Source organism: Culex pipiens, chromosome 3 (assembly GCF_016801865.2).
Source record: "Culex pipiens pallens isolate TS chromosome 3, TS_CPP_V2, whole genome shotgun sequence".
NCBI classification, from domain to species: Eukaryota; Metazoa; Arthropoda; class Insecta; order Diptera; family Culicidae; genus Culex; species Culex pipiens.
Window position 1 is genome coordinate 90,758,482 of NC_068939.1, and position 144,179 is coordinate 90,902,660.

The window sequence follows — 144,179 nt, forward strand, 5'->3', positions numbered from 1 at the left end:
CCATAAAATTTTTAAAACCAATTGTTTAGAAAAATGCAATTAGGGAGACTTGATCCCGTCATTTTTACAGTAACTTGAATCAGCCTCAAGCTTAATTAATTGGTTTGGTATTTCGTACATGGTGCCCTTTAGCATAGCTGTAAAGGAGCTATTACACTACCACAAACAAACAAACTCGCACTTTTTCGTGTTTGATAGTTTGCCAAACTCGCAAACAAGGCAAAATGTATGCAGACTGACGTGCAAACAAATCCATGCAAACAAACAAAGCAGGCAAACTGTCAAAAAGTGCGAGTTTGTTTGCGTGTTCGCCGTAGTGTAATATCTTCTTAAATTACTTTACTGCAGTTTGAACTACATTTCAATTAATTTATAAAAACACAAATTACCAGCTTCTGTGAAAATGCTCAGTGTTGGTCTAAAAAAGAATATTTTAGGTTTTTAAATATTTTACATACTAAACTTGTTATATTTTGAACACAAACGTTCAGGCTTTATGTGAAATTGCTGCAACTGATAGAAAATCAATAGTTTTGATGAATAAGGAACATTTTGCTTAAGATTTCTTCAAGTTACACTCAAAATTTTGAATATGCCGGTTTTAAATATTTGTTTAAAATGCTTGGCATGACTCGAAGATTTCATCTGATTAAATATATATCAACCAAACATAGATGAATGTTTATGTTTAAAATTCATGTAAAAATTTCATAGTTTAGTGGGAAATTCAGAGAATTATGTGCGATTCAAGAAAAGAGGATCAAATCTCCCGTATATTTTATATCTTTCTTCTGAGATTTTTCTCGTGTGTGTGTGTTTGTGAGTTTCCCGTCCAATACACGGTGTCCGGCAGCGAAATTATGGGAAAGTATACTGAGATAAGCTGTTAGGCGCAAAAAATTAAAAAAGGACGGAAACGAGAATTAATCTACTTTTTTCACTAAAACTGCGATCGATTCCCATCTGCTCCAACCTTCCATCGGATGGAGAAGTAAAACTTCCCAACTTTGGGTGTTACTAGGCCGTTGAGTAATTCCAGGTGTGGGAGTCGTCTCCCTGCTACAAAGACAAACAACACGCCAAACCAAGCCTGCTCTGGTGGAATCCCTGGCGGTGGTTGGACTCGCAATCCAAAGGTCGTCAGTTTGAACCCTGGGGTGGAAGGTTCCTTGGAGTAGAAAAAGGTTTGGGTGATCTCCCCATTCAAGCATGTGGACTCCTATGGTACGTTCGTTTGAGGGCTAGTTTGATCCGAAACTGGGACCGACGAGTGCGGCACTAAATATCACCTGACTTTGAACCGTAAATTTTGCTGGTATGCTAATATATCACCATTATCATCACAAATTTATTTAAAAAAAATAATAATTAGGTTTAAACAGGTTTATGATAAAATCTATAACTCTAGAGCTGACGCAGTCTTCGATGTACTAATCATCGAACCCAACGGAAATTTTATCTTCAACTTGCCTCTACACCCCTTCTGACGGCCAGTGACAGTAGCCGATAAGACTTCCAACTTTCAATAACTGACCAAGAGAAGTTCCCTCTGCCGACCATCACACGGTGAAGTTCAATGCTGACGTGAAGTACCATGCTGTTGACCATGTTATCACTTGTTTCTGTCTGTTTTTTGATATCAACAAAGGTGTGACGAGAACATTTTGGCAGAATTTTGATGATTTGCGCCGCTGGCCAGCAGTCTATTTGGATAGTTTGCGGAACTTGCACGTCAAATTTTTAAAATGTGGTTTTATTTAAGACTTGTTGTGTTGCTAGTAGTTGTTACAAGTGTGAAGCACGTTTCTACGGCAGATGCCATTTGCGAACGAATAGATTTCAATGATTTCAGATCTTTGAAGATCTATCAGTGCTCGGGCACATACAGAGAGATATTGCGGCTATCTGCCTATGGCTCGTCGTCCAAGTTCACCTCATACCGTCCAAACGTAGTGTACTACTTGTCTAATGTCGTACCGGGAATCAGTTGTTGTGAAACAATTGAAAGTTTCTTCGTGAATGCCTTCACTGAGATTCGAATGATTTATCAGCTATCGTTCCGCACCACCTCTTCACTGACCGTGAGACTGCTTGATTTAGATCAAAAAGATTCTCGAGGAAATCCGGCCGTGGCACAAATTTGGTCCACCCAAACTGCCACCGCGACGTGGAGTTTATTCCTGGGACGGGTGGAAAAAGAAATCAAACGAGCACTGATACAGATCGAAGTTGATATGAGTACCGAGGGTAGCATTGCTATCGAGTACTTGACGGTGTTCAATCCGCTGGTGCTGGAAGAGTTCTGCATGCAACTAGACGAATTTTACGTGCCTCCTTCAACGACTAGCACCGCTCGACCTACCACCCCAATTAGTCGGACTACCACGAGAAGGACTACCACGCGGAGAACAACATCAACTACCACTACGGAAGTCCCAACAACAACAACCACAACAGAAGCTCCAACGACTACAACAACAACTACAACAGAAGCTCCAACGACTACAACAACAACTACAACAGAAGCTCCAACAACGACGACAACAACAGAAGCTCCAACAACAACAACAACAACAACAACAACAACCACAACAGAAGCTCCAACAACGACGACAACAACAGAAGCTCCAACAACGACTACAACAACAGAAGTTCCAACAACGACGACAACAACAGAAGTTCCAACAACGACGACAACCACAAAAGCTCCGAGAACTACAACAACAACAAAGGCTCTAACAACGACGACAACAATAACAGAACCACCAATAACGACGACGTCAACAATAACAACAACAGAAACTTCAACAACATCAACTACAAAATCTGCAACAAGAACAACCGAAATTCCAACAAATACTACTCCGGTGTTTCCAACTACCTTGGAACCAATTTCGAGTGTCTCAACAATTCTGGAATCAACAACTGGTGATTTCACCACTATAACGATATCAGTTCCTACAACATCGACATCCTCCCTTCCCGAGACTACTACAACTCAGCTATCAACAACAGAAAGCACAACCGAATCAACCCAGACACAGCCTACTCGGACCACATCCTCCACCCGACGTACCCGAACTACAACGCGAAGAACAACTCCGACAAGCGTTCCAGAAACATCGACAGCGGAACCAACGACAACAACCTCTACAACGGCAAAGCTGCCTGAATTGACAACAACACCGCTGTTGACCACGGTAAGAGACGATTCTGCCTGTAAGAATACTCAAATTGATAACGTTCTCCAATCATGCAGCCTACTGTGGAGGAAACCTCAACCGTTGTTTACACGACGCAACAGCCTACTCGGACAAGCTCATCAACACGTCGTACGAGAACGCCTACGACTACGTTGTTTTACAATACGACTAGCCTGCCGGAAACAACGCTGACCACCGGTGAGCCGCCTGTTACGACGACTTCACAGCCTACTCAGCCGGGCACTGTTCGCCCATCGTTGCTGTTCTACCGAGATCCGGCAGCCTACAACGAATCCAAAGCCATCTGGAGTTCGCTGACCGGGATCTTCCTGATGCTGCTCGTTCTGTTTGCAGCATTGGGAGTGTACTGGTACGTGACCCGTCAACACAAGGCTATCCCAATTGGCCGCGAGCTCGAACTGTCCGAAGTGCAACCAAGCGAAGATTTCTCCTCCAGAAGCATACACCAGCACGTGAATCCGTTCGCACAGCGGAACTTCCAGCATCGCCAGCTGATGCAACGGAGCCAGCAGCTGCGCCAGGAGGAGAGCATCCGCTCTACGACAAGCGATAACAGCAGCTACTTCCGGAACGCGCGCCGAAACACGAAGGAACCCATACTGAGCTCGGTCAGCCGACCCTTTTCGCTCGCGGAAGAGATAAAGAAGGCTCGTCTGAAGACTCGGTTGAATAAATTTTAGCGACCGTTGAACTAAACCCCGACTAATTCCTCCATCATCTCTCTCCATTAATCGGTAGCAAAAAACGGTCATCCGATGCGGTCGTAAAGCACTGGAACCACCTCCAGGTGACAAATCGATTGTTTATGCAAATAACTTTCATCTCCGCTTTTGGGCGCTAAACGTGCCAAAATTATCGCCTCATCCGAAATGTCAGCGACAGAAATTGCCAGATCCCGGCAACGAAAGTGTGAAATTTGGCCATTTCTTCGTCGCACGGGGAAGATCCAAACATTGAACTCCCCTTTCGCTTTCGATCGACGTCTTCGTCGGCGGACAAATAAGTTATTCAATCCGTGAAATCGTTAAACAAACGATAAAAGTCAAACAAATGCGTTGCGACGGCCCCGGGTCTTGGGCACCTGATCGTGGCGATCGGTTCAGCTCTAGTTTAGGCCTAACGACGCGTTGTTCCGAGATTTGTGCGTCATGACGGTGCGGATAATGATGGTCGGTTTTGGGAGTGCTTGGTATGATCTGGTATGGTGGTGATGGATACGCACGCGCCTAGTTGAATGGTTTAGAACATTTTTAAATCAATCGTAGTCGTCACTTCATAAATCTCCAAAATCAGTATTTGAATTAACGATTGGTTTGGTAATAACATTTCAATATTCACAAAATATAACTATTTCAATATAATTCGTCTGCAAACTGAAATTATTGTTAGATCTATTTTAAGGTAAAGCAGTTGATCATTTTCAAAGATAATTGATCATCACTCTGAAATTCTCTGTATTAAATTCAATTTAACGAATTTCTGCACACTCAGAATCGATTTTCGACTTCGGCAGAAATATCTGCCGACCGTGCTCGGCAAGGTAATATTCTGCCGAAATCTTGGTAGAAAATTCGTGGTCCCAATATTCTCGGTTAAATTTAACCGATAGTTCGGCAGATCTAAGCAAAATGCCGAAGTTCGTCAGTAAAATTTAACGAATATCTCGGCATGTCCAAAACCTACCGAGTTCGGCAATTCAAATGTCAAATTCGCAAAAAGGTGCCGAGCTGTTCGGTTAAATGTTGAGGTAGCCATATTTGTTTTCGATATGAGAAGTGCTCGCTAAGCTAAGTTCTGGTTCTTTGGTTAAATCTGGATTGCTCCTTGAATTTTGACAGGATTTCTACTTGAAAGCTAGGTAAATATTTTTAATAAAATCGTTTAGTGAAAGCATAATTCTAAAGGGTCTTTCATTTGCAGCTTACCAAGGAAATGCATGACGATGGCGCTTGGAAGGAATATAGGATTAATTTTGGTTCTGATTGTTTCAGATTATATCAGATTGTATCAGATTATACTTAAAACGACCAATAAATATGAAAACACGCATGCATAACATTTTAAAATATGTTGAATAATGTTTTTCAGCTTTTAATTAATTGCGAGAATCTCGATTTGATTTTATTATGAAAAATGCCGAGATTATCGGTTAAATTCGTTTCCAGGAATGCCGAGATTTTCGGCATAAACAAACTGACTGTCAAAATTACTTTTGCCGAGACTTCGGCAGATGAATTTTCTGCCGAACTCTCTGCCGAGCGCTCAGTTGTTCTGTTTTCGGCAGAATTCTGCCGAAGTTCGGCATAAAAAACTGAGTGTGTGCACCAAAATGAATCAGCATGTGCCGGTTGTTGCCTTCTTGAAGCCACCTGCAAGATTTTTTGTTCTAAATCAAACCTAAATTTATATAATTTTGTGGTACAATCATTGACGTCCTAGTTGGCAATCATTGATTACTGACGATTTCCATAACTTTGCAAGGAATGGGATAATCGTTACCAAAAGGAATCAGCATGTATTCTAAACAACTTGTAGAAGGAATGTCGTCAAAATATTGAAAATGACGCAAAATTTATATCTTTGAACGAAAATCATGGCAATGATGGAAGTGTTCACGTTAAGCCATTGCAAAAATTTTGCAAAGTTTGTGTACTTGAACTAAGAAGGACTTATATACCTAAAGTTTCATTTTTAGGGTTAAAAACCATTCTATTTTGCAAAAAAAATGGTCGGATTTTGACAGAAATACTATTTTTTAGTGATTTTGAATGAATACTATCAAACATAAAAGTTGTCCAATGTGTTTGATTTTTTCATATAAAAATGTTTGAAAATTTTAGTGCGTGCCTTTGCCCCGCAAATTTCATTTTGGGAAAACAGATTTGTCTGTTGTGTGCTATCTTATGACAACGACCATTTAGTACTATTCAAGTAAATCGATTTTTAAAGTTTGATGATAAATATTTTCAAAACTATAAATGATAGGGTCAAACTTCTTGAAGCAATCGGTTCGTATACTATCGCTTAACAAACGCTCCAAGTTTCATCGTATTTGGTTATACCAGTGAAAACACTTTTTGTTGCTTTTTTTTCGTGAAAGCACTCAGTATTATTTGTATACGATATTATTCGTAAAAGCAAACTTGACATTTCATAAACTTTAAAACATTTAACAAAAAATGGAAGAACATAAAAGACTATTCAGCAAGAGTTGGTAGCCTTATGCAAGACATAGCCCAATTTTTAAATGTATTTCTATAAGAAATAAAAAAGTAAAAAAAAAACACAATTTAAAAAATAAAACATGCAAAATGATACTTTTCTTCAAATATATTTTTTTTATCCTTATCTTATTGGATAGTAATACACGCTCATCTAAAGATGAAAACATGGTATCTCACGTGTTGGAATATTGTGAGACGAGAGTCTAATGCAGGCCTGCCCAACCTTTTTGGCTCAATTTTCACATTTGTCGTCAAAATTTCAAATGTTAATTATTCCATGGATTATTTGATGGAATCGGTTCTCAGATGACCAGTGAACATAACTTTGACAAAAGCTTGAAAAAATATTTTTGCAAGTCGTTTTTATGTAAGTTTTAAGGCCGATGCAAATATTTTTCAAAGTTTTTGTCCCTCGGCTCTGGCCGAAGTCGAGGGGAGAGAGGGGGCAAAAAAAAAATAAATGTTGAAATAACAAGCCATAGTTTCAACATTTGTATGGAAAAAGTGTTTTAAAATGCATTTTACACTAGTTTAGTTGTTTTGCATCATTAGTTTTCAAAAAAATGTAATAGGAGAATGGGCAAATTTGTATGGGAGCTGGTCCAAGGATGTACACGAACGGGAGAAACTTTATTCGAAAGATCTCGCCGAGACATGAAAAAAAGTCTTCTGGACGAACTCTCTAAACCCCGGGGTTCAAAAGTTACAAGTTGTTGAAGTTTGAGTATTTTGGGTTAAAATGTACAAACCATTATTTTTGCTATTTCTTAAATACTCATAAAATCCTTATTTTATTATGGATTTCGATCATCTTGACTTCATTCGACGCGTATCAGCAAAAACTATATGTTCTGATATGTTTTAGCATGATTGAAACATGACTTCTCTTGTCTTTATACATTTGAACCGTTTGTGATTAATTTTTGACATAAAATGTAGATAAAAACGACTTGTATAAATATTTTTTTCAAATTTTTGGATAAGTTATGTTCACTGGTCATCTGAAAACCAATCTCATCAAATAATCCATGAAAAAATTAACATTTGTAATTTTGACGATCAAAAATGTGAAAATTGAGCTATCATACGATTGATTACAGTTAAACAGCAAGATAAGCGTTGTGCAGCCATCCGACCTTTATTGCTAATGCTATTGCTAATATATATTTTTGAAATTGGTTTCGTCATCCACACGTTTCTTCAAACAGCCTTATCTCGGCAATGATAAAACTAAATGGTTTAAAATTTTGTTTTTCAAATCTCTGACGCACAAATTATTTTCTGTTTTTTTTTTATTTTTCCCGTGTTTTTATGACGTCATTTTGAGAAACTTTCTTTCTACGAAAATTTGCATTTCTATTGTTTTTATTTATTGCTTCTTAAGTATTTTCATTTGCATATAACTTGATTAGTTTATGTTTCTTTCTGATAGTATTTGACTTATTCTACTACCTCCTTGTGAGTTTTTCATGTTTTTATTTTAAGTATATTTTTTTTATTTTTTACTTGTTTTTAACATTTTCTTCTTAAAATGATACCATTATCATTTTAATTGTTTAAAAAAAGCGTCGAGGCATAGTCTGGGATATAGCACATATTAATACAAAGCTATTTTTGCTTAAAATATAGGAATTGATAGTAAAAAATACAATAAAAGTTGACCCAAGAATAAATGTAAATTTTTAAAACATTGGCAAAGTCACAAAAAACAAGCCAAGCTTCCAACCCTCAAGTTTAAATAAATTTCAAGATTAATTGTCCAATGCTTTCTTTCCACGATCGAAAATTGGTCGAAAATGTTTTTAATGCGATTTTTAAATTGAAGCCCGCCTAAAGGCGGGGTTAGGTTGTAGAGGGTTAATGCCCTGAACACCGATTTTAAAAATTTTTTTTGCTCATATCAACCCTTGAGATAATTGCCGATTGAGCAAACTTTAAAAAATACGATTGGGCTCGTCCGGGATTTGAACCCGGGACCTCTCGCACCCTAAGCGAAAATCATACCCCTAGACCAACGAGCCCGTGTTGACGATATCTTGCAACCATTTCATGCTCTTTCAAAAACGTTTGGATCGCAAAACGAAAAACAAAAAAAAGTCAAAACCACACCTTCGATTGCCCGGTGGCGGCTCAGTTTCAGTTTCGGCGGATACACTTATCATCCGAGAGCATTCCCCCTCCCCCTCTCATTAGATGATTAACTCCAGCGCAAAATTCAAGACGCAGTATCACTTCCTGTGTGATTCCCACTGATTGCGATCATATTTCTTAGCCAGGCTCGAACAACACAGGCTGAAAAAAAAACAGACAATCCAATCCTTCCCCTCAGAAATCGCAGCTCTTCGTTTCCTGTGTGGAAATTGGGCATAAAAATTAAAACGCGATTTCCATCGAATCGCGCCGGTGTGCGACCAGGTAAAATAAGTAAGGTGTGCGCGTTTATAATTAGGGGGGAGCTCGCAGCCTCAGAGCTGGGAGATTCTGGGAATTGTGTAAATTAATTCGCTTGTTTAGAATCGCGCCCCTTCTTTTTGTGGGGAGGGGGGGAATCATCGCACAGAAATCATTCGTTTCACTTCGATGGCCTTCTTGGCGGACGAATTGCGCGAATCTTCTTCAGCCTTGATTGCTGGTTTTTTTCTTCTCGTCGATTATTGCAAAACATCCGCCGGAGCCTACACGGAGCCTTTCCCGATACTTGCCAAAATTGCTTCGCACTTCTCGCTGTAGAGAAGATCGATTGATTGATCCACCTAGTTAGGTTTTTTGAGTATTTTAGATGTGAAAAAATTATTAGTGTTTTCACCCATTAAATAAAGACAACAATAGATACTAAAAGACAATTGAAGACATTTGAAAACGATTGAAGACAACTGAAGACAGTTGAAAACAGTTGAAAGTAATTCAAGACAATTAAAGACAATTGAAGACAATTGAAATCGATTGAAGACAACTTGAGATAATTGAAGGCAACTGAAGACATTTGAAGACAGTTGAAGACATTTGAAAACGATTGAAGACAACTGAAGATAATTGAAGACAGTTGAAGACATTTGAAGACGATTGAAGACAATTGAAGATAATTGAAGACAACCAAAGACAGTTGAAATCAGTTGAAAGTAATTCAAGACAATTAAAGACAATTGAAGACATTTGAAAACGATTGAAGACAACTGAAGATAATTGAAGACAGTTGAAGACATTTGAAGACAGTTGAATACATTTGAAGACGATTGAAGACAACCAAAGACAGTTGAAAACAGTTGAAAGTAGTTCAAGACAATTAAAGACAATTGAAGACATTTGAAAACGATTGAAGACAACTGAAGATAATTAAAGTCAGTTGAAGATATTTGAAGACGATTGAAGACAATTGAAAATAATTGAAGACAACCAAAGACAGTTGAAACCAGTTGGAAATAATTCAAGACAATTAAAGACAATTGAAGACATTTGAAGACGATTGAAGACAATTGAAGATAATTGAAGACAACCAAAGACAGTTGAAAACAGTTGAAAGTTATTCAAGACAATTAAAGACGATTGAAGACATTACAAAAAAAGATTGAAGACAACTAAAGATAATTGAAGAAAACTGAAGACAATTGTAGACGGTTGAAGACAGTTGAAGACAATTGAAGACAGTTGAAGACAGTTGAAGACAGTTGAAAACGATTGAAGACAACTGCAGATAATTGAAGCCAACTGAAGACAATTGAAGACAATTGAAGACAGTTGAAGACAGTTGAAAACGATTGAAGACAACTGCAGATAATTGAAGGCAACTGAAGACATTTGAAGACAGTTGAAGACGTTTGAAATCAATTAAAGACAATTGAAGACATTTGAAAACGATTGAAGACAACTGAAGATAATTAAAGTCAGTTGAAGATATTTGAAGACGATTGAAAACAATTGAAAATAATTGAAGACAACCAAAGACAGTTGAAACCAGTTGGAAATAATTCAAGACAATTAAAGACAATTGAAGACATTTGAAGACGATTGAAGACAATTGAAGATAATTGAAGACAACCAAAGACAGTTGAAAACAGTTGAAAGTTATTCAAGACAATTAAAGACGATTGAAGACATTACAAAAAAAAATTGAAGACAACTAAAGATAATTGAAGAAAACTGAAGACAATTGTAGACGGTTGAAGACAGTTGAAGACAATTGAAAACAGTTGAAGACAGTTGAAGACAGTTGAAAACGATTGAAGACAACTGCAGATAATTGAAGCCAACTGAAGACAATTGAAGACAATTGAAGACAATTGAAGACAATTGAAGACAATTGAAGACAATTGAAGACAATTGAAGACAATTGAAGACAATTGAAGACAATTGAAGACAATTGAAGACAATTGAAGACAATTGAAGACAATTGAAGACAATTGAAGACAATTGAAGACAATTGAAGACAATTGAAGACAATTGAAGACAACTGAAGACAATTGAAGACAATTGAAGACAATTGAAGACAATTGAAAACTTTTAAGACAATTGAAGACAATTGAAGACAATTGAAGACAAATCAAGACAATTCAGGACAATTCAAGACATTTGAAGACAGTTGAAGACAACTCAAGACAATTGAAGACAATTGAAGACAATTCAAGACAATTCAAGACAATTCAAGACAATTCAAGACAATTCAAGACAATTCAAGACAATTCAAGACAATTCAAGACAATTCAAGACAATTCAAGACAATTCAAGACAATTAAACATAACTGAAGTGAACTAGAGTCCATTCAGGACAGTTGATTTAATTGAAGACCATTTGTAAACAAATTAACCATTGAAGAACTTGAAGGCAACTCGCAATCAAGACAACTTGGCATATAAGATTTGAAAATACAAATAATTTTCAAATTTAATTTCGAACAATCTCAAAACTTTCTCGGCTGAGCGAAGCTTCCATTTGAAATCAAGATCAACGATCAAATAATCAGTATCATCTTCTTCTTGCTATCAACTCCGCACAAAACGTGAGCTAACGAACGAGAAACAAGATCAATAAGATAGCTCCCAGTCCAAGTCAGTGGCCATTGCCATGGTCCAGGGTCCAGGTGTACCGCGCCAGGGGACATGGGATGATGATGCGGGCTCGCCGCGCAGAGTGGCCACAGTTCGTTGGCAGCAGCAGGGAAGCAACCGGCAGCAAAAAAAAAGAAAAAAAAAAGACGGGGAAAAAGTGGATGAGCAAGTGAGAGAAAGATGGAGAGAAAGAAGAAATGGAAGAAGGGAAAAAGGCAATGGGTTGCGAAAAAATAACGACACGACGACGCACCGCACACAGTTCATTAACTTATTCCTATAAATCTCTGTCCGCGCAGAATCCCGCAAACTAACAGGGCAGAGCGGTTACCTCAGCGTTGAATCGCGGAGTTAGAGTTATGTTTAGCTTGGGAATCAGGGCCGAGTGCATGGAGATTGTTAAGTTAGAACGTTGAAATTGGATACTGTGTTGCATTTTCGGAACGAACATGTTTTCAATTTAAATTGAGAATTGGAAGTAATTATTTGTTGGTTTTGTAAAATGTCTTATCTTGTATTATAATAATAAAAAATTTACTTTAGTCCCAATCAAGCATATCAACTTATGAAAAGAATTTCTTAGTGTAGGTGACAATGGCTCTCGCGATGAGATTGGGTCAAAGTGATTTTCCACGGCATTTGCAATATCACAGAATCTTAACTGAATCATGAAGAATGTCTTCGGATGACTTATGATAGAAAATCAATTGCTCGCTTTCTATTTATTAAATTATTATTTGCTTTAGACTGAAAACTTTTTTTTAGAAATTAAGCAATTCCTCAAGAAATCCGGAAATGGATTAAATTTGATTTGTTATATTTGGCTCAAACTTTGTGAGGGCCTTGCCTTTGAACAAAAAAACCATGGGAACCCAAAGATGGTTTCAGAAACTTCCATATCACTCGCACTGCGGGGTCTAGTGGCAAACTATTGAGCACAAATTCAACACATTTAAAGCACTTTTACAACAAAAAATCGACGAAAATCTAGAGCGCGTTGACGGACGAACTAGCTGCTAATCCACAGACAACAGGACCTCGGACAAAGAAGCGGAAACAAATTGTTCAGAAAGTAACAAAGAAAAGCATGCCGGTGTTTTATGGAAATATACCTCTTCCAGTTTTGTTGCCTCTTCCAGTTCCCGTTCCGAAAATTCTACAACCGTTTCAAAAGCTTCAACTTCTAAACAAACGCAAACATCAACCAGACCGTATGCAATTATGCCCGACTTGCTGGCAGGTACAATTTATGCAGATCTGGAAGACTACTTGCCTTTCTACTACAGACGAAGCAAAGGTTATGAAATATTGTACGATAAAATAGATCAAGCGCCATTTTGGGAACGTTGCAAAATATCTAAAAACAGTTTATTGTGGGATAAGCAATACAAACAAAAAATACTTCCATGATATCATTCCGATGTAAACCTGCCAGATGATCTTCGGACGGTTTTGAGGCAGTTCAAAGTCGATTATGTATATCAAATTGAAAAAAAAAAATTGAGCTGGACGAACAACTCAAATTCGATTTCGAAGTGGGCCACATGTTGTCTTCAGCTGAAGCAGGGAACAGCTATGAGGCAATTAGCTTAGCAATTTGCACTATCGAAATTTATAAATAAATGTTCATCAAACACCAAAACAAAGGATTTTCATACTGTTAAACTTCTCCGAAGAAAGTATACTTCTAAAATATATAGTTTTGAAGTTATCTTTAGCGATCACGTTTATAGCGTTTTGAACCACTAGGTACTTAAGTCTTACGTCCCTAGCAGAGATGATGTCTGCAACTCAAATGTCTGTTCGTGGAAGCAGCAATATGCCGTGCGATACTATTTAAGCCAACAGATCGCCGGATTTAGTGTCGGTTTGACTTTCATTAGAGACGGTCCCCATGTTTTCATTGCTCACACACACATGCACACATTAATTGTGCAGTTTGTACAGTTTGAGTTCTTTGTCATGCAGGTTGTCTCCTGGCACCGGAATAAAGAAATGAATTGGGACAATGTGGTTGGAACTAATTTGGTAGAATAAATAAATATTGAGTGTCCAATCACAATCGATGACTTTTCCCCTCGATTTAAAATACTAGCAACTTTTATTTATTCATGAAATATTGTAGCTTTCGCTTTTCAGTGATTTCAAATGTAGAAGGTCCTACATTTACAAAAGAGAAAAGGGAAACCTTAAAACTAACTTTTTAACTATATAAAGAGCGGATCAATGCAGCTGAAGACTGCAATGATTTTTGTCGAAATGCATCAATTATCTTATTGGACATAAAATCCAAAGTGTCAACTTCGGCTAATTGATGAAGTTCACTGGTGCTGAACCAGAGAGGAAGTTTCAGAATTTTGTTCTGAATCCTCTAATTTTTTTTCCTGGTTAAGCAACAGCTTGTCCAGATCGGCACAGCATAAAGCATGGCAGGTCTGAAAATTTGTTTATAAATTAACAGTTTATTCTTGAGACAATGTCTAGAATTCCTGTTTATAAGTGGATACAAACATTTAATATATTTGTTACATTTAACCTGTATACTTTCAATGTGATCCTTGTAAGTAAGGTTTTTGTCAAAAGCAAGTCCAAGATATTTCACTTGATCCTCCCACTTTAAATTTACCTCATTCATCTTTATAATGTGATGAGTTTTTGGTTTAAGAAAACCAGTCCTTGGTTTGTGAGGGAAAATAATAAGTTGAGTTTTTGCAGCATTTAGAGTAATTTTCCATTCTTTCAAATTAGAATTGAAAATATCCAAGCTTTTTTGTAATCTTCTTGTGATGACACGAAGGCTACGTCAGACCATTGGCGGAGATGCTTGTATCATCAGCAAAAAGTGATTTTTGACATCCTGGGGGTAAATCAGGCAAGTCAGAAGTAAAAATATTGTATAACATTGGACCCAAAATGCTACCTTGAGAGACGCCAGCTCGTACAGGTAGTTGATCAGATTTGCTATTCTGATGACATACCAAATAATTTTGGATAATTTTCACGATATTAATCGGAAAATTGGGTACTAAAGCCCTATGTAAATTTTTATGTACAACGGTAAAAAACACGACAAAAAACCATTTCTGATCACTTTTTTTTTTTCATTTAATGCAAACAAAAATAATGACAAGACAACATTTTTTCGATGGATCAACTATGGTCCCCTTGGAACGAGCTGTCAAGTAGGAGCTTTTCTGTCAAGGAGGACCGCGAGGTTAATTTTTCAAAATTGATTTAAAAATCCATTTTAAACTCTTTGTGGTCGTACAAAGGGTCATTATACCCAGAAAAATAAGCTTTATCGCTGTAAACAATAATATCAGCAATCTTAGCTTCATTTTAGGACCCAATTAAACCTTTTCAATTTCGCAATCAAACCTTCATGCCAAACACTGTCAAATGCTTTTTCTATGTCTAGAATAGCCCTCAGATTTGTTGCTTCGAATCAAATTTGAAACTCTCAACAACTGATGAGTAGTTGAATGCCCAAGGCGAAATCCAAACTGCTCATCAGCGAAAATTGAATTTTCATTAATGTGCGTCATCATTCTATTAAGAATTATTCTTTTGAATAATTTACTAATAGATGAAAGCAAATTAATGGGCCGATAGCTTGAAGCTTCGGCAGGATTTTTATCCGGTTTCAAAATCGGAATTCGGGGAAATATACCCTTTCTAATCAAACACCTATCTTCGTCATATGGAGAGTTTGATGCTCGATTAAAGCTCCAAAAATACTATTTAGGCTATAAACTTACCAGCAACAGCACCGCCTTGAGTAAGCACGCAAATTTATGCCATTTACTGGCCAAAAAGATCAAATTTAATACACTTTTGATCATAATTTCTATTTTGCGAGACCATTTCTCATCATTTTGGTGGCACACACACATCCACACTCAAGATCAGAGGTTAACTGCTTAACGAAAGTCGCCATCAATATCTTTTCACGTGCGCTAACGATTTCCAAGCGCTTAAGATATACAATTGCTTCCAACTACCGGCAACATGTTCTTTTGACCATTACTTAGTCACTCACTTGAAAAATAATCCCGAAAAATGTAAATAATTAGCAAGTACCATAAAAAAAAACAAACGCGCTAAGTCTTCTGACGTTTGAATTTTGAATACCCATTCCAATCGAAGGCTGAAGAAAACCGAGCGAGGAGCGAAGGCAAATAAAGAACAAAGGGTGGCCATGGCCACCAACACCACCAACATGCTGGTGCAGCGCCTGTTGGAGTGAGCAAGTGCTGCCAGGAAACTTTCGCTATAAATGCTACTTTTCGTAAGTGTTCGCTTAAAATTTCATCAATTTTGGCAGCACTAAGCAGATCCAAAAGAGCGCTGGAAGAAAAAAAGAACTAAGCTGAAAATAGAAAAATGGGCGTGGCCCAATGCACTCGACTGATTAGAATGCATTTTTGAAATATTTTTTTTAAATGCTTGTAAAAGAAATAGCATAACTTTTAATAAAAGTGAAAATAAACAGAAATGTTCACAAAAAATTGCTCTACTCGTTGGTGTTCTTGGTTTAAGTGAATTTCAAGGAACAATCCAGATTATCCAGCATCATTCAAACACGACAGCTTATTAGGCTTAAAATGGGTATATTTCCCCTGGGTTTCGGGGAAATGGTACATTCTGAGGAACGTGACAAAATCATCTTATAAGGTAAAACGAAAAATCACAAACAATCCTAATTTTAAAAAAGCAGTTTTCAGAAAAATACCGTAAACCATCTATAATTCTCGTTCTCAATCTGTAACAAAACAAACGGCTCCATTCACATTTTGAATGCTTTATTTGTTTAAAAATATTAGTTAAAATTTACAAACGGTCGAAAATACTACTCGTCTTAGCCCTTGTATGAGTTAAAAGTCAGTTATGTTTCAAGAATAAAAAAGGAACCACAGTTACCACAACGCCTGTATTGTTGGAATTATCGTTAGTGTGCTCTGGCTCGTCCCTGCTCTGCTCACAGCAAATTCTTGACGCAGTTCAGCACGTAGTTGAAGATGTTCTCCTTGGCAATCTCTCCGTTGAGCATGAAAATGTCCGGCTGGTCCTTGAACTCCTTGAAGTGCTTCTCGTACAGCGGCCAAACGCACATCTCAAAGTAGCCCACCACGTCCGGTGGATCGTACGTCCGTTCAATCCGCCTTGCGTAACACTTTTCGTACGGCAAATGAAGGTGGAACTTGATGTTGCACAGATCCAACGTGAACGGATGGTTGAAGATGAGGAAGCCTTCGATCAGCAGCACGTTCAGCTTGATGTTCATGTTTTGGAATGATTCATTTTTGGACTTTTTGATGAGGTTAGAGGTTCTTTGGTTTCCGGCAGTGGCCGCGCACGCCTCGTCGTATCGGTTCAGGTAATTGCTGAGGAAATGATCCGCGAAGATGTTGTCCTCGTCGGCCGCGGAATCGGGTTCGACCTGTTCGGCAATGTTGTTGTCTCCCTCACTCTTACTCAGCTGGTGGCAGTTGTACAGGATGAACTTGTGGCCGAGGATCTTCATGATGTCGTGGCACATCTTGTCCATGTCGATCGACGACGGAATCTCCCAGTTGATGTGGTTCAGCTTCTCGACCACTTTGTGCTTGGGGCTGTCCACCGGCAGGAAGTAATCGTCTTGGGACAGCATCGTTACCTTGTTCAGGGTAATGTTCTCCTTGAAGATGATCTTGTTCAGGTTGTCGCTGAAGTAGCTGAGCAGCGATTTGGCCAGCGTGGTTTTACCGCCGTTGGTAACGCCGGAGATTCCGATCACCAGCCACGTCTCCATCGTGCATCTAGGCTCGAGGTGGACCTAGGAACGGGAGAGTAACATAAGGAATTGTTCACTAAGACACTGTAGTGCTTTGATGAGCTTGATGCAAATGATAAGAGAAAACTCTACTAATCTAGTTTGATAAGAACTGTGCATATAAGCTCAAATCACGTTTGATGGAATAGCTTGAGTAAGAAGAATGTACAGTGTAAAATATGCACATTTCCAGCAATCTGTGTAAGAGCCGACTATGGACAAATTTGACAAATTTATAACAACATGGAATATTGCAAAACAAAACGTACAACCACTTAGGCGCTTGTGCCGAAAAAGGGCAAGCAGAATGTTGTGCTTTTTTTTACAAGCGGATTGAAATATTGTGAAAATGACTTAATTTTCTTGCTTTTCGGCTTCAAACGCTCACAACTACACATAGCGTTAAAGGTAAGTAATAATTTTAATTTTCTAGTGAAAAATTGCTTTATTACACGGAAAGGAGTTCCATCGTGAATTTAACAATCGCAATTAGCTGGCTCGTTTTTGGCTAAAACACAACTTTTTTAGTTGTACCAGCTAATTATTTAGTAAAAATTCAGGACCCATTGTTGTTGAAATTTAGGAACACCGATTGCTATTCTGCTGACAGCAACTGACTGCCTGCATTCCACTGACAGTAAATTTTTTGCTAAAAGAGCTCCTATTTTAGCTAAATTTTATCTAAATTTTAAGGAAAAATTAGGTAGAAATGACAGCTCACGGATTCGCTTGTCAGTTCATGTTTGCCTTGAATCCTGAGTGGTTGTATGTTTTATAAATTAACGCAAAAAGAATTAAACAGTGAGGTGCTGTGACGCGAAGTGAAATTAAGTGATTCTGTAAAGTGTTTTGCAGTGATTGTTGTCATTTACGACTGTAATGTAAGTAAATTTAACAGCCACCAAAGTTGCAACTGTCGGGAACGAATCGACGCACGACGCTTCGAAAAGATCGCACGGAACATCCATGGTCCATTCGGGCCAACCAGCTTTCCTCTATCGGCGCCCTTAGCAACACCTCAACGGTGATCGTAGTCCAGAGACGACCGCGGAACGCCGAGTGGCGTTACCGGTTGGACGTGTTTACCGAAACCCGTCGCATCTTTTTCGACCGGCAGAGCTTAAAGTTCCAGCATTTCTACGGTGTCCAGTTCTAGGTCGTGATAATGTTCTCTTTCGCTCCATTTAAATACATGGAAGGCTGTAAGAAAGTACTGTTGAAAAGGGTTAAAAGTTTTTTAAAATTCTAATCATAATTTTGATAATTTCAGAAAAAACAATGGGTTTGTTTGGCAACTGGCAAAAACAGGTGATATTTTTCAGTAAACGGATTATTGGAAGCTATCGACGGAGTAATTAAACTATCGATGGTCCTTAATTCAGCTTATACTCCGGATGCTAAACCAACATGGAAGTAAAAAAGTAAATCTTTCCCAGTTCCTGAGGGGAACACCCTTGAAGAGTATCGGGGCCGGCATTTACAAAGCGGATTCAGTGGCAATTTCATTCTCAACTTAATGTTAACATGTTAAGGTTAATGTTAACATTCCATAGGTCGCCTCCCTAAGGTGTCGTGATAAGGTCCAGTTTGTGACGATACACTACCTTCCCTTTACTAAGCAATCGAATCCAGAAGAGAAACGATCACCAGTTGTGTTGGTCCGAGCCGGGATTTGAACCCCGATCTACCGCTTACTAGGCGGGAGCGTTACCACTAGGCTACGTGGCTCGGTCAAACCAACATGGACCTTTTTCCAAAAATATTGTTATAATATAAACACGTCGAGCGACCACAATTACACCTGCCTCAACACATTGTTGGCTTACGTTAAGTAAGAATTTAAACTATCACTTATTGTTTAAATGTTCTTAAACATATTTTTTTTCAGAGAGCAATGAGGTTAAAGTTGGTCCTCCTGATGGTGGTGGTGGGAATAAGGAAGAAAAACTATTGAAAGTTTTATTGTAGATTAAAAACTGAATTAAATATCGTTATTGAAAAAAAAAAGCTTAAAGAGACTACTTATTTTAAAGATGCAAATATCTGAAACGTAAAACAACATAAATTAATAGCTAATATTATTGTAACAAGGATAAAGCTTTTTTAAGTACAATGGTTTTTTGTACGCCCAAATAGGGTTTAAGTGGATTTTTGAATAAATTTTGAAAGAAATACTTCGCAGCATTGCTTCACAAAAAACTCTTTGTGAGGGTACCATATGTAAAATGTTTTCTTGTAATTTTTTTTAGCAATGAAAAAATAAAGAAATCAAAATTGAATTACCATTAAATTGACATGGAGCTTTAGGACCCTATTAATAAAAAATATGCATCACAATGGAGCACTTCCACTCAATTATTCCTAATGGGAGAACTTTCATATTTGTACCACTTGAATCCGGTGCTCCATTCGACACCTAACTGCTCGATTTTTACAAAATGAATAGTTAAATCTGATCGTGTACACGGTCAATTCACAGATTTTTTTTTGTGAAAACAAAACATAAACAAACAAACAAAACCAGTCAGCTGCAAGCTCGATCCAAGTAAACCGCGCGCAAATTTGCCAAGTTTTGAAGTTCTCGCCACAAAACACTACCCGTGAAGGTCGCTTGAATTGTTTTTATTCGCCGTAATCAGCTCAATTATGCGCTGGCCGGTATTGCTGGTGTTCTCCATAATGTCGACGTACTCCTGGTACGGCGTCTTGGCCAACGGCAGGTCCTTCCACAGATTGGGCGTCAGAAAAGCGTACGTCTTGACGATGGCCGTGTAGGTAGCCTTGGCAAAGTTACCCAGCGTGGTCGTCGAACCGCGCGTCAGCGTGTAGCAATCCTTGATACCGCGGCCATCTGGAGCAGCTTCTTCGGGACCGGAGCTAACACAATGCCGGTACCACGGCGAGCCGGGATGAGGCGCACCAGGAGCGGACCGCACTTGCCGAAGATCTTGCAGGGCACGGTGTGGGGCTTGCCGATCTTGTTACTCCAATAACCACGGCGAACCGGCATGACCGACAGCTTGGCCAGGATGATGGCACCACGGTGGCGATGAACGCCTTGAAGGGGGTACGCTGACCGGCACGGGTCTACTTCTGGACGGGCATGATCTTCAGCACTTCGTCCTTGAGCGAGCGGCTCATGGAAAAATCGATGATCTCGAACTCTTTGATCGTGAGCGAGTACATCAGGTACATATCCTCCATGGGTGCGGATCTTGCCATCACCGGCACCGTCGCAAGAACCAAATCCTCCTCTGAATCCACCACGGGCTGGAGCTGCGTCCGCCAAATCCGCCCAAATCTTTAACGAACCTGGTTCCTGCTCCTCTTCGCAGTACGTCGGATCACCAGAGTTTAGCTGAGCGCGTGAGAAAAGGATGAAAATTTGGACCGCAAAAATTGGAGGTAAATTGCAATTGAACCGTGTAATAGTACTTAGGCCAAAGCACTTATTTAGTCTTAAAACTCAGAAACGCCTTTTTTTTGGAAAATTATTTTTAAAAAACTAGTGTGAATAATCGCTAAATTAGCTTAACTAACCAAAAAACCTAGCAAGAACAACGAAAAAACAAGCTAAACCAGCCAAAAGGCTGGGTAAATACGAGCAGCTTTTTGGGCAAAAATGATTTTTTTTTTTGAAATCTTGCTAAAAAAACTAGTAAGACTAACCAAAATACATGCAAAAACAGCAAAAAAGCTAGCTATACCAGCCAAGAGGCTGGGTAAAAGGTTTCCGCTGTGGTGGCATTAATGGAAAATTTTGAAAATTATTCCAAAGAAAATGGTTGAAACAGTAAAAAAAATTGCTGGACTAACTAGAAAACGCGCAAGAATACCATAAAATCTAGCTAAATTAGCTAACAGACCTTCTCAAAACATACAGCTTTTGAGACTGACAGCATTTTTCCAGCTTGCAAATTAGTAAAATTTACTAAAAATTTAGCTAGATTTATCATTTTTAGGACCTGGATCCAGCTGTCAAATCCAGGAATTTTTTTTAGGATTTCCAGCTAAAAAAAATCGTGGTTGGAAAAACAACCAATTTTTTTAGGGTTTTTAACCGAAAATTAGTAAGATTCACGATAAACCTTCTTTCCGTGTAGGACTTTAAAAACGCATTTATACTAACGTGAGGGAAAGTCAATACGGCCGACTTGCTGCGAACCAAGCGTATTTTTTTGACAAATAACTCTGTTCTAGGGGCACTGTCTATGATGTCGTGTTGTTATTATTGGTGTGACATTCTAGGTACTTAAATTTTACGTCCCAAGCAGAGATGAAGTCTGCAACGCAAGTTTTCTGTTGCGTGGAAGCAGCAACAGCAACATGCCGTGCGATGCTATATAAGCTAACAAATAGCCTCTAGAGGATTTAGTGTCGATAAGACTTTCATCAGAGACGGACCCCATGTTGATATTTTTATTGCTCACACACTCATGCACACTAGGATGTATCAAAACGGGTCGATTTTGCGGGCATTTCAGGACATGATCCCCTAAGTGTACTGAGCCCGAACCCCGAATATGAGCTTGATTGGTTGCGACAGGACCTGGCGCTTTGACTTTGAATTTTAAATGGGATTTAACCCGTAGACTCGGTGCGTTTTGGTTTTTGCCAGTTTCAAAAACCTCATGAGCTCATAGTCCGTGTTCCAGGGAACAACTTTGCCGAAGAGTGCGAAAAGATTCGTCCACTATTTAAAATGTTACAGAATTTATAACACCGTCGCTGAAAACATCAACTTTTTCTTCAAGCTCTTCTGGCAGCACCATCAGCTTGCTTGGTTGCATGAGCGTCGCGACGCCTGCCTCAATCTTTTCTGCAGGAGCAGCAAGTGCTGCCAGAAGAGAGTGAAGAAAAAGTTGATGTTTTCAGCGGCGGTGTTATAAAAATCTGTTAATTTTTAGATAATCAACCATTTAAAATGGTCGCAGAATTTAAATTAGATGTTAAAAGTAGAGAGGCTGTATGGAGAGGCGAAATGTCACTGTCAGGGTTCCAATCGAACTGTCAAATCAGGGTTCCAAACGAGCAACAAGACCATGCAAGAACAAGGTCGGAACCATTTTAAAATAATTTTGGCCAAAAGACGAGATTTATAACAATCACAAGCATTCTAAAACTGTGGTTTATAATAAACTGGTTGTTTTTGTTATGTTTGTACAAGAAACGCTACAAGAAACGTGCCAGCACCAAACAAAAGCTACACATTTTTCTTCCAGAACATTTCATTTCCCTCTATAGGACCCTAGTTAAAAGCAAGAAAATGAAAAAAATGCGAAAAAATAGAAAAGTTTATATAAAAGACACCGAGTTCGATCATTTAAAGGAGTGTTCTTTTATTACGTAACGCAGTTGGGGGGAGGGGGTGGGGCGAAAACCGTGTTACGCCATTACGCAATTAAAAAAAAAGAATGGAAATTTTGTTACGAGGGAGGGGGTCCAAAATCCATTTTTTTGCTTTACGTAATGAAAGAACTCTCTCTCTCTCTCTTTGTTATATTAAGTCCAACTAGGATCTGTACTATGTTGGAGGTAAAATTAGTAATTTATTTTTATTTTAAGGGTGCACAGCAACCAAGGAAGTTGTTAAACAAATTTAATCTATCTTAAGGTCCAAAAAGTGTTTTTTTTAATCTTGAGTTTGCTGAAGTACTTGAACTTGATGATCAGATAACCTCTAAATTTATCTACTCAACTTTCGATCACTAGTAGATTTATTTGGAAACTAGCTTTTTCAAAGCTATTTTGATAAGCTTTTTGCATGCAATCTCTGGCAATCAGTTGATCTTGATCTCACTCGCACACGTAATCAATCCTCGCACACGTAACCAATTCGTTGACCAACAACTTGAAGTGCTGGTGTTAATCCCAGCAAACCAGAGTAAAATGATATTGAAAGTGCAAAAACTTGCCTGGTTTTCTGCTCATTTGACTCAAATGCACCATCAAAGTTCTGATTTATCTTCAGGGTCAAAATGCGACAAATAGGCGACGAGACTCTGCTCGTTGGTTTCTCTTTTTCTCATAAGAAATTACAGTAAATGGTTTAACCAGGTCGATAACCACGCGTTTTTCTTAATTCTTTTCAGAAAGTTAAATAATGTGTTTTCAACAGAAACCACTGAGTAAATACCGGAAGGCCAGTGAAGGTCATATTTGTTCAGAATTACAATTTCTAAGCGTAGTTGAATTCTAGGCATGACTCTTCGACGTTGAATTTTTTGAAAGCCACGGATTAATAGTAAAATTCTGGTGTTTTTTTTTAAAGGTCCAATATACCAAAAGTCCCGCCCGTGTGGATCAATCGGACCGCGCACTGGACTCACAACCCAGAGGTCGCCGGTTCGAATCCCGCGGCGGGCGCTCTAAAATTCTTTGTGTAAATATGGGTATTCGGCGCCGTCGCTCCGTGCCATACTTTCATACACTTAGGAGCCCAGGGCGTCGAAGTCCTTGTAGATAAAAGGAAGACACTAGTGGTTGGTACTAGCAATGGTGGCCGACAGCTATAAAGTCAACTTCGTTTTCATATACCAAAAGTCCAGTTTTTGCTTTTTAGGTGTTTTTGAAACCGCCTTGAGTCAGGAGTATTAAAAAACACCCAAAAAGCAAAAACTGAAAATTTGGTTTTTTGGACCATTTAAAAAAAAAAACTCCAGAATTCTTCTCCAAAATAGAGATTTTCTTTACAAATCAATGGTTTCATAAGCAATTACCTGCACTAATAAATTTACTACTATTCCTTTCAAACAATACTATTCAAACGCACAAACTAACCTGTTAATAGTTTCAGTTCTGCTTGACGCTCCTCAAGTGATACAGCGTGAATACCGACAGTCCTCCGATGAAGCACACGCCGAACACTGCCGGAACCAAAAATGCAAACTTCCTATCCGGGAACAGCGAATGAATCCAGCTGGCTGCAAGTACAAATCAGCAAAGTCAAGTCAATTCAAGTGCCTGCTCCTCTCATTGAGCCAGATCAGCATTGTGTAACATCACTTAGCGCGTTTTAGCCCTGAGTTGAACTAAGCAGAGAGAGATGACCTGCAGCATTTGATTACAATCGCTCAAGCCAATTTAGCCCCGCTTAGGGATGCTCCTCCGTACGAGATTAGACAAGCATTACTTACCGTCGCTAGAGTCAATCACCATGAACGGCAGTACGCCAACCCAGAAGAAGTAGTACGCAAAGACGGACAACGTGAGCGCCAAAATCAGCTTGCCCAGCAGCGCATTCGAGGCCATCCGCAGCAGGAGAGCGGGATTAGATTCTGTGAACTGGAGTTGATTTGTGATTAAAACAGGTTGTCAGTGATGAAAAAACAGCTAATGTTTACTCAAGCTTAGCAGAGGAACCCTGGGGGACCACAAAAAACAACACTTTTGCACTTGACTTATCTGTCCTTGGAGAATCACGTCGTTTGCGGTGCTTCGCACAAAACAAAAAAAACGGAACTCGGTGTGTTTGTAAACAAAAGTGCGATTGCCGACGACAGCTGCTGTCAGAATGAGAGATTCACAGGGTGCTTCGTGGTGGCGGCGTGCTGTGTGGGTTCGAGCAGCTGGCAAGTCGAGCAGTGATGCTCGACGAAAGTGGGCTGGATTTTGAAATGAGCGTTGATTTGGGATTTATTAATATTTCTATAGTTTTAGAACTCTTCATTTGAAAATAGGTAAAAGTAACTCTCAAATCAGAATGCCACATGTCGATTTTGAACCAAATTTAGTTGAGAACGCCATTTTCTGTAGCTCACAGTGCCTCACCTTTTGACCATTAACAACAGATCCCCAAAATTCAATCAAATGTCAATCCTGAGATATTCAATAAAAACCGAAAAAACTCCTTGGATTGTTGTCACTTTTCACATGAAAGACGTTTCTATCTTGTCGTGCTAACTTGACACACCCTGAAAATTGCTGTTAGTGCGACAACTTGCCAAAGGGATTTGAGGTCAGAACGCGTTTGACGCACGTACATGCCCGACTACCGTAAACATTTGTAATTATAACAGAACTCCGGCAACCAAATTCAACCAAACTTCGGGACAAAGCACAAAGTCCAGAGCAACATTTGAAAGGGGCGGTACGACATTGCTCTTACGGCCTTTCATTACACGCGTTTAAATGGGACGAAAGGCCGTAAGAGCAATGTCGTACCGCCCCTTTCAAATGTTGCTCCAGAAGTGGTCAACCAAACGTGACAAACGTGTTTGTTATTGTTTACATTGCGTTATTCTTGGAATTTCCACCCACGAGATGTTTATTTTTCATATTTAGTTTTGGTAGAGCAACTCTCTCGGCTTTCAACTGTGGGTGTACCAAGAGTTTTGGCTGGCAGGCCTTTATTTTATTAAAATTGATCAGATTTCTCACTAATACTTGGACTTGTACTTGGAAATTTGGACAAAATTACGGTGTCTTCAGTAGAATCTAAACAGTTTAGACGAAAGGTTTACAATTTCAACGATCCATGATGTCCAAGATCACTAGGAAAGTAGTTACCAGCAGGAATCCCAAACCTGTTTCCCATTATACCATATTCCCATATTTGTAATGTTAAAAAAATGCAAATTTAAATTTTCGCTTTTTTTCAAGTCAAGCTGCTACCGAGGCCGTGAGGTTACGGGTTCGATTCCTGCCTGGCTCGGCAAAGTCAGATCCCTTAAAAGAGTAATACTACTCACTGGGAATACTGACCGGTAGGGGAAGGGTTTCGACTAGCAGCGCGCTGGATTTACAATCCAGAGGTCGTGAGTTCGATTCTCGTACCAGGATGATGAAGTTTTTTTAAGCCATCATCGCCTCCCTAGTAACATTTTAGGCTTTATCAAAGCTGTCACAACCGCTATAAAACCTATCAGCCAAAACCAACATTAAAACCACTTAGTCGTAACAGCCTCCCCAGAACCCCGATAAACCTCTGTTAAAACCCAAAAGGACCTCTGCAACAGGTTGTCACGGCCTATTTATAAAACCTATATAGGAATTCAAGGCTGAACTGAATCCTAACAACATCCTCAAAGCCTTGATAAAACCTTTGTTAAAACCTAGTCAGGAGTTAAGGAAAAATGACATTTCATACGTCTTCAAACGTCTTATGCCAAATAGGTTTTATTTTGGCAAAAAATAAGTCTTTGTCTTGCCAAATGATAAAATGGAGATGGTTTGCAAAAATGGCGATGATAAATAATAGATATTGGAGGTAATCAAAATAATTTGAAAGCTTATTTCTCGCAATTGGTGGCTCAAATTCAGCTGCGGTTGAAATTTTATTGATAAATGTAGGGGTGATAGAGCCAAACAAATCAACTCGCTTCATAAAAAACCATTATTTGTAATCATAGTTTTTTATGTTAAAAAATATTTTATTGCAATTCTTTGAAAAAAAATATTTAAATTATTTATAAACATCTAGCGCTATATGATTTATATCAGAAATTCAGCATAAATGAGTGTATTCGTCAAATTTAAATAAAAATCAATCACATTCAATCAGAACACGCGTTTAGCGCCATATTTATGCACTGCTAATTGGCCGCGTTAAAAGCTTTTTCAGGAGCTTGTGGTTTTAATTAAGCTTTTTGCATGCCTAATGGCACTTGACAGCTAAAACACCCTTGGTTTTAAAGAAGCATGCGATAAACCCGTTTGGCATGACATTGCCATTGGGTTTTCAAGACTCTCTTAAAACTTTCATAAAACCTTATCGAAAGCCATTTAGCTTTTATTGTCACAAGGTTTAATGTCCGAGGCATAAAACCCTGTTTGAACCTATTAATTAGCTCTTGCTTATTGGTTGCGGTGAATGTCCAAATAAAACTATTAAGCAATCGAGATGCTACCATAAAACATTAATAAAACTAGGTGGTGGCTAGTTGGTTTAAAATGTTAGTTGGGCTACCGGACCATCTAGCATCGAGCTGGATGAGCCAAAGTTGGTGCCCGGAGGGGTGGCGGCCCAAGCTGCCACGGCCTTGAAGTATCTCTCCGTGCTGCTCGAGGATGCCGGTTCTGGCATTGATAAGGTCGTCAAGACAACCATTCTGTTGACTGATATGCAAGATTACGACGCCGTCAATGTCGAGTACAAAAAAGGTAGATGTTTGGTCTATTGTTAGTACAAATCCTAACGATTCACTTAATTTTACAGTTTTAGTAGCAATCATCCGGCCAGAACATGTGTCGCCGTGTCTAAGTTGCCTCTTGGTGCAGCCGTTGAAATAGAAGCCATTGTCATCAAATAATCCTTAGTCAATTTTGCATTTTTCCTGATTGACTAGAATTCAAATAATACAGATATGACAGCTTATCAATTTATTTAGGGTTGTCCATAAGAAAACAGGCGAGGTGGTAACCGACTCTTTTTCCAATTAAGCCTTCCTTTGATTACTCACTCACACCATCCGGCGAGCTCGACTAAGCAGTTTTGACACAGGCACAAGAACAGCGACTTAGTCTTGCCTAGGCAGTACCGGCGTAAGGATCGAATCTCACCACGCACCCTCACAATGTCGAAAGTTATTCGAAAGATCGTGACGTGCAGCAAGTGCCCTAAACCTTTGGCCCCTTACAGGTCGGTAATGGGTTGTTGATTGCAGCTGCTAGATTAGCCTTCAGACGACTTAACTTTAAACCTGTGACGTTTTCACCGTACCTTCCAGCCAAGCCATCGTCGCCGACCGGACCGTGTACTGCTCGGGGATGATTGGCATTGAGCTGAACGAGCCAAAACTGGTTCCGGGAGGAGCGGCTGCCCAGGCGGCCACGGCCCTCAAACACCTCACCAATCTGCTTCGGGAGGCCAACTCGGGCATTGATAAGGTCGTCAAGACAACGGTGCTGCTGGCTGATATGCAAGACTACGCGGCCGTCAATGAAGAGTACAAAAAAGGTGCGACTTGATGCGGCTTCCCTTTGGGCTGTTATCAACTTAGAAAGAACCTGGGAAGAGTAAGAGACGGTCAACTTTGTTTTTTCGTTTACAGTTTTTGGTAGCAACTTCCCGGCCAGAACTTGCTACGCAGTGACGAAGCTGCCTCTTGGGGCTGCCGTCGAAATCGAAGCCATTGCCATTGTTGGAGACGTGGAGCACGTAAGATCGGTTGAGCTCGGTTTGAAACTGTGATTATGGGGGAAGTTTGTTAAGTGTATGGGAAAAGTTCTCAAATAAATATACTCGAAACTATTCGTTGTAGATTTACTTTTATTGAGTTTATAATGACATCTGGGTGAGGGAATACTGTTGCGTTAATACTGATTGTGGTTGATCGTTTTTAATATGTGCAATATGGAATTGGCATAATTGTGATTACTTTAAATTTATTGTGATGATTGTTTTGTTATTAAATATATCCGTTTAATAAATGTTGAATATTATAATACTGATTTCATTCTACATTTTTATACTGATTTTTATATTAAACATTCGTCTGCTCTCATGACGTTATTTTTACATTTATTTCACTTTTTTGATGATGTTTTTAAACACCATTTCTTTTATTTTTGAAATATGCATACATTTTCTTTATTGGTTAAAATACGAATGTTTTGTTCTCATCATTCTAAATGTGATCTTATGTAATAGCAAAATAAGAAGTTATTAAGCTAGATTTTGTTCATATCAATAAGTTGCTGATGAAATTATGTATCAATTTAAATGATCATGAATAAATTAAGCATATTTTTTCAAAGATTGTTCAAATATTGAATATATAAAAAAATCAAAATATTGAACATACAAAAATGATGTTAAAAGCTCAACAAATTACTTAGGACGTTGTACCCACTTTTTGAAAGGATTGTTTTTTGAACCAAAAATTCAAAAAGAACCCAAATTTTCACGAAACGATGAACAGCAGGAATATGATTGGTCTATATTCCAGGGTGACTCAAGTCGGAAAATTGTGAAAATCGGGAAACTCGGGAATTTGCCAAAATCCACCGAAAATCTGAAAAAGTCAGGAATTTGTGATTTTTTGTCAAAAAGTCGGGAAAGGTCGGAAATCTCAAGCATACTTCAATGAAAATTATTTTGAAACAAAAAATGTACAACATTCTAATAAAATTCACTCAGTTTTTGTTTAGTAACTTATTTTGAATTTATAGTTTCTTCTACTATTTCAATCTTTTTGAGAATGGTTTTTTTTAAATATTTTTTCCTTCTCTTGGCAAATTCGTTATTAGAATATCCAATTACTGAAAGGAACTCCAAAACTCTATTAAGTTATAAGAATTACGAAATTGTGAATTGATTGTTTACTAATAAAAACTATTGGAATTGAATTGAGAATGAAAATTTTAATGTCTTAAATATATTTTAAGACAGATAAATTCTAATAAATATTGGATGCATTTGACACAGATTTTTTTAATGATTCATAAGATTTTTATTAATTTTGATTATCAATCCAGAGGTAACACAACAAAGTTAATGAAAAACTAATACAAAAATTTAACTAATTTTTACGGTTATGGCCGACGTGAAGTTATAACTCTGTTTTATTTTGTCGCATTGATTGAATATTTGACAAAAAATAAAATTTTATAAATGTTTTTTGCTCGAAATAACATTACATTACTCGGGTGAGTTTTCAAAAAGCCGTAAGAGCCACCGTGACCTCTGACACTTATTTTCGTTTTTCTCCAAAATTAAATAAAATTTCATTTATTTTTAGTTTGGGGCACTTGAAGGACGTGTAGATGAACAAACTTAAGCATTTTTGATATTGGTTTTTCGTAAGTAGTTCGAATACCGATGCAAAAAGGACTTTGTTTACCAATGGCTCTTACGGCTTTTTGAAAACTAATCCGAGATTACAACAAAATGCTTTTTGAAGTTCCTTTTTTAGGACTTGTTGCCTTCCTCACATTACTGAGGAAAGGCTATAAAATCACTCGAAAACTGAACTTCTCAATTAGACCTCCTAGACCCACCTTCATGTACACCTATCGACTCAGAATCAAATTCTGAGCAAATGTCTGTGTGTGTGGTGGGATGTTGATCAAAAAATTGTCACTCGATTATCTCAACATTGGCTTAACCGATTTTGTCCGTTTTGACGTCATTCAATCCGTCTTGGGGTCCCATAAGTCGGTATTAAAAATTATGCAGTTTAGTTAAGTACTTCAAAAGTTATGCTAAAAAAACGATTTTAACAAAAGTCCGGAAGATTGTAAAAAGGGTGGTTTTTGTAAGAAAACCCGGCATGTTATACATTTTTAGAAAGGTATTTAAAAGACCTTTCCAACGCGTCCAAGACATTGATGATCTGACAACCCTATCAAAAGTTATTACCACTTAAGTGTTATTTATGTACTTTTTGGAAGCCGGATCTCAGATATCATGATGAAAACGTTGTCCGGATCTATCATGCGACCTATCGTTGAACAGGTAATCAAAAGACCTTTCCAACGCGTCCAAAACATTGAAAATCTGACAACCCTATCAAAAGTTATAAGCACTTAAGTGATATTTATGCACTTTTTGGAGGGCGGTTCTCAGATATTTTGATGAAAACGATGTCCGGATCTATCATGCGACCTGTCGTTGGATAGGTAATCGAAAGACCTTTCCAATGCATTCAAAACATAAAAGATCTGCCAACCCTATCAAAAGTTATAAGCACTTAAGTGTTATTTATACATTTTTTGGAGGCCAGATCTCAGGTATTTTGATGAAAACGTTGTCCAAATATATCATGCGACCTATCTTTGGATAGATAATTAATAAGCCTTTCCAACGGGCACAAATTGAATTGGAGATTTGACTACGCTATCATAAGTTGTAAGCACATAAGTGCCCTGAAATAATAATGAGATGAATAATTAGTCAAATTGATAGAACACTTAAAGGTCCGCCCTATTTTGGATAGCATTACCTTTTAAATGTGAGGAAGGCACCAACCACCTAAGGGTGGATTAAGTAACGTTTTTTATATGCATTTAACATTTAAAAATTAAATATTAAAATAAATAAAATAAGCTGGATTTATAATAAGACGTTTAAACCATAAAACATGATATTTATATTGTATAATAGGGTGGTTCAAATCTTAGCTTCTTCGGGGCTACTCTCTGAAATCAATATTGAACCATCACTAGGCTAAATTCCAAATTTGAGCTCATTCTGACCATTGGAACCCTTCACTCTAATCACTTGAAATTTATATGGGAAAAATCGTTCAAATGTGTGGAGAAAAGCAACTGTTTTACTATTATACCTGTGGAGAGCGCGCCATAGTCATCCGATTCAAATCGGAACTGAAATCGAAGCTAATAGTTATCCAGCAAAAAAAATCCTAAAATCATGGTTTTCGGGAGAGTTTTTCCATATTTATTGAAGGTTCTACATCCGAGAAATGGCAAGAATTGAAAAACTATTGCGCCATCTACAGGTAAAAAATTGAAACAGTTGAATTTCTCCATACATTTTGTCTATTTTTCTCATACAATCTTCAAGCGATTAGAAGAATAGGTTCTCGTGGTCAGAATGAGCTCAAAGTTGAAATTAAGCCTAGCGATGGGCCAATCTTTGATTTCAGAGGGTAGCCCTGAGGAAGCTCGGATTTGGACCACCCAATTGTATAATTTATTTACAAATAATTTTTGTTTTACGAACTATTTCATCGGAGGTAGTCATGGTTTGCATGTATAATTTTTTAACGCTAATGAAGCGATGGAATTCAGCATGAAAACAAAAACAAAATAATAATTGTTTCTCCTGAAAACACTCAAATTTGACTTAGCAACAATAAAGAATTATACTTCCACTTGGCACGTAAAATCAACAGTTCAAAGTGTTAATTAGCTATAGTTTCAAAATTCGGAATATACCCTGGCATTCAAATACCCCTTATTCAAATACTGTTCGTCCACTATTCTTACTAATCTTTACCATTCACTTCTTCAACTTCCTCACCATTGGGTATCGACTCTGCCAGTAACTCATCGATGGCTGCATCCACATCACCATCTTCTCCATCATCTGCTTCATCCGGCTCATCCCCTTCGCCTGGCCCTTCCTCCTCGCTTCCCGAATCATCAAACCCATCCAGCGCAGTCATCGATGACATCTTTGCCTTAAATTCCCTCAGACTTATTTTCCTCCTCGGAAACTCGGAATCGTTCTCGTCACTGCCCTCGTCATCTTCCCGGTCCCGGGGTTGGTCAAACGAGTAAAACCTCGTCAGCATTCGGTTCAACCGCGCCGTCGAAGGCATCTTCTCCAGCATCCTTTCCACATCTTCGAATCCTTTCAGACTTTTCTCGCTCGAATTTTCCTCTTCAACGTGGCCTGCACCTTCACTTTCGTTGATGATGTTGCCTTCCGAATCGACAGACTCACCTGCCGGGGCGGCCTGTCCCTCGGGATCCTTTCGGTCCTCCAACCTCAGAGGAGGCGACGGGGCTTCGGGTTTGTCTTTTTGAACCGAAATCTTACTCTGCAAAAACGCCTCTTCCGGTGATTGACGGTTGCTGTCTTCGTCCGTTTTTTCCTCAATAATACTGAGCTCGATTGAGTTGAGCTTGAATGTGAAGTGATGAACCCGGTTTCGTCGGCGTCGTTCCGCCGGGGTTAGGTCCGGGTCGTCATCGTCGTCGAAGTATTCACCCTCTTCATCTTCGCCGAAGTTTAGTTCTGTGAGATATAAATTGAATTCGATATGTTAGCAGTAAAGAATTTAATATATTTTGATTTAAAGTTTGATCCAAAAGCTTTCTCAACAAAACATATAAATTTTAAATCCCGTCATTTTCACTTATTTATTGATAAAAAATAAAAATACAATTTACACAAATTCACTAAGTCTTAAATTATGTTTTTTTTTATCTTTTGTCTTTTGTCTTTTGTCTTTTGTCTTTTGTCTTTTGTCTTTTGTCTTTTGTCTTTTGTCTTTTGTCTTTTGTCTTTTGTCTTTTGTCTTTTGTCTTTTGTCTTTTGTCTTTTGTCTTATGTCTTTTGTCTTTTGTCTTTTGTCTTTTGTCTTTTGTCTTTTGTCTTTTGTCTTTTGTCTTTTGTCTTTTGTCTTTTGTCTTTTGTCTTTTGTCTTTTGTCTTTTGTCTTTTGTCTTTTGTCTTTTGTCTTTTGTCTTTTGTCTTTTGTCTTTTGTCTTTTGTCTTTTGTCTTTTGTCTTTTGTCTTTTGTCTTTTGTCTTTTGTCTTTTGTCTTTTGTCTTTTGTCTTTTGTCTTTTGTCTTTTGTCTTTTGTCTTTTGTCTTTTGTCTTTTGTCTTTTGTCTTTTGTCTTTTGTCTTTTGTCTTTTGTCTTTTGTCTTTTGTCTTTTGTCTTTTGTCTTTTGTCTTTTGTCTTTTGTCTTTTGTCTTTTGTCTTTTGTCTTTTGTCTTTTGTCTTTTGTCTTTTGTCTTTTGTCTTTTGTCTTTTGTCTTTTGTCTTTTGTCTTTTGTCTTTTGTCTTTTGTCTTTTGTCTTTTGTCTTTTGTCTTTTGTCTTTTGTCTTTTGTCTTTTGTCTTTTGTCTTTTGTCTTTTGTCTTTTGTCTTTTGTCTTTTGTCTTTTGTCTTTTGTCTTTTGTCTTTTGTCTTTTGTCTTTTGTCTTTTGTCTTTTGTCTTTTGTCTTTTGTCTTTTGTCTTTTGTCTTTTGTCTTTTGTCTTTTGTCTTTTGTCTTTTGTCTTTTGTCTTTTGTCTTTTGTCTTTTGTCTTTTGTCTTTTGTCTTTTGTCTTTTGTCTTTTGTCTTTTGTCTTTTGTCTTTTGTCTTTTGTCTTTTGTCTTTTGTCTTTTGTCTTTTGTCTTTTGTCTTTTGTCTTTTGTCTTTTGTCTTAGTAAATCCCGTTATTTTCACTTATAATATTGATTTAAAATAAAAATAAAATATACACAAAACAATTAAGTCTTAAATTTTGTTTTTTTTTTATTTTTTTCGGATTCGTGATCAAGGATCAAAATTACCCAAATTTTAATTACTGCTGTTGCAAAGTAATGAATCAACAATAAAACGTACATCACTTAACACTATTCTGCAAATTGATCCATCAAAACTCAAAACTACCCCGTTACAAAACGCAATTTCACATTTCATTAGCTCGGCACGGTAACGATCAGTCAGTCAGTGTCAACCCGTCCCACGTGGCGGCGCGGTGGCGTTGGACCATGAAAAAGCAATTTTCAATTAAGTTTTCATTGAGCTTATCATTCTCACGTGTGTCTTCTGCGTCGTTGGTTGGCGGCTCCCCCTGAGACGAGCTCCCGGCAGTACCTTCATCAGCTTCACCACCTTCCGGTTGCCGCTGCTGGCACGTAGGCAACACGCTGACAACACCGGTACCGGAGCTGTTGCGCGCCACCCGGCGCCCGGGAGTAATTAGACGGATCCGTTGGGCCAAAAAGGGGGCAAGGGACGAAAAGAAAATTTAATTAAACTATTTATTATTCACTGGTGCCAATTACTTTGGCTTTTCGATGTTGTTCTGGTGTGGCATGAAGAATAGAGGTAAACGCTACAGGCAGTTATAGAAGGTTAGAAGAAGGGTTGTGAAAATGATGTACCGTAAACTGGGGTGACTTTGATAGCCCGGGGTGACTTTGATAGGTTTTTCAAATGCCCGTCAAATTAATATCTAAACATTTTTGAGAATTTTGAGTACACTCAAAAAAATGAGTTCGCGTAAACGTGAACAGCCTTCATGCCAACGGGAACCAGGAAGAAAACTGTTCACTTTCATGGTGCAATGCACTATAAAAGTTGAACAGTTTTCTTCCTGGTTCCCGTTGGCATGAAAGCTGTTCACGTTTACGCGAACTCATTTTTTTGAGTGTATGTAAACATTAAGGGATAGCTTATTATCGAACATATATCCAAAAATTTGACTGTTACATTGAATGTATCAAAATTAGTGGCCAAATCAAATTTCTATCAATGTCACCCCGGGCTATCAAAGTCACCCCAGTTTACGGTACTTTAGCCTTTAGGTGAAAAGAGTCAATTAAGAATGAATAAAAAATGTACACAAGGAAGAATTTATAGACCAAGGAAAAGTTGCCAGATTTGAAAATATGGTAAAGAAATTTCAACAAAGAATACATTACAATCAACAGAAACGTTCCTATTCCGAAATTCATCGTTAACAATATTTGGCCTTTACACGTTTTGTATAGTACACAACAATCTCGAAATTTCATCGATTTTTGACCGATTCTTTCGTGACGGGACAACGTTTGTACGCATATGTTTTCAGTTTTTTGCTGTTAACTTTAAAATCTTTGTGAAAAGGTACCAATATTTATACAAATTTGGAAAGTACATTAAATTTCCAATAAGATTCACTCCAGCAAATATTTAAAAACACAAAGTTTGAGTCAAGTGAGATACAAATGTAGCGTGACGGGACAACATCGTACAATTGGATCATTTTGATTTTTATACACAAAAGTGAATAACTCTGCTCTCCTAGTAAGTGTTTGAAAAAACCTTTTTCTACAGTTGTTTCTAAATTGAAAAACGAAGATTTTGCTTCCTGGACCACCCAATTTCGTCAAATTTTGTTGATTTGACAGGTACTTCTTTTCGTGACGGGACAACGCAGATATTTTGCAAAAGAGGGTTTTGCTCGCGTTGTCCCGTCACGAAATGAAGCAATTGTGAAAATCTCTACTGACTAGTCAACTTTAACTAATTTAGGGTCGCTGAGCTCGAATATGACTCCTAGAATACTCTAAAGTATTCAGGGAATGTGCAATCCAAGATGGCGGCCAATATTTTATAAAGAAATGTTACCGGCAATGAGCAGTGTCAAATCCAACAAAGGTTTGCTGAACTTGAATATGAGCCCTAGAATATTCCAAAATACTCAGGGAATGTGAAATCCAAGATGGCGGCCAATATGGCGAAGCTAGAAAATTTGATTTTTTTTTTAGATGTGTAACATGCAATCAACGGTTCAAATTCAACTAATTTGGGGTCGCTGAACTTGAATATGTGCCATAGAATACTCCAAAGTACTCAGGGAATGTGCAATCCAAGATGGCGGCCAATATGGCGAAGCTAAAAAAAGATATATTTTTTTCAGATATGTAACAGGCAATCACGGATCAAATTTAACTAATTTGGGATCGCTGAACTTTAATATGAGCCATATAATACTACAAAGTATTAAGGTAATGTGCAATCCAACATGGCGGCCAATATGGCGAAGCTAGAAAATTTGATTTTTTTCAGGGTTGTAACAGGCAATCAACTAGTCAAATTTAACTAATTTGGGGTCACTGAACTCGAATATAAGCCATATAATACTCCAAAGTACTCAGGGAATGTGCAATCCAAGATGGTGGCCAATATGGCGAAGCTAGAAAATTGAATTGCATTCCCTGAGTACTTATTTATTTATTTGTCACCGTATTTGGCATTACGCCGCACAGACTGTTCCAAGGACTTTAGAATATTCTAAGGATTATATTCGAGTTCAGCATCCCCAAATTAATTAAATTTGACCTGTTGACTGCCTGTTACATTTCTGTATAAAAATTTCCAATATTCTAGGTTCGCCATCTTGGCCGCCATCTTGGATTGTACATTCCCTGAGTACTTTGGAGTATTATATGGTTCATATTCGAGTTCAGCGACCCCAAATTAGTTAAATTTGACTAGTTGATTGAACTTAAAAATCCTTTTATGGTGGTTTTTCCATTCAGCCGCCATATTAGACGCCATCTTGAATATCTCGCTTCCCTTTGAGACTCAGGAAAATCAACAGGCAAATTTGGATTCAGGAGGGTCGATTTAGTCTAGATCGATCAAAAACTGGCCTGTTACACGATTTGCTTCTAGACACGACAAATGAGCATCTTTTTTTGAATTCGTGCCTTGACCAAAAAATTGGCGTGACGGGACAACGCAAACTTGCGTCAGTCGTAACTCTGGTTCCTTTTGACCAATTTTCGATTTCTAATAAGCATTTTAAAGGGTTTTTCGAGTACGAAGAGAATCCAAAATATGATGCAAATCCGATTTCAAGAACGATTGCAAATTAAACAATTGTCATTTTTCGTGACGGGACAACGCTTCTATATACCCCCTTTTTAAATGTCCTGTATAATTTTATACCTACAGAATCTGCTTTTGTCAATAAGAGGGCTTATAAAAGAGTCATTTTACTATAAAATTCCGTTTAGAATGATTAAATATCTGCATTCCATCGATTGATTTGAGCAATTATTTAAAAAAGTTGGGAAAATTAAAAATTTTCTGCTTTTATACATTTTACAACTTCTGCTCACAGATATGTTTAGAATAAGAACTTTGGTGTGGAAATATGTTTTTTGTGTGGTTCAAATAGTTGGAAAACATGGAAAATTATCAGAACCATCCAAAGTTCAACTTGAAAAAATGACTGCTTGGTAAACAAGTGCTAAGAATCGGTCATTTAGGTTTTTGAATATCCGTCTGGCGAGAACAATATGACAACTGTTTGAAAGGAAAAGTTTGTTACTTTTTAGTTTGATTTTTAGTGTAACATCTAGTCATAAAAAAGTTCATTCTTTTCCAAGTAATCTAAGCATAAGTTTTGACTGTTATTATTAATGGATAATACTTAACATTATCACAAACTTGCTATAGTTACCTATGTTTCAATTGTTACAAACCATTTAGGCCGTTCCAAATATTTTTCAAAATATTTAAAAAATATTTTTTCAAAAAACTTCAAAATTTCCATGAAAACAATCTTAAATGCATTTTTTTGCATTGATAGTATATTTAGCATGTTTGAGCCCGTTTAAACATGTTTTGATTTTTGATGACCGCAAAAACTTTTTATTCGCAAAAAATAAAATATTCGTCAATACTTTGATATTTTGGAAACTAATGATTGCAAAACAACTGGACAGGTGTCCCTTCCCCCTGTTCATAAAAGCCCGTTTTTTTGAAAATAATCAAAATTACATACTTCTGAAAGAAAAAAAAACACGCCTCTTTAATGAGATTTTTTGATTTTTAAATTTAAAAGTCAAATTTGAAGGTGAGCCCACGATTTTTGTTCGTTAATTTTTTTTTGTAGAAATAGCCTAAGATGTTAAAAAAAGATTCACGAAAAATTTAGGATGGAGCAACTTTCCTAAAAAAAATACAAATTCATTTACTAAAACAGTTTTAAAAGTGCTTTTTAAAAACCGAACGTGAGAATAGATTTTCCAAACAATTTTACATAAAAATCTCCATGGTTTTTGGCAATTTCGATACGGCAGACTTGATTTTTCAGTCTCGAAAATATTTTTACCGATAGCCCGTCAAATTTCCCATAAGTTTACTTTTGACAGCATTTAAATCGGATGTATGGATGTATAGATATAAGATAAATTACATTGCTCATAACTGAAAATAGAATATTTTTTTCAGTGTGGTAGAAACCTGGATAGTAAAAAAGCTTACAGGTCATTTCGCCTCAACTGTACACTAAAAAGTACAAATTCAAAATCGACTTTTTCTGATCAAGCTCAAATTTGGTGGAGCTATTGATACTATCAAAACATGTAAGAATCCCGATTTTGAACCAAATTGGACCACCCCTTCTTTTTTGGCACCGCCCCAAAGTTTTGCGATTTTCGTCATTTTTTCACCTCTTTTTTCTAATGGCCATATCTCGGAAACAAAAAATGATAGAGCAAAACTCGACAGCTATTTTTAAAGGAAATTGGACGCTGAATCGAATGGCTTCATCCGATTTTATATTGAAATCAAACTTTTGTGAAATTGAAAACTATACACGCCATTTTCTCAAGATACATGCGCTACGATTTTGAATTAAACGTCACCATCGTGTTCCCCAGACGATTTTACATGAGAATCAATTTTTCGTATGTTGGGCGAATTGAAATCTTTTAGGATAACGATTTTTTAAGCTTGCAGTTCCTTGGAGCATTCCTCTTAAAATAGAGTTCGGAGTTTACTCGTTCTAATGATGTTGAATATTTCAATGAATTTAGTTTTTTATTCTAGTTTTAAGTTAGGATTAGTTGTTACAGTGATTTTTTTACCCAAAAGTATTCTGTTCAATGCAATAATGTTAAACAATTTGAAGAAAATAAAATAACTATGATCAAATTGAAAGCTGTCAAAGGGAAATTTATGGGAAATTGGAGGGCTTTCCGGTGAAAATATTTTCGAGACAAAAAAAATCAAGTCTGTCATATAGAAATAGTCAAAAATCACCAAAAAACCTATTTTTTAACATTATTATTTTTAAAACCACTGTAACTTCACAAGGTTTGGGTTTAGGACAATGGTCAATATGGAGACTTCTATGTAAAATTGTCAGGAAAATCGATTCTCACGTTCAGTTTTTGAAAATTTTGACGTTTAGAGCACTTTAAAAAAAAATATTTTTTAGGAGAATCGCTCCATCCTAAATTTTTCGTGAGTCTTTTTGTAACATTTTAGGCTATTTTTACAAAAAAAAATGAAGGAAAAAAAAATCACCTCACCTTCAAATTTGACTTTTAAACTTAAAAATCATTAAATCTCATAAAAGTGGCGTGTTTTTTTCTTTCATTCTCGAAAAGCCCGTCAAATTCCCTACAAGTTTGTCTTTGACCACTTTTTAATACGATGCAACGGCTTCGAGATACAGCATTATTGAAATTATGAAATGCAAAAATATTTAAAACACTTGCGCCCTTCTTAAATGTCATTATAGAGTGTAACTGGCTCTATATACACAAAAATGGCTTATATAATGGTTATAAAGTTTCATTAAAATCGGAGAGGGTAGGGTACAACCGATTCCCTGTTTGACATGGAATTGCTCCTGAATATTTTTACAGATTCTGAAAATTTGCCATAATAATCAACATTGGGCTAAGGATTTGACTTTTCGGTTGCTGTTCTACGAGCGAATATGTAGCGTGACGTTACAACGGTGGAGAATTTTGTTCCTTCAATATTTTTAGAAAAGGCTGTGATTCTGCTCTGATAATCAACATAAACTAGACTTTTTGATGTTTTTATTTTCAAGTAAAATTGACTGCTGAATCATCATTGTTTTGTTTGAAAAAAGTTAAGCTTTTTTGCAAAGTTCCTTTTAACATGTGAAACACAATAGCTTAATGGACCCTTTTTTTAAAAAAAAAAATAATCCTAAAAGTTTTAAAAACATGGCCTGAATTTTTTTTTTTTTCATTTTTAATTTGGTTTGCCCCTTTGTCCCTTTGCCACAAACATTACAAAATATTACCATTTCAGGCTGTATTTTTTCAAATGTTCAAAAATGGAAGGGGTCGTTACGTTGTATGCTCCGTTACGAGTTATATATAAAATGGAGCTCTGATTCGTGATCAGGGACAAAAGTTACCCTAAAGGCCAAATCATCGAATTGGGGTCGGAGCAAGTTTTTCTGATTTCGTGTGAGTTGGGGGAGAATTAACCAGGGTTAATTCTCGGCAATGACTTGAACTACCGTGAGGTTTTGAATGATGAGTTTGTAAACTTGTCTGAAGAACATGTTTATGATGATATAATATAAAATTATAGGGAAGTCGATCAAAACCACGTTTTAAAAACATTAACTGCAACCAGAGGAAAATCAAATAAAAAAAATCAAATTATTCGCTCTACAGCATTGCCTTGGCGTTCTCGATTGCGAGATTCCTACTCGAAACTAGGTGTCCGAAGGCTTGATTGTTGAGGCAATTGCAAACCTCTTTTTACACCAAAGCTTCCATCCACCCCGGGATTCAAACTGACGACCTTTGGATTGTTAGTCCAACTGCCTACCAGCAACTCCACCGAGGCAGGACCCAGAGAGACGACTCCTACACCTGGATTGAGCTAACGACCTAACCTCTAGGTTAGACCGGGGCCAACATTTACTTCCCCGTCCGACGGAAGGCGTGATCAGACAAATCTCGTCTCAAAATTTGCCACCGGGACCTTCTGGAATCGAACCCAGACCGACTGGGTGAGAGGCAACCACGCTTACCCAATAAACAATAAACCCCTACACCACGGTCCCGGCCAGAGGAAAGTATTTTTGTCTAATAGTTGCAATGATATGAGGAAAAGAAAACAAGTAGTTTAGAAATTCGACTAAAAAAGAGAGTGTTGCCAAAACAGAAGGATGGTCCAATGGGCATCAAACTTGGGATTTTTTAAACTATCGATAGCGAAGGTCGAGTCCATAAGGGCACTCAGTTGACATGGAATGGCCCATTGCACGATTACATATTTTTAAGTAACGTTTTTCTTTCGTATCAAAATAGTGACAGGAATAAATCTAATTGGATTTCAAGCATGAGTCTATAATAGCTGGCAAAAATACTTACCCCGGCAGAAGCGAAGATTCGAACAAGTTCTGAAAAAGTGTGGTAGGACTTTGCTATGCATTGCTAAGGATGTGATTTATCATGAGATAAATAAATCGTGAGAGAGATAATTTACAACATTAAGATTTATTAGTATGATCTCATCTTTATTTACAATATATTGCACTTCCATTTTCACGTTTTCGTCATACAAAATGTATCGACAGTTGAGTGATACTGAACTGAGAAATTGAATGTTAGTGTAACGAAAGTAACCAAAGTAAATCGAATAAACTTAACCAGCTTGATATGATGTTCTGTATTTACAAAAAAAGCTAAACTGTTTCTTACAAACTATCTAGAGGCATGTTTAAATTTGTTTTAAGGACATTGGGGTTTTAAAAATATCTTCAGTTTATAAAAATTTGTACAAAAATGTTGCAGAAATTCTTAAGGATATTGATTTTCTGTTAATTTCGTGTATTGCAACCGCTACCAGATGAGGGAGGTGTTTTTTGTGTTTTGTGTGAGTTTTGTGCGTTTTTTTCTTGCGCAAATGTTGGTTTTGTATTAATTTTAAAGGGGGAAGGATTGTTGTTGTTTTTTTTTGTCGTGGGGGGTGTTTGTGCTGTGATCGGTGCCCTGCTTAGTGCCCTACTCACGCTGCTTCCCGCTGCTTGGCCTCGACGACGGTCGCGGCGGAATCGGCGGCCTCGGACTCGGTGGCGCCTCCGTCCGACGAGGACAGCAAGCTGTTCATGGTGGCTTCCGGCGTCGGCGGACACTTGGGGTCGTTGTCCAGTATTCGCTCGATTTCCGGTTCTGGTGAAGAGGTCAAGCTATCAATTGAGTGTGTCGGAGTGAGTGAGTGCGGTGGGTTACCTTCCAAGTTGAGAATTTCGATCGTGCCGTCCTCGGAGGACGTGATCCGGGTGGTCATTTCGTTGGCGCAATCCGCGATTCCGGTTTCCGCGTCCCGGATGAGGTCCTCCGTTTCCTTCATGATGTCGTCCGCCATCTTGTCCGCTTCGTCGCCGAAGCTTTGCGCCTTTGTGAGCATGTTGTTTTTCATGTTTTCCATGTTTTCGTCCAAACTTGCTTGCTTGTCTTTGAGGGGGATGATCTTAAAGTCCGAGCTGTCATTGCCGTTTATCTGCGGATGGTCGCTGTCGTTCATGTGATCCGAGTCTTCTTTGGTAGATTTTTTGCCTCCCAAGACGCCTTCGATTTCGCTGGCCACGTTTTGAACTGCTCCTTTCACCTGTTCACCAACGTCTGGAAATGGGAGAAAACGAACATGGTTATATTTTGGAAAAAAGGTTACATTTTGAGTAATTTTTTAGAATTTCGTATCTTTTTTTACATTTTTTTTTATTTAGTTTAACCCTCTAATGCAAATTTTTTTAATTTTTTTTATTTTGTCTGTGTTCTGGAGGTCATTTTGAGCAACTTTTGTTCTAGGATAAACTTTGCATCTTTTGTTTTATGTTCTTCATGTTTTATTTTTAGTTTTTGTTTATTTTGATAGTATTTGGCTTATTCTACCACTTTCTATCATTGAGCAGTTCTCTACTAAATCGATCTTTTTGTTTTAATTTTTGTATTTTTTAACCCGGCTGAAACTTTTTTGGTGTCTTCGGTATGCCCAAAGAAGCCATTTTGCATCATTGGTTTGTCCATATAAATTTCCATACAAAATTGGCAGCTGTCCATACAAAAATGATATATGAAAATTCAAAAATCTGTATCTTTTGAAGGAATTTTTTGATCGATTTGGTGTCTTCGGCAAAGTTGTAGGTATTGATAAGGACTACATTGAAAAAAAAATTATACACTTTAAAAAAAAATGGTGATTTTTAATTTAACTTTTTGTCACTAAAACTTGATTTGCAAAAAAACACTATTTAATTTATTTGATTTTTTTTATGTTTTAGGGGACATAAAATGCCAACTTTTCAGAAATTTTCAGGTTGTGCAAAAAATCTTTGTCTGAGTTATGAATTTTTTAATCAATACTGTTTTTAAAAAAAAATCGAAATATTGGTCGCAAAAATTTGTCAACTTCATTTTTCGATGTAAAATCAAATTTTCAATCAAAACTTCATTTTTCGATGTAAAATCAAATTTCCAATCAAAAAGTATTTCAGTGAAATTTTCATAAAGTGCACCGTTTTCAAGTTATAGCAATTTTTAGGTATTTTTTTTTTGAAAATAGTCGCAGTTTTCCATTTTTTTAAACTAGTGCACATGTTTGCCAACTTTTGAAAAAAATATTTTTGAAAAGCTGAGAACCAAACTTTCAATATTACACCCTTTTGAAATGTTAGTCTTGATTTGAAAATTTTAAAAATATTTCACAAATGTTTTATAATTTAACGTTGTAAATCGGACCATTAGTTTCTGAGATATCGACGTTAGAAAATGGTAGGTTGTTTGGGTGAGACTTAGAAAACATCAATTTTCCTGCTTTTTAAGCCTTTGCATGGCAATATCTCAGCAACTAAAGGTCGTATCAACAAAGTTCAAAAAAGCAAAATATAGAGAATTTTCTCAGCTTTTCAAAAATATTTTTTTTCAAAATTTCGATTTTTTGAAATACCAATATTTTGATCTTTTGAAAAATTCAGTATTGATTAAAAAATTCATAACTCGGTCAAAGATTTTTTGCACAACCTGGAATTCTTAAAAGTTGGCATTTTATGTCTGCTAAAACATATCAAAAAATAAAAATAGTGTTTTTTTGCAAATCAAGTTTTAGTGACAAAAAGTTAAAATAAAAATCGCCAAATTTTGTTTTACCTTGTATCATTTATTTTACAATGTTGTCCTTATCCATACCTACAACTTTGTCCAAGACACCAAATCGATCAAAAAATCCCTTCAATAGAAACAGATTTTTGAATTTTCATATATCATTTTTGTATGGACAACTGCCAAATTTGTATGGAAATTTATATGGACAAACTAATGATGCAAAATGGCTTCTTTGGGCATACCGAAGGCACCAAAAAAGTTCCAGCCGGATTAAAAATTACAAAAAAAATCGAATGACCGAAATCTGAGAGAATTGCTCCATTATCTTTTGCCTATCTAGTTTTTTCATGTTTCTAAATTCACTTTCTTAAATTTTTTGTTTGTTTTTCTCATATTCTACTATACAAAGATACCGTTATCATTTATATTGTAAAAAAATATTTAAATGCATAATCTGCTAGACTACAAACATTACAAACTTAATTTCACATAATATAGAGGAAATCAAGTGTTTTTGAAACCGCCGTCAGGGGTATTAAAAAACACTCAAAAAGCAAAACTGGAAATTTGGTTTATGGACCTTTTCAACAAAAAAAAACTCCAGAAATGTAAGTAAGAAACAGAGCCAAAGTTGACCTCATAAAAATTATATATTTTTAAATGTTGGCAAAGTCACACAAACATGTCAAACTTATTAAGGGTACACAGCAACCAAAGAAGTTGTTGGCTTCTTATTCGAAAATTGTTGAACTTACGGACCCAATCTTGAAATAATTTGATTATGAAAATTCACAAATTTTGTTGTAAATCTTTATGGAAATAATTACTTAGGTGATGAATAAAAAAAATATCGGTAGTTCCCGTAGTTCTGAAGATACTCAAATGTCTGTATCAAAAATCTGGGTGCAGAAGATCTAATTGATGTGCACCGTTAACAGTCATTTTGTTTTAAATCAAAAATCAATAAAAAAATATTTTTTGGCGATTCGATTTGATCGAAGCCCGCATAGAGGCGGGATTGGGTTGTAGTGGGTTAAACTTGTCCATACATTCGTTATGTAAAAATATCCTACATCCAAAAATACCGTATTTTTTCGAAAATATCAAAATTTTCATATTTGTCAAACGAAGTGAAATTTTGTGTTTTTCTTTCACTTTATTAAAGTATTTTTGTAAATACTAAAATTTTCATAAAATTTCGTTAAATTCCGTATTTTTTCGAATATACACAAATTTTCATAAATTGCAATATGGGTATTGAACGAAACGAAATTTGGTTTTTCAATTTATTAAAGTTTTTTTTTTTTGAAAATACTAAAATTTTCAAAAATTACCGTATTTTTTCTAAAATACTCAATTTAAAAAAAAAATGCAATATGCAATAAAAAGCAAAACAAATTCCGTTTCATTTCGTGCTTGCCATTTCATAAGGGCACATAACTTTTTTAAACAAGAGTGTGTCCCTTTCACACCTTATGTAAACTGTCATTTGAGTGAAAGGGATACACTATTGTTTACAAAAGTTATGTGCCCTTTTAAAATATTCGGCTCCATTTGATACCCATATTGCTTATTTTGAAAATTTAAGCTTTTTTTCAAAAAAATTCGGAGAACTGTGAAAATTTTAGTATTTTTCAAAAATGTTTCTAATAAACTGAAAAAAGCATACAAAATATCGCTTCCTTTGGTACGTTTATTTTGAAAATTTTAGTATTTAAAAAAACTCTAATGAAGTGAAAAGCATGCAAAATTTCGCTTCTTTTGATACCCATATTGCAAATTATGAAATTTTGAATACTTTCGAAAAAATACAGCACTTTATTAACAATTTTGAGTACATTTTATAGAGTCCGATTTGCGATGCCTTTCCGTCGGGTCGCAAGATTTTTCGTGTCCGTCGCGGTGTGCAACAACAACAAAACCCTATCATACCATTTCATCTCGATAAACAACGTAACTCGTCGTTCGCAAAGTTAAACAGTACCTCACTAAACATCAATCGTTGAAAACTCGTGAAATCAGCTCAAGTTGAAAATTACGTTGTTTAATCCTTCATTTTTTAATTACAAATGATTTTGGTTCTATCTTTCCACAGCCGGCTGTCTAAGACTAAACCATTTCATTTAAAATTAAACAACCGATAAACGGGAAATGTCTCATCCGCAGCATCCGATTGCTTGCCTTGAGAATAATACATAATACCGTTCAACAAACACTATGATTTTGGGTCGCATCATCATCTTCTATGATGAATCCTAACCAAACACCCTATCCTAGTAACAAATTTTCAGGTTTCTGGCGCTTGTGGGGTGTAAGCACAGAGTAAATCAGCTGCCCTAGTAGCAACCTGCGCTAACTAACATTCCCGTCCCTTAAAATCGAGGTCTACAAACTGACATGGCGGGCGCCGTTGGTGTGTTTTATCTTTTCAACGCATTCATACATTCTGTTGATAAGGGAAAGGATATTACGGTTCTGTTCAGCAACGGAGGGGCAACCATGGGTGATCTCTCATGCTCATGCTCATGCTCATGCGCAATTTTGAGTACATTTTATACTTTGAAACTTACTAGATTGTCATGAAAATATATTATTAGTGAAAGCATTGAAAATTTAACATGATATGGTTGAATTAATCGATATTAATAATGAGTTATCTTATCGCCGACAGAATTATCGAAATAACGATCGTTATCGTTATCGAGCCTCGATAATTTTGTCGTTAACAACCTTGCAAAATACGTATTTTTGAATATTGGAAAAAAATGTTTAGGACTGAAAAAGGCATCTTTTATGCGAATGTTTAGGATCTGATACAAGAGATTTAAAAATATATATATATTACAGTCCAGACTCGATACTTCGATGTTTACATTATCCGAAGTCCAACTATTCGAAGAGTGGTATGGGACATAGGATAAATAAATCATATTTTAAATTTTCTTGCTTTCAACATAATATTTGAGTTCTGTGATTCCATTTAGGTCAGTTTTCATGGTTGGTTCAGGTTAATTGCCCATTAAATTATCAAATGCATTTTCTCAAAATTTACTTATCGCTTTTTTGGCCACCACTTTGGATTAAAACATTCTAAAGAATTCTAAAAAAAATAAGAAATATATTTTTTTGTAAGATTTTTCAGTCTTAGTAGTTAAAAATAATTTCGAATTTTCAAACTCTAGCAAAACGTTAAAAAATGTCTAAAATAAGTGTTTAAGCCCAGATGCCTTTTAAATCTTCTTTATTTAAACCGTTGTGCCGGGTCCGGTGGTTTAGTGGTTAGCGTGGTAGCCTCTGAACCCCAGTATGGCCTGGGTTCAATCCCAGACGGACCCGGTAACATTTTTCGAGACGAGATTTGCCTGACCACGCCTTCTATCTAGAGGGTGACGAGCGGGAATTCCCGGGAAAAATTTCCCGGGAAATCGACCATTTTTAGTCCTCTCGATTCCCGGGAAATTTGGTCGAGACTCCCGGGAAATTTTAAACTTATGAATATCGAAGCAAAATTATATAAACTAATCAGAAAAACATTTGAAAAATTCAAATTTTTGTCATTGGATGTTAAATATTCGATGTTCAAGTTTGAATAAATCAATGCATATCTAATCTTCTAATTCAGAAAGTGTAAATTTTAACATAAGCATACTTAGCAGTTATTGTTTCTATTATTTTTTTCTAAGAGGGAAAAGCCTTTTCAAGAAAAGTATAATTTACATATCCTCTCTCGAGCATAGCAACCCTCTTAATCTATTTTTTTTTTGTAATGCTAAGTTAATTTCGCTGTATCAAGGTAATTTTCTTTTTCGATGTCAATAAGTCATAAAGTAAAGGTCCGCCACATATGAACATTCGGATTTTCCTGATAACTTTTTCTTCAATGAATATTTACCAGTTGACCTCAAAAAGGAAAAAAAACAATTTTAAATTGTTGTTTGAGTCCTTATGTATCATATTGCAAAAATCCCGATACTGGAAAATTATATGTTAGCTATATTTTTACATCACAAAAATCTATTAACAAGATTGTGCAATTTATGATAAATCACTCAGTACGAATTAAGATTTGTAAACATTTTAAACTACAATTAAGAGTCCCAAAAAACTCAAGAAATGATCTTGTATTTGCAGATTCAGGAAAAAATAAAAGGTAGACAATTTCCGAAAATAATGAGGCTACTAATCAAAGTTTTATTGAATAAGTATGAATTTATTGTAATTGTTCATTGCAAAGAAACACATTTATTACTTTTCTTTATGAATTATTGGCACTATTGGCATAGTTAAAAAACTCCCGGGTCCCGGGAATTCCCGGGAAATTGCAAAATGCAACTCTCGATTCTCGGGAAATTGAAAATCTCGAGAATCGTCACCCTCTACTTCTATCGGATGGGGAAGTAAAACGTCGGTCCATTAGCGTAAAAGAGAATTTGAGTGACTCACCACACATAACCTTCGGACGCCTAGAAATGAGCAGAAACTTGCAACAGAGACCACAAAAGACCCGGGGGTCGTTAAAGTGGATTACTTTGCATTTTTTTGAATATGTGTGCAAAAAAGAAGTAAATGAAGTTATTGTATGTTTACAAAATAATGTTAAGAAAACTTTAGCTTATGATTTTGTAAAATGATTTCAGATTCGTACCTAAATATCCTTTGTTTTTTTTTTGTCAGGCAAAGTGTTCCAGTAAGTGCCTTCAACAGCTAGTATAATTTCATTTAATCTCAGGATTACGTGATATTTTGGCTTTTTTCGTCGCCTTGCCATAAAAACCCTCTCAAAAGTTCTCTTCACACAAATGGAAAAACACATTAAATACACCCCCGCACAGACCAAAGACTGGCCCACGTACGCTGCTTTTCGGTGCATTTCCGGCTGGCCAAGCCAGTCACAGTTTCCCATCGTGGAAACCCATCAGGTTGCCACCGGGTCGCACTCTCGTGAGGTTTTCAATTGCAGGATTGGCTGTGGTTTGTGGGAAAAAGAGGGCAAAAAATGAAGAAAAAACTGGACCATGTTTTGACCAACAGGCCAAACGACCAGACGGGGAAGCCATAAATAACATCCTTCCCGGGAGGGGATTTTTCCAGCGCAAACAGTGAGCTGCATTTTACGTCCAGCTCTTGACTCGCTGCAACGTAAATTACATTAATTAACATTCAAGTGTATTTTTTGTGAAGGGTTAGGCGCTGGGTGGTGGATTTGAGGCGGGAAAACTCGTCTGTTGCAATCTTGGGCTAGGGTCTAGGGTCAGCTGATTGTAGTTGGTCTATGTTGGACTTTAGTTTTTCGTTAAGTACCAACTCAGCATAACAGACCTTTGCACTAGTTTGTTCTCTTTTGTAAGAGCCTACCCTTTCACAACACCGTGTCCATTCAATCTCTACAAATGGTAAACATCAACAACAGTCAGTCAGTGGTAGTAAAAGCGCCACAGAGTTTTTCTCTTTTTTCCCTGAAACGTACAAAAGAAACTAGAGGAAAAAATATGTAGGTCGATGTGAACGTATCTATGTACAACAGTCTCGACTCGGAAAAGCATGCAACTGGCGGAAAATGTTTTTCCTTTCTGACTTTGGTTTGTTTGACAGAGGAGGAAAAGTGAGACAGTTTCCCCATACCCTGATGTTGATTTCTATTCTTCAGGTTTTTACTTTCCCCTCTAACGGAAAGTTCATACAATCTATTTAGTTGTTTTTTTGAAATATCCAAACAAAAATATTCATTTGCGAGTAACGCTTTCTTTCCGTGCAGTTCCCAGCCACGACAAACCGCCGAGCAGAGCAGGCGGTGCACGTGTCGAATGCACGTGGTGGCATCCTGCGCTCGAGGTCTATTCACAGATTTTCACGTGGTTGAGTTCCATTAGAAATGGGGGTGGAAGCATGTAAACAGGAATCAAAAGGCATTAGTGCACCTTTTCCACATTAGGCTCGCGGTAACGGAGCCGCCGCCGTTAACGAATGCACTGAAGGAAAAATTGTTGCATGATTTCAATATGTCAATAATTATTACAAACAAGCCTTACCCGACAAACTTCGTTCTGCCTTTTTTTTTGTTTGGGGTTTTTTGATTTTTTGCCTATTCAGCCTCCTGTGATCAAAATATGATTTTACGTAACTTTCTCCATACAATTTGCCGATGCTCCGGAATCGGTTCCAGAGTGGCCAAAGTGTCAATTAGTTATCAATTAGAACCTTCCTTGGGCTTATACGAACCCAACGCAACAAAAAGCACATCGATCCGACGCTCCGTATTGAACTGATTCGCGTTCGAACAAAACCGTCGAAATTTTTTATGTATATAGATAGATTACATCAACAGAGCTCTAAAAGCAGTTGATATTTTGCTCAAAATGTCAAAATTGAGATGATTATAAATGTTCGTAACATTATATTGCTATAAGAAATCTCATTGCACTCTAATTTTACGCCAAACAAAATGGATTTGAAATAGTAAACAAGAGTTCTTCAAGGCCCCCCTCATCAGCCGGGCACGGTTTGGTTTCTTTGGGGGCACCAAATTATGGCGAGAAAATTATGAAAGCGCGAAAAAGTGCACTCCACGAGCAAGGTTTTCCTTTCTCCGGTGTATTGAAAGGATGTGGTTCGGGGTTTGCATGAAATAACTCTTAGCAATGCAATAAATTAACTGCTTTTTTAGCAATTTCTTTGGAAAAAGTAATGTTTGAACATTGAAGATGGTTACAAATATTATTTTCGTACAAAAATGAACTTTCCGCAATGCAGATAACTTTGTAATCTTTGACTAACTAGAAGAGCGTTTAGTTGAGCATGAGCATGGTTGACTGCCAATGAGCTGCTACTCCGTTATTGACAGATCAGCTGAAGTTAAACAATGAATCAAAAATGATCAGTGGGAGCCAACCATCCGTTCACTGTTTAACCTCTGAAGATCCCTACTTTATTAGTCAATACCGGCGCCCTCCCAAGAAGCCTGCAGTTCAACGAAAGGGAGGAATGTTAGTCCGATAGTTGAAGTTGCAGACTCATCAAGCACATAGTTTTTCGCTATATACTTGTTGATACCGCATGAGACCGTTGAATCCACAGCATCTCCTTCAAGCATCACGTGATTATTTTGTTTTTTTTGGTTAGTAGGATAAGGTATTGGCTTTTCGATGCCTCCCGAGCTACGGCGCTATGGGGAGGACTTTCATAACAGACCCGTCGGCGAGCCTTCCGAGCAACGATGCTATGGGAAGGTCTTTCTGGTTAGCACACAAAATCACTCACACACAGTTATTTTGCTCCACTACACGACGATCCAAATTGTCAGTGCGTCTTTCGATCATTATATAGAAATGGCTTTTTCACCGCAAAAAAATAAAACCTTATTCGAAAAATTTAAACACAATCCACCCGACGCCGTGCCTTCCGATCAACGATGATATAGGAAGGGCTTTGAAAGTCACAAAACAATAAATTAAGACACACACAATTCACGACAAAAGGCACACAAAAAAAAAATCACTCCGAATATTTTTTTAAACACCTTTACAAATTATGCACTCACCCCATACGAACAGCGGCACAAAAGCACATAAAAAAATTAACCTGAATAATTACGACTTCGCGTCCCCACTTCCAACGCACCAATCTTTGACTAACTAGAAGAGCGTTTAGTTTCACGCTAGAAAATCAAACATTCCAATGTTTCGGCGAAATCAACACCACCTTTCAGGAAAAACGATACATTTCGATTTTTATTTCCATTCAAGTTTCTCGTTTAACGGAGACCCCTGTACCTCAACCTATTTGGATCATTTTGGCCCAACTGCCCGACTGCTGCTTTCCAAAAATAAACGAATCCACCAAATAAATAAAAAAATAGATAAATATTGAAATAACAAGCCATAGTTTCAACATTTGCATGGAAAAAGTGTTTTAAAATGCATTTTACACTAGTTCAGTTGTTTTGCAATCATTAGTTTTCAAAACATATAAAATTTGACGTAAACAAAAATGTTGGCGAAAAAAAAACTTTTTGCGATAAGGCCGTTGCAAATATTTTTTGAAGTTTATGTCCCTTGGCTATGACCAAAGTCGTGGGGGGGGGGGGGGCAAAAAAAATATAAAAATTGAAATTACAAGCCTAGGTATCAACATTTGAAAGAAAAAAGTGTTTTAAATACATTTTTACAGGGGTACAGTTGCTTTCTAATTATTAGTTTTGAAAATGTCGAGGTATTGACGGATTTTTTTTTTCGCAAGAAAAAAACTTTTCGTGGGACTGTGCATTGGTATTTCATGAAAATTTAAAATGTTTTCAAAGGATTTCAAACATGCTAAATATGATTATGAACGCGGGAAATGCATTTTAATTAGTTTTCAGTTGATTAAACTATAATTTTCAAAAAAAAATTAAGTTTTTCGAAAAAAATAAATTTTGCCCCCTGATTATTCAGGCAAACTTTGAAGGGGGGGGGGGGGGGGGAGGGGCGAAATAAACTTTGAAAAATATTTGCAACGGCCTAATAAACATCGAAAATTTTCATAAATTCAGCAGATCAATCCAAACATGCTAAAATTTAATCTAAACGCAGGGGAATGCATTTTAAATTGGTTTCAACTGATTGCACTTAAATTATCATTAAAATAATAAAGTTTCCTGGAAAAAAATTGTCCCCTGATTTTTCGGGCCAACTTTGAAGGATGGGGGAGATGGGGGGGGAGACATAAACTTTAAATAAAATTTGTACCAGCCGAATAAGTTTTCTAAATATCCGAGCAAAGACGATTTTTTTCGCAAAAAAACTGCGTTACTAAACATTGGAATTTTACAAAAAAAAATAAATAATTAAACGAGCTTGAACATGGTAAACGTGATAATCAACGCAGGAAAATTTGAAATTGTTTTCGGTTGATCAGACTTCTATTTTCGACAACATTTTGAATTAAGGGTACACAGCAACCAAAGAAGTTGTTGTTTTCTTATTCCAAAATTGTTGAACTTACGGACAAAATCCTGAAATATTCTAATTATAAAAACTTACAAAATTTTGTTGTAAATCTTTATAGAAATAGTAGCTTAGGGGACAAATACAAAATTATATCGATAGTTTCCGTAGTTTTGAAGATACTAAAATGTTTGTAACAAAAATCGGGATGCAAAAGCTCTAGTTAATGTGCACCGTAAAAATATTTGTTTTCCCTTTCTGATTTTTCGAGCTGATTTTGAAAAGGTGGGGGCAACGGCATTAATTTAAAAGAAAAAACTAATAAACAATGTATTCTTAATAGTTTAAAATCGATTTGACGATAATTTTATCGCCCTCTGATTTTCATTTGAAATGTATATTTGATTTGAATTTCATTCAAATTTTTTTTTTTACTTCATGCAATTTGAACGGAACCCGTTCTGCGTTCATTCTCTTTCTTCAAAACGAGTTGAACCCACCGCGCAGGAGCCATTGGTTTTCGTTCCAAAAACAGAACGTCACTTTTTCGTGCCGTTCTCTTCAAAGTTTGGAACGCGTTCTGTGAACCCGCCTGTAGCCAGAGGCTACAGTCAATGAAGTTCAGCTAGCCTACTGAGGTCTTATCAAAGGAAAATGTTGAAGTTCTGAACTGGGTTCTCCGTTCGTTTCAAAAAAGCCTACTGAACGAACGTTTCTTAGAGACGAGCGTTCGTTCTCAGAGCTGTTATTTTTCGTGTTGCTGTGTGAACTTGCACGAGCGGAGAACCCGTTCAAAAGTATGACTGCTTCATATGAAACATATGAAAAAACACTTTAACTGTTGGCTACAAATGAAAAAAAGAGCTTAATTCAAGTTTTTAATAGTTTTTATTCTTTTTCCTTTTTAAAAATGGTTTCTTTTTCAAGGATTACAAAACACTACATTTTTGAGAAATTAATAGGCAAAATTGTCATTAACATATCGAAAGTTTTTTTTAATAATATTTCATTTTTATTTCAGGGCTAATATTTATCTTACAAGAAAAAAGTTTTCAAAGGAAGCAAATTCATCATAAAGACCATTGCACATATTTTATTAGCAACAAAAATATTGTCTCGAAAAACTTCAATATTTAAAAAAATCATTTGATTTGAAAGCTGTTTAAATTTTGAAAACATTTTTTAATTCTTCACTCTAGTTGAATAACCTAACCTATTTTAAAGTAATTTTCATGGAACTATTTTTAAAGAAATCATCTATTTATGAGCTTTTTGTTGCAAATTGTTCGACATGAGTTACTGAACAAAACGTTGTACTATGTTTTTGCTGAAGTTTCATTTTTTTCACCTATTTTAGCACATAATGTGTTTAGTGCCTAAGGGTGTACAATAGGGTGCCCAGAATATGGAAATTTTTCGCAAAACCTCGCTCCACAAGCTGACTATTGTTCCTTTAGCCATTTTTTTGGACTCTGCGCCAAATATGAGTAAATTCGGTCAACATTTACCCATTGATACTCGAAGGTGAAGTTTGTATGGGAAAAATCGAAAAAAGTAAGGAGAACCCATCATTCTTGCAGTTTGGTCTTCATGGATCGATACTTCCATGGAAATATTCCCAGAAGTGAGATTCTCATTGGAAATTTTATGCATACAACTTTGTAGAACATACCAAAGCTGTAAAAATCGATCCTGAAAAGTTATTAGCGATTTAAAAAAAAATCATTTTTGTATGGAAAACATTTTTTTCATCAACTTTAGGCCCGGGTATCAATGGTTTAATCTTAACCAAATTCGCTCAAAATTTGCACAGATGCTTAAAATAACCCAATGAACTGTTTCCCACTTGTGGAGCAGAGGGTCATTTTTTTCTGGGCACCCTAGTGTACAAACAAAGTTTTCTGGTAGGTATACCTTTGATCATAGTATGCCAAAATGATCATATGGCATAAGGTCCCATATTGAATGCAAAAAATACATTTTGCTTTAAAAAATAACAAAAATGTATTTAATAAAATTTTGCCTAACCACGGCAAACATGTCCAAAGTAGAAATGGTTCATTAGGGGCTACAATTTTCCAACCCCGGTTAGTTTCGCACCACGAAAGAAATTTTCATGGTTTTCTCCGGGTCTTTTGTGCTCGCAAACTGTTGTTAGGAATCTCCGCCCAGAGAACGTCGAGTGAAAGCATTTTTCCGGACTCTTGTTCCATAGGATCCACGTTGCAGCAGCATGGAAAGTCAAGTTTTCGTGTCAAGAAATTACGACGACGGCGGAGAGGTGTTTACGCGGTTATTTTGAGTTATTGCAGCTCATTTTAGGGTGGGGGATTTGTGGTAATTTGTTGACCCACTTTCTTTGTGGGTCGAAATTGTGTCGATGACATTGAAAGAAGGAAACGACGGGTTGTGGAACGCTTTAACGAGCTTTTGATGAGCTAAGGTAAACACGTCATAATTACTCGTTTATTGTCTTTTTCTTTTTTTTATGAAGATTGACTGATATTAAAAAAAAATATTCCAAAACGTTAATAATTACAAATCAATATTACCTTCAATGGCACTACCCAAAGAACCAAATTACTCAACTAAGTGCTTTCAATAACAAAAGAGCATTAAACTCCTAGGCCTAATCCAAACACGAACTGCCACAACCAGAGCTCATCATCGTTACAATGTCAGAAGTTGTTTGTCAGTTCCATGTCAACCACCCACACCCCACCCAAATCGTACCCCAAGGCGGGACCTTGAACCATAAAGGTATCTCTATCCCCTTCAGAACAAAGAGTGTATTGATTCCATCAGATCGATAAGGCTCAACAACATCAACGAACCAAAACAGACATCAACCTGTCTTCGAATTTCGCCCCCGCACTACCACCCCAGAAAAACATAACCTCTACTAACAACCCACGTGGGAAATTGGCCCCAAAAGGGGTGGAGTTGCGATGCCCGACCGTTCGTTAGCCCCGAAATTAATCAATAATATTTGATCAGGTGTTTTCAATTTCCGCTCTCGCCACGCTAGCTTTTGATGGGTACCCTTTTTTATTGCTTGGGTTATTGTTGTTTTTCTAGGAAAATTGCGCTTTTCCCAAATCGAGCCCGAACTTGTTGCATGTATTTTAGATACCATGCAATGTTCCAAATAGTCCAAATATTTTTGAACTACTGTAGAAGGAATCACGATAATCCAACTGAATATTCGATTAATCACGCCAACATGAAAAAAGCAAATAATCTCCATTAATCTCACTTTACTCACCCCGTCGGGCACACATTCAACAAGTATTTTCAATTTCATACTCATAAATAAACTCAACCCCGGAATGCCCGTAAATTTCGGAGCTCAGCAGTGCTCCTCCGAGGATTCAGTCTCTCCCACCAAGTCCACATAGCCGTCGCCGCTCAAATTATTTAATTATTAAAATTGATGACACTCAACTGCCTCAACTGCAGCCCAACCCACGTGTCAGTCCCCCAACCCAACCCAGTCAGTGGGCAGAAACGCGGTTGGCGAAAGGATATTCAACTTTGTTTTTGTGCCCCGTTGTTGTGGGGCCTGAAGGCCCGGTTATGAATAATGCAACATGCAAACCCCTCAATCGCCATCCATTAGAGAAACGATAAATTTGGTGGGGTGGAGCTGCCGCCGCCGTCAGATTGAGTTTGGGGTTGACCTGGGAAATCAATTACAATTTGAATTTCGCAACAACAACGACGCGATGCAACAGTTATGTTTTGGGCCGGGATTTTTGGTTGGGGGACGCCGTGACTAGGTTATGGAATGTCGCAGTGGCAGCTGGTGTTTTTGAATTGAGTCAACATTTTCGGGAAATTCAATATGAAATACCGTGCCTTCCTGTTTTTGACTAGATGGGTCGCCTTATCCACTGAGCTTCTATCGGATGGTGAAGTAAAACGTCGGTCCCGGTTTCTCCTGTCTCGTCAGAGGCGCTGGAGCAGAAATCCCACGTTAGAGGAAGGCCATGCCCCGGGGGGCGTAGTGCCAATAGTTTAGTTTCGTTTTTTTTCGGGTCTTTTTTAAAATGCCATTTCTTTAGCTGACTGCTGGGAATCGTTTATAATTTGATTGGTCTATAAATAAAGATAAACATTCTGTGACGAGGAGAAAATTTTCAATTATTTGTTTTGCATTTTTTGAACATCAATGGGTATATAACAACAAAAATAAAAGATTTTTCAATCTGTTCAAATATTGTTCTAATATTTAATATTTTCAACGCATTAAAATTAAAAATGTGTCTTTAAAAAACTGATAATAAAAATAACAGGTAATCTAAATTCTGATTTGATAGAATTGCAAATTATTCCAAATGCTTCGAAAATTCACTCACACACTACCATGCTCAGCGAAGAGCCATTCTCACAAAATGCCAGAGCGGCAGTCTTTTTGTCTTCACGCCCTCAATTGCCATCAATTTGATTTTTTCTTGGTGGAAGTTTCTTTGAATGGTGTCTATAATGTTATGAAATCAAAATAAATGCAAAATTTAATTGATAACATTGATTTTAAGCAACCCAAATCAATGAGTATAACGCATTGCATCAGAGAAAAAATGTTTTCAGTTAAGAGTGATCGGAGACGATCGGCCTGCCGGAGCAAAAGTGCCTAATAGAAAGTGAGGACAAGCCACTCACAGTTAGTCACTCAAAATTTACCAAGCGTTTAAATGGAAGGTGTTCATTTTTTGACAAAACCTATGGAAGAAGTAGAGATTGTTAGCACCTTATCTGTAAGATCTTGGAGGTGCTCAATTTTTTTACAGAAAATCGCTGGGTTCTCAGTTTCTCTTTTATTTCTATTAGGCACTTTATTTTCTACCTGCAATGCTTTCCATTTTGTCAAAATTGAAATCACTGGGAATCTAGAGTTATATTTTAAAATTCTCGAAGAGACCTATTTTAAGGATTTTGAGCGGTTTGAGTTAATTTGCACTGGGGGTACTCCTATTTTGCATCGAAAAAACACTCAAAAAAGTTTTAAAAACTCTACCTTTTTTTGTTACTCAACTGTAGAACTTTTTGAAACATGTCATTTCAAGGGAAATTTAATGTACTTTTTAAATCTACATTAACCCAGAGGTAGAGGGTGGCGAGCGGGAATTCCCGGGGAAAAAATCCCGGGGAAAAAATCCCGGGAAATCGAACATTTTTGGACCTCTCGATTCCCGGGAAAATTGGTCGAGACTCGCGGGAAATTTTAAACTTAAGAATATCGAAGCAAAAGTATGAGAACCAATCAGAAAAACATTATTTATTATTTATTGTTTCTATGTATTATTTCTAAGAGGGAAAAGCCTTTTAAAGATAAGTATAATTTCCATATCCTCTCTCGTGCAAAGCAATCCTCATGATCTTTTTTTTAAATTCTTAGTAAGTTAATTTAATCACTGTATCAAGGTATTTTTTCTTTTCTAATGTGGATAAGTCATTTTGTGTTTCGCATCAACCTCATTATTAAATTATATAACAAAAAAATTTTGGCAATCTTTGTTAAGTTCAGGTCCATCACATGTGAACATTCGGAATTTCCTGATAACTATTTTTCAAGGAATATTTACAGTTGACATTAAAAAGGAAAAAAAACAACTCTAAATTGTTGTTTTGAGTCGATATTTATCATATTGCAAAAATCCCGATACTGGGAAATTATATATTAGCTATTTTTTACATCACAAAAATCTAATAACAAGTTCATGCAACAAGTTTGTGCAACTTTGAAAAATTACTCAGTGCGAATTAAGATTCGTTAACATTTTAAACGATCTTGTATTTGCAGTTTCAAACAAAAAATAAAATAAAAGGTAGACAAGAAACCATCCATAAACCACGTGGACACTTTTTTGGGAATCTCTTACCTCCCCCCCCCCATACAAAAAAAAACTGTTTTGTATGGATCGTGGACAATCGCCATACCCCCCCCCCCCCCAAGTGTCCACGTGGTTTATGGATGGTCCCCAAGTAAAAAAAACATATTTATTACGTTTCTTTATAAATTATTGACTCTATTGACAGTTAACAAAAAACTCCCGGGACCCGGGAATTCCCGGGAAATTCAAAAATTCAACTCTCGATTCCCGGGAAATTGAAAATCTCGAGAATCGTCACCCTGGGTATTTTTTTTTTTTCATTAAGAATATTATTTTTTTATTTAAAAATTTCGTGTTTCTTGTAACTTTGCAAGATTGTTTTTAATAGTGTTATAATGTTCTACAAAGTTGTAAGGCGACAATTACAAAAATTTTGATATATTAACATAAGGAGTTTGCTTGTAACCATCACGAGTTATCGCGATTTTACAAAAAAAGTTGGTTGTGTCGATCACGGCCGTTCATCGTCACCCGCGGCACACAAAAACGACGAAACAAAGAAAAACGCAAAATGTAACTTTTTCAAAACTTTTTTTTCGTAAAATCGCAATAGCTCGTGATGGTTACAAGCAAACCCCTTATGTTTACATATCAACAGTTTTGTACAACTTTGTAGAACATTATTACACTCTGAAAAATAACCCTGCAAAGTTACAAAAAAAACACGAACGCTTAAAATGAAAAATTTTGTTCTCAATGAAAAAATACCCTTCTGGTTTATTGTAGATTCGAAAAGTATATCTGATTTTCCTTAAAATGACATGTTCAAAAATTGTGTACAGTTGAGTAACGAAAAATGGCAGAGTTTATGATTTGTTTTTGTGTTTTTTTCGATGAAAAATACACGTTTTTTTCGATGAAAAATACGTTTTTTCGGAATTTTCTGTGCGCCATTAAATCGGGCGTCCAATTTTACTTAAAAGTCCCTTTGTCACAAAATTTCCATTTCAACACCGTTTCAGGCTGCAAATTATTGAAAAACACATCTTTTTCCACATTGAAGGGGTCGTACAGCCCCTCCGTCACGGTAGAGAATTACCCACCTGAAACATTAAAATGTTGTTTATTGGACCTTTAAAAAAACTGTAGCAACCATAAATATTTTTTTTTTCAAATTTGAGTTCATTGACCAAAGAGTCAAATTTGAGTAATTGATTGCTATTACATTACCAAATTAAAAAACAAATCTCAACATTTCACCACCACATTTTCCCAAATTTCATTGGAGAAATTTTCTGCCCTTAGTTGAAAGTCAACTATTTCAAGAATAAGGCGTTTTTGTGTTCTTTACCGAATATTCTTCAAGGCAATTTCAATGGGGAATGCGATATTTGCCGTTTGGTTTTCGCATCGGTAAAAAAGTTTAATTTGACAAATTCAAAGTTTTGGAAGATGACAATGATAATGATAAAAAAAAATCTTAACTCAGATATCCGAAGTGAAATTATTCGGACTATATCTGACATTGCCATTAAAAAAAAGAAGAAAAACTTAATCCCAACTCAAATTCATCGAAGGCAACATGAAATCAATTGCTAAATTGAATGATTCTCAATCCTCTCTAGTATCAAAGACAGTCATCAAAAGTTCTCCAGATGAGACAATGAACAACAACGAAAAACCTTTAAACCAAGAATGAATGGCCAATGTCGAACGGGACAACAAGATGCTAATTCCGGCACATCTTTTATGGATGTCGTAGACCGTGACCACCGGCTGCCAGTGGCTGGGACCTTCTGGCGGAACAGATCGAACCAACATGGCAAACCAATCCAATTCGGTTTGGAAATGGGATGAAAAAAAAAACGCCGATGGGGACGGCGATTGTTTCGTCCCTTCGAGGTCTTCTGGGTGGGAGATTTCAACACCATCTGAGGACGCGATGAAATTGTTATCAGCACGGCTGGGAATTGTTTTTTTGTGTGTGTGTGTGTGTGAAGTTTAAGGTGGGGTAAATGACGAAAATTCAAAAAATTGAACTTTTACTCTAAACAAGATACGATACAAAATTGATGAAAACACTTGCACAAGTCCGTCTGCTGCGAGGCAATTTTCACTGAAAAACACCCAAATTTCCATTTGTTATTCATTGCTAAGCTGACAGTATAATTCGATAGCCACCTTGAGGAGACCCCCACAGTCAAGGTTGGTTTTGAAGCGGCGAGGGGCAAAAAATGCTATTTGTTGTAAAAATTAGCATATCTTTCCACGCCAGCAGCTGGCCGCGATAAGACTAATAAGAAAATCAGAATCGATAAAATTGTACACTGCGTCGAGACGCCTGTTGGTATGCAAATTGCTAGACACCAGGGCCAGAAGTAATTTTGGCAAACGGTCGGGGGTCTCTAAAACTTTCTATTTCCCATTCGAACAAAAGCTTAACACATCAAGAGTGTTTCCCCTCTTTTGTGTTAGTGAAATTTTGATTGATTGGGGTCTTTGTGGGAGGAAATTTCATGCGTCTTTGTCGTGGTTCATTATGTACCTTTAATAGAGCCATCCACCTCCCCCCTTCAAAGGTCAATGTTTCTTTATTTTTAGTCACCTTCCTTTCGCACGAACCCAAGGTTTTACTATCGCAAAATGTCCGGCTAGTCGTGAGACCAGTCGGGTGGAATTGAGGGTCCCGGGGAAGCACCGATATAACGCCACACACACACAGCGCCATAAACCGCTTGACCGCCTTTGCCCCAAAACCAACTAACCCCGTACAAATTGGGGGGTGCGAGACTGTGGTCAAGTTGGACACGTTAAATATATTCATTTTGGGCACGAGAAGGGTTTCCTCCCTTCCCGCAATTTCCACTTCATTACACGTGGACTTCCGTTCGTCGTTTGGAGCCCACCGTTTTATGCTACCAGCCAGGAAGGTTTTATTCTTGGATTTTAGTTTATTCTGAGACGCCTGAGATTGAACTTTGTTCCAAAATTAAAGCAGATATTTTCAAGATCTCATTTCAATAACATTTGTTTCAACGATCAGGCAACAACCAAAACACGCACCAATAAGTTACTCGATAAAATGTAAAATTAGCTTAGTATAACAGCTTTTATTAATATTTTTTTTGCAATTCCATAGCATAGCATAGCATTGGTGTCTACCCGTAGTTGCTACTCTGTTATTGACCAAGACCTCCAAGAATTGCTCCGTGGACCACAGATGAAGAGTAGGAACCAATCATCACCACTTCGCAACTTTCAAATGTCCCTATCATGCTAGCCAATCACAGCGCCGGCCACGACCAGTGGTAAGACACGGGGAAGTGGATGGGAATTTTAGTCCGATACTTGAGTGATGAAGACCGCTAAATCGGCTGCGTCTTCGACAAAGTATCACGTGAGGTTTGAGGGTGTTAGTAAGATGGGTGTGAAGCCAGGATTCACCGTGGTAAGTGATGCGGCCGGTCAAATCTATTTATAGTCCTAAATTCTTCGTATGTTCTTGGATTCATTTTGGAAGCTTTCCAATTCGGTTCACCAAGCTTTTTGTGGCGAATTCTGGTCGTGTTGAAAATTCAATATTCGCCTAACAATTATGCAACCAGTGTCCTTGAATTCAACTTGCATTCAATATTGCATTTTCCTGTTCTTAGGTTCACACAGATTCCAATCAAGTTTCTTGGATTCTTATAGCATTCTTAATCCTTCTAGACAACTAGGCCTCGATGGTCTGATAGTTAGCATTTTTGTCTGCTGACCCAAAGGACGGGGGATCGAACCCCGCCGCGAGCTAATGAATTTTTCGTTCATATTCAAGTGTTCAGAATTCCTTCTTTCCATAATTTCTCGATAGGAGCAGATGGGAATCGAACCCGCTTACAAAGCGAACAGCGTAACCATTCAGCCACGCCTACTACCCCTATTAATATTTTTTAATATATTTTTTTAAATGTTTTTTTGCAATTCCGTCGTGAAACTTCTTACTTTTCTTTTCTTTTTTTTTTTTTTACTTTCTTTGCCTGCCATTCTTGATCGACGAAACAGCCTACTTTTCTGTACGAAAAGTAACAGAATCGAATAACAACACTTTTCAAAATAAATGCTGAAAAGTTCTAATTTTCTAATACTTTTCAATTTTTTTTTATTTAGACGGTTAATTGATTCAATCTTTTGACTTATGATTCCATTCAAAGGGTTTTTTGCAATTGCAAAAAATGTTGTATAGAACTCATTGCAAAACTAGATTTTTTCAGCACTCGCCATATTGATTCAACTCGGTGAACCTCGTTGGATAAATGTACGACTCGTGCGGAAAAAACTTCTTTTTTCAACTTGTTGCATAAACTACTATTTTAATGGATTTGAAATGATCACGAATGTTGATTTTCTGATAGGATGTTTTCAAGATATGTATCGCTTGTGAAAAACTGATGACAAAATAGGTAAAACTTCGTATGTTTGAAAAAAATGGTGCTAAGCATAAACAGTAATAAATCATGGTAATATTACAAGTGGGAATGGGTACATAATTCATGTAAGACAAAATGTTTTATTGTATCATGTTAAAATGAACACATTTTTCAGGTTTTAAGGTGTATTTCAATTTTGTCATCCATATTTAAGGTAATACATTGCAAACGATATCTAAACCATCATAATTTTTTACATTTAAAATGTACACAACTAGAAAACTTTTTAAATTTTGAAAATTTTATGGTTAAATATTACATTTTTACGACGTAATTTTACCTTGATTTGTGTGGAAAAAGTGCAATTACGCAAATAATCTCTCTACATTCCCGCATCACATTTTGCTTGCCGTGTATAACTCAGCTTTGCTCAGCCAATCTTTATTACATTTGATTTAAAATTACCATATTTTGAAAACAAAATTACCGTTTTTTTTTGCTATTTATATAGATATTATTTCGAATCATTTTCAGATTTTTTTTCAAAATTTATTCATCTCTATATTGTAAATTTTCGCTGAAAAGAATAGAAAAGGCTTTTAGTTAAGCTTTGAATTTAATTTAAAGTTCACAAATAATGCATTGATTTGTTTATATTTTAATTACATATTATTTGTGTTAGTTGGGAAGGTGTAATAACGTCATGTTTCGAATTCCCGGACGCTTCGAAATACGGACACCTCATCTTGTTTTATCAATAATTTTGATATGAGTTCGCATGATTATTGTCAAAACCGCGTTATTTAATCAATTCTAACATCAACTTTTAATTCATTTATGTTTGGAACCTGTAGCCAATGCCAAAACAATTAAATTTAATAAAATTATGAGTTTACCACAACTGTGAAACATTTCGCTGAAAGATTTCATAGGCGTTCGAAGCACCGAGGTGGCAAAGCAAAAATGTATGGTTTTAAATTCCTTAAATTCTAGCAATTGTTTATACAAATTACCGATTGTTTTGATGTTAACAGCTTATTTGAGACCTAAAGAATGTCATTCACTTAAATTTCAGTGTCCGGGCTTCGAAGCACAACAAGTCATTTTAATTTTGAAATTCTGATGAAAAATGGTTAGAAAAGATATATATTTTGTATGCATTCTCTTAAAATTGACTGTTTGTACTAGATCCTTATGATATTTCTACATTTCCAACTTATTACATGATTTTTTGCCAGCTATAACAAAAATGATATGCTACTAAGTGTCCGGATTTCGAATCATGACGTTATTACCTTGTTCATGATGTAATATAACTAAAATTTAGTCTGAAAAAGTGGCAAAACACTGAAATAGAGATGCCTTTATGCATTTTATAGTCAAAATTACAAATGTTTTTTGACATAAAATATGAAAAACAGAATTTAAATTTGCAGCGGTCTAAAAATGGAAGAAAAATTCGTAAATGGGAGAGACAATGGTTTAAACAATAAATAAATTCTATATTATGCAACCTAACCAGCGCTATTTTGAGATATTCGCATCTTTTAACCTTGAAATGGTTATAACTTTTGACCCTTTAGTTCAAATTGACCTTTTAAAATGTTTTCAGTGCTCTAAAAGTGCCCCTATCATCAAGTTTTTGTAAACTCAACCCTTAATTCTAGATTACTTTTTCAAAACAACCAATGCGCCATAGATTTCCTATGTACATAGGACCTTTTGAAAAAGTAAGCGAGAATTGATACGCTAAAAAACTGATTTTTGAAAGTTTGCTCAGATGCTTTTTTTAAAATTTGGTTGTAGAAGACGTAGATTGAGAGATAATATGAAGGTATCTTGGACAAAGTTGCTTGGATTGACAAGCTCAAACACTTTGTAGAGGACAAAAAATCCCAAAAAACACGCTAAACGTGAACCACCTTTATTTTTAATCAAACTGAAAGTTGCCCCTTCTCATTTGCAAAAAACTTTTCTGAAGACACCGAAGCTCCAAAACGGCACCATTTTTCGGTAAATCCATTTTCACTTAACTTTACTGTTCAATGATAATAATAAAGTAAGTCCCAATACAGTCGTTTAAATTAAATTAAGTTTCAGTGATGAGAACCTAAGAAATTGAAAAAAAAAAACCTAAAAAATCACTTTGACCCAATCTCACCCTCACTGTCGACATTCAGTTTTTCGATTTGAGATTACACTCGTTATCGAAATAAGATTGGGAAAATCTCTGATATTAAAAAAAAAAGATTTTTCTATGAGATTAAGATGAAATCACATTGCACTTTAAAAAGATGTGAATTTAGAAAGATTGACAAATTTTATGTTTAAATATCACATCCTTTTCGATGTAATTCAGCCTAATTTTATGCGGAATTCGTGAAATTTCACATTAATAGTTGTGAAGTACACATTTTAATGTAATTAACACAGTTATATTACCATGATTTTTATAACTGTGTTTAAGTTATTTTGAGGCGAGATTTGTCTGATCACGCCTTCCGTCGGACAGGGAAGCAAATGTTGGCCCCGGTCTAACATAGAGGTTAGGTCGTTAGCTCAGTCCAGGTGTAGGAGTCGTCTCCCTGGGTCCTGCCTCGGTGGAGTTGCTGGTAGGCAGTAGGCTTAACAATCCAAAGGTCGTCAGTTCGAATCCCGGGGTGGATGGAAGCTAAAGGGTAAAAAGAGGTTTGCAATTGCCTCAACAATCAAGCCTCCGGACACCTAGTTTCGAGTAGGAATCTCGCAATCGAGAACGCCAAGACAATGCTGTAGAGCGAATAATTTAGATTTTTTTTTTTTTTAGTTATTTGGACGAGTTCAATGTAACAAAAAAAAACTGACTGTCCAGCTTACACCCAACTAAATCTTCATTTCATTTGAACTCAAAAGTAAGCTACACAAATCGCCATCAATTCACTCTCACCTAGCCATCACTCATCGGGTTTTCCAACCCCTCCAAAGTGCCTTAAAAATAGAACCCAGCTTATGCGATGTTTTCCTCTGCCTTTTTTCCCCTCTAATTACCCACCCAACTTGGCCTCTGCTGCTCACTTTGGCGAAAGAAAAACCTTGGAGTAATCAATTTCTTTCGTGACGGACGAACGTTGAAAACATAAAGTTGTGTTAAGCTGAGTGTGTGAGTTGGGAAGGGAAAAGCCAATTAAAACCATTAAAACTAACGATGCATGTGAGTGTATTCGTGTTCTCTTGTGTGAATGTGAGTGAGAGAAAACGCGCAAAGTTTTTCCTCGTCAGCGAAAAGCTCGTTTCTTTTGTGTTTGTTTTTTTCCAACTTCTATTTCTATCCTGCCAAATCATGCTCCTCCAGGATGGATTCACTGGTGGTCTACGGTAAGTGATTTCTGGGAAAATCACTCAAAAGAAGAGGGAAAAACCCATGATGGAACGCTGTACAATCATGAATAATTAAGGGTGGTAAAAAAAGAGGGTTCCTTTCAAAAAGCTTCAACCATTTTTCGGTTGAAAACGCCGATTTGCGGTTAAATTCTAAGTTCGGAATCAATAACGTGACGAAACCCGATGAAAAGTGGTATAGTTCAAGGTCGCCCCACAGAACTGAGTGGTTTCTGGGGAAAAGAATTCAATTACAGTGACCATAATTGCGAGTGAGCAGCTCGAGGAGCACCAGCTGGCGCACATTGCTGCTTGTAACGAGTTTTATGGGTTTCGAAGAATGCTGTTGGTACCGTTTTAGTGGTTGAAGAAAAGTACAACACTGGGTACTGATGGAACCGTGGTAGCAGTAAACAGTTTATTACACTTCGGGGAGTTTAAAGATTGTGCCGACGGGGTTTTTGGGCACTCAAAATGGTTTTCAACGAGATTTGAGAGGATGGCTGAAATTATGTTTTAATGGTTTTACAATGTCTCCAAGTGGGCAATAAATGAAATTGCTTTGAATATATATTTAAAATATCATAATCATCAGTGGAGTCTTTTTCTTCAATTAAATAATACAATTCTATCACTTCTAAAAGAGGCTGCGCTGTAAGAAAAGTCATAATGTTATACAAATAGAATTGATAATCATGTATTTGAAATATTCCCAAAATTTTCAAAAAAAAACTTTGAAAAATATTGGCAACGGCCTAACCACGGCCGATACAAATTCAGTTCAAAGCTTATATCTCCTACTAAATTTTCCCAAAAAATAGGGGGCAACACAATGACCGAAAAAAATCAAAATTTCATTTTGAAAAAAAAACTTTTATAAGGACCATCCAGAAACCACTTGAACATCTTAGGGGTAGAGGGTGACGAGCGGGAATTTCCGGGAAAAATTTCCCGGGAAATCGGTAATTTTGGACCTCTCGATTCCCGGAAAATTTGGTCGAGACACCCGGGAAATTTTATACTTATAAATATCGAACCAAAATTATATAAACTAATCAGAAAAACATTTTAAAAATTCTAAATTGCTTAGAACATTGGATGTCCAATGTTCGATGTTCAAGTTCCAATAAACCAAAGCTTCTCTAATCTTCTTATTCAGAAACTGTAAATTTAAACTTTTCAAAAATTCCAATAACTTTAATTGAGAGTAGCCAGAGTTAACCTTGAACCATACTAAGCAGTTATATTATTATTATTTCTAAGAGGGAAAAACCTTTTTAAGATAAGTTTAACTTCCATATGCTCTCTCAAGCATAGTGAACCTCACAACTTAGTTTTTTTTTATCCTAAGAAAGTTATTTTCGCTGTATCGAGGTAATTTCCTTAAATTGATGTCAATAAGTCATTTTGTATTTTGCATCATCATCAATATAAAATTATATTTTGGGAAAAAAAACTTGGCAGTGGCATTCTTTGTAAAGTTGAGGTCCGCCAATTGTGAACATTTACAGTTGACATTAAGAAGAAAAAAATCACTTAAAGTTGTTGTTTTGAGTAGTAATTTTTCATATTGCAATAATGTCGATAATAGGAAATTAAAAATTAGCTATTTTTTAACATCTGAAAAAAATCTAATTACAAGTTCAACAAAAAGTTTGTACAACTTTTGAATAATTACTCAGATCGCATGAAGATTCGTAAACATTTTAAACTACAATTTTGAGGCTCAAGAAACGAAATAATGAGGCTCCTTAAATTAACGATTCCTTAATTGTATCTAAATTCATTGAAAAGAAACAAATTTATTACTTTTCTTTTAAAGTTATTGACACTATTGGCTAGGTTAAAAATATCCCGGGTCCCGGGAAATGGCAAAACTCAACTCTTGATTCCCGGGAAATTGAAAATCTCGAGAATCGTCACTCTCTGGGGGGAGGGGATTCAGCGATTTATTTTGTATGGAAATTTTCTACGAGGGGAAAGAAGGGGGGGTATGAGATTTCAAAAAAGTGTCCACGTGGTTTATGGATGGTCCCATAATGGATTCATCAAATTTTATGAAAATTGAATCTTCATACTTTTTTTTATTTGTATGAAACTTTATTCTTTTTCTATGACCAAAGAAGTCATTTTGGATCAATGTTCGTTCATACAAGTTTTAATACAATTTTAGCTGTTGTCCATACAAAAGAAGAGGGGGCTTCGACTGTTTGCCCAGTTCGGTCGGTTAGTTTTGTTCGCGAGTTTTAGATTAGATTTTTTCGGTGCAATATTTTAATTGGCGCCGTCAAAAATGTCTCATTCAGTGCGTGTGAATGATTGTAGTGCGGGAATGGTGAAGTTTTGGAAAATTTCCGCGGAATTAGTGTGTTTTTTGAGGAAATAAATTTGCATTTCCGAGTGATTCCTAGATGGAAGCTTTTATAAGCAGGGCCGTGGATGCCATGTGTTAGTGTATTGGTAGGATAAGGTTACAGAACGGAAAAGAAATAGGCCTTGCGACAGCTTTGCGTCTCTTTCGTGGTTGTGCAGCGCGGAGTTGTGTGTTGGAGCGAGACGGGAAGCGCGGTGATTCGGACGGCTGGCATTGAGCTTTGTTCGTGTGCGTGCCGTGTTGTCGGTCACGCTCCTGATGATGAGAGCGAGAACGCTCGATGTCATCATCGTGATCTGTGCGAGGCGTTGATGATGGCCAGGAGAGAGTGTTGCTGAGAGTGATGCGAGAGTCTACAGTTTGGCAGCAACTTTGGTGAGCCCGTTTTGATTTGAGTTGTATTGTTGATTTGATCACAGACAAACAGACGGGACACTCGAGTGCCGAACCATCGTCCTCCAAAAACGGTTATTTCAAATGCAATTTTGTTTCGGCATCCACTCACCCGGCGCTGATGGCGCTGCTGTCGTGACAGCTCGCCCGTCTATTCTCAGTGTGTGTGAAGCGTGTTTTTGTTTTTATTTGTTTTTAAGTTGAGCGTGAGCACGTGCGAAGCAGCAAATGAGAGCACAAATATTTATGGAATTCTGGAATTCTAACCGTGAATCAAAATCCAGGCTTTCCAGGACAAAATTGGGGCAGTCTGCCTGCCGATGACGAGGTTGCTGCTGAGGCAACCTGCTTACCCTTCGTGGCCTGCTGCTCAGATTGCTGCTGCTGGTCGTCCTTTTGGCGATGTTGCGCCACTCAATCTCTTTTTCCAGTTCAGTTTCTTCGTTTTTTGGAATCTTTGCCACTTTTTGCTTTTGTTGTTTGACGCAACTTAACTGCGCCGTGGACACGTTCCCCGGGGAAATTTTCAAAACGCCCATCTTGGGGATTATTTCCGGTAGGTTTGAATTGTTGTTGTTGTTAATTACTTTATTTCGGGCAGCTTTAACCTTTCGGTCATTCGCTGCCCAGGTTTGAATTGGATTTATCTATTTCGCGGCCACTACTGATGTTTTCGTGACCAGGGGCATCTTGTTGATGATGGTGTTAGGTGTAATGATTCGAGGTTTCGGTGGAGGAGAAACCTTCGACAGAACTTGGTAGCAACTGGGAGGACCAGTGATTTGGTCTCTGTCGTTGCGGTTGTAGTGCGTCGTTGCTGGTGCTGCCGCATGATTTGGCTCATAAGGTTCTGTTATTGGAAACGGAACCAATCTGCCGTCATCTTCGGCCTTCGGTGTTGATTTTTATTCTTTTCATCGAGTAACAACAACAAAATTATTTCGATCAGCTGTTGATGTTTACAATCGTTTAGGCTTGATTATCTCACGCATACACTGACGTGGCACATGACAGTTATGGGTTTGTATTGGTATGTTTGGGCTGCGCTTCGGCATCAGCTCACCAGGCAGCGCTGGCGTCGCCGTGATTTGGTGATTTGATGAAGGACGATGGATTTCAAAAATAATTTGTATGGAGAGTCACGTCTGTTTGTCTGTGATTTGATTTTGGTTGGCCGCGGTGGGTTTTCTTGAAGATATTCGTTGGCTGTCAAAAATTGATCGCGGTAGATCGCGGTGGATATTTTTCTACCACAGTTTTTTTTTGTGTGATCAATGTGGTAGATGCTTTGGTGGATTTTTGATGGTTCCAATTATTTCAGGAAGGTCCACGGTTGGCCGGAATCGGATTAACAATACAACTTTGGTGTTTTTCTGTCTGATTAGATAACGTAATGAGGAAGGGATTAATGAAGGTTGAGCGTGTGCGGGTGTATGTATGTGCGTTTGTGTTTTTTTTTTTTTGCTGTAACGTAACTTTAAGCAAAACTATCCACTGAACATTTCAAGTCTCTAAAACAGTAATTTAAATTAATTAGTTTTTTGTGTGATTGGCTGAGTGAATGAATGATTGAAAGAGTATGTAAATTACTAATGATATATTTGTTTTCAGGGCAAGCTTACTGCTGATATAAGAACAAACGGGTAGCGTTTCTCGGTGGTCGTGAGATCGATTTTATTTTAATGAAATTTAGTCCGATAGATTAGTTCGATTAGCACCGCGTCGAGTCAGTTTTGTGTTGCGCGTTCGTCGCCGTGTTTGATAAACGATATAGCTGTTTTTCCGTGTATTATTTCTACGATTTGACAGTATGTGTTTTGTAGGTTCGCTATACGCTTGCGAGGTATAAATTTAAAATTTGAAAAGACGTTTTCCGTAAAACGCATGAAAAAATAATTCTCAGCATTATAGCTCGGAGAGCACGATAACGAGTATTTCTCCTACGCGGTTGTTAAGCCTCTGTAGCTTCGTAACTCATCAGTTATCGGTCGCTAATCTTATAGTTATTCATAAGTTGAAATCGTCTATGATCCACTCGAATTAAACACTTTACGTAGGGTTTAATATTTTACCTGTTAAATACATTTTTTGTGGTTTTATCTTTCCACAGCCGGCTGTCTAAGATAATCCATCTAAACGTAAATAAATCACAAATAAACGGGAATAGTCTCAACAGCAGCATCCGATTGCTAGCCTTGGGAATAATACATCAACCCATTAAACAAAACTTATCGTTTATTTGGGTCACATCATCATCTTCTATGATGAATCCTGACCATTACCCTTCCCTACTAACAAAATCCCAAGTAGAAGTAGTTTTCCGGCACACGCGGGGGTGTGGATATCGTATAGAACCCACCTTTGGTAGCAGCCTGTGCTAACTAACATTCCCGTCCCGTTCCCTCGAGATCTACAAACTGACATGGCGGGCGCCGTTGGTGGCCAATGGCTGTTTCTTATCTACAGCAGCTCTAGTTTTGATGATCTTGATGTTTTATCTTTTCAGCGCATTCATGCATGCTGTTGATAAGGGAAACATCACTAGATCGTTGAAGCGTATGATCGCTAGTGCTGATAGGATATTACGGTCCTGTTCAGCAACGGAGAAGGACAACCATGGGTGGTCTCTCATGCTCATGCTCATGCTCATGCTCAATTTTAGCTGTTGTCCATACAAAAAAATCTTTTTGGAAAAAGACTATTGAAATATTCAAAAATCTGTATTTGAGAACGGATTTTCTGATAGTTTTGTTGTCTTCGGCAAGTTGTGAGTACTTTTAAGACATAAAAAAAATAATAACATGTTTTAATTTTGGATTTCATACAAAAAATTGAATAGTACAATTTTAAATATTTTTTAAATTCTTCTTTTTTTAATGCATTTTTTTCTATTTTAAGCTCAAAAAGGTTAAAAATCATTTGGCAATGTTGCATTTTGCGTGCATTTTGTTCATCTGTAAAAGTCATTATCAACCTAGGACACATATGAAAAAAAAAGATCAGAAAATGTTTTTTTAATTTGCCTGATTTTCCCCAAAGACCCCGTGAGACCCCAGTGCAAAAAGTTCTAAAACCATAGTAGAAATTATGTTTATGAATTCATAAATATTCGGCAATTAAGTACCATAACTATAATAATAACGTGTACTGAAATTTGGGACACTTGCATGATTTTGCAGCTATTTTTCATATCTTTTCAAATACTTTAAACGAAAATTCGAAAAAAGTCAAAGAATATCTAAATGCACAGTTTATTTATGTTTATTTTTTACACTGTATTGGCAGAAATTGTGTTGTATGCACATAGAAAAACAAGCTGACATGTTTTATTTTTAGAAAAACAGAACTGAAATAAAAAAAAACTACTTACTTTTCCTGTCATTCTTGAACGACGAAATAGCCTACTTTTCTGTACCAAAAATAACGGAATCGAATGGTAACACTTTTCCGCACTTGTTTCGAAAAGTAACACTTTTCAAAAAAATTTTTGATTTAAACGATTTATTGACAAAAAACATGAAAATTTGACTTAAAATTTCACTCAATGGGTGTTTTTTGGAATTGCAAAAAATGTTGTATGGAACTCGTTGCAAAACTTGATTTTTTCAGCACTCGTCGTTTTTATCCAACTCGGTGAACCTCGTTGCATAAATGTACGACTCGTGCTGAAAAAATCTTCTTTTTGCAACTTGTTGCATAAACTACTATTATTAAAAAAATATTTTACGAAATTGAACTAGCGTGAGAAATTTTAGCCAAATCACTTTATTTTTCGAATGAAAAAACAATAAAATTGTATGCCTAAAAGTATTGTTGAAAATCGCAAAGCGATCCGAGGTAAATTTCAAAATAATAACAATTGTGATTAGAAGAGTTGTTCAACAATGTTTCATTCCCTGAAATTGGCTTTTACCTATCAAATTTTCTGAATTATCATTTTTTTCGATTTTCGTCTGCCACAGCTTCTTGTTCTGTATATGTACAATGATAACGTTGGATGGATTGGTTTGGGAAAAAATAAAGTTTAAAGCTTAACTGGAACAAGCAAAAAATTCCGCTGACAGTTTGAAGTATTTGACTGCTACCGGTAAACTATCAAAAGTTTAAAAAATCGTGGATTTAAAAAAAAAATCGATGGCTTTTCCCAAAAGTATTTATTTTTCACGTCACTTTAGCACACCAATTTTGTTAGCCGTTTAGAGCTAGGTACTGCAAATTTGTCTATTTCGTTTCCTTGTTGAAAATTCATTTCTTCCCACACAACTTTCAGCTTCCGCAGCAATAACCAACCATTTTCATTGGTCACGTGTCAAACTCACTTGACTTTCCTTCTCACAAAACTTTCCAAACTCATCCAATTGTAATTTAACTTTGATTGCTTTCCCAGGTCCCTTCAACACACAGTTTCTCCCCAATGCAAATTTCCTCCCCGTTTTTTCCTCCCGTTATCGTTATTCTGTTTACTACCGTTTCGAATTTCCCGCCGGATTTCCCCCCAAGTCCCCCCGGAACAACTCACCGTGTATTGCCGATTCGCCCGCGTGCAGAACGTCGTTGGCGGTCTTGGTGGCTGTTTCCTTCGCGGACTCGACGATCCCGCCGGGGCCACCGCCGTTGATTAGGGGCGAACTGCTGGCGCAACCCATTTTCCGGGTGTCCTTCTTTTTCCCACTCGTTTTTCCTCACAAAGTTTCAAGTTTCACTTTTTTCCCGGCGAAAGACGGACGCTGCGGGAAACTTGCTCGTTCCGCCGATGGGTGGTCGGTCCTCGCGAACGTCGTCGGTAATTGTCTAATTTAAGCACTTTTAAACTCACTCTTCAACGCGGGCTTTTTCTTCTTCTTTATGCTGATGCACACTACTTGATAAATCACTTTGAGGGTGTCACGTTTCTTGGGTGAAAAAAGAAGGTTCTAATTTATGGCTAATATCTGCTCGAAGTTTGCTGAACCCTGAAAAAAAAGAGATCGTCCCAAAAGGGAAAGAGAAAAGAAAAATCAATACAAAATAATCAATTTAAATTGAAAAATTGGCGCTCCTTTCTATAAGTACAACAAACTAGGAAAAAAAACCCACCAAACCTGCAATCAAATCAATTGTTGATTAGTCCAACCAGGGAGTCACCTGTCCCAAGTGGGGCGTTGGTGAGAAAAGAAGGAAGCAGATGTTATCGCTGTGGCCATTACCGCGTGAGTCACCTACCCGTGTTGTGTTGTGAATGAACCATCATCATCAATGGATTTTCCCGCGTACATTTCCCGGAAAACTAATGAATGGTGCAGCGCAACCATTGCCATTGGAAAACAGGTTGCTCGTTTGGAAAATGCAGTGTAAAAGTTGATTGGAGTTGTGGGTGGGCAGAACTTATTAGCTTAACGTGGGAAAATTCTATGGAAAATTACCGAGCAGTTCTAAGCTGAAGTGATTGGGTGTTTATCAGAGCAAACAAATCAATAGTTGTTTGCTAACTCTAGGCGTCAAGGAAAATGAGCAAATATTTTCAATTGTTCGATTTAAAAAAATCAATGTTTTCGACTGTTGGAAAATTATTAACTCATGGTTAAGTTTGGTGCGTAACTGTAACGCCAAATTTGATGTAATGGTGATAAATAGGCCACTGAAAATATTTTTGAAAGTGTATCTGGGGCCCGCATTTAATATTCGATAGAAAAATCAGATTTTTTCAACAAGCTTCAAAATTTCAATGGAAATATTCGAACAAACAACTGAAAACAATTTTAAGTTTATTTTCTGCCTTGGTCATTGTTATTATAATTATGGAACCAGTTCATAAATATTTCAAATTTTGGTAAAATTTGGATGAAAAAATCATAAAAACACACATTTTTGAAAAAAAGGTGATAAAAAGGAATAGTAGCAAATAATACTGAATCTCTATAATCGGTAAATAAAATAAATTGAACCCCATAATGTTTTATATTTTGGTATGATGACACGATACATCTTATTCCAATAAAAAGACTTTTTGTAAGAAATGTATAAAATTTAAACCCTTTTTTATAATTTATGAAAAAATTATGCAACAGTATTGATTATTTCATTTTTCAATCTTTTTTACGATCAACCCTAAAATTTTACTAAAATTGATAATATGGTTTTCAAAAACGTTTATTTTGAGATTCAAATTTAACCAGAATTCAGTTTTACGTTTCAAGACCTCTTGCCAAAAAAAAACGATATGTATCTCGTAAATATAAATAAATGGTCATGTCCAGTCCAGCTATCAATTCCATATGTTTGTATGTGATTGAAAGCAGTGATTCAGTTGTTCATTTAAGTTTGTTTTGAATATGAGTTAGGCACGGTATGGCGGAAGCAACATATTTTAAATCGAGATAACCCATGGGTAAGGCTACTAACCGTACGGATTTTCCCTTATCGTACGGATTTTCGACTTTTTTCACAGATTTTGTACGGTTTTTTTTTTTTTTGTATCCATCGAATTTATAATGGTGAAAGAATCAACTTCTTTAAATTATTACTTTTGTTATTATCATTTTCACTGAGATCATTTAAAACACACACGAAGCAAAATGTCCATTGTTCGTTCAAAACGTACATCGTTTGTGCAAAATGAGAGTAAATACAGATTTTTTCAAAGAATGCATAAACATGTTGGAGAGAGAATTGAATAAAAAATCAATTTCTGGTCTCTTTTTGCTCAATTCTTCTCCGTTTTCGTCGATTTCCTTCATTTTTTTTTACTTTCGCATCCTGCTCGTTTCCTGTTCGTGTCTTTTATACAAGCATTTGAGCTTATTGCTTTTAAATTAAGTACATTATTAATTTGATTTTAAAAGGATAATTTAGATAGTTTTCTGGGATTGTTTCAGATCAAAGTTGATTATCAATAATTGTTCTTTTCAAATTTCCTTTTAACATATTTATCAATTAAAAAAATCAAATGATTTCTAACGCATGTTTTTCGTGAAAACATTAAGAACGATATTATTCGTAAAGGCAAACTTGACATTTCGTTAACTTTTAAACGTTTAACAAAAAAATTAAAAAAAACACATAGCAATTTGATTCAGCAAAGTGAAATTTGTAATTGACACAGCTTTTTTAAGTCCCAAATTCAAAATTTATCTGAACAATTCCTTAGAAGTTTTTTTTATAGCATGGGGTCATATCAGCCAAGTGTAATGATTTTCACTTTTTTTTTTCACTCAGCAAGAGTTGGTAGGCTTACCCATGGGAGATTTATACGTAAAAAGTTCACCTTCCTGATTAAAAATATGTTCGATTCAAAATATGAAATCGGTGAAAATTGCGTTGTAGTAAATGTAGACTATTAAAAAAATAGGATATAAATGACATAATTTCATATTTTCAAATAATCTATTTTTCACATTTGGCCCTCAAGCTTATATGAGCCTCAAATTTGGGCCACCATTAAAAAACGTTGTGTACCCCTGGATTAAACGATATCTACGAATTTTGTTCGTAAAAATTTCTTACCAACATTTTCATTAAACAAATCCATCATAAGATGGTAACATTGGCCCTGAAAACAATAATTCCCCAAAACTAATGTTATTTGAAAATGTCATATATAAAGTTTGGGAAATATTTCAATAATTCACTGATAAAATATACACATTTTTAAGATATTTTTTGGGTCCTTATTTTGAAGAAAGGAACAAACCTCAATGTTACGAGCAATCAATTTATAGCATTTATTCAAAACGTGAAATTTTGATAAAATTTTGTTTAAAATGTGAACCACTGGCAAAATCTGGAACTTTTTTTTGCAAGAAGATTGCAGCAAATTTTGCTTATGATTAAGTAATTTTCTCTAGACATTTTAAGGTCTAGAAACTTTGTCTGAGGTCAAATTTATAATAATCATTTGATCGAACAAATTTTTTTTAATGGCTTATGGTACCACAATACAACAATTATAAAGATTTTCACTGAATTCAAATCATTCCTTAAATGTGAATTGGCTGAAAGGCTCGTTAATAAAGACAACTAACTAACTAACTTAATGTGAATTGAACTGTCAAAAATATGATTTTTAATTATATTGAAATTGTTATTGGCTTTAAAAAAATCAGAGCCATCCACACAAAAAAAAGCTCAAAAATGTGAATAACATCACGGAATATCGAAAAATAATCCCAACATGCATAACACATTCAGTTCAATATTCGTAATCTTTCAAAATCGCACTTTCCAGATATATTATAAATCTGACTCTGACTAAATCCGATATAACTTTCAAAGATTTACGATCCCATTTTGATGTTATAAACATCAACATCAATATATTAGTCCTACAAATAGTATTAAATTAAAACCGACATCGTATTTGAACAACAAACAAATGCCAATAAACCATTAACTCAATCAAATTAAATTAAAAAAATAAGATTCACTGTAAACAGTTCCATGAATTCAAACCAAATTTAACCAATCTAATTTCACAGTAGCTTACCTTCTCAGTAAATAGCAAAACAGGCAGTCCTGTAGAACTAAAGTTGACTTGGCTAAACCAAGGTCCGCAATTCCAGCTTGAACTTGAGTAAGCAGCACTAATTAACACCACATCAGAGCAAAAAAAACCCTTTCACCGAACACCACAAACAACAAGGTTCTTATGCCCACAAACGGCCCTGAAAAACTGTCCAACCTCAATTATCACCTGTCGAGGCCACTCGATTCCGTTTGTAGCAAGTGCCTTCCGTCGAGTAGAGTTAGCTTTCCAATGGTGCGGCCACCGTCTAGATTCGCGGTCACAACAAAACTGACCAAAGTCCACGCCAGGCTCGCCGACTATACGCGGCGTTCCAATTCCTTGTTCGTCGTGTTCACGAGGCGGAACTTTGATCCTTAATACCTCAACATCCCTCCTCAATCCCTTTCCTCCTTCCGTTTGATGGTGAACTCAACGCTTGTCCTGGTACAGAGGGGGGGCATTAAACATGCCACACGTAGCCATAACAGCTAACGGCTCCAAAACAGGAGCGCGAGCAACGACGACGACGACGAGGAGGTCCTTTCGTGTTCTAGCTTAGTAGTAGCGGGTTACGACAAACGGCTACCACACCAGTCCACTACAAACAAATCAAATAATTAGTTCGTGTGGGACTCGCGAAGAGTCTACAACGCCTGGAAAATATTTGCTTGGAAATTACATTGGGGGAATGAATTTTTGACAAATGGTGATTGGTATTGAATTTGAACAATTTTAGAGCAGTTTGCAAACAATGTAAAAACATGCAATTATTGATAGGAATAATTGGAAATTGTACCGTTATTAACACTTGTTCGTAGGGTTTGCTTTCCCCACATCTCTACGATCTTTTTATCAACATATCTCAAAAAATTTGAAGGTTGTTATGTATTACAATATATGTCATGACAGGGTAGTAAAATTAAAAACATTTTAGATTATCAGAATAGTTTTTCAAACACTCACCCACAGTTAACTGATAAGTGAATATGAAAGTAATTTTGTGCTCATAAGATCACTAGCTTATTTGGTGGTAGGCATGTTTTCCTATGCTAATATAAGCAATTTTTGTGTATTTCGAGCCAGTTGCACTCTAGAATGCCGTTTGATATAGGCGTAGGTGAGGCGTAAGATGGCTTGGATGGGGAGAGCACCCAAACCTCTTTTTACTCCAAGGAAACTTCCACCCGAAGGTTCGCACCGACGAACTTTGGATTGCGAGCCGACCATCGACTCCACTGGAGCAGGCTTGTTTTGCTGTGTTGTTTGTTCTTGGGAGACGACTCCTACACCTGGAATGAACTCAACGGCCTAACAAGAACCAAGTCCGTGACCGACGTTTTATTTTCCCATCCTATGGAAAGCAGGAGGAGATGGGAATCGAATCCATGATCATCCGCTTACAAAGCGAACAGCGTAACCATTCGGCCACGCCTGCTCTCAAATATATTTGACCTTGAATAAACAAAAACAATAACACTTAATATAAACCATAACAAACACCTTTTGTTTGGCTAACCATCTCAAAACAAAGCAATTTTTCAACATGTAGAATTTTAACTTGCAGCCGGTTAAATTTAATCTATTTTGGTCAATTCAGTGTCTAGTAATAACGCAATGCGAAAAAAATCGATTTCTTTTATGCGGGATGGGGTTAATGCAATCTGGAAGGGGTTAATGCAATGCAACAAGATAGCATGACCACTACGATTTGAAGTGAAGAAAAGCAGTCTATTTAGATTTCGGCCTATGGTAGACGCAATAGTAATGCAAAAGGATGGGTTAGTAGGATAAGGTATTAACTTTTCGATGCCTCCCGGGCTACGATGCTATAGGGAGGACTTTTATAACAGACCCGTCGGCGAGCCTTCCGAGCAACGATGCTATGGGATGGTCTTTCTGGTTAACACTTATTAACACAACACACAAAATCACTCACACACATAGTTATTTTGTCCACTTTTATGTCGACGATCCAAAATGTCGGCGCGTCTTTCAATAGAAATGAATTTTTCACCGTTAAAAAATAACACCTTATTCGAAGAAAGTATACACAATGTATACGACGCCGTGCCTTCCGATCAACGATAATATAGGAAGGGCTTTTAAAATCACAAAACAATTAATTAAGATTACAAAAGCACAAAAAACACCAATTGCTCAACGAAAATGACGCTCAAGACACAAATAATTCAGTAAGGCTAGCACGTGGCGTCGCAGCCCGTAATCGACTGAAGCAAGAAACACATTTAACACCCTGTTATTTTGGAACAAAACGACACTACGACAAACTCAACCAGCGGCATGCCCTCCGATCAACGATGATAAAGGAAGGACTGATATTACCATTGCTATCAAGAAAAAAAAAGACACCTTAAAACACGATCGATCCTGTCAAGCAACTGCGTTGCCCCACCATCACTATGGGCCATCCCCATACAAACAGGCGGCCAAATTATTTTTTTGCTTTTTAAATGTTTTTTCATTCAAATTTGAGTAATTGTATGGTATTGAAATGGTATACGTCTATTTTTATGACTTTTCATGTTTTTCAATAGTTGATTGTTTATAATAAATAGTCTACACCCAACTGGCAGTCGCATGATTGTGATGCATGGCGGCATGAAAGTATATCAGAATCTGCATGAAATCTGTCCTCATGCATTTTTTGCGATATAGGAGTATGACATTTTTGCCCGTTACCGACAATTATCGACGTTACCGACGGCTTTTTGGTTGTATTTCACAAAAAAAAAACACTTTGCAGAACGAGGATTGAACCACCAACTTTTCGGTTATTGATCCGACACGCTACCACCGCGCCATGTACGCTTGATGAAATGTGAGTGAAAGAGCACCAACATATGCTTCTCTTTGGAGTGTTGCTCGGGGATGGGCCAGCATTATATGTGTTGGTGAGAACTGCAGATCGCTGAAATTTTTACACGCGGGCAAAAATGTTCTACGGGCTTGCTGCAAAAAATGTAATAAAATATGACATTTTCTGCAGCAAATCCAATGTTGCAGATTTTGAGATATATTTTTCCTTTGGGTGTACTTTTCATACATTTGCAAGTAAAACAGAATTGCGTATATATTGTATTGCGAGTTTATATTATTAAATTATGGATAAGTCAATACATCCCCACTTTAAGAACATAACCCCTCCCCCCTCTTTCTTTCACCATCCCCCCTCCCCTCCAACAAAATTTTGTTAAGCGTAATACATTCATTTTAAGTCAAATATTTATTATTTACTGCAGTGTGTTTCTTTATGTGAGTCCATGCCATACAACATGAGACCCCCCCTACCCTTACGGGCATAAATTAGGAAAATTTTAATTGTTAAATCAAATAACAGAAAAATTAATTTTATTCAAAATATTAATTATGAAGTAAAACGATAAAATACAAAACATATTCATACTAATCCTAATGTTCTTGTTCATGAAAATTCATTTGATTATAGAGTTTCTGACGGCTTCGGTATGTTAAAGGTACTTTTATGACGTTTTGTACTAACCAACATAGAACTTAAATGTGGATCAGTTTCATGGATTGATCGCAGAAATTCATCATGCTAAGTCAATATTTTGCATAATACTTTTTTCGCTGTCAAACTAAGATTCTCCATTCTCCAGTTTCGCTTGAGAAACTTCGGTACGAATACCTTATTTTAACTAAGGTACTCAATTTTAAATGTAGGCAACAGAAATTCCAATAAAGTCATTTTGAACTTCTTGAAACCAGGTATTGATTTTTGAAGCGACGATGCCCACGAAGTAGGTAGCAAAGCAAGTGAAATAGACGGGCGCATATGTAGATTGCAGCAAATTTTGATAAAACGTAAATGTTCAAAATGGCATATCTCCGAAAACGCAAAAAATCGCAGGCTGGAAATTTCAGCAATGTTAGATTATGATCCAATCTTTCAAGTGATCTTAGTTTCATGTTTAACATCGGTTAGCAAAAAAAGTACTCGATTAACAAACACAAAAAAATAAGTTTTGTCAAAAAAATGCTCCAGTTATTCGATGAAAACTTCAGTTTTTGGTTTGGAAACAACATTTTATTTATAAATAGTTTCAAAGCTTATCTCATTACCTTTCCAACGATGTATAATTGTCCTAATAAAATATTTAAAATGGCTGAGCTATGTTAAAATTAAACAATCAGCCTTTTTCACGAAAAACGCTAGTTTTTGCCTTTCTTACTAAAGAAAGGTATAGGTTTTACTTTAAGTCAGGACGTCATTTCCATCTTCGTAAATATGTCGATTCAGCATGAATTTTCATCGGAAAAATCGTCAAAAATTCACACTGCATCGATTTTTGACGCTTTGTCGCCAAGTCGACAAGTTGTCAAGTTGAGCTTCGAATACTGGCGCGAGAATGCTGGCGCATATATTTTGTGGCTCGACTGATACTCATTTTGTAGTAGCTTGTCTATTTTTCCTTCAATATGTAAGATATCGTAGCTTTTCGGTTTTTTTGCCCTGTCCGTTTTTGCATCACTGTCACTTTAACAGGGTTCATTGGATAGGATAATAGGAGCTTTCTAAGCTTTTCATCGTTTATATCGTTTTCAAAGTGTTCAATGCTGGCGACTCCAATGGCTTTCTTCCTAAGGTTCTCGCGATTGAGTGTGTAGTGGTGCGGTTGTTAAAAATAGCTATATCTGACTCTGTCACTTTCGTAGAAGCTGAATGGCTAGCTTCCCTGCACCGTGCGGCACACACGGTTCACTTGTACCTCGGTTTTGCTTGTTTTGGTGCGCTGGTACGATGAACCAAAACACCAACACAGTCACACAAAAGGGCTCGTACCGAAACTAGAAAACCAAAACCGAGGTGTGCGTTGTTGGGAAGCTTGCTATGATCGCGTTTGTCATAAACACTTGTTTGATTACAAACGTACAAACATATTGTACGATTAAAAATATTCTTTTGGTGAATATTGCGTTTTTTATTTCTTTTGGAAATCATTTCATTCATAATACTCATAATATCATCATAATTGTTTGCTTTCATCATAAGACTTGCTTTTGTGCTGACGTTATAAATAAACAAAGTCGATGTTATTAATTGAAAGAAGTTCTACCATTGTTATATTCTTTAGTAAGAAAGGCTCTTTCTCACCCCAGGTGGGATTAAATCGGGTTTTACTCCATCTTTTGACTTTCAGCTTGCGTATCTCCGCAATGAACAAACTTAGAGCTTTGAAAATTTGGATTTTTCTTAGTTAGAATGTTTACTTTCGAGAAAAAAACACCAAAAAATATTTGGAGAAGGTCACTTTTTTGAAACTTGGCCACCTAATGTACCATAGTGCACCACCCGCAATCGACACACACACAAATCACGATAGAAATGCGAAACAAAAGGCACTAAAAAAATCACTTTTCACTCCGATTTTTTTTACGACCACACGCTCCTTATGTCAATTATGTAGGGGAGAGTGGGGAGATTTGATCCCCTTTTTTTGTACCGCACATAACTCTGTCAATTTCTCACAAAACTATAAACTTTTTGCATGAATTGAAAGCTTAAACATTCATCTATGTTTGGCTAATAAGGGCATTTCATCAGATGAACTCTTCGAATCATACCAAGCGTTTTAAAAAAATATTTTAAACCGGCATTTTAAAAATAATAGGGGTAACTTGATCCCCCTTTCAACATTTTGAAGAAATCTTAAGCAAATGTTTCTTATTCATCCAAACTTTTAATTTTCTATAAGTTACAGCAATTTCACATAAAACCTGTACGTTTGTGTTCAAAATATAACAAGTTTAGTATGTAAAATATTTAAAAACTTAAAATATTATTTTTTAGACCAAAATTAAGCATGTTTACAAAAGCTGGAAATTTTTGTTGACAAAACTTTTGAAAAAAGGTTTAAACTACAGTAAGTTATGTTCAACTATACTAAAGGAAACTATGTATGAAAAACCAGCCCAATTAATTAATCTTGAGGCTGATTTCAGTGACTGTAAAAATGCAGGGATCAAGTCTCCCTAAACGCACTTTTTTAAACAACTGATTGTAAAAATAGTATGACGACAAATTTAACATCAAATGCGTAAGGGTTTTGGAGTTGATAAGTTTATCAAATAATTCATGTATAAAAAATATTTTTTTGAATAATTTTTGAGTGTTTTCTATACATATCAAAACAAAGAAAAAAAGATCTTTTGGAAGTTTTTTGCAGCTCGTTTTAGAAAAATGTGTGTAACTCAATCCAAAAATTTTTTAATTCTTTTCTTTATTTTCTACAATATGTTTTAGTTAATTTCGCACAACTTTCTAGAACAAAGCTAATTGTTTTACCCACATGTTCACGAGATACAGGCTTGGGATCAAGTGTCCCCGGGGATCAAGTCTCCCCACTCTCCCCTACTGATGACGCTGCATTTTGAGAGGGTAATCTCCTCCTCGCAGCATAAAAAAACCAAAAAAAAAAACCACGCGATCCCTTAGCCAATTATGCACTCAATGCTATAAAGCGAATAATTTACTTATTAATTTTTATTGATTCAAGGTTTCTATCCATAGTAAACACTGAAACTTATTTTATACTACCGAAATTGGAACCGAACTTATTTTATACTACCGAGATTGGAACCGAAATGCCATGGATAAGAGTCTATCTCTTTAGGGAAAGGTGGGGCAAGAGGAACAATCGCTCGTACGGCCGTAATTTTTACACTTTTGATTATTTCCAGTATGAGGAATTGTTGCTAGCATTGCAATTAGCTGATTCTACTACCACATAACCGCCAAAACGACGTAAACGCCACGGGGCATAAGATTGAATGAAGTTTTTGTCAAAACTTTAATTTTCTATTAATTTTTGGAAAGTACAAAATAAGGTATAGGGTTCGTTTAAAGGCTCATTTTATCAAAATGCTGTTTTTCCTGGATCAGTAGTGTCCCTATCAATGACTTGCACCTATTATAAAGTATGATTTAACTTTCGGTTGTTTTTGTTGAAAGCTTTTTAAAAATCCTTGTTTAAGTGGGACAAGTGTACCTCATGGATTTTTAATATGGAAAAAAAAATACGAATTGCTGTAACAGCATATTTTATTGGGAAATAAATACATAAAAGTACTTAAAACTGATAAACAGTTGATAAAAAAAATTGTCCTTACAAGATATAGTGATATTATGAAAATTTACTATTTATCATCTAAGTAATTATTTTTTTGTAAAAACGATCAAATTTATAGTAACATCTTATTATTTTATCTAAAAATTAAAGAAACGTTTCAAATACATTCTAATCTGATGTATCTAAGTGGTATCAGTTCAATTGTTAGCAAATTAACATGTTGTTTCATGCATTGTTCCTTTTGCCTCTACGGTTTGTTCGTCTTGCCCCACTAGTTGAGTAGAACGTACGGAAAATCAAAAATTTTAAAATCAATGTTTTACATAAAAAAACAGGATTTTTTTAAAACATGTTCCATCAAAGTCTAAGTCAAGACCTGGAATAAGATGATTATAAAAAAATCCGACAGATTTTTTAACGTTTTAATGGGTTATAACGAGCATTTCCTTAGCTTGTTACCCTTGCCCCACATTCCCCTACCTCTTTCAATTTTTGTCAGTACAGTCATTCCACATATTTGAAACACTTTTGTGGTAATGGTCAATAGGATGTCAAATGAAACTTTTTTTTTCCGACCCTACTATTTTTAGTAGGCCTTGTTTAGGCCGTTCTTTTGTTTTTCACGAGGAAAAGAAGTTCTATTTAAACAAAATATTACGAGACCATCCATAAACCACCTGGACACTTTTTTGAAATCTCTGAAACGCTAAAATATCAAGAAAAATCGCTAGATTGTCTGCTGACAGATATTTTTGGCAGCTGCTGGTTTTCGACTCTGGTTTATGCATTTTTGAAGAATGTTGAAAATTAAAAATAATTAGAGCGCAAAACACTCGATTCTCATTTTATTTGAAAACCTCAATTCCTGTCTTCTACTATCCTCACCACAATGAACATTCTACTATCGCGCAATTCTGTGTTGCCCACAGTCAGCATGTAACGGCATTTCCACCACTCATGTTGCATGATTATTACTCCATTAGTGTTTGGTACATATACACACAATTTCCAGCACGTCGTCACTTCTGTGCTATCTTGTGACAAACGCCATTTAGTACTTTTCGAGTAAATCGATTTTTAAAGTTTAAAGTTGAATATTTTCACATCAGTTACTGATAGAATCATTCTGAATGAAGCGATCGGTCCGTACACTATCACTCAACAAACGCTCCAAGTATGAACTCATTTAGTAACACATACTAAAAGATATAGTACAGAAAGTATACAAAAATCAGAAAAGCACGTGTCACAAGTGTGCCCTGAAAGTAAAAAATGTACTACGTGTCACAAGTGTGCCCAAAATTCCCATACAAACTAAGTTAACATAAAATTGATGTTTTTATGAACTTAAACAATATTATTTTTAAATCCAATGTTGTCATTCATCAGAAACTATTTAAATTATTATTATTTGGAATAAAAAGATAAAATTTTCCCGATTTTCTTGGATTTTCCGGCTATTTTTGTGACTGCTGGTAAAATGGCACTAAAAGTCATTTTAATCAACTAAATTCATACAAAAATTATTGGAAAATACAAAAAATCAAAACATTCAACACGCTTTCAACAAACACAATCAAAAGAAAGTTGGAAAAATCGAGAAAACCCCTGATAATCAAAGGTTTTCCCGCATATCCGAAAAGCAAAGACAATAACCCCGGATGGAAAATTATTTCATTCTAGACACAAACCTTTTATGATTTATGGCAGATCAACGTGTAACAAGATAGCACAAAATTTTCGAATTGAAAATGTACTACGTGTCACAAGTGTGTTCCAAAGAATTAATTAAAGGGCTCGTTGAATGTTGATGGCGATTTGTATGGCGGTTGTCACAAGTGTGCCACCAATATTTTGATGGCGATTTGTATGGCGGTTGTCACAAGTGTGCCACCAATATTTTGATGGAGATTTGTATGGCGGTTGTCACAAGTGTGCCACCAATATTTTGATGGCGATTTGTATGGCGGTTGTCACAAGTGTGCCACCAAAATTTTGATGGCGATTTGTAAGGCGGTTGTCACAAGTGTGCCACCAATATTTTGATGGAGTTTTGTATGGCGGTTGTCACAAGTGTGCCACCAATATTTTGATGGCGATTTGTATGGCGGTTGTCACAAGTGTGCCACCAAAATTTTGATGGCGATTTGTAAGGCGGTTGTCACAAGTGTGCCACCAATATTTTGATGGAGTTTTGTATGGCGGTTGTCACAAGTGTGCCACCAATATTTTGATGGAGATTTGTATGGCGGTTGTCACAAGTGTGCCACCAATATTTTGATGGAGTTTTGTATGGCGGTTGTCACAAGTGTGCCACCAATATTTTGATGGAGATTTGTATGGCGGTTGTCACAAGTGTGCCACCAATATTTTGATGGCGATTTGTATGGCGGTTGTCACAAGTGTGCCACCAAAATTTTGATGGAGATTTGTATGGCGGTTGTCACAAGTGTGCCACCAATATTTTGATGGCGATTTGTATGGCGGTTGTCACAAGTGTGCCACCAAAATTTTGATGGCGATTTGTAAGGCGGTTGTCACAAGTGTGCCACCAATATTTTGATGGAGTTTTGTATGGCGGTTGTCACAAGTGTGCCACCAATATTTTGATGGAGTTTTGTATGGCGGTTGTCACAAGTGTGCCACCAATATTTTGATGGAGTTTTGTATGGCGGTTGTCACAAGTGTGCCACCAATATTTTGATGGAGTTTTGTATGGCGGTTGTCACAAGTGTGCCACCAATATTTTGATGGAGATTTGTATGGCGGTTGTCACAAGTGTGCCACCAATATTTTGATGGAGATTTGTATGGCGGTTGTCACAAGTGTGCCACCAATATTTTGATGGCGATTTGTATGGCGGTTGTCACAAGTGTGCCACCAAAATTTTGATGGCGATTTGTATGGCGGTTGTCACAAGTGTGCCACCAATATTTTGATGGAGTTTTGTATGGCGGTTGTCACAAGTGTGCCATCAATATTTTGATGGCGATTTGTATGGCGGTTGTCACAAGTGTGCCACCAATATTTTGATGGCGATTTGTATGGCGGTTGTCACAAGTGTGCCACCAATATTTTGATGGAGTTTTGTATGGCGGTTGTCACAAGTGTGCCACCAATATTTTGATGGAGATTTGTATGGCGGTTGTCACAAGTGTGCCACCAATATTTTGATGGAGTTTTGTATGGCGGTTGTCACAAGTGTGCCACCAAAATTTTGATGGAGTTTTGTATGGCGGTGGTCACAAGTGTGCCACCAATATAACATTCATTACACCGTAACATTCGTTACACCGTAACATTCGTTACACCTTAGTTTGGTTACACCGTAACATTGTTACACCACAACATCCGTTGCTTCGTAGCATTCATTACACCGTGGCATTCGTTACACCGTAATAAAGTTACGGTGTAAGACTATTACGGTGTCACACTGTTACGGTGTAATCATATTACGGTGTAATGAATATTGCGGTGTTACAATGTTACGGTGTGACCATACTACGGTGTAACGAATGTTACGGTGTATGGAATGATGCGGTGTAACGGTGTAACGAATGTAACTGTGTATTGAATGTAACGGTGTAATGAATGTAACGGTGTAACGGTGTAACCAATGTTGTGGTGTAACAATTTTATGGTGTAATCAAACTACGGTGTGAAGAAATGTTACGGTGTAACGAATGTAGCGGTGTAACAATGTTACGTTGTTACAATGTTACGGTGTAACAATGTTACGGTGTAACAATGTTATGGTGTAACAATGTTACGGTGTAACAATGTTACGGTGTAACAATGTTACGGTGTAACGAATGTTACGGTGTAACAATGTTACGGTGTAACAATGTTACGGTGTAACAATGTTACGGTGTAACAATGTTACGGTGTTACAATGTTACGGTGTTACAATGTTACGGTGTTACAATGTTACGGTGTAACAATGTTACGGTGTAACAATGTTACGGTGTAACAATGTTACGGTGTAACAATGTTACGGTGTAAAAATGTTACGGTGTAACAATGTTACAGTGTAACAATGTTACGGTGTAACAATGTTACGGTGTAACAATGTTACGGTGTAACAATGTTACGGTGTATCAATGTTACGGTGTTACAATGTTACGGTGTTACAATGTTACGGTGTAACGAATGTTGTGGTGTAACAAGTGTACGGTGTAATCATACTACGAAGTAACGAATGTTGCGGTGTAACAATGTAACGGTGTAATCATATTACGGTGTTACTATGTTACGGTGTAACCATACTGCGGTGTAACGAATATTGCGGTGTAACAATGTTACGGTGTGACCATACTACGGTGTAACGAATGTTACGGTGTAATGAATGTTATATTGGTGGCACACTTGTGACAACGACCATACAAATCTCCATCAAAATATTGGTGGCACACTTGTGACAACCGCCATACAAATCTCCATCAAAATATTGATGGCACACTTGTGACAACCGCCATACAAAACTCCATCAAAATATTGGTGGCACACTTTTGACAACCGCCATACAAATCGCCATAAAAATATTGGTGGCACACTTGTGACAACCGCCATACAAAACTCCATCAAAATATTGGTGGCACACTTGTGACAACCGCCATACAAATCGCCATCAAAATATTGGTGGCACACTTGTGACAACCGCCATACAAAACTCCATCAAAATATTGGTGGCACACTTGTGACAACCGCCATACAAATCGCCATCAAAATATTGGTGGCACACTTGTGACAACCGCCATACAAAACTCCATCAAAATATTGGTGGCACACTTGTGACAACCGCCTTACAAATCGCCATCAAAATATTGGTGGCACACTTGTGACAACCGCCATACAAATCTCCATCAAAATATCGGTGGCACACTTGTGACAACCGCCATACAAAACTCCATCAACATTCAAACAGCCCTTTAGGAACACACTTGTGACACGTAGTACATTTTCAATTCAAAAATGTTGTGCTCTCTTGTGATACGTGGTGTTATAAAATTAGACATAAATGTGTAGTGACATCTGTTGGTACCATACAGTTTTATAGCTTGCTTTTGCCTCTGCACGTGTCACAAGATAGCACAGAAAATTTGTTGAGAAACTGGTCTATGTCACAAGTGTGCCCAACGATATCCCGGAAACGGAAACGAATTTCAAAAATCGGGTGATGGCATCTTGTAGCGTTTGTTAAGTTTAATGAAACGCCATCATTAACTCATTTTCGACCAAAATGGCGTTTGTCACAAGATAGCACAGAAGCGACGACGTAGTGTTTGGTGGTAGGAAAACATGCACCTCGTGCCCTCTCATGAACGAGCAGCCATACGAGTTCGTTTCGGTTAGGCACTTGAATCGAGCAGGAACGCCGCAGCACGGGACATCACAATCCATGTCTAAACCAGACCTCCTCGTTTTAGTGCCGGAGTGTGGTTGGTTGGTTCTAATCTAGGACATGACCGACGACGGCACTGGAAATCACTCTCTCTCCAAGTGGAGCTTAATGTGGAAAATTTGAAAATGGGAGCTCGGGGTTGACTCTATGGTTGGCCCATCGTCGAAGCAGTCATCGTTTGTGGAAAGTGTATTTCTGGGCTATGGTGGAGTTTGTATTAGTTTAATGTACTTTCTTTTGAAGGTTTATGAAGAATTTTGGATTTAATTTATATAAGGTTAATAAACCTTTAACCATATTTCACAAAAAAATACTCGATAATTTACAAAGAGCAAAAAAAAAAAAACTACGACCTGAGTCTTTTCCAAAATCATCGTTGTTTCCATGTTTGGAGATTATTTCGATTGTTGTACCAAACGCTTCTGCTTTTGTGCAAATTGAAACGCGTAACAGTTGGCGAAACAAGTCTCGTTGAGGCGTATACCTGTTTTATCATGATGCTTCCTGAGTATATATTTTGGGACGCTTGTTGAAGGAAGTCATATTTTTGAATATTCAGCAGATCGTTTTCGGGGAGAACATAAATTGTTGCATGCCGTTGACGGCATCCATCAATCTGAATATTCAATAACAGGCCTTATCCCTCCCTAAAAGTACGTAATAATGGTGCACATAAAATGTGCAATTTGTGGCTTCCTGCACTTCATGATAATTTATAACTTTATTTTGTGCTGCTTCGTCAAACACATTGAGCGAAAATTGAGCTTGGCACCTTTTGTATATTTTTTTTCTAGAACAAAATTTTTCCATGTTGGCGGAAAATCAAAACGGAAGAAAAACTAAAAAAAATCGACAAAAAAACTCACCTTTTCGCGAGGTACGAAAAAAAAACCAACGCGACTTTGAAACTTGTTTTCCATGTCAGATTTTCGGGGTGCTTCCTTCCTGCGCCCTGCAAAACGAAACCAATGAATGCATTAGCTTTAATGGTCAAAGTTCACTTTCGAGCTTTTCGTTTTACGCTTTGGGAAAGTTCGCGAAATGTGATGGAGGCAACTTTTCGTTGTCGTTTTATTTTTGAACTTGAACGTGGATGTGGTGGGGAAGCGGATGATTGTGTAATTTGCGGGAAAAGCCGTTATTAGATGTAAATAATTGCACTGTTCTTTGCTAAATGAGATTGCAAATTTTGCTTGCAGCAGAAGATAGGATGGTGTTCTCGTGTTTGAATTGTTAATAAGCAGTTAGTCACAATGAATTGTTCAAAAGTAAATTACATATAAATTATAAAAATAATGCTTTCAGCAATATGTGATTACAACTAAATATAACAAAATGCCTTATAGAGTTGAAAGAGCTATAGCTTCTGTCAAATGTTTGCAAAATATTGAAGAATTCATTCCAATTTCCCACAAAATAAAAACTCAAAGATGCTCGATTTGACTAATAATGCAAAAACAAACGTTAAACAATGCACGGTGATCCAGATCGAAAATGGATTTTCCGAAAAATGGTGAAGTTTTGGTGTCTTCAAACATGTTGTTGTAAATAAAAAGGGGCAACTTTTGGTTTGGTTGAAAATTAGGGTGGTTCACGATTAGGGTGATTTTGAAAGTCTAACTTTTCAGGAATATTTTTGGGAATTTTTATGTCTTCTAGAAAGTTGTTGTGATTGCCAATCCAAGCAACTTTGTCGAAGACACCAAAATTTCATCTCGTAATCTACGCTTTCTACAACCAAATTTATAGAAAGCATCTCGACGCCATGGTGCTATCAAGTCGAAAATCGCTTTTTGACGTTCCGAGAAAAACACGTTTTAATGTTTGAACTTGAATAAACAAAAACGAGACCACGCAATGTAAACAATAACAAACACGTTTTGTTTGGTTGACCATTCTGTGCATCGTCCCGAAATTTGGTTGAATTTGGTTGTCAGAGTTCCGAATTATAATTGAAAATGTTTACGGTAGTCGAGCTCGTATCTGTGTCAAACGCGTTCTGACCTGAAATTCCTTTGGACAATTGTCGCACTTACATCAATTTTCAGGCTGTGACAAGATAGCACGACAACATTGAAACTTCTTTCATATGAAAAGTGATACAAATGCAAGGAGTTTTTTTCGGTTGTTATTGAATATCTCAGAATTGAAATCGATTTTTGGGAATCTGTGAAGGTCAAAAGATGAGGCATTACCACCTTAAAAAATAATTTTTGGGGGCACTTTTAGAGCTCTAAAAACAAATATTTTTATTTTTTGACAGGTCAATTTGGACTTAATGGTCAAAAGTCACAGCCATTTTAAGGTAAAAACGTTACTTAATCCACCTTAAGGTGGTTGGTGCCTTCCTCATATTCATAAAGTCAATACATTCAGTAAAAATAGCAACATTCCCCCTTAACATGTTTAACAAATCAACTTTATTACTCATTTCTTTTGATATGGTTCGCAGACCATCAATATTTCTGGCTCATCGGCAAGGTCTGATAAAAAAAAACTATCCAACGATAGTTCGCATGGAAGATTCAGACAATATTTTTATCACAATATCTGAAATCAAACCTCTAAAAAGTGTATAAATAACACTTAAGTGCCAATAACTTTTAATAGGGTTGTCAGATCCTTGATATTTTAGGCTCATTTGAAAGGTCTTTCGATTATCTAACTAACGATGGGTCGCATGATAGACCCGGACATCATTTTTACTGAAATATCTGAGATCCGGCCTCCAAAAAGTGTATAAATAACACTTAAGTGCCAATAACTTTTGATAGGATTGTCAGATCCTTGATGTTTTAGGCTCATTTGAAAGGTCTTTCGATTATCTAACTAACGATGGGTCGCATGATGGACCCGGACATCATTTTCATTGAAATATCTGAGATCCGGCCTCCAAAAAGTGTATAAATAACACTTAAGTGCTAATAACTTTTGATAGGGTTATAAGATCTTCAATGTTTTGGGCTCATTGGAAAGGTCTTTTTAATACCTTTCTGAAAATGTATAACATGCAGGGTTTCTTACAAAAACCACCCTTTTTACAATCTTCCGGACATACGCCAAAATCGTTTTTTTTAGCATAACTTTTGAAGTACTTTACTAAACTTCATAATTTTCAATAGGGACTTATGGGACCCCAAGACGAATCGAATGAGACCAAAACGGTCCAAATCGGTTAAGCCAGTGCTGAGATAATCGAGTGCATATTTTTTGGTGCACAGACCCACATCCCTACACACACACACACACACACACACACACACACACACACAGACATTTGCTCAGAATTTGATTCTGAGTCGATAGGTATACGTGAAGGTGGGTCTACGAGGTCAAATTAAGAAGTTCATTTTTCGAGTGATTTTATAGCCTTTCCTCAGTAAGGTGAGGAAGGCAAAAAGATGCAAATTTAAAACTTAAATGTCTCAAAAAGGCGCAAGCTAAATTTAAAGCACCAGGTTGTATTTGAAAGAGGAGATCCAGCACTTCTGAGTATCCATGAAAAATTATCATTGAAACATGGAAAAACATATATTTAGACAATTCCTGAATTTCCACGTTAAAAAAACTGTTTTTTTTTAAGGTTTGCTCAGATGCTTTCTATCAATTTGGACGTAGAAGTCGTAGATTACGAGATAAAATTTTGGTGACTTCGACAAGGCTGCTTGGATTGGCAAGCCCAACAACTTTCTAGAACACTAAAAAATATCCCAAAAATATTCCTGAAAAGTTAGATTTTCGAAATCACCCTAATCGTGAACCACCCTAATTTTCAACCAAACCAAAAGTTGCCCCTTTTCATTGAAAACAACTTTTTTGAAGACACCAAAGCTCCAAAACTTCACCAATCAAAATCAAGTTTCCATTTAATTTTGCGATCTTGACTACTGTGCAATGTTTTGAGAAATTTTTAATATAGCTTCAAATAGTTTTTATGTGATTTTTATTTTTATTTTCAGCAAATGACTTTTATTTAAAATCATGGATCACTTCAATTTGTTCTTAGTTTTTGTTTGCAGACCATATTTGGTCAATATTTTTGGCATTTGAGGTAAGAAAATGCATTTAACACAGCGGTTGTATGTGCCCAAGTAACATTTTTTTCCAAGAGTTCTACAAGAGCACAGCAGTTTGGACCGCGGTAGGATAAAACTCTCTTCAAGTACTCTTCCAAACTCCTGAAGAAGTTTTGAAGAGAATTTTATCCTACCGCGGTCCAAACTGCTATGCTGTAGCTATCTTGAAGAGCTCTTGTAGAACTCCTGGAAAAAATGTTACTTGGGTGTACTTTGTACACACTATTTTGGACACTTGTAAGAAACGCCAAAACACGCGACATTCAAAAGGTTTAAGCACATTGATGTTATTGAATCATAATAAACATGAATTCCTTCATTGAAAAAAGTCGCATTGAAAATTAAAAAAAAGTGCAATTTTGGGGTAGCTTTGCTAAAAAATGGTCGAGTAAATTTTACATATTTTTATCAACTGTAAAATTGCTATTCGTTTTGAAATCCGTTTGTTTGCAGTCAGTGTCTGTTGGCCACTTTAGCTAAATTTTATGGTATTTTTGCAAGTTTTCTAGTTAGTTTTTCGACTATTTAAACGCGTATTTTGTCGTCCTTTTTAAATTTTTCATTGTTGCCCGCGTAACTGAATCTTGTAACTGGTTGAACAGGCTTTTTCGCTATTCTTGGTAGGTTTTTTGGCTACCTTTAATAATTTTTTTGATGTCAATTAAATTTTGAAGCGTAAATTTTTTTAAACAAGTTTAAAGTACCTGAAATACTTTAATACTAATGTAGTACCGCCATCAGGAGTAACATTGGATCTGGAGGGTGAGATTGGGTCGTACAAATTTTGGCATTTTTGTATGACTCGATCTTTCCCCCAGACCCAATGTCACCCATTACAACAAGAATACTTGAAATACTTAAAATATTCTAAATTCTTCAAATATGTCAAATACTTTTCAAATACGTCAAAATTTAAATTGCCAAATATTGCTTTTTGCGAGATAAAATCCCGTTTTTAAACCGCCGAACTTCCGCAGTGTAAAAATCAACAAGTTGAACTGAAATTCAGCGTTGATTTGGCTGTCAACTTGGTTTGTTTTGAATATTTTCCAAAAATTCAGCTGAAAACTCAAGGCAACCTTTGACAACAGCCAAATTTTTTTTCTGCGGCTGTCATGCGGCCGTTCTCCTGCGGTCATATCAGCGCGCACGAACTCTAATTATTGACGCCCGCGATAATACAAACTTCAATCAAATAAGGAGTGACTTGAATAGGTATTAATTTTATCTCTGAATACTTGCCAGTGTCGAAAATCCGACGACTATAATTACTACTATTTCACCGCTGATTTAAAAGTAAACATTAAAAATCCACGACTGCTGGCGGTGAATGGGGAGAATTGTAGTTGGATCGCAGCAAGTTCACGATTAAACCCAATGATTCCAATTTTTATTCGTCTCTTTTCGGAAAGAGACATCAGTAAATCAAAAGTGACGAAAATGCAAACGGGAAATTCATGCGAACATTGCCAGTATAATGCCTTAAACTTCCAAAAATAGTGTCCCATTTTACATTTCCACTTTAAACAGTCATGCCATATTTTTAAACAACACTTTGTAACACACTTTACGTGTCACTTTCCCGTCACACCACACCAGTCCAAAATCTCAGCCATTTCACAGGAAATTATTGCGCCATTTAGGTTTGTTTCAGCTTTCTCCTTTCCTTCAGACCAACAAATGGGGATGAAGACTCGGGACACGACATGAACCTCATTGAGGGGGAAAAATTCCGGCTGATTTTCCTCAGCGAACGCTTTCGTCGTAGTCCGCCGTCGACGACGTTTTCGCATCACTATTTTTTTCGCACGTTCCCACTCGACTCGACTCAGAATTCGCCACCCAACCGGAAGGAACCAGACCACACAAACACACACACCACCGCCGGGGCCAGCGGACTCGGGACATAAATTGATGCCAACAAATGGGCGCCAAACATTCAACCGATTACGTAGTCGACGAGGATTCGGGCAGACGCCGAGGAGAGCCGACCCTCAAAATAGAATCCTTTCGAAGTCAAATTTGCTTAAAGTTTTTTTTTCGGCTGAGAAAGAGAGCGAAAACCGAAACAGAGCTTTTGAGTGCCGAACTTTTTTGCTTGAATTTCCGACTGGGACCGGGTCGGCTTGTCGTGGTATTGGTTGAATGTTTTGTACTACTTTTCAGCTGATGTGCCCTTTCTGGTAGGTATTTTGGTTTGCGAGCATAAACAACCGAAGCCTATTTCCAACGTTGTTTGTGGTGGTTGTAAGTATAGGCACAAGCATGTTGGCAAACTTTGTCGGAATGTCATCGCAAGCCGATTCGCGAGGAAACTATTTCGAGCCGAGTTCCTTACGGTGTTACAGTTTAGAAATGGCGAGTAAATCGTCTAACAGAATGAACAAACTCATTAAAGGTATTCCGAACCTAAAAAAAACAATTGAAACAGTTAATTTTTAAATACAAACAATACTGAACAAAAAATACTACTACTTACTCAAACAGCAACAAGATAATGCAGTCATCATTTCAAAGATCAGATAGAAAGAGAAAAAATAATTTCAAATACGTTTTTTTCATTTTGCCATTGGCTAAATGTTGTATTTGAATTCCTTTAATAGCGAAATAAAACTAAAAACTGCACGCCATTTTCACTCTACTATTTAAAGCGCTGATTTATGACCCTTGAGTTGGCATTTCACCATACACACAGCAACAGCAACGAGAGCGACGTCGTAGTCAAAGTTTCAACAACCCTTAATAATGGCACATTCGTGCGGAAAAATAATTAAATTAAACGCTACCGGCTAGAAACGGGACGCTTTCGCAACAGTTTTCCCACCATGAAATAGCAGCTTTTCTATCTCGCAGAATGGCTTTGTTACTGTTTTAACAACCAGTTTATTTATTGTCAACGAGCAAAGAGCACATTTTCAAAGTTTTACCTAAAACATCGTTAAAGGTAGCTCGATTTCCAGCCAAAATTGTTCAAACGGTTTAAATTTTTTTAGCCATCCTTTCGTGCTCAGCATTTTATGGCAATTTAAAAGTCTGAGCGCGTCGCCCACGTGTTCGGTGGGTGGCGATCGATCCTCTTGAAAGTCCCAAGAGACGAGCAGAAGGAGGATTTATGTGCGATCCAGTAATTGCAAATCCATTCAGCACAGCGGGGTTACGCTCCATCGAATAGCATTCTTCTCTCGGGAGGGGACCAACGTGGATGGGCAGGTTTAAATTTTGATAAAGATAGAAATAGATTTGAATTGGGTAACATTTACTCAGCAGTTTATGGATATAGAAATTTAATTTCTATTTGATCTGAAGAGACACGAATAAAAAGTTAGTAAATCAAAGCTAAAAAACCTTAGTTGAAAAATCAAACTTCCTATCTGTAATCAAAACAATAATGAAGTGTTCTAGACTGACAAAAAGGATCGTTAAAACAAGAATTGGGAAGAATTCAAAATTTGGTATATGGGTAACACTCTACCAACTCACACGAAATCTGGCAAAGTTGCCCCGAGCACTCTTCAATGCAACTATTAAACTTTTGTAACTTTTGTCCCTGATCACGAATCCGAAACTTTCAAATTTTTTTTTTTCGTAAATCGCGATACAAGCAAAACCAAAAAAGCAAAGCAATCCACATTAACGACCCTTGGGTCTTTTGTGGTCTCTGTTGCAAGTTTCTGATCATTTCTAGGCGTCCGAAGGTTATGTGTGGTGAGTCACTCAAAACCTCTTTTACGCTACAAGCAAACCCCTTATGTTTATAAATCATTTTTTTTTATTGTCGGCTCTACAACCTTCTACAACATTTTTACACTCCAAAAAATAACCCTTCAAAGTTAGAAAAAAATCGAAATTTTAAAATGAAAAACATTGTTCTAAATGAAAAAAATACCCTTCTGGGTTAATGTAGATTCGAAAAGAAAATTAAATTTCCCTTAAAATAACATGTTTCTAAAAAAATAACAGTTAGGTAACGGAAAAGGCCAGAGTTTTTTTAAAAAAAATTAAGTGTTTTTTTCGATAAAAAATAGGTTTTTTCGGAATTTTGAGTACGCTATCAAATCGGGCATCTAATTTTACATAAAAGTCCCTTTTACACCAAATTTCTATCTCATCACCGTTTCAGGCTGCAAATTATTGAAAAACATGTTTTTTAGCATGTTCAAAAATTGAAGGGTCCGTCACAAGATATAAAAAAGTGGACCTCGGATTCGTGATCAGGGACAAAAGTTATTCCTTAGGACAAAGTTTCATGCAAATCGAAGAGGGGTCGGTACAACTTTTCCCGATTTCGTGTGAGTTGGTAGAGAATTACCAAAAAAAACATAAAAAAATAACTTGAATAGAAAAATCAAACTCCCCATCTGTTATCAAAACAATAAAGAAGAGTTCTAGACTTACAAAAAAGGGTCGTTAAAACATCCTTTTACAGTAGAGGTGGGCAAAACCGCTCTTTTTTAGGAGCCGCTCATTTTCGTTTCGCTCTTTTTCAAAATTTTGATAAAAGGGTTATTTTTAAGAATTGTGTGATTTTGCGAACTCTTTTCTAAATTCTGATTTAATCGATGAAGTCCTAAACACTGAAGTTAAATCAGGCAAGAGAATTTTTTTTTTCCATAATCTCTCAGCTATTTAGTAGATTTTTGGTAATATTTTACAAGCTATGCAATTTTAAATGCTCAAATTTGTATTCGGATAATACTTTAATGTACGATCAGTTATATAAAGAAAAGCTTTTTCATTTTGTTTAGAAAATCATTTACTTTTGGAATTTCAAAGAAAAGTAGGAAACTGAAAATAAGTTTGAAAACTTTAAAGTGGTGTTTGGCAGCAATGCTATTTTGGGATTAATTTTTATAAGCAATTATTTTTCAATTGAGAATTGCATTTTCAATTCTAAAAACAAATTTTGTGATGCAATTTGTTCAAAATTCGATAAATTATATTTATAACAAGTTTAAAAATCATTCTATCTTGGAACGGTTCTTTCGAAATACCGGAGTTTAAAAAAGAACCGTGGTTCTTTTTTTGTGAGCCATGGTTCGTTCGCTCTTTTTAGTGAACCGGCTCTTTGAGCGGCTCGCTCTTTTTTTGCCCACCTCTAATTTACAGTATGTAAAAGAAGTATTTACACCCCTTGGGCATTAAGCACATTTTGTGATGAAACATGCAAACAATTTAAAATTTGACAGAGACCTAGTACACTGGAATAAATAAAAGTACCAAATTCCTTAATTCTAGGAATTTCGCCTTTTTTTATTACGTAATCCAAAAAAACCCTATTACTAAAAAAGGAAGGGAGCCAAAATTCTTAGAATTTAGGAATTTGATACTTTTTTTTTATTTCAGTGTACTACGTTTTGTTCGGAAACTCAGGCCGAACATTTCCTACAAAAAAAACTAATTGCTTTATATTTTTAAGTGTTTTTTTGCTCACAATATTTCATCAAAGGTTTAAATAATGATTTTGTGTTAGAACTAAAATTCAATAGGAATATAACAAATATTTCAGTGTAGTACATATACAGTATGTAAAAAAAGTATTTACACCCCTTGGGCACTATGCACATTTTGTGATGAAACTTGTAAACAATTCAAAGTATGACAAAAATCTAGTACCGTAAACTGTGGTGACTTTGATAGCCCGGAGTGACATTGATAGAAATTTGATTTGGCCACTAATTTTGTTACATCCAATGTATTGCGCCTTGCAGCAATTTCTAGAGTTTTGTGTCAATCGTGCTAGGCCTAGATTTTTTCATCACACTGCCTTGCATGACTGAGAACTGTCAACTTTGCGCACTTTGCACCTCAGTAGAGTGCTGCGGGATTATTTTCATCACAGTTGGCAAACTAAATTTCTATCACACCATCAAAACAAAACAAGTGCAATGCATCGACTTCTGACCCCAATCTAGTCACCAAGCTGTGGTGGCCGAGGCAGTTAAGTCATTGAGATGGTCTGTTAAAGGTTCCTGGCTCGATTCTAGAAGTTGGAACTTTTGAGATTACTTTTTATTTATTTTTATTTTTTTTTCTAGAAAGGCTCAATTGATGCCATATTCAACCTTTGGCCTGAACATTCAATTACCGGAAGTTATTAAAATTTGAATTCTGATCGTTTCGTAAATTGTCTAAATGAATTTAATTACCTAGACAGTTTTAAATGTTTTATAAAGATCATATAATGTACTGAAGAAGAACCGTTTATATTTTAATGTCCAATTTTGTGCCAATCTATGGAATACTTTCAGTAGACTTAATGATTTTGCCAACAGGAATTTATTCATTCTCCTTTTATTTTTTCCGATTTAAATATATTTAAATAATCCATGACGAACTACATTTAACTCTTCACATCAGTAGTGAGGGGACTTCTCCAACCTGGTATCATAATGGATAAGACGTGATCCTCGGTGTGTTGATCATCAATGACCGCACAAAAGATGGAACCCGGAGATTTCGCGAGCGCGCGTCCGTTTCGGTTTTATCGGCCTGGACAGTGTAAGTCCTGTATGGCATTTGCCTACATCCAACCGTTATAAGAGCACCTCATCGCGCCGTCAACGCCAAGGACGAATACCCAGAAGCCACTCGCCTCCAACGCCAAGGAGGGCACGCCCGCCCTCTCAGCACGCTCGGATCAGACGCTGGGGCTGCCGATTCAACAAGGAAGGAAGATTTCTGCGTGAAACGAATTCAACAGCTGGTCGTCCATCCACATCCGGCACGGAAGTCTAAGCCGAAGACAGCCTCAAGGCCGCAGTTTAGTTCAACTATTCCACACACTTAAGTCCCACAAAACTGTCTTGCACTTCCAATGAATCTGTTCCGTTCCTCTTCAGATTGGGTCCTGAAACACAATGGATGAGTAGAATTTTCGTAACATGGCCCGACATTCCAAAAATAGAAATCAAAACATAAACAGTTTACATACCTTGACAACCCTTGGAAACGACACAACTGTGATGAAAAATCACTGTGATAAAAAGTTACTGTGATGAAAATAACTGCGCAAGACTCTAGTAAAGTGCAAAATGCGCAATAACAGTCACATTTTTGCATATATGTTCGATAATAAGCTATACCTTAATGCTTACATGCACAAAATTCTCAAAAATGTTTAGATATTAATTTGACGGACATTTGAAAACCTATCAAAGTCACCCCGGGCTATCAAAGTCACCCCAGTTTACGGTACTATGTTTTGTTCAGAAACTCATGCTGAACATTTTGCTATAAAAAGCTCATGAAAAGATGATTCCTATAAAAAGTTCCAAAACAAATACTATTGCAAAAATAAAAAGGTGCAAAAAATTTACATAAATACAGTTATTTGTTGCCAAATCACCATAAATCGAGCGTCACAACTCCTAACAGGCATCCTTGACTGAATAAAAAAAATTGGATTGAATATTAAGCTTAATGACTACTTAGTATAAAAGTTTATATAACTCTGAAAATTCTACATAAAACTTATCTTAGCTTAATTTTTCAATCCTCTAATTCAACTAAATGTCAATAAAATACCATAGAATTGCTAAATTCACATTTTGAAAAGGATATAACACCGTTTTGGGGGTCTTTGTATCGATAGAATTTATTTTACGTTGGAATTTCGTAACAACCCGGAATAACGTCGTCAGAAAATCCGCCGGCGTCGAAACCGGTTCACGTTCCACAGGTCAACATATCGACGCCGTCGTGCTAACTTGTCGTACGTCGCTTTTTGACATTCCGAGAAAAACGCTTTTTAATATTTGACATTGAATAAACAAAAACTTGAGCACGCAATGTAAACAATAACAAACACGTTTTGTTTGGCTGACCATTCTGTGCATTGTCCCGAAGTTTGGTTGAAATTGGTTGCTGGAGTCCCGAGTGAATAACTGTTAATGTCTACGGTAGTCGAGCTCGTTCCTGCGTCAAACGCGTTCTGACCTGAAACCCTTTGGCCAATTGCCGCATTTGCATATATTTTCAGGCTGTGTCAAGATAGCACGACAAGATTGAAACTTCTTTCATATGAAAAGTGACAAAAATGCACGGAGTTTTTTCGGTTTTCATTGAATATCTCATGATTGAAATCGAATTTTGGGGATCTGTGAAGGTCAAAAGGTGCGACATTGTGAGCTGCACAAAATGGCGTTCTTAACTCGATTTGGCCCAAAATGCACGTACGACAAAGTTGCACGACGGCGACGAAATGATCTGCAAACTGAAATTACTGAATTTTCAGCAAAATAATTTGACGTTTCTTTTGCTGAAATTTCAGTTTTCTTGACAACCTGTTAACTGAAATTTCAGTAAACTATCTGTCAAAGTGACAAATATCAGTTAATTCAGTAAAATATAAATTACTGAAGGAGCCAATACTCTATCGCAAACAAACAAACAAACTCGCACTTTTTCGTGATCGACAGTTTGCCAAATTCGCAAACTTGTTTGCGGTAAACTCGGAAACAAGGGAAATCCAGGCAAACATACAAAGCAGGCAAACTGTCAAACTGTCAAAAAGTGCGAGTTTGTTTGTTTGTTTGCCGTAGTGTAATAGCTCTCTGAATCGTTTACTAAAATATCAGTAGATACAAATTTAGTAAAACTTTACTGAATTTCAGCGAAAAAAAATTGGTGTGTAGTCCTACGAGATTCCGGTACAAAGGATTGCCTTCGAGTTTTTCCTCATAGAAAAATAATGTCAAGCACATCCGCGATGTAATAGTGGCAGAGGGGGAAAAAATGCTGCAAAACTGTGAAAGCGACGGGACCAGTTCCGACAAGATGCTTCTCGTCAAGTTGCTTCTGCTGCATGCATAATAATGTTGCATGAAGTGAGATATGGCTTTCCTTGAGAATGCTCCCGACTACAGTAATTATTCGATAGAAGGACATTGTTGGTTTGATACAGTTAAATTAAGCTGAAAAGGAAGACAGGGTTGCCAAATTTTGCAGTTTTTTCTCAACATAAAACAATTTCAAACAAGTGAGAGCTAACTGTGCAAGGGAAGGTTAGATGGCTTCAAAGAAGCTCGTTGAATACTTCAAAGTACATAAGTAACCACGCCAAATATTCCTTTTTCAAATTTCATTCAAAGTTCCTCAACAACTATTCAAAATGACATGTTTAACTGACGTCTAGTGTAATTCACCGGAGTGCACAAGTGAGTTTTATCTGTCCTTGCTTGTCAAATGTGTGGAACACAAGAAGAACTCAGGCACTGCGACACATGTCCCGCTCGTGTTCATGAAAAGAGCCATTTGATATGACGGACAACTCGTTGCGGTCGGAAAAATTCTTCCGGCACATGAAGCTCTATTTTTTTTTTTTTTTTTAATTTATATTTATTTAGATTTTCTTTTCCATATACATTCATTCAGTTAAAATATTATTGAGTGTCCAATCACAATCGATGACTTTTCACCTCAATTTTAAATACTAGCAACTTTCATTTATTCATGAAATATTGTAGCTTTCGCTATTCAGTGATTTCAAATGTAGGAGGTCCTACATGTACAAAAGGGAAAAGGGATACCTTAAAACTAACTTATAAACTATATAAAGAGCGGATCAATGCAGCTGAAGACTGCAATGATTTTTGTCGAAATGCATCAATTATCTTATTGGACATAACATCCAAAGTGTCAACTTCGGCTAATTGATGAAGTTCACTGGTGCTGAACCAGGGAGGAAGTTTCAGAATCATTTTCAGAATTTTGTTCTGAATCCTCTGAAGTTTTTTCTTCCTGGTTAGGCAACAGCTTGTCCAGATCGGCACAGCATAAAGCATGGCAGGTCTGAAAATTTGTTTATAAATTAACAGTTTATTCTTGAGACAAAGTCTAGAATTCCTGTTTATAAGTGGATACAAACATTTAATATATTTGTTACATTTAACCTGGATACTTTCAATGTGATCCTTGTAAGTAAGGTTTTTGTCAAAAGCAAGTCCAAGATATTTCACTTTATCCTCCCACTTTAAATTTACCTCATTCATCTTTATAATGTGATGACTTTTTGGTTTAAGAAAATCAGCCCTTGGTTTATGAGGGAAAATAATCAGTTGAGTTTTTGCAGCATTTGGAGTAATTTTCCATTCTTTCAAATAAGAATTGAAAATATCCAAGCTTTTTTGTAATCTTCTTGTGATGACACGAAGGCTTCTACCTTTGGCGGAGATGCTTGTATCATCAGCAAAAAGTGATTTCTGACATCCTGGGGGCAAATCAGGCAAGTCAGAAGTAAAAATATTGTATAAAATTGGACCCAAAATGCTTCCTTGAGGGACGCCGGCACGTACAGGTAGTTGATCAGATTTGCTATTCTGATAACATACCTGCAGAGTACGATCCGTCAAATAATTTTGGATAATTTTCACGATATAAATCGGAAAATTAAACCTTCTTAATTTCGCAATCAAACCTTTATGCCAAACACTGTCAAATGCTTTTTCTATGTCTAGAAGAGCAGCGCCAGTAGAATAGCCCTCAGATTTGTTGCTTCGAATTAAATTTGAAACTCTCAACAACTGATGAGTAGTTGAATGCCCAAGGCTCATCAGCGAAAATTGAATTTTCATTAATGTGCGTCATCATTCTATTAAGAATTATTCTTTCGAATAATTTACTAATAGATGAAAGCAAACTAATGGGCCGATAGCTTGAGGCTTCAGCAGGATTTTTATCCGGTTTCAAAATCGGAACTACTTTGGCATTTTTCCAACTACTGGGAAAGTATGCCAAATCAAAACATTTGTTGCAAATTTTGACCAAGCTACTTAAAGTTGCTTCAGGTAATTTTTTAATTAAAATGTAAAAAATGCCATCCTCACCAGGGGCTTTCATATTTTTAAATTTTTTGATAATAGATTTTATTTCATTCAGATCCGTATTAAAAACTTCATCTGATGAAAATTCTTGATCAACAATATTCTGAAATTCTATTGAAATTTGATCTTCAATAGGACTCAAAACATTTAAGTTGAAATTATGAGCACTCTCAAACTGCTGAGCAAGTTTTTGAGCTTTCTCCCCATTAGTTAATAGAATATTATCACCATCTTTTAACCCTTTCGAGCCTGATGGGTCATATATGACCCAAATATCAAAATTTCCAAAACTAGCCTATAATTTTCGTGTGGCCATTAGAATCATTTTCCCATCATTGACTAAAAAAATTTTTTTTTGAAAATTCAGGCCTGAAAGGGTTAAAGAAGGGATTGGTTTTTGAGGTTTCTTAAGAACCTTTGAAAGTTTCCAAAATGGTTTGGAATAAGGTTTAATTTGTTCGACATCTCTTGCGAACTTTTCATTTCGCAGGAGAGTGAATCTGTGGTCAATAACCTTTTGCAAATCTTTTTGAATTCGCTTCAGTGCAGGATCACGAGAACGTTGATACTGTCTTCGGCGAACATTTTTCAGACGAATCAAAAGCTGAAGATCGTCATCAATAATGGGAGAATCAAATTTGACTTGGACTTTAGGAATAGCAATGTTCCTAGCATCCAAAATTGCATTAGTTAAAGATTCCAAGGCTGAATCAATATCAGCTTTGGTTTCTAAAACAAAATCATGATTTAAATTATTCTCAATATGATGCTGATACCTGTCCCAATTAGCTTTGTGGTAATTAAACACAGAACTATTGGGTCTGGTAACTGCTTCATGAGAAAGTGAAAAAGTTACTGGAAGGTGATCAGAATCAAAATCAGCATGAGTCACTAAAGGACCACAATACTGACTTTGATTTGTCAAAACCAAATCAATTGTTGATGGATTTCTAACAGAAGAAAAGCAAGTTGGCCCATTCGGATATAAAACCGAATAAAGACCAGAAGTACAATCTCTGAATAGAATTTTACCATTGGAATTTACTTTTGAATTATTCCAAGATTGATGTTTGGCATTAAAATCACCGATTATCAAAAATCGAGATCTGTGCCGAGTAAGTTTATTCAAATCCCCTTTGAAATAATTTTTATTTTCCCCAGTGCATTGGAAAGGCAAATATGCAGCTGCAATCATAATTTTCCCAAAAGAAGTTTCAAGTTCAATGCCCAAACTTTCAATAACTTTTAACTTAAAGTCACGTAACGTGCTATAAGTCATACTACGGTGGATAACTATTGCAACTCCACCGCCATTTCGATTCATTCTGTTATTGGTTATAACTTTATAATCTGGATCACTTTTCAAATAAGTGCCAGTTTTTAAAAATGTTTCGGTTATAACAGCAACATGCACGTTATGAACTCGTAAAAAGTTGAAAAATTCATTTTCTTTCGCTTTTAAAGAGCGAGCATTAAAATTCATAATATTGATGGAATTACTTAGATCCATGATTAAACTTCAGGGTAAGAACAACATCATTCGCAAATTTTAATCCAATCTGGATAGCTTCCATCATGGATGTAGCATTACTCATTGTTTGAATCAAACCAAACAGTGAGTTTTGCAAAAAAGTCATTTTTTCAAACGTAACATCGCCGAGATCAGAAGATCCCAAAGCGTTGCTAGCAGAAACATTTTCAAATGAAATTTGAGGTACCTGACCAATTTCAGGAAGATTGGTAGAGGATTTAAAATTCGTGGATGAACCCGAACCCGAAACGACGTTGGCATAAGAAATACCATTAGTGTTACCTAACTTTTCCACGGTAGGGATATTGTTCGAGTGAGACAGCACGAACGTTTGATTTAAAGATGCAGGTACAACCTGACTTTGAGAAAATTTCGGTTTGGATTTCGGCTGATGCTTAGCACGAGAATCCAAAACCTTTTTTCTGATGGGGCAATCCCAGAAATTTGATTTGTGATTTCCACCACAATTTGCACATTTAAATTGGGTGACTTCTTTCACGAGACAATTGTCCTTGTCGTGAGAAGAATCCCCGCAAACCATGCATTTTGGAACCATGGCGCAATGATCAGTACCGTGACCGAATGCCTGGCAACGCCGGCACTGGGTCAGATTCTGGCCATTACCGCCATGTTTCTTAAAATGCTCCCACTTTACCCGTACATGGAACAAAAACTGAACCTTGTCCAAAAGTTTCAAATTGTTGATTTCATTTCTGTTGAAATGAATCAGATAAAATTGTGAAGTCAAACCAAAGCGAGAAATATTCCCGTTTGATTTTTTCTTCATTGGTATTACTTGGGATGGGGCAAAGCCAAGCAACACCTTAAGTTCGTTTTTGATCTCATCCACCGACAAGTCGTTGGAGAGACCTTTCAGGACCGCTTTGAATGGACGAGCATTCTTGGTCTCATACGTGTAGAAATTGTGTTTGTGGTTTTTCAAATAACCAACAAAAGTTTGGTGATCTTGTAAAGATTCCGTCAACAAGCGACATTCTCCTCTTCGGCCAAGCTGAAACGAAACCTTCAAATTGCAAGTTTCCTTGCAATTCTTCAGTTGCGTTCGAAAGCTGGCCAAATCGGAGACGGAAGTCACTACAATTGGTGGAGCCTTTACTCGTTTCTCGACGGCAGAAGGCTCAGTACGAGGAGAAGGATCCTTGTCTACAGTTTCGGATAAAACACCGAAACCGTTTGCCAGTGGAATTGGAGGATTGACCTCACATTCAGAATCAGAATCAGACCTCAGAAGAGGCTGTTTTCTTTTTCTGTTTCCGTTAGCCGATTTAGCGTTCAAACGCTTCACCGACGTAACGACCAAATCTTCAGAAGATTTGCGTTTACCTTTGTTTTGACGCATTTTGCATGCAAAGTTCTCTTAAAAAGATGGCTTCGTTTGTAAAATACAACAAAATTTCAGGTGGGGTTAGTCTTGAAAAGACTGTTTAGAATTTTGGAAAGTAACTCAGGTAGTCTTTAAAAAGACTGTGAATTTTGTTTGAAATAACTCTGAGCTTAGGTAGTAAAAAATACCGCAGCTCTAGTGTCCGTTCACCACGAAGGTTCGCAAGACACTGGCACATGAAGCTCTAGCTTATTGTCTCGCCCCATGTTGCACTGCGTTTCTGACGGTTACAGTAATGGCTGTTGCTTTTTGCTTCTTGTTTTTGCTCACATTTCCCGGTCCTGGCGGAACAGGCGTGATGGAGAAGAGATTGATTCCATCGTAAAATGACTGCATGATGTATGGGTGTTCAAATTAGGCCATGGTTGATGGATGTACTTGGCAACAGCTGGTGGAAATCAGAGTTCACCACTTTTGGTTTTGGCTTGGTTCATAGAAATTTGAGAAAATTAATTATATTTCACAAAAAAATAGCTTACGAGCAGTTCTCTAGGATTTCGGTCATTCGATTTTTTTGTATTTTTTAATCCGACTGAAACTTTTATGGTGCCTTCGGTATGCCCAAAGAAGCCATTTTGCATCATCAGTTTGTCCATATAATTTTCCATACAAATTTGGCAGCTGTCCATACAAAAATGATGTATGAAAATTCAAAAATCTGTATCTTTTGAAGGAATTTTTTGATCGATTTGAAGTCTTCGGCAAAGTTGTAGGTATGGATACGGACTACACTGGAAAAAAATGATACACGGTAAAAAAAATTTGGTGATTTTTTTATTTAACTTTTTATCACTAAAACAATATTTTTATTTTTTTTTATTTTTTGATATGTTTTAAAGGACATAAAATACCAACATTTCAGAAATTTCCAAGTTGTGCAAAAAATCATTGACCGAGTTATGAATTTTTTAATCAATACTGATTTTTTCAAAAAATCGAAATTTTGGTCCCAAAATTTTTTTAACTTTATTTTTCGATGTAAAATTGAATTTGCAATCAAAAAGTACTTTAGTGAAATTTTGATAAAGTGCACCGTTTTCAAGTTATAACCATTTTTATGTAACTTTTTTCAAAATAGTCGCAGTTTTTAATTTTTTAAAATTAGTGCACATGTTTGCCCAGTTTTGAAAAAAATATTTTTGAAAAGCTGAGAAAAATCTCTATATTTTGCTTCTTCGGACTTTGTTGATACGACCTTTAGTTGCTGAGATATTGCAATGCAAAGGTTTAAAAACAGGAAAATCGATGTTTTCAAAGTCTCACCCAAACAACACACCATTTTTCAATGTCGATATCTCAGCAACTAATCGTCCGATTTTCAATGTCAAAATATGAAACATTTGTGAAATTTTCCGATCTTTTCGAAAACAATATTTGCAAAATTTTCAAATCAAGACTAACATTTCAAAAGGGCCAAACATTCATTATTATGCCCTTTTTATATGTTAGTCTTGATTTGAAAATTTTGAAAATATTTTTTTCGAAAAGATCGGAAAATTTCACAAATGTTTCATATTTTAACATTGAAAATCGGACCATTAGTTGCTGAGATATCGATATTAGAAAATGGTGTGTTGTTTGGATGAGACTTTGAAAACATCAATTTTCCTGTTTTTTAACCTTTGCATTGCAATATCTCAGCAACTAAAGGTCGTATCAACAAAGTCCGAAGAAGCAAAATATAGAGAATTTTCTCAGCTCTTCAATAATATTTTTTTCAAAAGTGGGCAAACATGTGCACTTATTTTAAAAAATGAAAAACTGCGACTATTTTGAAAAAAGTTACATAAAAATGGCTATAACTTGAAAACGGTGCACTTTATCAAAATTTCACTAAAGTACTTTTTGATTGCAAATTCAATTTTACATCGAAAAAAAAAATTTTGCGACCAAAATTTCGATTTTTTGAAAAAATCAGTATTGATTAAAAAAATCATAACTCGGTCAATGATTTTTTGCACAACTTGGAAATTTCTGAAATGTTGGTATTTTATGTCCTCTAAAACATATCAAAAAATAAAAAAGAATAAAAATAGTGTTTTTTTGCAAATCAAGTTTTAGTGATAAAAAGTTAAATAAAAAAATCACCAAATTTTTTTTACCGTGTATCATTTTTTTCCAGTGTAGTCCGTATCCATACCTACAACTTTGCCGAAGACACCAAATCAATCAAAAAATTCCTTCAAAAGATACAGATTTTTGAATTTTCATACATCATTTTTGTATGGACAGTAGCCTGTCCCATTTTGAGGTCATGTCGAGGAATTTCAGGTGCTCACTTCTTAAATGGTAGATTATGATGTTACGAACAATGTTTTCTTAGACAAGAAAAAATAATAAAATACTTTCTCGCACCCCCTAGTCGATTTACTGAAAAAAGTCACTTTTTTGAACAAATTTTCTAAAATCGCTTGGAATCAATACAAAAACTGTTTCGATCAGGTGTGTATTATCTTCAAACGATAGGTTTTTGTCCATAGATTAAGATGCACTATCAATATTGGACCAAAATTTAAGTTTTTGGACTCTCCCAGGCGGATTTGTGTCGAAAAATTCGCATTTTTTCGAAACTTTTTTCAGAAATGTTCATTTAATTTAGGGTAGCCTATTTTTCCCCGTAAAACCAATACATGCAGCTTGTAGGAAATTTCATGGCGAACATTTTTCCCTCTGAGAAAATGCAATTTCGACACTCCAGAGCCGAGATATTTGAGTTTTAGTGAGGAAAAAAGTGACAATTTTCAAAATTTCTCAGAATTCAGAAGCAAGGCCTACTAATTACACGATGTAGCAAGCATATGTCTCAAAGGTCAGGGTATGCTTTTTATAGTAATTTTGGCCGCTGAATCCGAATCTGAAATCAAATTTCGTGTAAACAGTGATGTTTTGGAGCTACACCCTTTTGGAATGTTATTTGCGTGTTTAAGAGGCAGTTTTTGTAAATTTTGCTCCGTTTGTTCTAGAGGTCGTATCGAGGTGCTCCGATTTGGATGAAACTTTCAGCGTTTGTTTGTCTATACATGAGATGAACTCATGCCAAATATGAGCCCTCTATGACAAAGGGAAGTGGGGTAAACGGGCATTGAAGTTTGAATTTTCCGAGGATTTCGAATATGACAAAAGTTAGACTAAAAAGAGCCGCTATGGATGCCTACAGGACAATAACTAACGTTGTAAAATGTTTGTTATAGAAAAATCGAAAAACTATGAGAAAAACTGCGATTGACCAAAAAGTTATTACCGTAGGCTTATAGTCCATGAAATTCCCTAACTTTTGAACTAAAAGAGTATGGGTGTTGGAGGTTGCTGCAAAAAAATTTAACAGTAATTTGCAAAAGCTATGAGAAAAAGTTAAACCAATCCTGGATGTCTATGGCTCATTTTGAAGTGCTTCAAAAGACCTTTCGAATGCATCTAAGAGAGTGGGAATTGATGAAGTTTTACGGAAATGCGAGCAATTTAATTTTAAGATTTTTTATGTTTTTTACCCCACTTCCCTTTGTCGTAGAGGGCTCATATTTGGCATGAGTTCATCTCATGTATAGACAAACAAACGCTGAAAGTTTCATCCAAATCGGAGCACCTCGATACGACCTCTAGAACAAACCGATCAATATTTACAAAAACTGCCTCTTAAACACGCAAATAACATTCCAAAAGGGTGTAGCTCCAAAACATCACTGTTTACACGAAATTTGATTTCAGATTCGGATTCAGCGGCCAAAATTACTATAAAAAAGCATACCCTGACCTTTGAGACATATGCTTGCTACATCTTGTAATTAGTAGGCCTTGCTTCTGAATTCTGAGAAATTTTGAAAATTGTCACTTTTTTCCTCACTAAAACTCAAATATCTCGGCTCTGGAGTGTCGAAATTGCATTTTCTCAGAGAGAAAAATGTTCGCCATGAAATTTCCTACAAGCTGCATGTATTGGTTTTACTGGGAAAAATAGGCTACCCTAAATTAAATGAACATTTCTGAAAAAAGTTTCGAAAAAATGCGAATTTTTCGACACAAATCCGCCTGGGAGAGTCCAAAAACTTAAATTTTGGTCCAATATTGATAGTGCATCTTAATCTATGGACAAAAACCTATCGTTTGAAGATAATACACACCTGATCGAAACAGTTTTTGTATTGATTCCAAGCGATTTTAGAAAATTTGTTCAAAAAAGTGACTTTTTTCAGTAAATCGACTAGGGGGTGCGAGAAAGTATTTTATTATTTTTTCTTGTCTAAGAAAACATTGTTCCTAACATCATAATCTACCATTTAAGAAGTGAGCACCTGAAATTCCTCGACATGACCTCAAAATGGGACAGGCTAATGGACAGCTGCCAAATTTGTATGGAAAATTATATGGACAAACTAATGATGCAAAATGGCTTCTTTGGGCATACCGAAGGCACCAAAAAAGTTTCAGTCGGATTAAAAAATACAAAAAATTAAAATTGAAGAAAAAAGACCGATTTCGTAGAGAATTGCTCTTACCTAGAATATCGACTTTGCAAGTATTAAAAAAAAACTTTCTTATACGTGCCGCGCTGACCCGCACGGGCCACCAGCAATGATTTGACTTCTAAGCTCGTGACGCCTTGATCCGTGCTAAAAGTCACGTGGCACCCATTTGCGACCGGTTAAGCCCATTAAGCCAATAACGGAGAGCCGGAACGTGGCGAATGTGTGTTTGGTGTATTAAAAGCCACCTGGACGCGCGCGGTCAGTGAAATTCTTACATGCAACCAGTAGTAGTGCGGTCCAACCCCCCGAAGGGGTAATCTCTTCCTGCTGGATATTATCGATTGCCCGCGCGACTCAACCTTCGAAAGGACTTACATTTTAGGGGGAGTTGTGTGCAAGTGGAAAGGAGGGGAGGTCCTTCCAGGTATTTGCAGCAGCAAAAGGTTAAAATCATTGCATACACAATCAACCGGAACGATTATTACCGAGCCACGCGAGAATGGTACCAAGGGTAGTGGTTTACATTATTGGTGCCCTAATCAAGGCAAAAAGCGTGAGAAAACCGTTGAGCACATGCAAAGTTTGGGGTGGTAAACATTGGCCGGAATACTAATGGCAAGACGCTTCTGGAAGGAAAACAATTTAATTAAGATCGTGGGGGAAATTTAAGGATTTCTTTAACCAAGCAGTTTCATTTAGTTACTTACAAGAAAACAAATAAATTAAAAACGTATAAAAATTCGATAAAACGGTCGCCTGATTGATCCGGACATAGTTTTTAACCAAAATATCTAAGATCCGGCCTCCAAAAAGTTAACATGACATTACACTCAATTGCTCATAATTTTGATACGTTTGACAGATCTTCAATCTTTATAGTTCATAAGAAAAAGTTACCTCACTCCCTGTTCAACTTTCGTTGGGTTTGGTCGTCTTTCGAGCTAGCTTAGCGCGTTTTTGACGGTGTTTTGTTAACTTTCGCCGACGGCCATGGCGGCGGCCGCGACGGTGGAGAGTGAGTGGACGGAGCACAGGGCTGAGAATGGAAGGACGTTCTACTGGAACGCGGCCTTGAGGAAAAGTGTGTGGGAGAAACCGGACGGGTTTCAACCCAAGACGCAGGCGGCGACGGGCATGGAGGTGGAAGACTCCGAAGGAGGAGGAGAGGACGGGGGCGAATTTCGTCCCGTGGTCAAGGTTCGCCGCAGGAAGGCTAAGGAGGAGATCAACGTCGGCGATGGCGGCAACGACGGCGATGTGGAGAAACTGCTCAGCAACAACAAGTTCAGCCCGCTAGCGGAGGAGAGCAACAACAACAACAATGCGAACCCAGCAGCAGAAAAAACCATCCCCGTGGTACCAGCAACCGGCAAGTCGGCCGGGGAGAAGAAGCAGCCGCCGCTGGTGGTGAAAGAAATGAGCTTCGCCCGCCTTGCGAAGGTGATGTCGTCGTGTGATGTCCAGCCGGAACACAAACTGACGCGGTACGGCACAAAAATTACGTGCTTCTCGAGCGACGACTTCGACACGGTGCAAGCCCACCTGACGAAGAACAAGGTGCAGTTCTACACGCACGGAAAGCGCAGTGCGAGACCGCACCGGGTAGTAATGCGAGGTCTCCCGAACGTGGAACCGGATTACATCAAGGAGCTGCTCAAGACGGAACATCAGCTGGACGTCTTGGCAGTACACGCCATCAGGCGGAAGCAGCAGCTTCCCGCCATCGATGAGACGCCTTTCATCGTGCTCTTCCCCAAGGGGCACACCAGTCTGAAGGAGTTGAGTAGCAAGGTAAAGAAAGTGGGACCAGTCGTCGTCCGGTGGGTGGCCTACCGGAACAAAGAACCGCACGTGACCCAGTGCAAGAACTGCTTGCAGTTCGGTCACGGAACCAGTAACTGCCATCTCAAGCCAAGGTGCAGCAGCTGTGGGGGTGCCCACAGCACGGAAAAGTGCAAAGCAGAAGAAACGCAAGCCAAGAAGTGTGTCAACTGCTCTGGATCCCACGAGGGTCTGGACCGCAGCTGTCCCAAACGTGCGCAGTTCATCCAGTCGAGGCAGCAGGCGTCCAAGCCGAAGCCGCCAGCATGGAAGAAGGACAAACAGTCTCCGGCTGTAGCCGCGTTCACCGCGGCGGATTTTCCTCCGCTACCTGGAGCGGTGCCGTCCGTTGGGACGGAAGATAATCATCCTCGTCCCGCAGGAAGAAGTCGAGAAAATACTGGCGCCGGCGCCGGTGCAACCCCGAAGGAGCAACAAGGTGAACGGAAGCTGTACAGCGAGTCGGAGCTGTGGACCATTTACCGGGAATACAGAGTTCGCTTGAGCCAGTGCAAGACACCCGAGGAACAGATTGATGTGATCGCACACTTGCTGACACATGGCACGAGCAAATGATCATCTAATTCAGTTACGGTTTTTTTTTTTTTTTTCTTTTCTTTTATTATTTTTTGTACTATTGATCCTCGGTCCTAACCTGGTCACAGCACCTAAAAGGACCTAATAAAAATAAGTTATGAACAAAAAAAAAAAAAAAAAAGATCTTTTCTCGGGTAAGTTTTCAAAAAGCCGTAAGAGCTACCGTGACCTCCGACACAAAACTTCGTTTTTCTCCAAATTAAAACAAAATTTTATTTATTTTGAAAGACATGTAACAATAGGGTGTAATATGGTTGTATGGAAAAAAATAAAATGGTTCAAATTGAGTGAGCATAGCAACTTTTCAGTTCCTTTTGAGGTCCTAAACAACTCCCCAAAGTAAGAGAACGATTGGTTTGCGCAAAGCGATTCAATTTTCCATATAAATTTGTATGGGAAAAATATTTTTTTTGAATTTAGATATTTAAAAAATCCACATTTCGAGCTATATCAAAACAGGATTTTTTGCTCGAAAATCACGTTTTAGACGCGTTTTGAGGAAGCTGTATCTTCTTTCAGGAGCAAGTTAGCACCATACTCTCTTGGGGAAAGTTGTAGAGCACCTTCCAGAGCATCCGAATATGAATCCGGTTTTGATATAACGTGAAACGTGGATTTTTTAAATATAAAAATTAAAAAAAAAAGATATTTCCCATACAAATTTATATGGAAAATTGAATCGCTTTGCGCAATGTGAAGACTAAACCAATCGTTCTCAAACTTTGGGGAGTTGTTTAAGACCTCAAAAGGAGCTGAAAAATGACTGGAAAATCGATTTTGTTATTACACCCTAATGTAACAATCTCAAACATTTTTGAAATTGGTTTTTCGTAACCCGAACATGGGTAATTAACAAGGGAAATGTATAATAATACCTTTCTCTGGTATCAATACCAAATTTTGGTATTCCTGGACCCTTTAAAATTTGTCTTAAGGATTATGCAAGAGCAAAATGTAGTATCTTACCAATTTAAGGTATTGTTTTGATATTGGAAAATTGCTGAATTTGTCAATGGTCAACACCACATTTTTGTATTCTTTTGGTATTACAGTGTTTTATCAAATTCCTCTGAAACTATGGGAAAATTTTGACCAATTTTGACAAAATAATTAATTTTGCGCTAAAATGATGTCTCAAAGCGAATGCTTTCATTGAAAACCGGAAATTTCAAACTTGATGTTAAACATTTTTGATATAGCTCCTAAAGAAATAATTTGAAATTGTGGAAAATTGTCTAAGTCAGAATGCCAAATTTTGCTATTAAAGTGTTTTTTTTTTTCAAATTCCTCTGAAACTATGGGAATTTTTTTTACCAATTTTGACAAGATAATTAAATTTGCGCTAAAATGACTTGAAACCCAAAAATGTTAAAGCTGATTTTAAATTTTGGTATTACTTGTGCAAATACCAGAGATCAAAATGTGCCCTTGGTTGCCCAGTAAAAGATGGTAAAATACCATGAAATCATACCAAAATCATGTATATGAAAGACCAAAGGAATACCACAGTATGATTTTCCAAGGGCGCGGGAATACCTAAAAATACCTCCCATATAGACCCCCGTTGATCAGGTAGATCATCAGGTCATAACTCCCGGGAGTTCCTGAAGGACCCATAACAATCCAACATGGCGAAGGGTATCCATCGTGGTTCAGTGAAGCTGCTTGAAGCTATACCGATGGTTAGTTCAACCATATAGACCCCCGTTGATCAGGTTGATATCTAGGGCATGACTTCCGGGAGTTCTTGGATACCCAGATTTGTGGATGATCCCTTATCCGTGTTGTGTGGATGACCCCTTATATGAATATTTCATTTATATGTAAATTAAGTACATTTAGAAAGAAAACCCCATTTTACGCCAAAACCCCGAAATAACGCTCCCCCGAATTGCGCTCTCCCCCGGAACATAACGTAATTTAAAATAAAAAAGAAGAGTTATGTTTACTCTGCCTCATACCATTCAAGCGTATGTTTTCATTTCTAAATATTATAGATTTCCTATGCAGAAAGGATCTTCTGGAAAAGTTCGCCAGAACTGACAGAATCTAATCTAATCTAATCTAATCTAATCGAACACAAGCGCAGCCAGTCCGAAGAAAGCATCCGGGAAGAACTTATGGTTAGATTACGCCTCAAGTTCCTTCTTGTCATTATTAATGATTGCAGTACTTTCGAGAACCCCCGAAGTGTATTACACTCATTAAAGCGGCCCGGCCTACTGCGTTGCATTAACCGCATGAGACAGATTCTATGAACGGATCCCACATTTCATAGAACCATCAGGGGAAGAAGAAGAAGCCGGGGACATACCGTACCAACCGGTTCGAGTTATTTATAGATTATAATGGTGTGTGGTGTGTAGGGGAATCGTTAGGGAAGGGATTGTTGTATTATATAGTAAATGACCTTGTGACATTACTTCGAATCCCACCTGATTATATGCGTTTTTTGTTCATATTCAAAGTTCAATTACAGTCGGAAAATTTCAAGGAGACCGGTATGGAATCGAACCCTGAACCTTCCGCTTATGAGGCGGGAGCCGTAGCCATTATGCCACGGGCCGGCCTGCCAAAACTGAAATAATCGTAATCAATCAACCATTGTTTAGGATATCTTACATGTTTCCTTATCAACGGGACAATCAATGACATATCTCACTTACTCCGTTGAGTTGGTTGCTGACAGGTGATTAATCTTGTTAACAAAATGGTACACATTTCTCATAGTTTCTATAGAAACAGCTTTCCTTTTGTTTCCTTATCTTCTCACATCACAGCAAGCTAGTTTGTTGGACCTGAAATTCCAAATGGTCCACAACTTCAACTAGATTGAAATGCAAAACCATGAACGTCTCCCCCCGAAATCTATTTCGCTCCAGATTTAGACGCACGACCGACGTGTTACAAATTCCGTGACAGGGATTTATTGGCCGTATCGCAAAATCTGTCAGACGAGGACCACTGATTAATGCGTTTCCTTACACGTGCGTGCCAGAGTTCGCCATATGGGTCAGGGATGCCACATTTGAAGATTTTCGAGCACAGGCTCAATGTTCAAACGTATTGTTTTGCCATGTTATTCGATGATTTTTTATTAAATGAATTACTCACGAAAAAGATTTAAATGTTTTGCTTCTTTTGCCAAAAACAGATTTGAAAAATATTATTTTGCCATCAAGTTAAACTCATTTGCGTTTTTGTGATGTGCCCGAAAATCTTCAAAATCTGGCATGCCTGATATGGGTAGAACTGAGCTAGTGTGCTTTGTATTATGTGTCAGCAAATGTGCGTGTTGAGTCACTGTTGGCCTTCCATCCTTTTGTGTTTTCTGAAAGGTTACAGAACAGTCTTTATCTTAATTTATCAAGGCTGTGATATCTCAACTAAATAGAAGTCAATGTTGCAAATTTTACATCAAAAGGACATTTAATGAATCATTGCTCTCTTTTTCCAGCTTAGTTTTCTCCTTTTTTAATATTGACAACAACAGACACGTGTGTACAAGATTGCTAAACTTTGTGTATAAGACTCGCTGACGATATAATTGTGACAGAGCTTTCTTCTTGCTATATTGAACGATGTGATGTTTTTTTTGCTTGTTTTTGCTTCACTTTCTAAATAACAGTCAATATAATTGTTTTTAAACACTATGATGTGTACGAAAAGTGTGTGCTTAATTCAACATTTCCCCCACAAATGAAACGTGTTATTTTCTGATGGGGCCGAGGGGTTCTCCTTGTTTTATTACTTTGAGTTGAGAATAAATATAATTACGGCACACGTGAGGGTCGGGATCGGACAAGACACACTCAGCTGGACTACCTACAAGTTGGCACCGTTCAGTCATCTACGAAGCACTAACGAAAAACCTTCCCTGCTTCGTTTAAAACAATTTAATTTAATTTACAATTTAGTCAGAATGTAATCATTCACTTGGGTGTGGAGTTGACTTCCTGGGCGTATCAAGTTTAGTTATTATGAATTTCCCTCAAACAAGGGTGAACTGAGGACATTCCAACATTGAACTTATCTTGAACTTTTTTTTTCAGAATCAAATTTTATGTAATCTAGAATCCGAAAAATAATTTTCAAAAGTAAATCTTATCACTGCTTCAACAGTTTCTTAAACTAAAAAAATATTGCAGATCGATAGACTTATTACTAGTCAATCCTTTAATTTAATCAATCATTTTAGGAACAATTTCTTTTCAAAGTAATTTTTCGGTCAAAATATGTTCTCATACTAAAAATACAACAAATATGTTTTTTCAAAAGTGAATATTTAAAAACGCTTTAGAATAAGTTCGTTGCAAATACATTTTCAAACATTAAAAAATTACAAATGGAAGCATCTAAAAACAAATCAAATCACTAATAAACGTTGAATTAATTTGAAAATCCAAATCAAAAATACTGTTAATTGGTCCAAATCAGCCTTTAAGTTCCTATGCTGATATAATTTGACCCGTTTTTTGTGATTAGGGTGATCCTAGCAGAGTTATTTTAGCTTAGAAAATATTTTTTTACGATTTTTGCCCATTTTTCCCAAAATTATTTCTCTAAAACGGATGAATTGATTTTAGCTCGCTGCGTTGCATATGAATTGCAATAAGTTGAGCTTTCATGGAAAAGTGCTTAGAGGTTTTTAAACATAATTTAATATAAATAAATGCCAAATATAAACTATAAAAGCTTATTTGTAAACTTCCACACTGATAAGCATATAGCTGAAAATATAGATTTCAGATATTTCAGGATTTTTACGCAACAATTTTTCGAAATCCGACGAAAATCGTAAATATCTTGGAAATAGTAGTTTATGCAACAAGTTGCAAAAAGAAGGGTTATTCAGCACGATTTTTACATTAATTCAATGAGGTTTACCGGGTTGGATAAATACAACGAGTGCTGAAAAAATCAAGTTATGCAACGAATTGCTGCAATTCCAAAATTTTGTGCAATTCCGAAAAACGCAAGAATAGAATTTTATGTCAAATATCCTTGTATTAAGTTAATTCACCGTTTAAAAAAAAAGAAAAATATTACTTTTCGATACTAATGCTAAAAAGTAGAACTTTTCAGCACTGTTATTGAAATGTACTAATTTTCCATTCTAATATTTTTGGTAGAGAAAAGTAGGCCGTTTCGTCATTCGAGAATGACAGGAACAGTAAGTACTTTCACGACGGAACTGCAAAAAGATGATTTTTTACCACAAATCGGAAACAAACTTTAAACTTGATGAGAATATTATTTAAATGAACAGAACAGAAGACTGATGAAGGCAGCAAGTAGTAGACGAAATACGTACCTATCTGTCAAGATATTAAAATATTAAGAAATTTTTGTAAAGTTTTGACAATATTTACAGCTAAATCATGGTCAATGATTCATAGGTACCGTCATCTGGGGCGAATCAGGACAACAGCCTGAATAGGGACAGCAGTGTTTAGAGCACTGAAAGGTTTTTAATTTGGAAATGGATGTACACATTTTTTTGGTCTGCGTCTGTTCTATCCGAAACCAACCAGATAAATCAAAATATTGTGTTCTAACATGGTTAAAACTGCTGTCTGGTAAACCTTCAATGTTTTTGAAGCTATTTCAAAGATAAAATTCATCAAAAAGGAATGTGTGAATTGTGACAAAAACATTTTACTCGAAATATGTAGTTTTGATAAAAAAAAAATATGTTGTTGTATCCGTCACCTGGTGTCTTTCAAGGTTTGCATTGTTTTTTTACCCTCAGATTTCAAGACTGATAGCCGAGAAACAAGGTAAAACATAGAACTTTTATAGGTTATATATCCGCAACGATAACAACACTTTTCATTATGTAAAAGTTCAGCTATGTTTCACAAATCCTGACATCTGAATTTTAACTCTTTCACCACCCTAAACCCAGTTGATGTGGATCAAGGGTCCCCAGTGTGCCCTGTCATCTTTGTCCCGTGACCGCCCCGTTTACTTCCCAGTGCCTGTTTGATGGAAAAGAAGGGGAAATGAACAAAAAAAACTCTAGCAAAATCAACACACCTCACAATGTTGGCAGAGGTAATAAAACACCGATAAAAGTTATCTGTTTACATAGTTTTTCCTCGACCGGTCATCCCCGATATATTTAGATATATTTCTACTCTGTTTTTTTTTTCCTACAACTGAAGGGTCCTCGTGAACAAATCCACAACAAAGTTTTGTGTTTTGTGACAACAGTTTTCCATTTGAAAAGTTCGGCTCCACCACCTTCCCACCACCCACCTGGGGCGTGCTTTTGGCCATGTTGTGTGTGTTTCCATTATTAGACTCTAAACGACGACAGCTCGATGACGTGGAATTTCGTTTTTTCAGGCGAGACGAGACGAGAATCCTAATGACTTTTTGCTGACTTTTTATTTGGGATCGATAAGAGGCCACTAACACACACACACAAATTGTGATATATAAATAACTTATCGAAAGTTTGTTCGTTTTTATTCTTAACAGTTTTAGTTTGGTTTTTTTCCAGCCTTCGGTTTGAGCACTTTTATTTTAGTTACAGCTTTTTGGAAGGTTAACACCTTTCCAGGACTAACTCTAAGGGGTTTTACTAAACGACTACTCTGTACGACTAATGACTAATCTCATCATTCATCAACTCACTCAAACCATTCATTCAAGCTGCTGTGCAAGTTAATTAAAGTCCATCTTTGAGTTAGCAGTTGTAATCCCTTGTGAACATCTCAATCCCACATGAAAAGTTCCGTAATATCTCGGTAATATCACATAGCACAATGATATCCGCCCCCACCCACATTCCCAAAGCAAATGGAAGCAAATTGGTGAAACTGAGAAGGGCACCCTCCAAGTACCGTAATAGGGAGAAAAACCAACACGAGCAGATGAAAAAGAGCCTTTTGTTCAAATATGACTTCATATTCGGTACGATGTTAGGGCTTGACCGCACTAGCCGGCCACCGCCACCTAGCCATGTAGATACTAATGATTTGGGGGCAAAAAGTTGGTCAACCATTATTAAGGCCTGCGGCAGTGCTGATTTCTAAGGTTTAGAACTAGTTAGTCGCTCGAATTTGAGTCAGCGGGGCGCTAGTTGCTCATGAGGGCGCTAACAGTGCATAACCGTGATGAAGGGCGGTAATAGTGAAACCTTATGTAAAGTTGTTTTAATCGTACTAACAAATTAAAAACTATATATTGAACTCCTTTGTTGAATCGAACAAAATAAGCAAATACTGTAGAGACTTTGATTGAAATCTTGAAGCACAAGAAAAACTGTTTTATACTTATGTCAATCAATCTGGCACCAGTATCTATGAAACAAACTATATTGTTTTGATCTCTTTATATTTCTCCATTAAATAAAAGGTATCGATCTAAACCATTTTTTTTAAGCCAGCTGAACCATGCGGGCCATTTAAGCAGTTTGCCTAGCAATCGCAACAGCATGTATTACATATGACTTAAGTTGCACAACTTTTTTGGACTTTAATAAATATTCTTTTCACGACAAATTCATTGGGATTTTAACTATGACGATATCATTTTGCAATTTAAGAATAGTAAACCAAAAAAAAACACTTCGATAATCAATTCAAAAGATTTCTACACTATGTTTTTTAATCAACATTTCTTTAATTCAGCATTTTTAATTTTAAAGATCTCCAAATTTAGTGCGTCCATCCCGGGAATTCCCGGGACAAAAATCCCGGGATTTTTCCAAAACCGGGAATTCCCGAATCCCGGGATTTTCTATAATTTGTCCCGGGAATTCCCGAAATTGAAAAAATATCATATTTTGATCTGGAAATTCAGATTTGGTTGTGAAAATAGTAGAACAATAAAATCAATTAAAATTTGAATTCAGCAAATATCAGCATTAAATTGGCTTTTTAGGAAAAAATATTATAATTTTAATTAACAGGTCCGCAAAATGCCTAGTGCTTTAAATTTTTTTCTCTTATATTTTTTTAAAGACTATATTTTAAAGGATATGTTTACGTATATTTTCGATTAAAAAAAAACAATCTCAAATCAAATTATTTTATTAAAAACACCGGCATCTAGGGCAAATAAGTACAAATGTAACAAAAAAAGACAGCTATTAAAGCGAAAATTTATTGCATGACGTTTTGGATGACTTCGGTTAAAACAGGAACAGAACAAAACAATTTGTACTTCCAAATGTATTGCTCTAAAATCTCCTGTACCTATTTAGACTGTAATTCTGATTTTCCCTCGGTTGGCGGTAGTAACTTGAAGATAATTTGTAAAATATGTTTTATATAAAACAATGAATTCAAAACTTATCTAAAATTTTACATTGACTGGTATCATTTTATTTATTGTCTTTTTTTGTTTTTTAGATATAAAATATTTTTTTTATGCTGTTTTAGTCATGTAATATAAAAATATATATAAAAGAAAAAAAAATAAAAAAGAATTCCAGAGTTTTTTTTTAATAGGTCCTATTAACATATGGAAGACAAAAGCTTATTGGACCTTTACAAAAAAAAACTCAAGAATTATGTAATTAGATTCGCAAATCAAAAAAAAAAAAAAATCATACTGGAATTAAAAATAGTAGTTGAAAAAAATAATTTCTTTTAGGCTTTTTTAAAACTGTCGTCTTTGTTTAGATTGTAGTGAGGATTATCACCATTTGATGTTATTAAGCTAATTCTATGATTTTAAGCTTGAAAACATAACAAAAATATAATGAAACATAGATTTTATTACTGATTCAAAATTTTCCCGGGATCCCGGGAATTCCCGGGATTCCAAAAATATTTTTCCCGTTTCCCGGGAAATTCTAAACCCGGGAAAATTGGACGCCCTATCCAAATTCGAAGTTTTATAAATATAATTGGAATTAACCTTTTATTTAGCTTTAAATACGTTGTAACTTTCTTCAATAATTGTTTAAAGTTTTGAGGATTAAAAAATCCAATATTCAATGTTTTGTGGTTGAAATATTTTTAAATTTAAGAAAATAATCATATCTAGTTCAATCATAAAATCATAAAAATAGTTGAATAGCTATTGTTAAAAAGCGGATGATGAATAGTCTAGTTTATTTTTATTTGAAAGCAAAAAGTATAAGTATCATCAAATATTAAAAAAAAACATTTGCTTCTAAAAGGTTGGTTGAAAATACTTCTAGTTTTTTTTTGTTTATTTTTAATAAAAATAAAAGTTGAATTGAGTTCCTTTGTCAAGAATCGTACGGTGATCATAACCGCTTTTATCCGAAAAAGGCTACCAGTTAAAAAAAAGTTGCTTCAATCTTGTCTCAATGTATGTTTACTGTTTAAAATTAAACTTCAATGAAAAAAAAACTAATGCAAATTTAATTTAATTTTTTTTGCTAATCCAGTGACGAGATGCCCTAGTAACATTTTTTAACATGCAAGTTTTTTCATAGTTCTGAAAACCCTCATACGACCTAAACAGGATGAATACGCGCAACTCACGAAAACTGTCATCTTAGGGTCCGGCTGCTTTTATGGCATACTTTAAACCTAAAATGTTACTAGGGATGTAGGGGTGGGATTTTTTTTTAACATACTAAGGCCGTTGCAAATATTTTTCAAAGTTCATGTCGCCCCCCTTCAAAGTTGGCCTGAATAATCAGGGGGCAAAAAAAAATATTTTTTCGAAAAATTTCGAAATTTAAATGAAAATTAAAGTTTAATCAACTGAAAACCAGTTGAAATGCATTTTCCCGCGTTTATAATCATATTTAGAATGTTTGAACTCCTTTGAAAACATTTCTAGAGTTTTTTGTATTAAGTCCTATAAACATATGAAAGACAATAGTCCTTTTCAAAAAAAAAACTCTAGATATAAAATTTTCATGAAATGCCAATGTACAGTCCCACAAAAAGTTTTTTTTTCGAAAAAAAAATCCGTCAATACCTCGATATTTTCAAAACTAATGATTGGAAGGCAACTGTACGCCTGTAAAATGCATTTTAAAACACTTTTTTCATCCAAATGTTGAAACCGAAGCTTGTAATTCCAATTTTTATTTTTTTTTATTTTTTTGATTATCCAAGTAAATTTTGGGGTAAAGTTTAAATAAAGACTCAAATATCATAATTCCGTTCGTACCCGAGACAAAATTATCCATGTAATTACAATTTTATTTAATATGATTATAATTTATATCTCCTGCCTGATATATATGATTGATTCATAATGGTTGGCTCAAAAGTAAGGTTTTAAAATATTCTTTCATTCGCCAGAAAACATTTCTATTAAGATCATACCGCAATTTTTGATGTATTGATATTTAGTTTTTTAAACCTTTTATTTATAAATATATTTATTTATTTTTATATCATATAATTTTTGAACAATTTCCTTCGACCTATGGAGCTCAAGTTTAACCCACAGGAATAATTTGAAGTTTATAGGAAAATCACGGGTGCCTAATAAAATCCAACTTGATGTGGGGAACTGTTGGACATTTATTCTATAAAATATAAAAAGTAATTCAAGCAGCTTTTCCCTAGAGAACTTGACATGAAAAATCTCTAATACTTATAAAAAAATCTAAACCAGCTCACGAGACGCACAGAAAACCTCGTTGGCCACTGATCTAAACTATATTTTCAGTGAAAAAATACATTAAATGAACTTTAATGGTTTTTGAACAAGTGTTCGAAACATTGAAAGTTTTTTTCAAGTTTTCAGTTAAATAATATCACTTAAACAGTTTTGTATTTTTTTAAATAAGTGTATGTTGTTGTTTATTTTATTTACGTAACTTTATCCTAGAGAGTTTATTCGTCACTTAAAATAAATAAGTGTATGAGTTTTCGGAAATTTAATGCAAATATTTAAAAGTTTAACAAATTATGTGGGTGTTTATCTTCTCTATATCTTCTATATATATAAAAAATTTCGACGGTTTTGTTCGAACGCGAATCAGTTCAATACGGAGCGTCGGATCGAGGTGCTTTTTGTTGCGTTTGGTTCGTATAAGCCCAAGGAAGGTTCTTACGCTAACTAATTGACACTTTGGTCACTCTGGAACCGATTGCGGAGCATCGGCAAATTGTATGGAGGAAGTTACGTAAAATCATATTTTGATCACAGGAGGCTGAATAAGCAAAAAATCAAAAAACGTCAACAAACGAAAAAAAAAAAGCAGAACGAAGTTTGTCGGGTAAGGCTTGTTCAGAAATAAAATTTTTGATATTTAATAGGCCAAATGTACTGTGACCAAATAATCAATCTTACACTCGATTTTTTCTTATATTGTTTTTTTAATTCAATAAACCGTTTTAAAAGAGTAATTCAGATTTTTTAAATGCTTGCATTTATCTAAATAACAGGAATCCCAGCAGGTAAAGTGCAAGCAACAATCTATTATTTTTAAAATTGCTTTATTTTTTTTTTCAAATAATTCGCCTTAGAACAAAAACAAGGACTCTGAATAACATATATGAAAAATATTTAACCTCAAATAAAAAGTTACCGAAACTAAATTTAACAGGATTTTAGCTTTCATTTCATATCTTAAAAACCTATTTGGGAGTACCCAATTATAAAATCTCATTGAAAATCAAAGATGCAATGTTGTTCTGCTTGGAATCGGTCAATATTCAATAAAAGCCTTTAAAACCGAAACCTTATTTGTTTCCGCAACCTGTTAATGTTTCTAGAAAAAAAATCCTCAGCATTTTTGTATTCTTTGAATTTAAATGTATGTTTGAAAACAAATTCAGTAAACAAAATTTTACAGATGAATTATGTATTAAATAAAAACTTGGAGTTCGAGTTCAAACGAATCCGAATGATACCTTACAATTTTTCATAGATTTTTGCAGCGTTAAAACACGTGTAGAATCATATTAATGATTTTTAGACTATATTTTTTATGACGAATAAATAACTCAACTAATCGTAACGATTCTTTTTTCCAGAGGTTTGTAAGGATGTCTAAATGATACTAAAACTTTGCATGAACGAATTATGTTTTGCACGTGGGTAATTCTCTACCAACTCACACGAAATCGGGAAAAGTTGCCCCGAACCCTCTTCGATTTGCGTGAAACGTTGTCCTAAGGGGTAACTTTTGTCCCTGATCACGAATCCGAGGTCCGTTTTTTGATATCTCGTGACGGAGGGGCGGTACCACCCCTTCCATTTTTGAACATGCGAAAAAAGAGGTGTTTTTCAATAATTTGCAGCCTGAAACGGTGATGAGATAGAAATTTGGTGTCAAAGGGACTTTTACGCCCGATTTGATGGTGTACTCAGAATTCCGAAAAAACGTATTTTTCATCGAAAAAAACACTTAAAAAGTTTTAAAAATTCTCCCATTTTCCGTTACTCGACTGTAAAAAAATTTGGAACATGCCATTTTATGGGAAATCAAATGTACTTTTCGAATCTACATTGACCCAGAAGGGTAATTTTTTCATTTAGAACAAAGTTTTTCATTTTTAAATTTCGTGTTTTTTCTAACTTTGCAGGGTTATTTTTTAGAGTGTAACAATGTTCTACAAAATTGTAAAACAGACAATTACAAAAATTTTGATATATAGACATAAGGGTTTGATTATAAACATCACGAGTTATCGCGATTTTACGAAAAAAAGTTTTGAAAAAGTTACTTTTTGCGTTTCTCTTTGTTTCGTCGTCCGTGTCTGACGCGGGTGACCATGAACGGCCATGATCGATGACGACCAACTTTTTCAAAACTTTTTATCGTAAAATCGCGATAACTCGTGATGTTTTTAAGCAAACCCCTTTAAATGTTGAAATGTTGAAATTATGGACCTTATTTTTAAAGAATCGTAAACAATAATGTAGTGAAATTTTATGATATATCAAAAATAAAATTTATGCTCTTTTGATATCAGTTGTGGCCTATTCCTCAGCAATGAAAGAATGGATCATGCTCAAAAAAGAAAAAGTAGAACAAATTCTCTACTATTCGATTTTGTCAGGGTGAAAAAGGTTGAACTTTAACATTATTAAAAAACATCGTTTACAAGGTATATGTGTAACTTGAAAACGATGCTCTTTATCAAAATATCACAAGTACTTATAAATGGCAAATTAAATTCTGAAATCAAAAAAGGTTTTGAAAATGATTTTGAAAGAATTTGGGACTGTTAAAAAAAATTCTTTACTTTAAAAATACATAGCAATGCCAAATTGTATGTAAAGTTTGTAAAAATCACAGTTGCTACTCCGTTATTGACCAGGACCTCCAGAAGATACATCCACGAGCCGTGGAAGATGAGTGGGAGCTATCTTTCCTCGCTTCGCAACTTCTCAAAGGCCACTATAATGCTGATCAATACTGACGCCGGCCACGACCAGTGGTAGGGTCACGGGGATGGGAATGTTAGTCTGATACTTGAGTGATATTATTATTTGCAACATTAACTAATAAATGGTATTTTCACCAAAGTTTTATCTTGTAAACAATGATTAAATTTCAGATATTCAAATGAAATATTAAACGCATTCTTACAAAATGTGTACACCATTAATCTGAAATTTTGTTTAAGCAAAAAAACGGATTCGAAATAAAAATATTCACAAACATGTTTTCAATCAGCTCTAGAAAGAAGCCCTACCGGAATGGTTCAACAATATTTAACAATAATTAAATTTAAGTTCTATAAATGTCATCCCGGTTTATGGTAACAGAACATTGAAACAAAAATTTACAACAATTCAAATTTAAAATTTAAGAATGTAAATAAACCTTATTAGACGAAAAGACCTTATTAGACGAAAAAAATCATGTATGAATACTAAGGGGTGCCAGCAGCTTGGGTAAAACGAAAAGAGGTAACTGGCCAAGAAAAGGTTGAGAACCACTGGGACCTAAAAAAATTGTCCCGATTCGTTGAGTTATGCCGGAGAACCAGCGAGTTGAAGTTGTCTTTCCAACTTTGGTGGATTGAATGAATGAATAGTTCTCATACCCGCCGGCAGCACACATCACACAGACGCCCTTGTTCAACCATCACGGCATTACGGGTATGAGTTGTCGCTGAATTAATGAGCATACTACTATTTTTTTCGAAATTTCCGAGTTACAGCAAAAAAAAACTGAAAAAGAAACGTCAAACCGTTGTAACGTCACGGCAGAATGTTCATTTGCATTTTTTGAGTTGAATTAGCCATACAGAATCTTTACATAAAACGTTACTTAATCCACCTTAAGGTGGTTGGTGCCTTCCTCGCATTCATGTTGTATTTAAGGTTGTATTTACAAATTTATTTAAGAGCTTTTTTTTAATTTTTCATTTATTTTTTTATAATTATTGATTTTACTTGAACAGCAATTTTCAATTCTTTTTTTTTAAACACTCCAAAATAAAGGAGAAAAGTCTCATGAGTTGTATATTTCAGTAAAAAGTTCGTGTAAATCTTTGTCGAGACAAAATGATGTATTTAGCAACATAATTATACAGATTTTTCCAGAAGCGACGCAGACACTGCTTAAGCAATGTGGCAACCGGGCGATACGCATGCAAGGGGGTGTGGCTGCCAATCCCCCGCGTGGTCCAAAATCCCTACGCATGCTGCGCGACTCTCGCGCGTAAGCAAAAAGACCCGGCCTTTGAGGTTATGCAAAAAACACCCTTTTTGTAGCTACAAAAAAACTTTTTCTTGGCATAACTTTAAAAGTACTTCACTAAACAAAATAAAATTTAATAGGGTCTTAGGGGACCCCAAAACAAACAGAATAAAGCGGATCCGACCAAAATCGGTTCAGCCAGTTCTGAGATAATCGTGTGGAAAAAAAAAATCATGTCTACACACATCCGCACAGACATTTGTTCAGAATTTGATTCTGAGTCGATAGGTATACGTGAAGGTATATCTAGGAGGTGTATTTAAGAAGTTCATTTTTCGAGTGATTTTATAGCCTTGCCTCAGTGAGGTGAGGAAGGCAAAACGGTTGTTCTAATTCGTAAAAAATCCCTTTTTTAATTTTCAGTGGGATTTTCTCTTTTTTATTTATATTTGATAATTTCAATTGATTTTATCAATGATTTTTAATGTGTAGAAAAAGGCCAAACTCAAGCAGTAATTTTCATGTGCTTTTCAAAAATCCAGTCTTACGTTGGAAACATCGCTTCAAGTTTCCATTTTGTGGGATGCATAGGATAAACATTGTTCAATCTACATGACATTTTAGTGCAGTAAAATCAATTATCTTGCCAAATATACAAAGTCACTGGAGAATTTCTTCTTTAATTATAATGCTTCGGCAAAAATACGCAAAAAAAACCTGTTTACTAAATATTGTTTCACAAATTTTATGTCAAATTTAACAAAAGCGAAACATAGTATTTTACTTTATACAATTTTTTAAAAAGTAAAGAAAGTTCTGAATATATTGCAAAACTATATTTTAAATGAACGTTGACAACATTAGTAAGGTATTTTTCTAACATTGAACGAGAAGCTGCAGGAGGATGGCGGGTATCCAACCATCAACTCATAGTAACATAGCAGCCGTAGCCTCTTACTACGAAATATAGAGAACTTGAAAGCTATTTAGAAATAATTTTCCAGAAGGATACACAAAACCCAATAGCCATGCAATATAGAAAAAATTGGCAGAATTACCAGTTCATTGCAACTTAAATTGAGAGCATTTCAAAAGTTTTTTTTAAAAGGTCCTATAAACTATTGTCTTTCATATGTTTATAGGACCTTATAATAAAAGAGTAGAGATTTAAACAAAGAAATCAAGAGTTTTTTTAAGAGGTCCTATTAACTTATGAAAGACAATAGCTTACAAGACCTTTAAAAAACTCTAAAAATGATAAACGCAAATTTATAAGAACGTCAAAAAATTAAAACATTTCTTAATAATTTTGGCTGTTCAAAGCCACTCCAGCCGTAATGAAATTATTCATCTCAGCATTCAAAAATTGAACTGATAATGATGAATTCTTGACTCCTATATATAACAATACCGGCTATTGTCCGCTAGCGATGTTTAAAACGAGCCGCAAACCGTAAGTGCGAGACACGCAGAAATAATTCCAGAAGCTCTCCCGTCTCTACAGAGAGAAGAGATACTTAGGCAAGCCATCACCACAATCCTGACAACCAACCAACAAAACAAACCATGTTGAACGGCAAACTAGTAAATCCAAGAAATTCAACGCGGCAGCGTTTCGCGGCGCAACTTGGCAACTTAGCAAATTTGCAAAGTGCTATTCTCGGACTCAGCGCCCTCCTGAGGGCGGTATAGTTTTTTACGAGGGCGCAGTACATTTTTTAAAAATATTTTTTTTATATTAAATATTTTTTTAATTTTTTTAAAAAAACTAGGTAGTCGGTGACTACCCTTGACTAACCTAGAAATCAGCCCTGATCTTCCCAAGGCGATTTTTTTATTTTGCAAATTTTGGTACCTGGGTACCTAGGCGCCCTCTGTGGGCGTTATTTTCAATGGAAATTTTTGACTTACCCCCCTAGCGCCTTCCTGGGGGCGGCATAGCACTGTCATTGAGGCGCAGCACAAATAAGCAACTTGGCAAATATGCAAAGTGCTATTTTCGGACTCAGCGCCCTCCTGAGGGCGGTATAGTTTTTTACGAGGGCGCAGTACATTTTTAAAAAATATTTTTTTTATATTAAATATTTTTTTAATTTTTTTAAAAAAACTAGGTAGTCGGTGACTACCCTTGACTAACCTAGAAATCAGCCCTGATCTTCCCAAGGCGATTTTTTTATTTTGCAAATTTTGGTACCTGGGTACCTAGGCGCCCTCTGTGGGCGTTATTTTCAATGGAAATTTTTGACTTACCCCCCTAGCGCCTTCCTGGGGGCGGCATAGCACTGTCATTGAGGCGCAGCACAAATAAGCAACTTGGCAAATATGCAAAGTGCTATTTTCGGACTCAGCGCCCTCCTGAGGGCGGTATAGTTTTTTACGAGAGCGCAGTACATTTTTAAAAAATATTTTTTTTATATTAAATATTTTTTTTATTTTTTTGAAAAAACTAGGTAGTCGGTGACTACCCTTGACTAACCTAGAAATCAGCCCTGATCTTCCCAAGGCGATTTTTTTATTTTGCAAATTTTGGTACCTGGGTACCTAGGCGCCCTCTGTGGGCGTTATTTTCAATGGAAATTTTTGACTTACCCCCCTAGCGCCTTCCTGGGGGCGGCATAGCACTGTCATTGAGGCGCAGCACAAATAAGCAACTTGGCAAATATGCAAAGTGCTATTTTCGGACTCAGCGCCCTCCTGAGGGCGGTATAGTTTTTTACGAGAGCGCAGTACATTTTTAAAAAATATTTTTTTTATATTAAATATTTTTTTTATTTTTTTGAAAAAACTAGGTAGTCGGTGACTACCCTTGACTAACCTAGAAATCAGCCCTGATCTTCCCAAGGCGATTTTTTTATTTTGCAAATTTTGGTACCTGGGTACCTAGGCGCCCTCTGTGGGCGTTATTTTCAATGGAAATTTTTGACTTACCCCCCTAGCGCCTTCCTGGGGGCGGCATAGCACTGTCATTGAGGCGCAGCACAAATAAGCAACTTGGCAAATATGCAAAGTGCTATTTTCGGACTCAGCGCCCTCCTGAGGGCGGTATAGTTTTTTACGAGAGCGCAGTACATTTTTAAAAAATATTTTTTTTATATTAAATATTTTTTTTATTTTTTTGAAAAAACTAGGTAGTCGGTGACTACCCTTGACTAACCTAGAAATCAGCCCTGATCTTCCCAAGGCGATTTTTTTATTTTGCAAATTTTGGTACCTGGGTACCTAGGCGCCCTCTGTGGGCGTTATTTTCAATGGAAATTTTTGACTTACCCCCCTAGCGCCTTCCTGGGGGCGGCATAGCACTGTCATTGAGGCGCAGCACAAATAAGCAACTTGGCAAATATGCAAAGTGCTATTTTCGGACTCAGCGCCCTCCTGAGGGCGGTATAGTTTTTTACGAGAGCGCAGTACATTTTTAAAAAATATTTTTTTTATATTAAATATTTTTTTTATTTTTTTGAAAAAACTAGGTAGTCGGTGACTACCCTTGACTAACCTAGAAATCAGCCCTGATCTTCCCAAGGCGATTTTTTTATTTTGCAAATTTTGGTACCTGGGTACCTAGGCGCCCTCTGTGGGCGTTATTTTCAATGGAAATTTTTGACTTACCCCCCTAGCGCCTTCCTGGGGGCGGCATAGCACTGTCATTGAGGCGCAGCACAAATAAGCAACTTGGCAAATATGCAAAGTGCTATTTTCGGACTCAGCGCCCTCCTGAGGGCGGTATAGTTTTTTACGAGAGCGCAGTACATTTTTAAAAAATATTTTTTTTATATTAAATATTTTTTTTATTTTTTTGAAAAAACTAGGTAGTCGGTGACTACCCTTGACTAACCTAGAAATCAGCCCTGATCTTCCCAAGGCGATTTTTTTATTTTGCAAATTTTGGTACCTGGGTACCTAGGCGCCCTCTGTGGGCGTTATTTTCAATGGAAATTTTTGACTTACCCCCCTAGCGCCTTCCTGGGGGCGGCATAGCACTGTCATTGAGGCGCAGCACAAATAAGCAACTTGGCAAATATGCAAAGTGCTATTTTCGGACTCAGCGCCCTCCTGAGGGCGGTATAGTTTTTTACGAGAGCGCAGTACATTTTTAAAAAATATTTTTTTTATATTAAATATTTTTTTTATTTTTTTGAAAAAACTAGGTAGTCGGTGACTACCCTTGACTAACCTAGAAATCAGCCCTGATCTTCCCAAGGCGATTTTTTTATTTTGCAAATTTTGGTACCTGGGTACCTAGGCGCCCTCTGTGGGCGTTATTTTCAATGGAAATTTTTGACTTACCCCCCTAGCGCCTTCCTGGGGGCGGCATAGCACTGTCATTGAGGCGCAGCACAAATAAGCAACTTGGCAAATATGCAAAGTGCTATTTTCGGACTCAGCGCCCTCCTGAGGGCGGTATAGTTTTTTACGAGAGCGCAGTACATTTTTAAAAAATATTTTTTTTATATTAAATATTTTTTTTATTTTTTTGAAAAAACTAGGTAGTCGGTGACTACCCTTGACTAACCTAGAAATCAGCCCTGATCTTCCCAAGGCGATTTTTTTATTTTGCAAATTTTGGTACCTGGGTACCTAGGCGCCCTCTGTGGGCGTTATTTTCAATGGAAATTTTTGACTTACCCCCCTAGCGCCTTCCTGGGGGCGGCATAGCACTGTCATTGAGGCGCAGCACAAATAAGCAACTTGGCAAATATGCAAAGTGCTATTTTCGGACTCAGCGCCCTCCTGAGGGCGGTATAGTTTTTTACGAGAGCGCAGTACATTTTTAAAAAATATTTTTTTTATATTAAATATTTTTTTTATTTTTTTGAAAAAACTAGGTAGTCGGTGACTACCCTTGACTAACCTAGAAATCAGCCCTGATCTTCCCAAGGCGATTTTTTTATTTTGCAAATTTTGGTACCTGGGTACCTAGGCGCCCTCTGTGGGCGTTATTTTCAATGGAAATTTTTGACTTACCCCCCTAGCGCCTTCCTGGGGGCGGCATAGCACTGTCATTGAGGCGCAGCACAAATAAGCAACTTGGCAAATATGCAAAGTGCTATTTTCGGACTCAGCGCCCTCCTGAGGGCGGTATAGTTTTTTACGAGAGCGCAGTACATTTTTAAAAAATATTTTTTTTATATTAAATATTTTTTTTATTTTTTTGAAAAAACTAGGTAGTCGGTGACTACCCTTGACTAACCTAGAAATCAGCCCTGATCTTCCCAAGGCGATTTTTTTATTTTGCAAATTTTGGTACCTGGGTACCTAGGCGCCCTCTGTGGGCGTTATTTTCAATGGAAATTTTTGACTTACCCCCCTAGCGCCTTCCTGGGGGCGGCATAGCACTGTCATTGAGGCGCAGCACAAATAAGCAACTTGGCAAATATGCAAAGTGCTATTTTCGGACTCAGCGCCCTCCTGAGGGCGGTATAGTTTTTTACGAGAGCGCAGTACATTTTTAAAAAATATTTTTTTTATATTAAATATTTTTTTTATTTTTTTGAAAAAACTAGGTAGTCGGTGACTACCCTTGACTAACCTAGAAATCAGCCCTGATCTTCCCAAGGCGATTTTTTTATTTTGCAAATTTTGGTACCTGGGTACCTAGGCGCCCTCTGTGGGCGTTATTTTCAATGGAAATTTTTGACTTACCCCCCTAGCGCCTTCCTGGGGGCGGCATAGCACTGTCATTGAGGCGCAGCACAAATAAGCAACTTGGCAAATATGCAAAGTGCTATTTTCGGACTCAGCGCCCTCCTGAGGGCGGTATAGTTTTTTACGAGAGCGCAGTACATTTTTAAAAAATATTTTTTTTATATTAAATATTTTTTTTATTTTTTTGAAAAAACTAGGTAGTCGGTGACTACCCTTGACTAACCTAGAAATCAGCCCTGATCTTCCCAAGGCGATTTTTTTATTTTGCAAATTTTGGTACCTGGGTACCTAGGCGCCCTCTGTGGGCGTTATTTTCAATGGAAATTTTTGACTTACCCCCCTAGCGCCTTCCTGGGGGCGGCATAGCACTGTCATTGAGGCGCAGCACAAATAAGCAACTTGGCAAATATGCAAAGTGCTATTTTCGGACTCAGCGCCCTCCTGAGGGCGGTATAGTTTTTTACGAGAGCGCAGTACATTTTTAAAAAATATTTTTTTTATATTAAATATTTTTTTTATTTTTTTGAAAAAACTAGGTAGTCGGTGACTACCCTTGACTAACCTAGAAATCAGCCCTGATCTTCCCAAGGCGATTTTTTTATTTTGCAAATTTTGGTACCTGGGTACCTAGGCGCCCTCTGTGGGCGTTATTTTCAATGGAAATTTTTGACTTACCCCCCTAGCGCCTTCCTGGGGGCGGCATAGCACTGTCATTGAGGCGCAGCACAAATAAGCAACTTGGCAAATATGCAAAGTGCTATTTTCGGACTCAGCGCCCTCCTGAGGGCGGTATAGTTTTTTACGAGAGCGCAGTACATTTTTAAAAAATATTTTTTTTATATTAAATATTTTTTTTATTTTTTTGAAAAAACTAGGTAGTCGGTGACTACCCTTGACTAACCTAGAAATCAGCCCTGATCTTCCCAAGGCGATTTTTTTATTTTGCAAATTTTGGTACCTGGGTACCTAGGCGCCCTCTGTGGGCGTTATTTTCAATGGAAATTTTTGACTTACCCCCCTAGCGCCTTCCTGGGGGCGGCATAGCACTGTCATTGAGGCGCAGCACAAATAAGCAACTTGGCAAATATGCAAAGTGCTATTTTCGGACTCAGCGCCCTCCTGAGGGCGGTATAGTTTTTTACGAGAGCGCAGTACATTTTTAAAAAATATTTTTTTTATATTAAATATTTTTTTTATTTTTTTGAAAAAACTAGGTAGTCGGTGACTACCCTTGACTAACCTAGAAATCAGCCCTGATCTTCCCAAGGCGATTTTTTTATTTTGCAAATTTTGGTACCTGGGTACCTAGGCGCCCTCTGTGGGCGTTATTTTCAATGGAAATTTTTGACTTACCCCCCTAGCGCCTTCCTGGGGGCGGCATAGCACTGTCATTGAGGCGCAGCACAAATAAGCAACTTGGCAAATATGCAAAGTGCTATTTTCGGACTCAGCGCCCTCCTGAGGGCGGTATAGTTTTTTACGAGAGCGCAGTACATTTTTAAAAAATATTTTTTTTATATTAAATATTTTTTTTATTTTTTTGAAAAAACTAGGTAGTCGGTGACTACCCTTGACTAACCTAGAAATCAGCCCTGATCTTCCCAAGGCGATTTTTTTATTTTGCAAATTTTGGTACCTGGGTACCTAGGCGCCCTCTGTGGGCGTTATTTTCAATGGAAATTTTTGACTTACCCCCCTAGCGCCTTCCTGGGGGCGGCATAGCACTGTCATTGAGGCGCAGCACAAATAAGCAACTTGGCAAATATGCAAAGTGCTATTTTCGGACTCAGCGCCCTCCTGAGGGCGGTATAGTTTTTTACGAGAGCGCAGTACATTTTTAAAAAATATTTTTTTTATATTAAATATTTTTTTTATTTTTTTGAAAAAACTAGGTAGTCGGTGACTACCCTTGACTAACCTAGAAATCAGCCCTGATCTTCCCAAGGCGATTTTTTTATTTTGCAAATTTTGGTACCTGGGTACCTAGGCGCCCTCTGTGGGCGTTATTTTCAATGGAAATTTTTGACTTACCCCCCTAGCGCCTTCCTGGGGGCGGCATAGCACTGTCATTGAGGCGCAGCACAAATAAGCAACTTGGCAAATATGCAAAGTGCTATTTTCGGACTCAGCGCCCTCCTGAGGGCGGTATAGTTTTTTACGAGAGCGCAGTACATTTTTAAAAAATATTTTTTTTATATTAAATATTTTTTTTATTTTTTTGAAAAAACTAGGTAGTCGGTGACTACCCTTGACTAACCTAGAAATCAGCCCTGATCTTCCCAAGGCGATTTTTTTATTTTGCAAATTTTGGTACCTGGGTACCTAGGCGCCCTCTGTGGGCGTTATTTTCAATGGAAATTTTTGACTTACCCCCCTAGCGCCTTCCTGGGGGCGGCATAGCACTGTCATTGAGGCGCAGCACAAATAAGCAACTTGGCAAATATGCAAAGTGCTATTTTCGGACTCAGCGCCCTCCTGAGGGCGGTATAGTTTTTTACGAGAGCGCAGTACATTTTTAAAAAATATTTTTTTTATATTAAATATTTTTTTTATTTTTTTGAAAAAACTAGGTAGTCGGTGACTACCCTTGACTAACCTAGAAATCAGCCCTGATCTTCCCAAGGCGATTTTTTTATTTTGCAAATTTTGGTACCTGGGTACCTAGGCGCCCTCTGTGGGCGTTATTTTCAATGGAAATTTTTGACTTACCCCCCTAGCGCCTTCCTGGGGGCGGCATAGCACTGTCATTGAGGCGCAGCACAAATAAGCAACTTGGCAAATATGCAAAGTGCTATTTTCGGACTCAGCGCCCTCCTGAGGGCGGTATAGTTTTTTACGAGAGCGCAGTACATTTTTAAAAAATATTTTTTTTATATTAAATATTTTTTTTATTTTTTTGAAAAAACTAGGTAGTCGGTGACTACCCTTGACTAACCTAGAAATCAGCCCTGATCTTCCCAAGGCGATTTTTTTATTTTGCAAATTTTGGTACCTGGGTACCTAGGCGCCCTCTGTGGGCGTTATTTTCAATGGAAATTTTTGACTTACCCCCCTAGCGCCTTCCTGGGGGCGGCATAGCACTGTCATTGAGGCGCAGCACAAATAAGCAACTTGGCAAATATGCAAAGTGCTATTTTCGGACTCAGCGCCCTCCTGAGGGCGGTATAGTTTTTTACGAGAGCGCAGTACATTTTTAAAAAATATTTTTTTTATATTAAATATTTTTTTTATTTTTTTGAAAAAACTAGGTAGTCGGTGACTACCCTTGACTAACCTAGAAATCAGCCCTGATCTTCCCAAGGCGATTTTTTTATTTTGCAAATTTTGGTACCTGGGTACCTAGGCGCCCTCTGTGGGCGTTATTTTCAATGGAAATTTTTGACTTACCCCCCTAGCGCCTTCCTGGGGGCGGCATAGCACTGTCATTGAGGCGCAGCACAAATAAGCAACTTGGCAAATATGCAAAGTGCTATTTTCGGACTCAGCGCCCTCCTGAGGGCGGTATAGTTTTTTACGAGAGCGCAGTACATTTTTAAAAAATATTTTTTTTATATTAAATATTTTTTTTATTTTTTTGAAAAAACTAGGTAGTCGGTGACTACCCTTGACTAACCTAGAAATCAGCCCTGATCTTCCCAAGGCGATTTTTTTATTTTGCAAATTTTGGTACCTGGGTACCTAGGCGCCCTCTGTGGGCGTTATTTTCAATGGAAATTTTTGACTTACCCCCCTAGCGCCTTCCTGGGGGCGGCATAGCACTGTCATTGAGGCGCAGCACAAATAAGCAACTTGGCAAATATGCAAAGTGCTATTTTCGGACTCAGCGCCCTCCTGAGGGCGGTATAGTTTTTTACGAGAGCGCAGTACATTTTTAAAAAATATTTTTTTTATATTAAATATTTTTTTTATTTTTTTGAAAAAACTAGGTAGTCGGTGACTACCCTTGACTAACCTAGAAATCAGCCCTGATCTTCCCAAGGCGATTTTTTTATTTTGCAAATTTTGGTACCTGGGTACCTAGGCGCCCTCTGTGGGCGTTATTTTCAATGGAAATTTTTGACTTACCCCCCTAGCGCCTTCCTGGGGGCGGCATAGCACTGTCATTGAGGCGCAGCACAAATAAGCAACTTGGCAAATATGCAAAGTGCTATTTTCGGACTCAGCGCCCTCCTGAGGGCGGTATAGTTTTTTACGAGAGCGCAGTACATTTTTAAAAAATATTTTTTTTATATTAAATATTTTTTTTATTTTTTTGAAAAAACTAGGTAGTCGGTGACTACCCTTGACTAACCTAGAAATCAGCCCTGATCTTCCCAAGGCGATTTTTTTATTTTGCAAATTTTGGTACCTGGGTACCTAGGCGCCCTCTGTGGGCGTTATTTTCAATGGAAATTTTTGACTTACCCCCCTAGCGCCTTCCTGGGGGCGGCATAGCACTGTCATTGAGGCGCAGCACAAATAAGCAACTTGGCAAATATGCAAAGTGCTATTTTCGGACTCAGCGCCCTCCTGAGGGCGGTATAGTTTTTTACGAGAGCGCAGTACATTTTTAAAAAATATTTTTTTTATATTAAATATTTTTTTTATTTTTTTGAAAAAACTAGGTAGTCGGTGACTACCCTTGACTAACCTAGAAATCAGCCCTGATCTTCCCAAGGCGATTTTTTTATTTTGCAAATTTTGGTACCTGGGTACCTAGGCGCCCTCTGTGGGCGTTATTTTCAATGGAAATTTTTGACTTACCCCCCTAGCGCCTTCCTGGGGGCGGCATAGCACTGTCATTGAGGCGCAGCACAAATAAGCAACTTGGCAAATATGCAAAGTGCTATTTTCGGACTCAGCGCCCTCCTGAGGGCGGTATAGTTTTTTACGAGAGCGCAGTACATTTTTAAAAAATATTTTTTTTATATTAAATATTTTTTTTATTTTTTTGAAAAAACTAGGTAGTCGGTGACTACCCTTGACTAACCTAGAAATCAGCCCTGATCTTCCCAAGGCGATTTTTTTATTTTGCAAATTTTGGTACCTGGGTACCTAGGCGCCCTCTGTGGGCGTTATTTTCAATGGAAATTTTTGACTTACCCCCTAGCGCCTTCCTGGGGGCGGCATAGCACTGTCATTGAGGCGCAGCACAAATAAGCAACTTGGCAAATATGCAAAGTGCTATTTTCGGACTCAGCGCCCTCCTGAGGGCGGTATAGTTTTTTACGAGAGCGCAGTACATTTTTAAAAAATATTTTTTTTATATTAAATATTTTTTTTATTTTTTTGAAAAAACTAGGTAGTCGGTGACTACCCTTGACTAACCTAGAAATCAGCCCTGATCTTCCCAAGGCGATTTTTTTATTTTGCAAATTTTGGTACCTGGGTACCTAGGCGCCCTCTGTGGGCGTTATTTTCAATGGAAATTTTTGACTTACCCCCCTAGCGCCTTCCTGGGGGCGGCATAGCACTGTCATTGAGGCGCAGCACAAATAAGCAACTTGGCAAATATGCAAAGTGCTATTTTCGGACTCAGCGCCCTCCTGAGGGCGGTATAGTTTTTTACGAGAGCGCAGTACATTTTTAAAAAATATTTTTTTTATATTAAATATTTTTTTTATTTTTTTGAAAAAACTAGGTAGTCGGTGACTACCCTTGACTAACCTAGAAATCAGCCCTGATCTTCCCAAGGCGATTTTTTTATTTTGCAAATTTTGGTACCTGGGTACCTAGGCGCCCTCTGTGGGCGTTATTTTCAATGGAAATTTTTGACTTACCCCCCTAGCGCCTTCCTGGGGGCGGCATAGCACTGTCATTGAGGCGCAGCACAAATAAGCAACTTGGCAAATATGCAAAGTGCTATTTTCGGACTCAGCGCCCTCCTGAGGGCGGTATAGTTTTTTACGAGAGCGCAGTACATTTTTAAAAAATATTTTTTTTATATTAAATATTTTTTTTATTTTTTTGAAAAAACTAGGTAGTCGGTGACTACCCTTGACTAACCTAGAAATCAGCCCTGATCTTCCCAAGGCGATTTTTTTATTTTGCAAATTTTGGTACCTGGGTACCTAGGCGCCCTCTGTGGGCGTTATTTTCAATGGAAATTTTTGACTTACCCCCCCTAGCGCCTTCCTGGGGGCGGCATAGCACTGTCATTGAGGCGCAGCACAAATAAGCAACTTGGCAAATATGCAAAGTGCTATTTTCGGACTCAGCGCCCTCCTGAGGGCGGTATAGTTTTTTACGAGAGCGCAGTACATTTTTAAAAAATATTTTTTTTATATTAAATATTTTTTTTATTTTTTTGAAAAAACTAGGTAGTCGGTGACTACCCTTGACTAACCTAGAAATCAGCCCTGATCTTCCCAAGGCGATTTTTTTATTTTGCAAATTTTGGTACCTGGGTACCTAGGCGCCCTCTGTGGGCGTTATTTTCAATGGAAATTTTTGACTTACCCCCCTAGCGCCTTCCTGGGGGCGGCATAGCACTGTCATTGAGGCGCAGCACAAATAAGCAACTTGGCAAATATGCAAAGTGCTATTTTCGGACTCAGCGCCCTCCTGAGGGCGGTATAGTTTTTTACGAGAGCGCAGTACATTTTTAAAAAATATTTTTTTTATATTAAATATTTTTTTTATTTTTTTGAAAAAACTAGGTAGTCGGTGACTACCCTTGACTAACCTAGAAATCAGCCCTGATCTTCCCAAGGCGATTTTTTTATTTTGCAAATTTTGGTACCTGGGTACCTAGGCGCCCTCTGTGGGCGTTATTTTCAATGGAAATTTTTGACTTACCCCCCTAGCGCCTTCCTGGGGGCGGCATAGCACTGTCATTGAGGCGCAGCACAAATAAGCAACTTGGCAAATATGCAAAGTGCTATTTTCGGACTCAGCGCCCTCCTGAGGGCGGTATAGTTTTTTACGAGAGCGCAGTACATTTTTAAAAAATATTTTTTTTATATTAAATATTTTTTTTATTTTTTTGAAAAAACTAGGTAGTCGGTGACTACCCTTGACTAACCTAGAAATCAGCCCTGATCTTCCCAAGGCGATTTTTTTATTTTGCAAATTTTGGTACCTGGGTACCTAGGCGCCCTCTGTGGGCGTTATTTTCAATGGAAATTTTTGACTTACCCCCCTAGCGCCTTCCTGGGGGCGGCATAGCACTGTCATTGAGGCGCAGCACAAATAAGCAACTTGGCAAATATGCAAAGTGCTATTTTCGGACTCAGCGCCCTCCTGAGGGCGGTATAGTTTTTTACGAGAGCGCAGTACATTTTTAAAAAATATTTTTTTTATATTAAATATTTTTTTTATTTTTTTGAAAAAACTAGGTAGTCGGTGACTACCCTTGACTAACCTAGAAATCAGCCCTGATCTTCCCAAGGCGATTTTTTTATTTTGCAAATTTTGGTACCTGGGTACCTAGGCGCCCTCTGTGGGCGTTATTTTCAATGGAAATTTTTGACTTACCCCCCTAGCGCCTTCCTGGGGGCGGCATAGCACTGTCATTGAGGCGCAGCACAAATAAGCAACTTGGCAAATATGCAAAGTGCTATTTTCGGACTCAGCGCCCTCCTGAGGGCGGTATAGTTTTTTACGAGAGCGCAGTACATTTTTAAAAAATATTTTTTTTATATTAAATATTTTTTTTATTTTTTTGAAAAAACTAGGTAGTCGGTGACTACCCTTGACTAACCTAGAAATCAGCCCTGATCTTCCCAAGGCGATTTTTTTATTTTGCAAATTTTGGTACCTGGGTACCTAGGCGCCCTCTGTGGGCGTTATTTTCAATGGAAATTTTTGACTTACCCCCCTAGCGCCTTCCTGGGGGCGGCATAGCACTGTCATTGAGGCGCAGCACAAATAAGCAACTTGGCAAATATGCAAAGTGCTATTTTCGGACTCAGCGCCCTCCTGAGGGCGGTATAGTTTTTTACGAGAGCGCAGTACATTTTTAAAAAATATTTTTTTTATATTAAATATTTTTTTTATTTTTTTGAAAAAACTAGGTAGTCGGTGACTACCCTTGACTAACCTAGAAATCAGCCCTGATCTTCCCAAGGCGATTTTTTTATTTTGCAAATTTTGGTACCTGGGTACCTAGGCGCCCTCTGTGGGCGTTATTTTCAATGGAAATTTTTGACTTACCCCCCCTAGCGCCTTCCTGGGGGCGGCATAGCACTGTCATTGAGGCGCAGCACAAATAAGCAACTTGGCAAATATGCAAAGTGCTATTTTCGGACTCAGCGCCCTCCTGAGGGCGGTATAGTTTTTTACGAGAGCGCAGTACATTTTTAAAAAATATTTTTTTTATATTAAATATTTTTTTTATTTTTTTGAAAAAACTAGGTAGTCGGTGACTACCCTTGACTAACCTAGAAATCAGCCCTGATCTTCCCAAGGCGATTTTTTTATTTTGCAAATTTTGGTACCTGGGTACCTAGGCGCCCTCTGTGGGCGTTATTTTCAATGGAAATTTTTGACTTACCCCCCTAGCGCCTTCCTGGGGGCGGCATAGCACTGTCATTGAGGCGCAGCACAAATAAGCAACTTGGCAAATATGCAAAGTGCTATTTTCGGACTCAGCGCCCTCCTGAGGGCGGTATAGTTTTTTACGAGAGCGCAGTACATTTTTAAAAAATATTTTTTTTATATTAAATATTTTTTTTATTTTTTTGAAAAAACTAGGTAGTCGGTG

At 36.8% G+C, this 144,179-nt stretch overlaps 5 protein-coding genes, 1 long non-coding RNA gene, 1 other non-coding gene and 1 pseudogene across 8 annotated transcripts; 2 read left to right on the top strand and 6 right to left on the bottom strand.

The window, feature by feature from the left end:
- Positions 1-1,739: 1,739 nt before the first annotated feature.
- On the top strand, positions 1,740-3,172 carry LOC128093376 (GATA zinc finger domain-containing protein 4-like). The gene is made up of 3 exons (XM_052709927.1): positions 1,740-2,554; positions 2,596-2,898; positions 2,956-3,172. The coding sequence occupies exons 1-3, from the start codon at positions 1,746-1,748 to the stop codon at positions 3,170-3,172; spliced, it is 1,329 nt and encodes a 442-aa protein (XP_052565887.1). The 5' UTR covers positions 1,740-1,745.
- A 5,225-nt stretch (positions 3,173-8,397) lies between these two features.
- On the bottom strand, positions 8,398-8,469 carry Trnap-agg (transfer RNA proline (anticodon AGG)). Its single transcript has one exon. It is a non-coding gene; the product is annotated as a tRNA-Pro (tRNA).
- Positions 8,470-16,272: 7,803 nt separating this feature from the next.
- LOC120425134 (nicotinamide riboside kinase 1-like) lies at positions 16,273-24,893 on the bottom strand. 2 transcript variants are annotated; one of them, XM_039589561.2, is made up of 4 exons: positions 24,647-24,893; positions 24,440-24,587; positions 24,084-24,226; positions 17,166-17,306 (listed from the first exon to the last, which is right to left on the bottom strand). In XM_039589561.2, the coding sequence occupies exons 2-3, from the start codon at positions 24,552-24,554 to the stop codon at positions 24,096-24,098; spliced, it is 246 nt and encodes an 81-aa protein (XP_039445495.1). In that variant the 5' UTR covers positions 24,555-24,587; positions 24,647-24,893; the 3' UTR covers positions 17,166-17,306; positions 24,084-24,095. The 2 variants fall into 2 exon arrangements, with proteins under 2 accessions (XP_039445494.1, XP_039445495.1); XM_039589560.2 differs by lacking the exons at positions 24,440-24,587; positions 24,647-24,893 and having other exon boundaries at positions 16,273-17,306; positions 24,084-24,223.
- LOC120425138 (40S ribosomal protein S2-like) lies at positions 17,538-21,712 on the bottom strand (annotated as a pseudogene).
- Positions 24,894-27,722: 2,829 nt separating the features above from the next.
- On the top strand, positions 27,723-28,494 carry LOC120425132 (rutC family protein UK114-like). The gene is made up of 3 exons (XM_039589557.2): positions 27,723-27,882; positions 27,971-28,200; positions 28,295-28,494. Exons 1-3 carry the CDS (start codon positions 27,818-27,820, stop codon positions 28,432-28,434), a joined length of 435 nt encoding a protein of 144 aa, XP_039445491.1. The 5' UTR covers positions 27,723-27,817; the 3' UTR covers positions 28,435-28,494.
- A 3,697-nt stretch (positions 28,495-32,191) lies between these two features.
- On the bottom strand, positions 32,192-41,637 carry LOC120425128 (ciliogenesis-associated TTC17-interacting protein-like). The gene is made up of 2 exons (XM_052709928.1): positions 41,577-41,637; positions 32,192-32,946 (listed from the first exon to the last, which is right to left on the bottom strand). The coding sequence occupies exons 1-2, from the start codon at positions 41,635-41,637 to the stop codon at positions 32,192-32,194; spliced, it is 816 nt and encodes a 271-aa protein (XP_052565888.1).
- A 168-nt stretch (positions 41,638-41,805) lies between these two features.
- On the bottom strand, positions 41,806-78,331 carry LOC120425140 (uncharacterized). The gene is made up of 4 exons (XM_039589567.2): positions 78,059-78,331; positions 74,117-74,549; positions 42,438-42,830; positions 41,806-42,377 (listed from the first exon to the last, which is right to left on the bottom strand). The coding sequence occupies exons 2-4, from the start codon at positions 74,241-74,243 to the stop codon at positions 42,214-42,216; spliced, it is 684 nt and encodes a 227-aa protein (XP_039445501.1). The 5' UTR covers positions 74,244-74,549; positions 78,059-78,331; the 3' UTR covers positions 41,806-42,213.
- Positions 78,332-101,425: 23,094 nt separating this feature from the next.
- On the bottom strand, positions 101,426-101,707 carry LOC128093435 (uncharacterized). Its single transcript, XR_008212462.1, has 2 exons — positions 101,597-101,707; positions 101,426-101,512 (listed from the first exon to the last, which is right to left on the bottom strand). It is a non-coding gene; the product is annotated as an uncharacterized LOC128093435 (long non-coding RNA).
- Positions 101,708-144,179: the final 42,472 nt, after the last annotated feature.

Excerpts from the sequence above, each read along its gene's own strand:
- LOC128093376 (XM_052709927.1), top strand. The coding sequence starts at position 1,746 with ATGTGGTTTTATTTAAGACTTGTTGTGTTGCTAGTAGTTGTTACAAGT. Across the intron at positions 2,555-2,595 it reads ACGACGACAACAACAGAAGC|AAGCTCCAACAACGACGACA; the intron begins TCCAACAACAAC and ends CAACCACAACAG. Across the intron at positions 2,899-2,955 it reads TACCTTGGAACCAATTTCGA|TTCCTACAACATCGACATCC; the intron begins GTGTCTCAACAA and ends TAACGATATCAG.
- LOC120425128 (XM_052709928.1), bottom strand. The coding sequence starts at position 41,637 with ATGCATAGCAAAGTCCTACCACACTTTTTCAGAACTTGTTCGAATCTT. Across the intron at positions 32,947-41,576 it reads GAATCTTCGCTTCTGCCGGG|AACTAAACTTCGGCGAAGAT; the intron begins GTAAGTATTTTT and ends TATATCTCACAG.
- LOC120425134 (XM_039589560.2), bottom strand. The coding sequence starts at position 17,282 with ATGGAGACGTGGCTGGTGATCGGAATCTCCGGCGTTACCAACGGCGGT.
- LOC120425132 (XM_039589557.2), top strand. The coding sequence starts at position 27,818 with ATGTCGAAAGTTATTCGAAAGATCGTGACGTGCAGCAAGTGCCCTAAA. Across the intron at positions 27,883-27,970 it reads AAACCTTTGGCCCCTTACAG|CCAAGCCATCGTCGCCGACC; the intron begins GTCGGTAATGGG and ends CGTACCTTCCAG. Across the intron at positions 28,201-28,294 it reads CAATGAAGAGTACAAAAAAG|TTTTTGGTAGCAACTTCCCG; the intron begins GTGCGACTTGAT and ends TTTCGTTTACAG.
- LOC120425140 (XM_039589567.2), bottom strand. The coding sequence starts at position 74,243 with ATGGGTTGCGCCAGCAGTTCGCCCCTAATCAACGGCGGTGGCCCCGGC. Across the intron at positions 42,831-74,116 it reads GGGCGAATCGGCAATACACG|ACGTTGGTGAACAGGTGAAA; the intron begins GTGAGTTGTTCC and ends TCCCATTTCCAG. Across the intron at positions 42,378-42,437 it reads CGAAATTCTCAACTTGGAAG|AACCGGAAATCGAGCGAATA; the intron begins GTAACCCACCGC and ends CCTCTTCACCAG.